This window comes from Triplophysa rosa, linkage group LG9 (genome assembly GCF_024868665.1).
Source record: "Triplophysa rosa linkage group LG9, Trosa_1v2, whole genome shotgun sequence".
Taxonomy (NCBI): Eukaryota; Metazoa; Chordata; class Actinopteri; order Cypriniformes; family Nemacheilidae; genus Triplophysa; species Triplophysa rosa.
This window is the reverse complement of record NC_079898.1, coordinates 8,941,356-9,064,615: the sequence shown is the minus strand read 5'-3', so window position 1 is coordinate 9,064,615 and position 123,260 is coordinate 8,941,356. Positions and strand designations below refer to the sequence as shown.

Sequence of the window (123,260 nt, the reverse complement as noted above, 5' to 3'; positions counted from 1 at the left end):
GGGCTGACACCGGTTCCACGCATAGGTATTAGAACCTCGCGAAGGTGTTGGGCGATACCAACCCGCAGCTCTGCAGATGTCTGCCAGAGAGGCGCCCTGAGCCAGTGCCCATGGGAGCCCCCGATGGTGTGCCTCCCTCCTAACGGGCAGGGGCGATCTTGAGATCGGTATGCCGTAGCGACGGCATCCACGATCCAGTGCGCCAGCCTCTGTTTGGAGACAGCCCTCCCCTTCTGCTGACCTCCAAAACAGACAAAGAGCTGCTCAGAGCTTCTGAAGCTCTGCGTGCGGTCCAAGTAGAGGCGCGATGCGCTACTGGACACAACATGGATGGTTGGGTCTTCCTCCCCAGTGGGGAGCGCCTGCAGAGTTCACCACCTGGTCTCTAGGGGGAGTGGATGGGAACTTTGGGCACGTAGCGGGCCGGGGTCTCAGGATAACGTGAGAATCACGGGCCCTGAGTTCTAGGCAATCTGTGGACACGGAGGGTGCTTGTAGGTCCCCTACCCTTTGGAGGTGAGCGCCATCAGGAGAGCCGTCTTTATCGTGATGGTAGAAAGAGGGCAGTCTCCCGAGGGGCTCGAAGGGGGGGCCTCTTGAGGCCCACCACCTAGGTCGCAAGAGGGTAAGAGCGCGGATGAGGCGGTCGCCTTCTCGCGCCCCTTAGGAACCTAATCACCAGGTCGTACTGTCCAGAGGCTTCCAGCAACTGGGTCGTGATGAGCGGCCGTAGCGGCTACATACACTTCCAGTGTGGAGGGGGAGAGGTTACTCTCCAGTCTCTCTTGAGGAAAGGACAGCACGTTCCCGATCGAGCAACTCCGCGGGTCTTCTCTTGAGAAGAGCACCAGGACGAGAAGAGGCGCCACTTATGGGCGTATAGCCGCCTAGTGGCTCGAGGCCCTAGCCTGAGTGATGTCCCAACCACCGCAGGGGGTGGGCCACTCAGGATCTCCTCGTCCCGTCCAGACATGGAAGTTCCAGGTCTGGGATGCAGTTAACGTGTCCCTTCCCCTGGGAAAGCAGGTCCTTCGCCAGGGGGATCGGCCAGGGGGGAGTTGTTGTCAAGAGCCTTAGCTCCGAGAACCAAGTCCGGTTGGGCCAATAGGGGCACTAGTACCACTTGATGCTCCTCTTCCCTGGCCTTGCACAAGACCTGTGCAATGAGGCTCACTGGGGGGAAGGCATACTTCCGCTTCCCCGCGGCCAGCTGTGCACTAAGTATCCGTGCCGAGGGGTCCCTCGGTCAGGGAGTACCAAAGCGGGCAATGGGAGGAGTCCGGGGAGGCAACAGGTCCCCTGTGCCTGGCCGAACTGCTCCCATATGAGCCGGATGCGCGAGGGATGGAGTCGCCACTCTCCGCGAGGCGTCGACTGACAAGAGAGTGCGTCGGCTGTCTGGTTCAGGTCGCCTGGGATATGTGTAGGCTTCGCAGGGAGCTGATCACCTGCTGACTCCAGAGGAGGAGGCGTCGGGCGAGTCGTGTTAGCTGCCGTGAGCAAATGCCACCCTGACGATTAATAACACCACGGCAGCTGTGCTGTCCTGACCAGACCAGCACGTGCTTGCCCTGCACGAGAGGTTGCCACCTCTTCAGTGCAAGTAGCACTGCCAACAACTCTAGGCAGTTGATATGCCAACGCAGGCGGGGGCCCGTCCACCGCCCCAACACTGCGTGCCCGTTGCACACGGCACCCCAACCCTGCAGGGTGGCATCCGTCGTCACCACGACGTGCCTTGACACCTGCCCTAGAGGGACCCTGTCCGCAAGAAGGTCATTGAAGACCAGGGCGTCAGGGTGCGTCGGCAGAAAGGGGTGATGACCATACGCCTGCTGCCGGTGTGCCACGCTCTCCAGGGAACCCGACTAGCCAGTGTTGGAGCGGTCGCATGTGCATCGACCCGAGGGGGACCACCCCCACCGAGGATGCCATGTGCCCAGGAGCCTCTGAAAGTTTCAGGGGGACCGCTGACTGCCTGAAGTGTTTCAGGCAGTTCAACACTGACTGAGCGCGCTCTGAGTCAGCCACGCTCCTGTGGTCCCAACCGATCAGGTGCCGGAGCACTAGGTCCCTGTGTGTACACAACAGATCTCGCAAGTGTGCCCAGATGAGGCAGTCGTCGAGATAGTTTAGTACGTGCACACCTCTCTCCCCGAGGGGAGTGAGGGCGGCTTCCACGATCCTCGTGAAGACTCGTGGGGACAGGGACAGACCGAAAGGAGTGGAGAGTCGAGTTCCATACCGAGAAAGAGGATGCTCTGCACAGGGGAGAGCTTGCTCTTTTCTCGGTTGACCTGTGGTCCCAACCGATCTAGGTGCCGGAGCACTAGGTCCCTGTGTGTACACAACAGATCTCGCGAGTGTGCCCAGATGAGCCAGTCATCGAGATAGTTAGTACCCGCACACCTCTCTCCCCGAGGGGAGTGAGGGCGGCTTCCACGATCTTCGTGAAGACTCGTGGGGACAGGGACAGAAAAGTTAGTTCGCGTAGCCGAGAAGGATCGTATCCCGTAGCCACCGTGACGGTTTGGGGGCTCTAGTCACGCTCCCAGGGACCAGGACCGTGACCGGGGCTAGGGGTACGATCTGCTTCATCGACCTCCCAGGGGGTGGTTCGATGGCTGGCAGTGCGGATTCCTTGCTGTGGGGAAGCCCCTGGGGAGGAGATCGGCTCTGCTGACTTACCTGCCTGGCGATAATGCAGCACAACGCACTGTCAACTGAGAGTGCTGAGGGCTACTGATTATCCTTGACATTGGGTCTCGCTGTGACGCAATGTCGAGTTGCCAAACACCGTCGTGCAGAGGGTGAGAGCGGCTGTGATAAACACCCAGAGAGAGAGAGGAAACTCTTAAGAGAGTGGGCTGTTGGGACGGGGCAGGAACCGCCCCGGATCGACCACCCAGCGATGGAATGGCTGGGGTCGGGCCCGATGGTATTCTCGATCTCCCTGGGGTCTTCCCATGACGGCCGCTTCTGCTTTCGCCGCGGCTGCTCACGGGGCGATGGTCTCCTCTTCGATGTCTCTTCCGGGGAGGCCGCCTGAGTGGGGGGCGCCAGAGCCAGAGGGCGTCGAAGAGGACCTGGGCTGCTGGGAAGCAGACGGTGCACGAGACTCGATGGCCGAGGGCGGCCGAGTCACGGCGGGGGGGATATGCTTGATATCCTCTGTCTGCTTCTTTACTGTCGAGAACTGCGGCTCGACATATCACCAAACAGCCCCCCCCCCTTGCGAGATGGGTGCGTCGAGAAAGCGGACCTTCTCGGCGTTACTCATCTGTGCAAGGTTCGGCCAGAGGTTCTCTCATGGACCACAAGTGTGGACATCGCCCGACCCAGGGCCCGCGTGGTCACCTTGGTCGCCCGTAGAGCGAGGTCGGTGGCGGCGCGGAGTTCCTGCATAAGCGCTGGGTCGGTCTTACCCTCGTGGAGCTCTCTCAACGCCCTGGCCTGGCAGGAGCCATAGCGTGGAGAGAGGAGGCAGCTTGGTCCGCCGCAATGTAAGCTCTCGACACCAGAGATGCCGAGACCCCACATGCTTTGGACGGGAGTCTAGGTCGAGCCCCCAGGTGGCCTCCGCCTGCGGGCACGAGTGCACCGCGCGGCACTCCACCTGGGGGACATCGACGTATCCTCTAGCTGCCTCACCCTCGAGGGAAGAGAGGGTGACAGAACTTTGTTTGACGTGAAACGTGCCGGAAAGGGGGCGTTCCAGGTCTTACTAAGTTCCTCATGCACTTCCGGTAAACACGGCACTGGGGGCGGGCGCGGCTTGGAGCCGCGCTCAAACCCGAGGCACCATGTAGCCAGCCGCGAGCGCTGGGAGAGGCAGTGCGGGCACTGCAACCCAACACTCACGGCGGCCCGGGAAAGCATGGCTGACATTTCGACGTCCGCTTCTTCCTGGGCTCGACCCCCCGAGGGAGGGAGCCCGAGGAATCGTCGGAGTCGGATGGCAGTACGTCACCCCCCGATGCTGCAAGAGACATCTCATCATCACGCATCGTGTCCGAATACGTGATTGAGGAATAAGACGGTGGGACCGTCTCCTGGGGAACGGTCAGACGAGCGAGACGAGGTGTCGAACGGTCCGTGAGCCAGTGGCTGGCGGATTATCGCTCACAGTAATCCTCATATCACCCTCGCTGCTTGCCGTAGCGGACGGCAGGGCCGTAGTCCTGCCGCCACGGAACGGGGAGCAAACGAGGTGGTGGCTGAGTCCCGTGGGAACACAGCCACCCATGACGCAACGTCTGAATCGTCACCGCCCGCAGTGCGGGCAGGACGTATCCACAACATCTGCCCCAGCGTACTGGAAGCAGACATCGTGTCCGTCCCCCTCCTCGATGAGTGTGTTGCACCCAGAGAACAGGGACATGACGCTGGAGAAATTGCTCTTTTAGAGAAAAAAAACACTTCTGGAACTGAGACGCCCAGGGGAAGTCGCTGCAGGAAGGGACAGCGCTCACTCGTTAAGAATTCGGCGTAGAGTTTGAAGTCTCGAAGTCGATCAGTGTGAAGGCTCCGAAGAACAAAAGGTGAATGAATGCAGCACGCCGTCTCCCTTTTATACCCGGATATCCGGGGGCGGAGTCCGGCATGCAAATTTCATTCGCCAATTTCATTGGCCTTTTCTAAACTAGTCAGAAGTTGATAGGTTCTCAAGAGCGAACCCCATCTGTCGGCTCGACACAACATAGAGAGACCGACAAAAAGGGACATGACGACTTACGTAACAACCAAGAATACTGCTTAACTATTGACGGATGTTTCATAAAACCCTCGTCGTCAGCAAAGAATCTTTGCGTTCTATTCGACGTCGCCAACACCTTTAAAATTGTGTTTTTCCATTTTAAGAATATATCTAAACTACGTCATATGCTGTCAATGTCAGATGCAGAGAAGTTAATTCATGCATTCATGACATCAAGACTAGATTACTGTAATGCACTGTTAGGTGGTTGCCCTGCAGGCTTATTACAAAAACTCCAACTGGTCCAAAACGCGGCAGCTCGAGTTCTTACACGTACAAAAAGTATGAACATATTAGCCCGGTTCTGTCAACCTTGCACTGGTTACCTATAAAGCATCGCTTAACTTTAAAATCTTGCTTATTACCTATAAAGCCTTACATGGTTTAGCTCCTCAGTACTTGAATGAACTCCTTTTGTATTACAGTCCTTCACGTGCATTACGCTCTCAGGCGTCCTGTCAGTTGGTAATACCTAGAATTTCAAAATCAAGTGCAGGTGGTAGATCCTTTTCCTATCTAGCGCCTAAACTTTGGAATAGTCTTCCCTGCACTGTCCGGGAGGCAGACACACTCTGTCAGTTTAAATCTAGACTAAAGACGCATCTTTTTAATCTTGCATACACTACACTTCCATAATATAAATCCTCTGACGGCTGTTTCACATTAGCATTTTTGGTGCGCACCCGGGTTCGATTAACGTCATAGTTCGGTTCGTTTGGGTGATGTGAACGCTGTCTTCTGAACCCGGGTGCGCACCCGCGAACTGTACCCGAGTCCGCTTAAAAGGGAGGTCTGGGGTGCGGTTCATGTGAACTCCAGTACGTTTCGCTGCTGATATGAACGCAATCGTACCAAATCGCGGAAGTGAACCGCTATTGATGACGTAAAACGCATGCTTTTCGTGCGTGTGCTTGTGTGTGTGTGTATATATGCTCACTTACCTTGATGAAAAATCTCTGGCGGAAAGCCCGCTCTCTTCGGAACAATCGTAATACATTTGCGGCAGACAAATGCAAATGTGTTTCTGTATCTTTTCTTTGCAAGCAAATCCAAAGGTTCAAAAAAAGAACAACAAAAGTGATGCGAGCAGCTACATCCATTTTGGCGCCTTGTCGCCTTCATAGCGGTAACCCAGCAACATGAGTACGTGGCCGCCGCTTGATGACGCAAGCGCACCGCAGTTCGTATGCAAAAATTACAATGTGAACACAGACCAGCGGGGGAGGGAGGAGGGGGGAGAAATCGAACTAGTGTTCGGTACAGGCAATCGAACTAGATGTGAAAGCCTGCAGGGTTAGCTGCATTATTAGATCAACGGAACCAAAAACACAACTGATGTACTTGTTGCATCAAAGGATGCAGAACAGCCTATGCCAAGGCGGCGCAACTGCACATTTTCTGAGGGGCATGCGAGATCAGTATTGGCGCCCCCCATCGGCCACCCCAATATAGAAAACACACAACAAATAAAAAATCCGCAGACAAGTTGTATATTACCTTTGGAGTCATTCTATTTTACATCATGTGAAGGTGACAATCAGATTTGCATCTATAACAGATGCATAAAGGTTTCCTTTTACAGAAACACTTTTCCAACTGCTTCACAGTGTAACAGATACACAATTCTGAAAAGATAAATAAAATTCTGAAAATAATGAAACAAAGGAGCAAAAAGTAGTAAAAGTACATAAATTTTATGTTCAGACATACACAATAAATTAGGGCAGAAACCCTATTATTTTAATAAACGTATAATTGGACGATTGTTTTTTTGATTAATCGGATAACAGGCTAAACAGTTTTTAAATTGATCTTTTGCTTATAATAACTAAAGAAGACTTCAAATAAGGCTATTCATTGTATTCTTTGAAATGTGAGTTTCACTTATGTAGCTTAGAATTTTGACATTTAAAACCTTTAACAAAAAAACTTGTCAAGTTTTAAGCAATAAAACTTCTTTAAAAATCCCAAATATAAGTAACAATCGAGTTGTAGCCCATTAGAGATGTGCTGATGAGGAAATAAACTTATTTTGATCTTTAAAATTATACATTTAGATTATTCCTGTCAGCGGCGGGGCTCGAACTCGGGTCTCCGATGTATGAGACTTCTTATCTCCCACAGAGCCACAGGGGAAATGATGAACCCACATAGGGGTAGGACTAGGGGTGAATAAGTCTTTTCTTTTTAATAAAAAAAGGTTCCAAAAACAATCCAGAAAACAAAGGTAATCCAATCGGGATGAGAAGGTATATCCAAAAAAGAAAAGAAAACAAACGTAATCCAATCGGGATGAGTCCTCAATAAATCTTCAATAAGTACAACAAAAAAAATCCACAATGTCCAAGGTCTGAAAAATAAACATCAAAAGAAACTTGACACTGAATACATACCAGATAAAGCTAGTGACTGCTCGAAAGGTAGGCTACTGGACGTTAAACACCAAGCACAGAACAGAGAACAAAGGGCAACTTAAATACACTGGGGAGAAATGAGGCACAGGTGAAGACAATGATGCTAATGTGAACAACAGGTGAAACAGTGACCTCTAGTGGCAAAAAACAAGAAACAATAGTCCCAGATCCTGACAGGACCCCCTCCTCTAGGAACGGCTCCTGAAGTTCCCTCTAGGACGATCGGGTCTAAGAGCGTGGAAAGCTCGGATGAGATCCGGGTCCAAAATGTCCTTAGCAGGAACCCAGGAGCGCTCCTCCGGGCCATAGCCTTCCCAGTCCACAAGATACTGAAGTGATCTTTGTACTCGACGGGAGTCCAGTATGCGGTGGACTGTGTACGCTGGCCGGCCTCCAATCATGCGAGGCGGAGGAGGAGGTCTGCCTGTTGGAGCAAAAGGAGAGAAGACAACAGGTTTTAACGGGGAAACATGAAAGGTGGGATTGATCTTTAAAGATCTGGGTAGGTATAAACAATAGGTTACAGGGTTAACTCTCCTTTCCACTTTGAATGGGCCTATGTAGCGTTGGTCCAGTTTTCGGGACTCGACTCTGAGGGGGAGGTTCCTAGTGGACAGCCAGACGCGTTGTCCAGGACGGAGAGTGGGAGCTGGTCTGCGTTTGCGGTTGGCTTGCCTCTGGTACAGCTGAGAAACTCTGAGGAGCTTGCGGCGGACTTGTAACCACTTCCGACTACAGCTACGGGCGAATAACTGCTCCGAGGGAACTCCAACCTCGATCTCTTGTTCCGGGAACAGTGGGGGAGAGTATCCGAACTGGCACTCGAAGGGGGACTTGCCTGTGGCAGAGCTGCGCAAGGTGTTGTGGGCATATTCCGCCCACATGATGAACGTGGACCAAGAAGAGGGGTTACTGGCCGCCATGCATCTCAGGGTGGTCTCTAGGTCCTGGTTCACCCTCTCTGTCTGACCATTAGACTCAGGATGGAAGCCTGAGGAGAGGCTCACTGACACCCCAAGGAGTTGGCAGAAGGCTCGCCAAAAGCGGGAGGAGAACTGGGGACCCCGATCCGAGACTATGTCCTGTGGGATGCCAAACACTCGGAACACATGGTTATTCACTAATTCGGCAGTCTGCTTGGCTGTAGGTAATTTGGGTAGGGGGATAAATTTGGCGGCCTTAGAAAACCTGTCGACTATGACCATAATAGTGGTATTACCTCGAGATGGTGGGAGTCCAGTGATAAAATCCATTGATAAGTGGGACCAGGGTCGTCTCGGAATGGATAACGGGTGGAGGAATCCAAGGGGTGCACGATGGGGAACTTTCCTCTGATTGCATGTGGTGCAATCCTTCACGAAAGTCTTAGTATCCTCCTTCATACTTGGCCACCAAAATCTCCTTTGGAGTAACTCAAGGGTGCGGTCAGTGCCTGGGTGACAGGTCAAACGAGAGGAGTGACCCCATTGGAGAATCTTGGAACGTACAGACTTCGGAACGAATAGGCGGTTGTTGGGACCTCTTCCCGGATCTGGTTCTTGAGTCTGTGCGCGTCTTACTGCTGATTCCACCTCCCACCTCATAGGAGCCACAACTTTAGACTCGGGGATAATAGGCGTGATAGGACCTTCTTGGTTATTGTTGGCGTAAACTCTAGACAGGGCATCAGGCTTGAGGTTCTTTGAACCAGGACGGTAAGACAGGATGAATTGGAAACGGTTGAAAAAGAGAGACCAGCGTGCCTGGCTGGGGTTGAGTCTTTTGGCTTGTTGGATGTATTCCAAGTTCTTGTGGTCAGTAAGTACTTGGAAAGGATGTCTGGCCCCCTCAAGCCAGTGTCTCCATTCCTCCAGAGCTAATTTAACTGCCAGTAGCTCCTTGTCTCCCACTTGGTAATTCCTCTCCGAGGGTGTAAGGCGGCGAGAGAAATAGGCGCATTGGTGAAGCCTGTTGTCATCACCTCTTTGAGAGAGCACTGCTCCCACTCCTACGTCCTAAGCATCCACCTCCACCACGAAAGGCTTGTTAGATACGGGAAGGGTGAGAATGGGTGCTGAGGTGAAAAGACGCTTGAGTTCGTTAAATGCCAGCTCAGCTTTGGAGCTCCACTGGAAGTGCGTGTTCTTCCCCTTGGTGAGGGCTGACAGAGGGGCTGCAACAGAGCTGAAATTGAGGATGAACTTGCGGTAGAAGTTGGCAAAGCCTAAAAACCGCTGTACTGCCTTAACGGAGGTAGGGATAGGCCAGTCTTTAACTGCCAGAACCGTCTGGGAGTCCATCTGAATGTGGCCTGCTTTTATGATGTACCCCAGGAACTGTACTCGGGCAGCATGAAAGTCGCATTTCTCTGGTTTAACATAGAGATGATTCTCCAGAAGGCGGGTGAGGACTCTGCTAACATGCTCTATGTGCTGTGGGAGGGAACTCGAGAAAATCAGGATGTCAATACAAACTGATTGAGCATGTCTCTCAAAACATCGTTAATCAGGGCCTGGAAGACAGCGGGGGCGTTGGTGAGGCCAAAGGGCATGACCCGGTACTCGTAGTGCCCAGTCGGGTGTTAAAGGCAGTCTTCCACTCATCCCCTTGTTTAATGCGCACAAGGTGGTAAGCGTTACGCAAGTCAAGCTTGGTGAAAATGGAAGATCCTTGGAGTAGCTCGAAGGCTGTGGCCATGAGAGGTAGGGGGTAGCGGTTACGGATGGTGATCTTGTTGAGAGCTCTGTAATCAATACAGGGGCGTAATCCTCCGTCCTTTTTCCCCACAAAGAAAAAACCAGCTCCAGCCGGGGAGGTAGATGGTTGGATGATCCCTGCAGCTAGAGCCTCCTCAATGTAGGTTTTCATTGCCTCACGTTCGGGAGAGGATAAGGAGAATATGCGCCCTCGGGGGGGACATGTGCCTGGCAGTAAATCCACAGCGCAGTCATAAGAACGGTGAGGCGATAGGGAGGTGGCCCTGCGCTTACTAAATACCTGTTTGAGATAGTGGTAGTGGCTCGGGACTCGGGACAGGTCTAGGAACTCAGGGGACTCGAGAGCAGGGTCAGGATTTTCTAGGGTGAGACAGGTAAGACGGCATGCGGGACTCCAACTGGAGACAGTGCCCGAGGACCAGTCTAGCTGAGGGTTATGCTTGAGAAGCCAGGGGTGTCCGAGGATAACTGGGAACTTTGGGGAGTGTATCAGGTGGAACTGTAGCTCTTCCTGGTGTCGCTGGATGGATAGCCTTAGCGGGGCGGAAAGATGGGTTATTTTTCCAGAACCCAAGGGCCTGCCATCCACGACAGTAATAGACAGGGGATTGGAAAGATGGTCAGAGGGGATCTTGTGTCCTTCGGCTAGAGAAAGATCAATAAAGTTTCCAGCAGCCCCTGAGTCTACTAAGGCTTTCAGTTGGAGTTTGCAACTACCCCAGGTGAGAGTGACAGGAAGGTACAGTCCTGAATTGGAGGGAGGAGGCATCTGGGTTATTCCCGTTACAGTCCCTCCTTGCCTGTACGGGACCGGGCGTTTCCCGAGAGTTCAGGGCAACCCAAACGAAAATGTCCCGGAAGGCCACAGTATAGGAAACACCGCTCCCTCATACGGCAGTCTCGTTCAGACGAGGAAAGACGGGAACCACCCAAGTTCATGGGTTCAGGAATATCTGGGGACTGTGATAATGTCTCTGGTTTACTTGGGGGGGCAATAGGAACAAACAACCGGCGGCTCAGTTTCCTCTCTCTCAAATGGTTATCCAACCGGACTGCAAGGTCAATGATGGACTCGAGAGTGGTAGACGGCTCACGTGTAACCAGCTCGTCCTGGAGCGCTTCTGAAAGACCATTTTGAAAGCACACCATGAGCGATTCGTCATTCCAGCCACTTCCTGCCGCAACGGTACGGAACTGGATGGCGTACTCTGCAGCACTTTGTCCACCCTGTTGAAGAGACAACAGTCGTTTAGATGCCTCTCGGCCACTAATGGGGTGATTGAATACCCTCCTGAATTCCTTCTCGAAGGCAGTGTAGCTTGCACAAAACGGGCTTTGGGCCTCCCAAACTTCTGTAGCCCAGGCGAGGGCCTTACCAGAGAGAAGAGTGATGAGGTAAGCGATCTTCGCTCTGTCTGAAGGGAAGGATGAGGGTTGTAACTCGAAGCTGAGGGAGCACTGCGTCAGGAATCCATGACAGGCGCTGAGTTCTCCAGTGTAGCGTTGAGGTGGAGGTAAGCGTGGTTCAGCAAAGGGGGTGGGTGCTTTAAGGTTAGGAACAGAGACAGTGGCGGACGCTGGAGAGGTGGCTTGAGGTAGAGATAACCGGTCAAAGATCTGGCGGATAGAAGTGGTGATGTCGGCCAACAGTTGTGAGTGTTTGGCATTCAAAACTTCCTGTTGGGCTAGCAGTGAGTTCTCATGTTGAGCGATCGCGGGTGGTGGGCGTCTCTGGGTCCATGAAGTATGTTTTGGTGTTTCTGTCAGCGGCGGGGCTCGAACTCGGGTCTCCGATGTATGAGACTTCTTATCTCCCACAGAGCCACAGGGGAAATGATGAACCCATCAGAGAGAGACGCACACAAGAGGACTAGGGGTGAATGATAACATTTTTAAAAAAGGTTCCAAAAAACAATCCAGAAAACAAAGGTAATCCAATCGGGATGAGAAGGTATATCCAAAAAAAAAGAAAAAACAAACGCAATCCAATCGGGATGAGTCAAACAAAAAGATCTTCAATAAGTACAACAAAAAAAATCCACAATGTCCAAGGTCTGAAAAAGAAACATATCAAAAGAAACTTGAGACTGAAGACATACCAGATAAAGCTAGTGACTGCTCGAAAGGTAGGCTACTGGACGTTAAACACCAAGCACAAGACAGAGAACAAAGGGCAACTTAAATACACTGGGGAGAAATGAGGCACAGGTGAAGACAATGACGCTAATGTGAACAACAGGTGAAACAGTGACCTCTAGTGGCAAAAAACAAGAAACAATAGTCCCAGATCCTGACAATTCCCTTTCCTTCAACAAAAAGTATTATTAACATTATTTATTATTATCAGAATAAGACGAATAAGACGTATCACATGATATACTCGCGTTGTATAACGCAAATATACAAATGGTCTTTGTTTTTTTCCCACTTAGGCCTACTTTAAAACGAATGCTTAGTTTGTGGTTCATTAATATTTAATAAAAACACAACAATAAAATATCCTATGTTAAACATACCTTTACTGTGCATTTATAATTAAAATATTATTGAAAAAACGAAATAAGATGGATAACAGATATTATAACGCAAATAAATAAAAAATCTTTGGATTTTCCCCTTGCTTTAAGCATTTTTAGTTTGTGGTTCACATTTTATGAAAACATCATTAAAGTAAAACAAAGACAAACTCACTTACATTGACGCTCAAATGATTCTTTATTAACAAACCTTGTTTTGCGCTCTTGTCTCTGTCATCCTGTCAATCATTGCGCTGTTTCAGTGTCCACACGCAATATCTTCGGTGCTCTGTTCTGCGCGCTGTTTGCAGAAGACGCAATTGCTCGCGTTATGTGAAGGACACGGACCTGACGTTCAAACTGCACAGCTCTCGTCGTCATATGGGGAAAACGCGTCCGACGATTAATGAAGAACCCGATAATGCGTGATAGTGGGAGACTTAACAGCTTTAACAACCGTCTCAGACTCTCCCGAATGTAATTATAAAGCTCCTTCACAAACATAGATTTATTTTATAAGCGCCAAAGATGTAGGCCTAGAGGTGACCTGATATTGTATTATAATATGAACTACCTCTCAGGCAACGTTAAATAACTTGTTTTTTACTTGTCAATTTACTTTTCATTTTCATGTTCTGTTCTGCACTTTGGGGAGTTTCTTTGCTCGATCCATTTGGTCATTTGACTGTCAAAGAGTGATTGATTAAATAAATTATATATTTATTGAACTCGTTTAAAATGCTAGACAAAAGTGAAACTAAAACGTTTTAGATAATGACTTTTTCGTTATATTTTATAGTTTTATGTAAAAAAACATAAATAATATTTTGGCACAATGGCGCCAATGGCGCCCCCTATGCACCGCATATACTGCATACCCCATTTTTGCGCCCCTGCAGTACTCTACTCTCAGCCAGTCTTGTCTCATTGTTCCAAGGTTACCACAGTGAGCAGGATGCAGTTCATGGCCAGACCTGATGGTAGAGCAGAGAATGGAAAGCGGCGACCTGACAAGAGCTGAGATGATAGAGCTGGATAAAGAAGGACGCGGTCACTCGACACGTCTTCACCACAAAATTTCAAATGCTGTTAGATTATTAATGATAATCTTAAATATATATAATATAATTTACCTTATTAGTAAGTTTATTTATTTTTATTTAGCCTTGTTGTGCAAGCTCTGTCGAGCTTGTGCAGAGGCAGCAGCTTTTGCCAGAAGGGAACTGGAATCCCCTGGTTGGGCCTGGGTTCTCCTGAGATTTTTTTTCTCGATTAGAGTTTTGGGTTCCTCGCCACCGTTTGCATACTGTTTTTTGCACCATTTGCCTGGCCGGGGGGCTGCTTTAGAATTTTAAAGTTTTACTTAATTAATATTGCATATAGGAATTTATAGTCTGTTATATTTGACATGTGCTTCTCTCTCCTTTATCTTAAATGTGTGATCTCACTCTGCGTGTGTGCATGTGTGTCTGTACGTTCTTGTCTGTGTACGTGTGTGTGTGTCTGCGCGTCTGTAAGTCTGCGCTTCCGTGTGTGTGTGTCTATGTCTATGTGTGTTAGTACGTGTGCATATTGTGTGTGTGGTGTGTTTTGTATGTGGGTATGTCTGTTTTCTGTGTTTTCACCTTTTTCTTGTTTTTTCAGGTACAACTTTAATTGTTTTGCTTATATTCAATATGTCTCATGTACAGCTGCTTTGTAACAATGAAAATTGTAAAAAGCGCTATATAAATAAAGTTGAGAATAAGGAATTAATAAAAAAGTAAATAAAGCTAATACCAATAAGCCATATGCAGATTTGAACAGAAGTGAAGAGTAAACACAAGACTAGGGCTGGGCGATATGATGGAATATTCCGTTACTGCGGAATAAAATGTCAACCATAAAGGCTTGTCCACACCTGGACGATAATCACGTGCGTTTATCGTCGACGTTTAAAACCATGGTCAGACTTGACTTTGAGCAAGCGAAGATCATTCGGACGGTGGTACTAAAATGGGCGAGAGCGATTCTTACATTTTTTACATTTCTGTACTGAGAGGTCACGCTGTGACGTTTTGACCTTCTATTGGTCTCACGGACTCACGTGTCGCGAATTCGCACGTCAGAGTTCACCAAACTTGAACTTTGCTACGCAGCGAAATGCTAAATATTGTTGGACGGGCTTACGTTTCTGGTCTGTCGCTTTCGCATGCGTATGAATTACATTTACATTTAGTCATTTAGCAGACAGTTTTATCCAAAGCGACTTACAGATAAGGGAAACAATGGAAGCAATTGGAACAACATAAGGACAACAAAAAGCATAAGTGCAAGAAAAAAGTCTCATATAGCCTTCCACAGTATACAGAGCTTTCTTTTTTGTTTTAGTAGAAAAGAGATAGAAGTCAGAACTGATCAGTCAAGGTGTTGACGGAAGAGATGTGTTTTCAGACGATACTTAAATATGGCTACAGAATCTGCTGATCTTGTAGCAGTGGGCAGATCCAGCGAAGGTACGTGAGAGAGATTTTTTACCTTTTTGGGATGGCACCACAAGACGTCATTCGTTTGCAGAGCTTAGGGATCTGGCGGGTACATAAGTCTGCATAAGCGAGTGAAGATAAGGGGGTGCAAAATCAGTGGTGGTCTTGTAGGCCAGGAGCAGAGTCTTGAATTTGATTCGAGCGACTATAGGGAGCCAATGTAACTTAATGAAGAGAGAAGTGACGTACGCTCTCTTCGGTTCATTGAAGACCACTCTTGCCGCTGCATTCTGGATCATTTGTAGAGGTTTGGTTGTGCAAGCTGGAAGTCCAGCCAGTAGCGCATTGCAGTAGTCCAGTCTGGACAGAACAAGAGCCTGAACTAGCACTTGCGTAGCATGCTCGGATAGGAAAGGTCTAACTTTCCTAATATTGTAGAGGATGAATCCACAGGACCGGGTGGTGCTGGCAACCTGATCTGTGAATTTAAGCTGATCGTCGATCACCACTCCCAGGTTTCTGGCAGTTCTGGAAGATTTGATGGTTGATGAGCCCAGTTGAATGGAGAAGTTGTGATGAATCTTTTTGTCGGCCAGGATTACAAGCAGTTCTTTTTTTTGCAAGGTTCAGCTGCAGGTGATGGTCGTTCATCCAGAGCAAAATGTCGGCTAGGCATGCTGAAATGCGTGCAGAAACGGCTGAAATGGCAGGTTGAGTTGTGTATCATCCGCATAGCAGTGATAGGAAAAGCCATGTTTCCGAATGACAGAGCCTAGGGATGTCATGTCTACAGAAAATAGCAACGGACCAAGCACTGAGCCCTGAGGCACCCCTGTGTCGAGATGTTGGGACTCATCTTTTTTGAGAGGATTTGAGAGGACCTCACCTCTCCAGGATACTCTAAATGACCTACCTGTGAGTTAAGACCTGAACCATTGTAGCACCACTCCAGAGACACCCATAGCCTTGAGGGTCGACAGGAGTATGTGGTCGTTAACGGTGTCATAGGTGGCAGATCGATCCAGTAGGATAAGTACAGATGAGCCCTGAGACTGGCAGGCTTCAATGACAGAGAGCAGCGCAGTCTCAGTGGAATGACCACTCTTGAAACCAGACTGGTTGCTGTCCAGGAGGTTGTTCTGGGTGAGAAAGGATGAGAGCTGGTTACACACAACACGTTTAAGAGTTTTAGCAATGAAGGGGAGGAGAGATACAGGTCTGTAGTTCTCTAACAGTGCAGGATTAAGAGTGGGTTTCTTCAGTAGTGGGGTAATACGGGCCTCTTTGAAGACTGTGGGAAATGTACCAGTGGTGAGAGACGAGTTGATAATGTGGGTCAGAGCAGGAACAACCGATGGAGAGATGGCCTGGAGGAGATGAGTGGGGATGGGATCTAGCGGGGAGGTAGTTGGGTGGTTAGAAGACATGACCTTGGAGACATCATCTTCAGATAGGAGAGAGAAAGAGGGGAACGCGCATGTGTCGGGGGTTTGGGCGTGATCAAGAGGTGGCGGCGCAGAGAACTGACTGCTGATGGTGGTCATTTTCTTTACGAAAAGAGATGCAAAATCATCAGCTGATAAGTCCGATGGAGGCTGCGGGCAAAGAAGAACAGAGAAGGTTTTAAAGAGAGTACAAGAGTAGTACTGGGTTTTTGCAGAGGAGACTTCAGCAGAGAAAGTAGAGAAGAGAGACTGATAGAGACAGAGGTCAGTAGGTTCTTTAGATTTGTGCCACTTTCTCTCAGCAGACCTAAGCATGGCGCGATGCTCACGGAGAACATCATATAACCAGGGGGCAGAAGGGGATGCACGAGATGGCCTAGATGTTAGAGGGCATAAGCTGTCTAAGCAGGAGGTTAGTGTGGAGCAAAGAGTGTCGGTGGCACTGCTAGAATCCAAGAGAGAGAGCTGTTCAGAGGGAGGGAACGTGGCAGAGACTGCAGAGGATAAGCGGGAGGGAGAGAGTGTTAGTAGGTTGCGCTGGAATGTGACCAGTGGGGAAGCATGTGTAGTGTCTGGAGAAGTTAGGTCAACATCAAGAGTGATAAGCAAATGATCCGATGTGTGCAGCGGGGTGACCTGGGAGTGATGAGTGGAGCAGTGTTAATAAGATATAGTTGATTACCAGACTTATGGGTTGCTGAAGTGGGAACTCGCTTGAGGTCAAACGACGCAGTCAGGTTGCTGAAGTTGGCAGCCTGTGGTTTTTCAAGGTGGTTGTAGAAGTCTCCAAGTACCACCAGAGGAGTACCATGCTTGGGGAAGGATGACAGAAGCGTATCCAACTCCTCCAAGAAATTCCCAAGCTGACCTGGGGGATGATAGATAACCACAACATGAGTTTTAACAGGGTGGATGATAGTAACAGCATGTGACTCGAGGGAGATGTTGTCACACGAGAGTGCAAGCTGTTTGAATTTCCAGTCATTGGGGATAAGTAGACCGGTTCCTCCACCCCTCCCTGATATGCGTGGGCTATGGGAGAAAGTGTAGTTATTTGAGAGGGCAGCCGGTGTGGCAGTGTCCTCTGATCCAGGTTTCAGTAAGTGCTTAAAGAGAAAGACCAGAATGTTTAGCATTAGCTGTGATGACATCTGCTTTGTTTAAAGCAGATTGGCAGTTTCATAAACCAATGGGAAATGTAATTGAGGTAGTTGTGGATGCTGAAAGAGTGCGCAGATTATTAGCATTGCGTGGCCTTCTACGTGATAACAGTGATTTACGAATTGTACTGACAGTAGGGATTTGAAAACACATAGTCAAAAATGGGGAAAAAGGAATAACAAATAACAAGAAGAGAATAAACAGAAGAGCAAAAAGTTAATACTGAGGTGCAATACTCAAGTGCCTTGTCAGTGTCCTTGCTCGGTGGAGTCGCGCAGGTAGAGTCGAGCGTTTAAACTCAATAAGACAAGATTAATCAATTACACTTATGCGCTTCAGTTGACTTCAGCTGCAACCTGTATGAATGGAAGTCAATGGAGGGTAAAGTCAAGTGTGACCGTGGCTTAATGCCTCATGACTAAACAAAGGGCGCCAATGTGAGTGTGCACAGCGACGCGCAAAACGGCAGGCGTAAAAGCGTCATTTAAAAAAAAACTGTGTTAAAAACTAGCCGACCAGTGAGATTGGAGCTTTTGTTCACGTGCCTGGAGCTGCTGAAGTTACAGTAAAACACAACTTGCACACATTGATGAAGAGGAAGCAAGATGAATTCTTCTTCTGTGTGCCAAGCGTGTGTCAGAAGCATTAAGTTGTGCAGCGCCACTTTACTGTACCGGGGTATTTCTGTTTTTCATTAAGCGCCATCTATGTCAGGGAGTGATTTTGCACGTTCACTGGGCTCATCTGCAATTAAAATTGTTTGAGTATGAACGCCGAAAAACTCCTCGAAAAACGCTGGCGATAAGCGCGTGCGATTATCGTCCCGGTGTGTACAAGCTTTAGGGGCTGTGTCCACCAAGGGGTTTCTGCCGGCGACGGTGTGTTTTTTTCAATTGACAAATGACGTAGAGGTCATAGTCTGAGCTTCCGATTAATATGTATCTCATGTGGATAGACAGAGGTTCAGATATTTTACTGAATTTTTAACTATGCAGGCTTTTATGTCACGTTGCTGACGCATCACGTTGATTGGAGACATTGGATGCGGATATTTAACTTTTAAAACCACGAAAAGAGGTAGGAATGGACTTATTTTGTAGAAAGCATAACCTATCGAAAAAGAATATGTAGCATTTAAAAAAAAATAACACCCCATTGTCTTCCACCCTCATTTTTGCTTCACAAAAGTGTTGTAGTGTTGTAATCCAAATAAACATTTTTTTGCTTGTATTAAAGACGCACTCTTGTGTTTTGTTATCTGAAAGAGCCATTGAATAAAACTATCAGGCAAACTGCCACATCAATAGCTGGATGTCATCCACATTCAATAGGCAAAAACTCCAAAACAAGTACTGGAAATTATGGGAAAATTCAGCAATTATTCATTTAAAATGTATGTTAAGATCATATGACAGATTTTTGGTTTCCAACTTGTAGACATTTTGTTTTGTGGACATTTTACTATTTTTTTGTTTTGTTACAAATGACTACTGATTAATCGCTTAATATCAGCACAGTTGAATTGCCCAATAGGACATTTCCCACGCCTTATGCATGACAGGGGGGATAGTCAAGAATATGAATAGAGGAAAAGAGGTTTCACTGGTTCGTCGGTTAGGCATCCTCTGTGTTTGGGGGATAGATGATTATAGAAATACATAGCATACTTACCTTTCCTTCCTATTATCAGTGAGACATCTCATGAGTTCATTATCCACATCCATTATCCTGGGTGAAAGATGCCTTTTGGTGAGGTGCTGCTGATAATGCCCTTTGTATGGTTCCCATCATGGTTTGTATGTGTTTGAAAATATGTGAAATATTAAATCAAATTAACATCTGAACATTTAATTTGTTTGATTCAGAACCTATTAAACATGTTTTTCACTAAACAGCTGATGTGGAACACAACATCATGGGGTTTCCACTCCACACTTTATACACACCCCAGCAGGTTTATTTTACCTCATGTGTCCAGAAGAGGGCGGTCTGCCTCTTTCTCTCATCCAGCCAATAACAACACTCAGAAACATACCATAGTTAAGGGCTCATGCTAAACAACAAATGCAGAGAGGAATGTGGCATAACCTTATGTTCAGTGAGCACGTGGAACAATATCATTAAAATGAGCAACCCCGACAGAAGACTCCCAACATAACAGAGGGGCTCAGGTCTGATTGAAATAGTTTGTCCCACGTTGTTATTTATGAATCATCAGGCCATGGACCGTTTGATTGACGCCTCCCACAAATTTACAGTAAATAGGCAGTCAGACAGGAAGAGTGTTAAAGCACAGACCCATTCCACATTTCTGTGTCATGTTGAAATATGTTGTGCCATGAGTGCCATGATTCACTGTGCAATCACAGAAATACAACCAGACCCCTTCTTATACAGTATCTATGGACACACTGTGACATTGGCATTGTGAATGTCGATGGGTCTTGTATGATAAATTGCCTTTGATGTTTGTTTTTTCTAAGTCGGCAAAATGACTTCGAGATCAGCATGCTCATCTCCACTAAGGAAGTGAAACAGTTCTGAAATGAGAACATGGCAACAATTTTATTTTAGGTCCTGTAAACTAATTTAGGTGTGAACTATACTTGAAATTTCTCAGTCTTTAGTGGTATTTGTACTATGTGGTATATTTGTCTGAACACAGCTAATGTCCCATCGTTTTGCATGCAGTGCTTTGTGCCTGTAAACCAAAATGAAACTTACGACACAAAACAAAACTGTAAAAGGAACAGCTGGTTTTTCTGTTCTCGTGAACTTTGGCCACAGTGAGCAAGTTTACGTGCACATACACACGGCACAAGACACATCATACCAACCTAGTAAAGTACACATACAGTTATTTCATTGTGCTTTTTACAAGAGCAGACGTTTACATTCAAGGATCTTAATGTCAGTCAGCGGAAACTTTGTCTGCAGTTGCTTTTTTCTAAACTCACTCAAACCTTTCAGGATGAGATCATAAAGAGTCACATGGCTTAAGGACAAACTAGTTGTGCCACAAAGCTTTATATTTGCTCACCTTTATAACTCTTATCTTGTTTGCTTAAGTGTACTGTATGTGCACTGAATCGCAACGAACACACAGAGAGTTAAAGTACATTAAGATATGACACAGTGTCTTTGGTAGCTGTACCTTTTGACCAAATAAGCCTTAAAAGAAGGACATAGACATTGTACAGTCATTCCAGCAGCCCCTCTTTTGCTTCCGATATATTATATTATTATTCACAGCCTTATGAGCATGACTTCTCTCCTCAGACTAAAAATGAAGAACTAAACTGAGAACTAAAACTCAAAAGTACCTCAGTCTCATGTATAAGCAAACCTTATCGTTCTTTTAGACAGGAAGAGACAGATTGTAAAGGTTATCATTACACCTAACATAAAACATACAATTTTAGTTGCATAGGCACAATCTATGGTAGCATTGGCAATGAACTAGAATTTATAATTAGAATCAGATTGAAAGAGCATCATTACACCTTCAAAAGGAAGTTAATCACAATTGCAAAGTCTTTCTTGTTTGAATGGTTATTAACACTAACATAATGAAGACTTTTATCCTCCCTTTATGAGCAGTGAAATGCATGAAATTGCATTATGTTGGATTTTTCAACTATAGCATATCAGAATAGGGAGGAATAAAAATGAACTGTGATCTGTTATCAGATTTCCCACGTTCGAGCCAGCTGTTATGTAAGGGATAATCCACAGCTAGCCATGCGTTAAAGGGTTTTAATGCACGACGTGGAGGCCATGAACCTCTGCGAAGTGCATTAAAATCCTTTAACGCATGGCTAGCTGTGGATTATCCCGCTTATACCATATATCTTTTATTGATGTTTACAGTGAAATTTTAGACCAAAAAGGTGAAAATTACTGTGATGTTTTCAGTTAAATTTCTAATGTAAACAAATTTACTGGAGCTACCTGTGCGTTAAAGGGTTTTAATGCACACCTTCCAGCCAATCAGAATCCAGTATTCAAAAAGACCATGGTATAATATGTGAACATCAAGGGTCCAAATGTAGGTTCTAACCGTTCTCATCGATCTGCGTATAAATAACACGCTGTTGCAATATCGTGTAATATGTACGCCAAAGTTCAATTGTGCATATGATACGCCAATGTTTGCGTGCACCTCGGTGGAGAGCAGCCATTTTGAAACATACATGAAGCGGAAACACTGAAATAATTAAAATAATTCCACTTGGGTAATAATAAGCACACACGCTAACATTAGTTTTAGGGTTTGGGTACTGGTTAGCAGGACAAATTGCTGTTTAATATGCAAGCACGCTACAATTGGCGTATCATATGCACGCAAAAATAGACGTATTGTATATGCACAATTGAACTTTGGTCTGCGTATTACATGATATTGCAACAGCGCGTGTTATTTATACGCTATTGATGAGAATGGGTTCGTTTGTTAGACACAAGAGACACTTGAAAAGGAACTTCAGTTGGTGCATTAGCTCTGATGAGAGTCTTTGTGCTGGATAGCAGGGCAGCGCTCCATATCTACAGTCAATGTGACATCTCAGGACAGCCAACAAAAGGCCTGTACCTCTTCTGTCCTGCTCCACAGACTCAGATAAGACAAACTTGATGCCATGTTCGAGAGATGATAAAGTATTCCTGAAACAGGTCAAAAGACAGAATGGTTCATGCCTGTGTTTGGGCACTCTCAAAACATGCATAACAAATGAACACACATTTGACAATGGTCTCTTTGCAACACAGTAAGTGAATTTTTTTTGTGTGTCAGTTGGCAACTAACTACACTGATAATGCCAAATAAATTGTTAAATGTGAATGCAAAATAAAATAATCATAAAAGAATTGTCATAAAACAACATAGACCTGTATATAGACTGTTACAGCGGTAACAACAAACACACATTATGAGGCCCAAGCATAACTTCAGGTAGACCTCTTCAAAAATAAATAACTTTTGAGTAGTTTTAATTGAATTGGATACAATTAATATACATTAAAATATTAATTGTAATATTACGTAAAATGTAAATTATTGTAAATTAAAATATTAAATGTAAATTAATTATAATATAATATAAATTAAACATAAAATATTTTTTTATATTATAACCTAACACAGACCGGAAGTCTGTCATTTTAAACCAATGGTTTGCCATGATAAGGTTTGGCCATATTTTTTTTCCTGTGTTGGTGGCCCCCCAGATTAGTTTTGGGCAAAGAGTGAAGTGGTTTTAGTCGACTTTTTATTATATTAAAAATATAAAGAATATGACAGAACAAGTGTGAGGGTATGAAAGGGAACCTTAGGAATACAGTTAGAAATGGTGTTGTGAGCAGGACGCAGTCGCAGAGGACCAGTGATGATTCAATGCAAAGGGGGAAACTAATGGAAGTCATTCTGTCTGCTAAGATCTCAGCTCCAGTGTTGCCATGGAAACATGTGAATCAGACCCAACATATCTGTTTCTATTTTAGCATTAGGGATCTTAAGTTGCTCAAGGCGTTTTTAGACCAGATAAAACCGTAGCACATTGAACAGTGAGGCTATCACACATTTGGAATCACAATTTCAGACTTAGTCTCATTTTAAAGGGATACTTCACCCAAAAATTCCTAAAATGTACTTGTTCTGATGAACACAGAGAAAGATATTTGGAAGGATGCTTATAACCACACAGATCTTCCCCCCATTGACTCCCATAGTAGGAAAATTTACTTTATCATTTTTTCTGTTCTGTTGAACACAAAATATATTTTTGAATGTAGGACAACAAACAGTTCTGGGGCACTTTTGACTACCATTGTATTTTTTCCTATTGTGGTAGTCAGTGGTGGGCAAAATCTGTCTGGTTATAAGCATTCTTCCAAATATCTTTCTCTGTGTTCATCAGAAGATTGATTTTTTTTTTGAAAATTTATACAGATTTGGAACAACTTGAAGGTGAGTAAATGATGACCGAATTTTCATTTTTGGGTGAAGTATCCCTTTAATGATTGCACCAAAACATAACACTTAGAAACTTTGCACTACATGCAATAAGATCCTTATTTCCATTTCCCATAACTCAAGCTTTTGTCTACCTCCTATTAATAGCCTCAGTCCCTCCTGCTTCCTTTTCACAGAGCAGCACACTTCCATTGAGCTCAACAACAATACCTGCGAAATTAAATTGTTTTAACAAACATTACTTCCTAAAACATTACTTGTGCGCAAAGGCACTGATGTATTTTAGGATGTCAGTGCAAGTTGTTTTCAGTTTGGACAACTCTTTAGTCTAGGACTAGTCTAATCTCTGTCTGGAAACCACCCATATATCCTATAAATTTATATCACATGTGGCCGTCTCTAGCCTTTTGTCTGCCCTACATCCATATACTGTAACACAACAGCCCATCCCCACACACTGTTCCCAAACAACCCACACATGAAATACAAGCTCAAGGGTTTTTCTGTAATATTCTTCAAATTGTCAGTCTAAGAATAGTGTAAGCTGTTGACTTAGTGTCCGTGTTGTGAGGCGGGTCTAACTGCTCAGCCGAGTTTGTGTAAGCCAAAGGATCAGCAGCACAAGTCTTCTTTGTGCCCGAGTTGCTTTGCTTGGCTTAAGCTCATCACTGTTGATTTTTTCTCCCCATGCTAATGGATTAAAGTGAGGTAAATGTGGAGTCTGACAGCGAGGAGTACACACAGAGAGAGACTGTGCTTGCATGAGATACAGAAAGGGTGTTTGGGTATTTATAGCTTGTACATGGTGCTTTGAGGATAGATGCAAGTAACTGTTCAAAAGCATTAGGTATTAACAGTAGACAGTAATGGAACAGTATCCATTTGTTTTATAGTCCGAATACACATTTCTCCAGCACTCCTCCTCCTAAACGCACACCATTGATTCACCCGCAAGCACTTTTGCATCCTTCAAATAGAAAGCAGAGGTATACTTAACATCTAGAGTGCACACAAATGTGCATGGACTTAATACAGATCGGTTACAGCATACATAAACTATAACATTCCCACATATATTAGATTTGCTGTCAAAATGTACAAAATAGCTCAAATTTAATATATTAATGGGCAATTTCAGCGTTATGGATGTGACATTTTGCGTTATGGGTGTGACATAAAAACACTCACGAGAATGTATTTGTTACCAATATACTGTACCATTTGTTAATATTTTACTAAACCCTTGTTGATAGAGTTTAAACATCAGAAAAATATTAGTCTATGCACAGGTTTTCTATTTTAAAGAAGGGAAATAAACACGGTTTTTGGGAGAAAACAAACTAGAATTTCTTTTAATTAAAATGCACAAACCTGAAGCAATTATAAATAAGGGATGCCTCTTCACAGAACATAAAATATTTGTTTTATTTTAATTTCCATGTGTCCATTTATGAGGAATATGTACCGTTATGGATGTGACCATCCTGAAAATGGTACTTATCTGACTATGAACAATCATGCATAAAATAAAACAAATGCTTTAAAAACTTGACATGGGTATTTGAACCACCAAATGTTGATATCTGTGCTGTTAGTACAGTAAAAACCATGTGTAAACTTTGACTTTTTTCATAGTAAGGTTGATTTTTCACGGAATTGCCCTAATTTTGAACCAACAATAGTAAAGGATGAGTTACTTTTATTCAATTAGCAAAAAGATTAATGCCAAGTACATAAACTACAATTCGGAAAAATTATACTAGATTTGATTTTTATTTTGTGTGTGCTTTAGGATTGATCAAAAATTATATTATAATGTCTGTACATTCCTTAAAATTTTCTGCACTTTGCTCTACCATTGCACCCATATGTCAAGCTGACAACCCACCACATCAGTACCTGCATTGTGTTTGAGAACATGAACCCAAAGTCGTGCCAACAAACAGATTAAAGTCGTGTGTGAGGATTTGTAGGGGCTAAAAGCTGCTATTCCAAAGGATTGTGCTCTTGTTTAGACACAGCCCTGAAGAGGTGTGTTCTCATTCTTACTGTATATGGTACGTTAACAGGAAACAGATGTCTTGAAAATAACACATGCCACCCAGACCCAGCGTTACATTTATGCATTTGGAATACGCTTTTATACAAAGCAACTTACAGTGCATAAAAGGAACATATTTTATCAGTATGTGTGTTCCTTTGAAACCGAACCCATGACCTTGTGTGCTGCTAACACAATGCTAATACAAACTGAGCTACAGTTACAGCATCAACTCTCCACCCCACATATGGATGCAATAAATCATCACACGAGTGACTTCTTTACACAAGTTGAAACATTGCATAACCACAATTCCTTTCAGTAACAGCACATTTAGGGGAATAACAAAATACAGAGCTCTTACAGAGTGTAGACTGTGGCTGAGTTCAGAATTGCATGCAGTGCACAGTATGTCATTTTTATCAGCAATTATCAACCAAAAATGTTCATATCAACTTTCAATTGAACATTAGGTCATGACATTATGGCAAAAAATAAGAAATTATATATGGAAGTGACTTGATAAAATAAACATGCAATGTAATAATCATGCAAAAAACACATGAAAACACTTCCACATTCGATTTTGTTATATACTTTATAGTCTGAATTATATGTTATGAGTATGTAATGCACAATACTTTATAAGTAGTATGATTGCATTCTTTAGCCTATATTGTCTTGTATGATGGATTAAAGACTAAAGAGCAAATAATATTTGTAAAAGCATGAGAGCACTTTATGGAAAGCAGCCTTTTATGGAATCACGAATCATAACTGTGGATCGGGGGGTGGGGGATACGAAAACAGCTCCAAGCATCGACTCGCAGATACACCCTTTATGATATATTGGCACATCTAGTTCTATTCTTCTGTATCTCACATTCCACAAGTAAAAACATAACACACACAAACACAGAACAGCCAGTAACAACCTTGAATTCAAACCATTAGATGTCTGAAATCAAGGTAATGTTGATAGCTTGTGTAGCACATGAATGACCTCAGAATCAAACCAACAAAACTTTCATAATTTCATACACGCTACACAAGCACAAATGTTATCAAGACAAGTCGACAGACGTCATACTGAGCACACAGTACATTTCCACAATCTTGTGTCCTTTTAGAGGTCAGATATTTGCGTAGTGGATGCATAGAGATGAAAACCCAAGTGGTATTGTTTTCCAATGGTTTTCATTTATTGTGATAAAACAAAATTTGCACGTTCAGAACAAATAATGTACAGTCCCCTGTTCTTTGAAGAATTAAACATACTAATGATGAAAAAGAAGATGCTGTATTGCACTAGAGTTTTTAAACAATATGGTAAAATATGTGTTGAGAAATTAATTTATTCAAAACAGTCACATAGACTGTAGTTCTCATACTCTTAAACCCCAGCAGTTTACAAGTGTCTCCAATAAGAACTCAAAATTAAATCCTGAAGTGACCTGTTTGGATCTAACCCTTTAGTCCCGTGGTTTGGTAGCAAAAGTGAGGTATCCAGTGTGCCCTGCCATTTCTCTTGGAGGTGTGGCAGTTTTGCAGACCACAGAGGCATTTCCAGTGTTTGGGACCTCCTCCTTCTGGGTGCTGTCTGTCGAGCCCTCTTCTGGGCCAAAGTCTGGCAGGGATAGAGTGACAGTACGAACATCATGCACCCGTAGCAGAACCTCCAACGTGCAGATCTCCTCAAAACCATGGTCCAATAATGCCTCGCAAGTCCTCTGGACCTGCTCTATACACGGCGAGAAGGAACACAGACGTCCTCCTGAAAACACAGAAAAACAACACTTTTACAATCGCTTTTACTTTTAAACAAAGCAGTAACCCCTAACATTTGTGCTACACACATGAAGAACTCAACTCATGTGGCTTGGCGTTATGAATGGAGTTTGGATCAAGTGCAAATCATTGATGTCCTTCTGAACCTTGTCTCTCCATATTTCTTCTTTTCTTTTGCCATAAATCATTATTATTAGTCACCCTTTATGTTTGTCACTGGGTTTTGCAAATATGTGACCAATAAAGTATTAAAAAGTACTTGTCAACTTTGACAACACTGTATTTAATCATTTAAAAAGTGCAGTGTTTTTACCATTTCCTGAAAACAGTCAATTTGGACATTTGGAAGGACATCAATGGAATTTAATAAGCAATATTGGAATATCACACAAAACATTTGTGGCTAAAGCAATTTATAGTAACCAAAACAACAATCCAGTTGCTGGTCAACATGTCCTTTTTATGCACATCAGGGACTTTAGTCAGTAAATGTTTCCATAATTGTTTATGTACATGTCTATCTGATCAGATTTGCTTAATAAGACTAGGTGTTATAATCTCACTATTTCAGCACAGTTGAATTGCCCAATAGGACATTTCCCACGCCTTATGCAGGGGGAAGCAGTCAAAAATATGAATAGAGGAAAGGAGGTCCGAGGTTTCACTGGTTCGTCGGGTAGGCATCCTCTGTGTTTGGGGGATAATTGATTATAGAAATACATAGCATACTTACCTTTCCTTGCTATTATCATCGACATCTCATGAGTTGTGTGTCCCAATTTCATCACATTATCCTGAGTGAAAGATGCCTTTTGGTGAGGTGCTGCTGATAATGCCCTTTGTATGGTTCCCATCAATTCGACACATCGTCAGTTGTGCACCTTAGCCTCATTGGGTGTTTCGGCCCTTTAATCACAAGACACCCTCAGCCAAGGGAGGCCCACCGCAGGTTGATCAGACCTGGGTGTGTGTCGCATTGTTACATGGTCATCTGGCAGCCCATGCTGTGTCCATCCGCCTAAACCATAGCCATTGGCTTCTTCTTTCTGCAACATTTGTCAGTTCTTGATTATCCTCCACTGGACCTGACCTCTGAGAGTGACCTATTTGTCAGCTATGGTGACCTCTGCATTTAACCCGTCCAGTGAGTAGTGAACTCACGCACTGCAAGTCGTGAACACATACCAGAAGCAGTGAGCAGCTATTATTGCAGCTCAAAGGCACCACAGTCGTTACCCGCCGGCCCGGAGAATCGAACAGGCAATGTTCTGGTCACAAGTCCGACTCTCTAACCATTAGGCCACGACTACCCAAACTGTTAATGCGCGCTCAGTGCCCCTGGTCCCGTATGGCATACCATTACAACACATTACCAAAATCAATGCAACCATACGCGGCAACCTGTTGGCTAAGGCTGTTATAGCCCCACTGGCTCCGTTAATGCAAGCTCAGTGCCCCCGGTTCCGTATGGCATAACAATACAACACACACACCATTTTATTACGTGGTCACTTGGCGGCCCATATTGCGTCCTTCCGTTTCACCCATAGCCAGTGGCTGCTTCTCTCAGCGACAGTGGCAAGTTCTTTGACTACCGTCTGTTGGTCCTGTTCTCTGATCCCCACATTCTTAAGCAGCCTTGTATTGGAATTGGAAACAAAGCCCCTGCAGCCCACTTCCACTGGGAACACTTTCGCTGTCCATCCCCGATCTTTAGCCTCCGCTGCCAAATTGGCATACCGGAGATTCTTTCTTTCAAATGCTTCGTTAATGGCCTCTTCCCAAGGTACAGTCAACTCAACTATGAGGACTGTCCTACTGGAGCTGGACCACAGAACCATGTCCGGCCGCAGGTTGATCGCTGCGATTTCCAAGGGGAAAGTAAGTCTGTGGTTTAAATCAACTCGCATTTCCCAATCCTTGGCTATACTCAGCAGACCTGAATCTGGGATTAATGGCTTGGCCCGCGGTTTCTGCCCCTCCTGAATAAAGGGTTGCCTTTTTAGCGAGTTAGCCTTGGCGTTTTGAGGGATGGCATTTGCTGCCACTCTCTTGGTCTCTACTGCTGCAGCCAAGCACTTTAGTACTTGATTGTGGCGCCATGTGTATCTCCCCTGTGTCAAGCTCTTCTTACAACCCACAAGAATATGTTTGAGGTTTGCTGGAGCTGCACATAGGTGGCAGGCTGGATCCTGTCCATACCAAACCTGCAGATTTGTTGGTGAGGGCAGCACATCATATGTAGCTCTTATGATAAAACTTAGTCTGTATGTTTCCATACTCCACAGCTCACTCCAAGTGATTTTGCACCGTTCAATGCCTTCCCACCTCATCCAATGGCCTTGCTGGGCTTGAGAGACCGCTCTGACACATCTACTTGCTTCCTCTTGACGCTGAACCTCCTTGTCCCACGATGTCCTTGTGTCTGAGGGCTGCCTTTGCATCTCCAAACGCTGTTGTTGGGTTCCATTTCCTCCCTGTCGCTACTGTTGGAGCAGCATCTCTTACACAGGGATCACACGATTCTTTGAGCATCATCTCTAACCTTGTTTTGGTGCATTCATATTCCTCCACAAGGCTTGAAATGGGAAGAGAGAGAGCTCCATTCCCGTACAGTCCTATGTTGCTAAGGCATCTTGGTAGCCCAAGCCATTTCCTCACTTGTGTACTCGCCAATATCTCCAGGTTGTTGGTGTGAGACACCGTGAGCTCATACATTGAAATTGGCCACATCAGGCTTGGCAACAAGCCTAATTGGAAGCACCAGAGTTTTAGCTTCCCATGAAGAGCTGTATTATTGATTTTCTTGAGTCCACTGGCTGTCTCTTGCCTGAGTTGTTCCACCTGTTTGGCATATTTAAGGTCTGTTGTGTACCACCGTCCAAGGCTTTTGATGGGCTTTTCCGTGACCGTTAAAACAAAATATGAATCAACTGAGCAAACAGGAGACTGTATCCTATTGGAACAAAATGAAAAATGCAGTGTTCGTCACCGGAACTTATGTAATTTGCCGGAAAAACAAGCCTCTGGTTCAGCAAAGGGACAACGGAAGATAGACATCGTTAACAGCATTTTCAATATGGATATTTCTTTTAAACAAATGCATCGATTTGCTTCAGAAGACCTTTGTTGTTCTTTGATCGATGGATGCACTTTTTGGAGCTTCAAAAATTGCCCCCCATTCACTCCCATTCTACCGACTGGAAGTAAAATGATACGTGGTATTATAACTCCGACTGCATTATATTTCCAAGATGGCGCCGCAGATGGCTGCCTTGGTGTGGAGCTCTCCAGTTGTTTTAGTGTTTTTGTTAGTTTGTCCTGTTTTATGTTTTTCCCATACAATCAGTTTCACAAGAGATGAACATTCAGCAGTGCACACCATCTGATCTTTTACCGGTTTTTGATTATTCTGACGTTTTACTTAATATCGTAGTAGGAGGCGCAGCGGCGCTAACATAGCGCTCCAGGACGCGCAAGCGTGGGAAGCGAGCCGGCGTGCTAATCAGGCTCAGAAAGCGCGGCTTTAAAACTGCGCTGCCTAGCATACATCTGGCGAATCTGCGCTCTCTGCCAAACAAAACGGACGAAGTTCTTCTACTCTACCGGACAAATAAGGATTTTTCAAACTCTGCTGTTTTGTGTTTCGTGGAAATGTGGCTAAATGACTTCATCCCGGACAGCGCGCTACATCTGCCCGGCTACCAGCTGTTCAGAGCAGACCGCGACACAGAATCAACATCAGAATCTACATCAATGAAAAGTGGTGTACAGATACAACAGTGATGAAGAAGATGTGCTGTCTCGACCTAGAAGCACTCTTCATTAACTGTAAGCCCTTTTACTCGCCGCGAGAGTTTTCCTCGTTCATTCTCGTGTGTGTTTACATTCCACCGCAAGCGCACGTGAGCGTGGCGTTACAACAGCTCGCCAATCACATCACGGACACTGAGCAACAACATCCGGACTGTGTTATTATTATTCTTGGCGACTTTAATCAGGCAAAACTTACACTCGAGCTGCCAAAATACAAAAATATTTTGGATCATTGCTACACCACAATAAAGAATGCATATCGCTCTGTCCCTAGAGCAGCTTTAGGACTGTCTGATCACTGCCTGGTTCACCTTATCCCAGCCTACAGGCAGAAACTAAAAGCTGCCAAACCTATGGTAAGGACTGTTAAAAGATGGACTAACGAAACAGAGCGGGCCTTACAAGCCTGTTTCGAGTGCACCGATTGCAGTGTTTTTGAAGCTGCTACCAGCGATCTGGACGAGCTCACAGAGACTGTAACATCATACATCAGTTTCTGTGAGGATTTGTGCATTCCTACCAGGACTTCCTTAAAATACAACAATGATAAACCATGATTTAGCAGTGCAGTGTTGGCTTGCTCACCGGGAGACTGCATTTATTTATTTATTCATTTATTTATTAGATATTATTTATTATAATGATCTTGCTTTGTCTACAAACACCATGCACTGCGCTGTGTTTTACCTTTCTGTGTTTTTCTTATTTGCTCCTGTAAAGCTGCTTTGGAACAATGCACATTGTGAAAAGCGCTATATAAATAAAATTGAATTGAAGTTCTCAGCAAAACTCAGACAGATTCGCCAAGCCAAGGAGGATGCCTACAGAAAAGGGGACAAAGTCTTGTACAATCAGGCTAGGAACACATTGACAAAGGTGATCAGAGTGGCTAAGAGAAACTACTCTAAAATGTTGGAAAACCGGTTTTCAGCCAACGATCCTGCGTCTGTGTGGAAACGCCTTAAAGACATCACCAACTACAAGCCACCATCCCCCAATTTTGCAGGCAATCAACACCTGGTCAATGATCTGAATGACTTTTACTGCAGATTTGAAAATGCTAACTTTACACCTTACACCAACTCTGACATTCTCTCTACACAACACCTATCACCTTCAGTCACCCCACCTCCTGCACTTCAGATCAGTGAAGAGGATGTGTGCAGAGTCTTTAGGAAACAAAAGACAAGAAAAGCACCAGGCCCAGATGGTATCTCCCCAGCCTGTCTTAAAAGCTGTGCTATTCAACTGGCCTTCATCTTCTCACAGATCTTCAACAGATCACTGGAGCTGTGCACAGTTCCTTCCTGTTTCAAGCACTCCACCATAATCCCCATCCCAAAGAAACCCAAAACCACAGGACTGAATGACATCTGTGGTCATGAAGTCATTCGAGAGACTCGTACTGGCTTATCTGAAGGACATCACAGAACCCTTACTGGACCCCCTGCAGTTTGCCTACAGAGCAAACAGGTCTGTTGAGGATGCAGTTAACATGGGGCTGCATTTTGTCCTGAAACATCTGGATAGACCAGGGACCTATGTGAGGATCCTGTTTATGGACTTCAGCTCCGCTTTCAACACCATCATCCCATCACTGCTCCAGACAAAGTTAACCCAGCTATCTGTTCCTGGCTCTATCTGTCAGTGGATCACCAGCTTTCTGACAGACAGGCAGCAGTTAGTGAGAATGGGGAAACTCACATCCAGCACCTGCACAATCAGCACTGGCGCCCCCCAGGGGTGCGTTCTCTCCCCACTGCTCTTCTCCCTGTACACTAATGACTGCACTGCCCAGGACCCTTCTGTCAGACTTCTGAAGTTCGCAGACGACACCACACTCATTGGCCTCATACAGGATGGTGATGAGTCTGCGCACAGACAGGAGGTCTGGTGCAGTCATAACAACTTGTAGCTGAACACGCTCAAAACAGTGGAGATGATTGTGGACTTCAGGAGAAACCCCCCTGCACTCCCCCCTCTCACCATCATGAACAGCACTGTGGCAGCAGTGGAGTCATTCAGGTTCCTGGGCACCACCATCTCTCAGAACCTGAAGTGGGACAATCACATTGGCTCCATTGCTAAAAAAGCCCAGCAAAGGTTGTACTTCTTACATCACCTGAAGAAGTTCAACCTACCACAAACTCTATTAAAACAGTTTTATCACTCATCCATTTCTGTCTGGTTTGGCTCAGCCACAAAGTCAGACATCAGAAGACTACAGAGGACGGTTCGGACTGCTGAGAAGATCATTGGTGCTCCCCCTGCCCACCCTCCAAGAACTGTATACATCCAGAGTGAGGAAAAGGGCTCAGAAAATCACCCTGGACCTCTCACATCCAAGCCATCATCTCTTCACACTGCTGCCGTCTGGTCGGCGCTACAGAGCACTGAGCACCAAAACAACCAGACACAAAAACAGCTTCTTCCCTCAGGCCATCTACCTCTTAAACAGTTAAATGTTTTTACACACCTTGCAATTAATAACTCTGTGCAATAATAATTAAGTGCAATATTAATTATATCCTCCAGATAATACACTATTTTTATACAACTTTTTCTGTAAATTATATTTCATTCATTCTGCAGTATATAGCACATACCTTGTACTACAATAGTCTATTCTTATTTTTTACTTGTACATATTTACATACATACATAGCTTTACTCTCTATATCTTTATTTTATGTTTATTGTATTGTATTTCTTAATTTTTTATACCCATAGGCCCTTATTTAAATCATTGTGTACTGTATTCTATTGTGTTATGGTCTCTGTGTACTGTTGTTGCTGTTTCTGTGTTCTGGGTGCTCCTGTCACCAAAACAAATTCCTTGTATGTGCAAACATACTTGGCAATAAAGCTCTTTCTGATTCTGATTATTCTCAAGAAGAAGGTCAAATTCAGTTAGCGTGCCTTGAGGGTGAGTAAAACTTCGGGAAATTTTGTTTCTTGCCTGAAATATCCCTTTAATCCATTTAATTTATCCATGACAACAAGCACACGATTACCACTTTACAATAAAATAACTAAACAATAAAATATTAAACACCTACTGCAAGTTAAATAAGAGTGTAATCATACAAGCCAAAGTTCAGCAAGAATCTGCTGAGCTTAGTGTGTTTAGAGACGCCAGACGCGTCTGCGGAGATGACATTCAGGAAGTGAATTACATACACTTTAAACATATGCTTGCTCGATCGCTGTAAAGCACTAACTCAGCATGCTGTAAAGGATCAGAGTGCAGGCAATGCGCTCATGTTCGCATATTCCTGACTTAATGTTAAATGGATAAATAAAGGCGGCTGAGAGTTTGAAACCGTGTTTTGAACTCTCCTTCTTTCACCACTAACACAAATTGAGAGAAATAGTTGACTTGAATTAGTTGAAATTGAAGACTAAAGGTGGTATTACAAACACTGACAAGAATAGCCACAACAGACCATAGAAAGAAGATAGACAGGGTGCATCGAGGAGACAAGTATATTTAGGAATCTTGATTGGATTGAATCTAAAAACAGAACCAAAATATGAAGCAATGAGGTGCACTGAATTCAGCACGACCTTATTCTTCAAAGTACTGCGTTTCTGATGCTTCAGGTGCCCAAAGACACTGTCTCAAAACTGGTTTGCCATCATACAAAGAATAGAAATATCCCACAGGCTCGGTTTTAAAATCTGTCAGAATGCATTGTGGGATTGCTCGTTATGTGAAGCCACACACATGGTGAGAGGGAGAGAAAAGTTTTTATTCCATTGACGAATAAGGTCTTTCCATAAAAACAGAGTCATAAACAGAGACCTCATGTCTCCTGGCAACCAGGCTCAACATGTCTCCCGACAACACAGGCCTGGGAAAGAGAAGAGCCGTGCCAAGCTCTGGGATTCTCTGAGCGGTAAAACAAGATGGACCAAAAATGAGAGGAATTCCAGAAAAGAGAGTAGATGAAATCAAGATGAGAAGTTGCTGCAGCACAGTCATGTTATCTACAACATCAATGTTGTGAGAATGGTCACAGTCAAGGACAATATGCTTGGAGTTATCCAAAGCTTTCATGGACAGAGCTTTGTGCACTGAAAACTCGCTGACAAGTAACTCACAAGAGAGTCGATTTATCAAGATAGACAGAACGAGAGAAGTATACGGAGCCTCACAGTCTGACCCTTTATGGTCACAAACTGACCATAACACAAATCAGACTGTAAGTGACTGGAAAGGTGGGGGGGGTGGACAGCACTGAAGAAATTCCACTGGCACAAGAGGAAGAGACTGCCTCCCTGTGATCCTCTTTGATCTTATAAGCCCAGGGTGTGCTTTGTTTTCCTGCTATTATGGCTCATGCACGCTTGAATATAAGTCACATGGATGTGTTTGAGGCATGCGCACTATGACTGCTTCTATGTTAATCAATAGCGCAGGCAACTGCAGTTATACTGTATGAGCAGATGATGCGCATGGTTTTCTGTCCATGAGAGGATGTGGCAAAAGAAAAACAAAATGAATATACAAACATGACATAAACATTGAATATATCGTCGCTGTCGGGCGGAAACCTCCTATGTCCAAATTTGGTCAATTTCATATTTTTTCACAAATCGATACTATTGGTCAGTCCCCATGTGGGTCTGTTATTTTTACAAATTATTAACTGATCTAAAGTGTTGAAAATAGCTTGAGAGCAAATCTCTTAACTCCATTGGACACTTCAACTGTCTGAGAAGTCTCGTAACTCCACCTCTTCTTCACTCCGCGGGAGCCTCTCGGCATTACGTCTCCTGATTGAAAGTTTTTTAGACAATAACAAGTGAAAATAGTTAGGTTAGATACATTTGAGTAAGTCTGTTTTGTTAAAAATCGATAGCTGTAATGCTTCTGTGCAGAAGGAAGCTCGTGAGCCACGAAGGTAAGTTTGCGAGCAGATTCGGCTAATTTCCGCCTATTAGACAGCCTAGACAGCTCATCGTTTTTTGTATTACATCACTTATAGTTCTTAAACCTTTAAAATAGAGTTTAGGAAGATGTATGTAACCACAGTCGTTAGCTTTGGTTAACTATTGAAGCCTTTTCTCTTGTCAAGAGGCTCAACGCGACCGCCGACTTTATTTGCGTGCAGATTAATTTCTGCCTATATTAGACAGCCTGTTTAACGTTTTATTTTGGTATTGCATCACTCATAGCTCTAACGTTTAAAATAGAGTTTAGGAAGATGTACTGTATGTAACCACAATCATTAGCTTTCATTACCTCTTAAAGACTCGTCTCTTGTCAAAAGGCTCAACGCGACCGCAGACTTTGATGAACACTGCTGGCAGCAGCGACGTCTGTGTCCGTACCATTCTTATCAATGACAGCGTAATCTCGTATCTCCCTGCTCTCAAGTCATAAACCTTGTATCTCCGATTAAACATGGTTTTGGGGAAATGTTGTGTTAATGTTGGTACACAACAGTATATGATAGCAATATAAGGTATAATACCAACTTTAACGATACAATGTTCAATAACTCAAAAAATATGCAGTTTTTTAATTTCCTGAAAAATAATGAATTTGGAGATGCGAGGATACCGCTCGACAGCGACGATATTGGGTACACATACAGTGCCTTGCAGAAGTATTCATCCCCCTTCATTTTGTGCTGCTGCCTTATCTTAATCTACTTTAAAAACATTTTTTTCATTAATCTACACTCCATGCACAATAACGACAAAACAAAAAACAGATTTGTGACAGCTTTGCAAATTTATTAAATTTATTACATTGCATAAGTATTCATACCCTTAACTCAGGTTAAAGCACCTTTACAGACTCAAATCTTTTTGGGTATGATGTGACAAGCTTTACACATCTGCGTTTGGCAATTTTCTGCCATTCTTCTCCTCAGATCCTCTCAAACTCTGTCAGGTTGGATGGAGATCATCAGTAGACAGACATTTTCAGGTTTTTACAGAGATGTTCAGTTGGGTTCAAGCCCAAGCACTAGCTGGGCCACTCAAGGACATAGAGTTGTCCATAAGCCACACTTGCATTGTTTTAGCTGTGTGCTTAGGATCATTGTTATGCTGGAGAATGAACCTTCTGCCCTGTCCGAGGTTCTGAAAGTTCTGGGCTAGGTTTTCATCATCATTATCTCTGTATTTTGTGCCGTTGAGCTTTTCTTCTACTCTGACAAATGCCCCAGCCCCTGCGGCTGAAAAACACCCCCACATCATGATGCTGTTTCCACTACACTTTACTGTTGAGATGGTATTGTACAGGTGTTGAGCAGTGCTTGGTCTTCTCCACACATGAAGCATGAAACTGAGATTCATCAGACCAGAGAATCTTGTTTCTGACAGTTTGAAAGATTCGTTGAAGTATGTTTTTGCATATTTCAAGTTTCCATGTGTCTTCACGGAGCAAAGGCTTGAGTCTGGCCACTAAGCCCAGATTGGTGGAGTGTTGCAGTGATGTTTGTCCTTCTGTAAGTTTCTCCATATAAGATCATGGAGCTCAACCAGAGTAATCATCAGCTTCTTGGTCACCGCTCTAACCAAGACCCTTCTCCATCGATGGCTCAGTTTGGACAGGAGGTCAGCTCAAGTATGAGATCTGGTGGTTCCAAACCTCTTTCATTGAGGATAAATGGAGGCTACATGCTTCTGTAAGCCTTCAATACAGCAGATTGTTTTTCAGAAGTCTTCCCCAGATCTGTGTCTTGATACAATCCTGTCTCAAAGCTCTACTGGCAGTTCTTTTGACCTCATGTCTTGGTTTTTACTTTGATATGCATTTTCAGCTGTTGCACCTTTTATAGAGAGGTATGTGCAGCTCCAAATCATACTTATTGAATTGAATTTGGCACAGGTCAACTCCACTCGAAGTGTAGAAACATCAACAAGCAAAACTAATGCTTCTGAGCTACATTTCAAGTGTCCCAGAAAAGGGTATGAATACTTATGCAAATTTGTCACAAACCGTTTTGTTTTGTTTTGTCAGTATTGTGTCTGGAGTGTAAATTTATGTAAAAAATGTTTAATTCAAAGTAGTTTAAGATAAGGCTGCAACATAACAAAATGTGAATAAAATAAAGAGGGATGAATACTTTTGCAAGGCACTGTATAAGCAGTGTGTGAATATGAAAGTCAAGTGCTACACATTCTTATGAAAGTTTCTCTGCCAGGACACAATAGATATATGAGAATAACTCTTGGACTTGAAGACCTCTGACCCCTTTCTGGGCTGCCGACTAGTCTGGACCTGTCCAGCGGGGCAAACTGGGCAGCAGTTTCCATGGAAACAGCTTACTGCCAAGCAGTCATGTTTCTTTTGAAATGAAACATTCTAACTTGGTCGCTCAATAAAAACAAACTAAACAGACAAAACAAATACACTCACGACTTTAGAATGCTAATCAAAATACTGTAGGCGATCATAGTGCTCATGAATTATTGTTGCTGATGTCATTTGTGCACACAAACAAACACAGATGGCATTATAGAGATGAATGGGTCTGTGTAAATGGTAGTATTTGCAAAACCTGTTTGAGTAAAGTCATTAATTTTGCAATAGCACTTGCCACTGAAATTTCAGACCATCACTTTAAAGAGTTGGTTCACCCAGAAATGAAAGTTCTGTCATAATTTACGCACACTTTTGTCATTTAAAACCTGTATGACTTTCTTTTGCATAACACAAAATAAAATATTTTGAAGAATGCTGGTAACCAAATAACGCCAGCACCCATTCACTTGCATTGGTTTTGTGTCCATATAATACAAGTCAATGGTTGCTGAAGCTGTTCGGTTATCAATTTTCTTCAAAATATTTTCTTTTGTGTTCTGCGGGTTTGAAATGACAATAGGGTGAATAAATGATCACAAAATTGTAATTTTTAATTGGGTGAATTATCCCTTAAATGTAAAATGAATGCTTCTCATCATTGAAACCTTTTATGAATAGTTGTAAAATGTTTTTTTCCTGTACCACAGTGAAATCATTGTATTCTCAGAAAGGGGGCCTTTGAATATTATTGAATACAGTAGTGGGCCTTGGAGTCAAAAAGGCTGAGAAGCCCTGTTCTATACCATAATTATATTAAAAAGTATTAAAAAGTGATGTAGTACCATGAAGTTAACATTTTAGTATTTTTTCTAAGGATGTGCATGCCGTGCGATCTAAAAACAGTAACAAAAACTGTAAAGGTTCACATTTATATTATAGATCATCGCAAAATGTCACATAACATCTCAATAATTCTGGTAGAATTTACATCCTATTGTAGTCGTAGTGACTGATAACACACTACATTAAGCATCAACAAGACAATGTTGTTCTAGTTATTTCACAGCTATGCGCGCTCACCCTTGCGTTTCATGGCCCTCTTGGCATGTGGGATTGCCTCCCATGGAGACGGGATGTCTAAAAAGACGGCATCGGCTACACCCGTGACGCCAAAGCCCTCCTTGCACACATCCTGGTTTCTAACGGTAACCAGGTGAGACACCTTGTGCTCCCTGAACTCCTCGATGGCCTTCTCGGCCCGCTGAGCGTGGAACTCGACCGTGTGCAGGTGGCCGGTGGGAGCGATGGTCCGCAGAATAGCATGAGACAGAGAGCCGCTGCCTGTACCTGCAACACAAACACACATGTGCACATTTGACTTTTTTCAAGCTTTTGTGTTACAACAAGACTGCTTATATGTAAATAAATGAATGATGTGTACGTGATCACAGACTTGCACATGAACATTTACATTATGCGATGCATGTGCGTGTATGCTGTTAATGTCCTATCTTCCTCTTCAGGGACTCATCTGCTGCAATAAAGATCAGTGTTTGGTCTAAAGCTTTGCATTCAGATACAGTAGATACTAGATTAGTGAGATTGACGTAAGCACCAGAGGCTCAGAAAGGGGGAAAACAGGAGTATAAATATATCATCAAATGCTCCAACTGATAGTATCCTTCCTATATAAAAAAACAACATCTAATACCACATGGGCCAAAGCTGCAAATTGCAATATAAATCACAAATTTCTGTAAACTGCACTGATACCTTGGAGTTAAATGCACATACATGCAGCTCAAAGAATTTAGAGGAATGTGTAGATGGAGATCTGAATGTTGTGCACACTCAATTAATTCTGTTTAAAGGATTCGTTCAGGACAAATGAGAGGCCCAATGATTTGACACACCCAAACTCAAAACAATGTCCCTCTATCAAGATGTCTTTGTCTACTCTAAACACTGCAACCCCAATCACCTCTAAATGCTAAAAAAGTCTGATAGGTATGTTTATACACCTCGATGACTTTCAGGAAAGCAATAACATCAGAACTTATGTGGCCGGTATTTGGATTACAGGATATATTTAAAAAATATATTAAAATACCATTTATTTCTCTCTCTCTCTCACATACACACACACACTCTCTCTCACACACACACACTCACACACACACTCACGCTCTCACACACACGCACGCACACACGCACACAACAATTTATTTGATTGGGACTTCAAATAAATATGACTAGACAATGTAAATCTTGTTTGTTATAATGAGGCTGGAAAAAAACTTGGTATTTAATCTATTAAAATTTGGTCTAAGATTTGATTATAATAAAAAAGTCATTTGTTGTCATAACCATAAAACTCGAAATATCTTGAGAGGGCCCTTACTGTCAATGTCATTAAGATTTTAGGTTTTCACTTCAGATCTTCAGATTTCCAACTAACAAAAGGAGATCCAAGAAAAAATCATGATAGTCATGATAGATTTGATTTGTAAATTATATTTGTAAAAAATGTATACTAAAAACAAGGCAGTATATCACAGTAAGCAGCAGAGGGAAATAGAAAATTTTCTAAGTAGATTCAAGCACATATAAATTCTCAAATTTGAAAAAAAAGTCCCCGTGAACAGAAAGCGACGATGACTCTACTTCATTATTCTGATTAAAGAATATGAGGGAAAATTAATAAAAAAATGAAAGGCTAAGAAAAATATTTTTTACAGTACTAAACACTGCAATATTTCATAAAAACATAAGAATTTTCATTTGTTCTTTAGGGATCCTGACAGGCTGACCAGTCTTTAAGGGATGAACAGATAGGTTTAGGGTTAGTGGTTTGTCGACCGGTCAGGCCAGGGGTGTCCAAAGTTGGTCCTGGAGGGCCGGTGTCCTGCAGAGTTTAGCTTCAACCCTAATCAAACACACCCGAAACAGCTAATCAAGGTCTCGCTAGGCAGACTAGAAACTTCCAGGACCGACTTTGTACACCCCCCTAGGTCAGGCACTATGCAGGGCCTTTTTAAACAGGCAGATGTTACCAAACCTACACCAGCATATTTTGAGTACTAAGAATGTCCTTAATTGAGAAGACCTCTGAGATTAGCTGCCTGACATTTGAGATGCACTAAAAAGCAAGGCAAGTCTCCTTCACAAATGTCTTACCTGACTCACAGACGACAGAGCCCGGTTTGAGCTCCAGCATCAGTGTGATATTGGCTATGTCTGTGGTGTAGAGGATCTGTGTTCGGTGGGGAAGGTTTACAGTCCACAGCTCTGGTGTAGGGTGTAGCACGTAAACCCATCCACCCTTACTGCATGTCACCTTGGAACCAAATCGTTGCCCAATCAGATCACTGGAATGGCGGATGACCCCATAGCGGGTCTGCGTCTGAGCCCCAGACTGAACTTTGACAGGCATCATGGAGTCATGACCCAGAAAGATGATGACAACGTCCCCTTCTTGGATGAACTCGGAGTATTCCATAAAACTCATGAGGTACAAGTGGCTGTCAGATTCAAGAGTTCAGACTTGGATGTCTTAATGCTGCTGGATGGACATGTAAACAAATTACTCTCATAAAATAATAAATCAATGGACATTTACAGCCATTATAGTATTATTACAGCAGACAAAAAATAAAGTTTTTATAATCATATTAATTGTACAACTATATGTAGCCTACATGTACGTACAGCATTATGAACGCGTGCACGTTCCTGTACGTAGGCGGATGTTCTGCAAGCATCAAGTATTCGTTTAAATTAAATTGAAATAACGTTTCTAACGGTTTCCATCACAAGCCGTCAAGACTCGCATCAGCTGCGTCTGGACTTCCTCTCAGTACTCCTTAAACTGTTCAGAAACCAGTCCAATGGGCCAGCAGTAAGTTAATAACATATTTATGAAAGTTTATAACAACATGTGAATGTATACGTGTGAATATTTTTAGGTTATTTCATGTATCAGACTCAGCAAGGTCACGGTCACTGATGCAGGCTTGTGACATGGAAGAATGGATTGGCTGAATGCGCTGTTCAATGAACGTAAATTTCTTTTTCCCATAAAGCCTTACTTTGAAAAGTACTGTTTTTACACAAATATTGACTTTTTTAAAACAAATATTCTTCATACAATTACTGTTTGGGCCGGTCCACTCCGAATCATTATTGATATTCACTAAAACTCGTCTCTACAGTTAGGTTACGTAGATGCTTTTATCAGAAATTACGTACAAAACAAACGAGATATATTAGAAAATACACATTTTAATATACAACATTTTTATAACAGTTTCTCGTATATGTAATGTATGACAGCACTGAATCACATGGATTCAAAGCAAACCTATTTTGATGAGAAAACGTCGTTTACGTCAGCGGTTTGTTTTCGGTGGACCACACCGAATATGAAATAACACGAGACCAACCAATGCATCATTCAGTGTTACTTTCAGTGGGTAACGTTATAGCAATCATGCATTCAAAGAAACATGCGAGACACATACAACAGATCTAAACCTACATCGTTATACCCCACGTTAAAACAAAACGTGACTTTAAGTTACTTACCTTGAGTCTGTAGACAATAGTTTTATATTTTGGAGCTGTAAGACAGTACAACACGTGTGTAGCTACTCGCTTGGAAAGCCGCATGAACATTGAGATGCTCTCAGTAGCAGATCTTCACTGCATGAGGATCGACTCAAGCAATATGCCACGACATGTGTGGTTGTTGCTCTGTACTTACAAGTCTACGGTTGTCGCAAAACATCGACTTTACGCTTCATGTTTCCGTCCCAGGAAAATGATGTAATAATGTTTTTAAAAGGGCAGTAACTTGCGTAAAAAACTTGTCGTTATGCACAAAATATGTATTTAAGTTCGAGTATAGATTTACTAGGATACGTTTAATAGATGGTTAAGTAAATTAACATTAAAATGTAAATCAACAAGTGTTTTAGCTTTTCAAACTTTTAATAACTTGCATATGAAAATGTTGTCTATAAAACACTAAGGACATTGTCCTTGCTAAGGACAAATGTCTTGAAATTATTCCTTGAGAACAGCCAATGTCCTAATGACAAGGACTACAATGCCACGTTCTTCCAATTGAACGAATGGACTACAAATAGCAGCCAATGGGAGAGGCGTTCACGTACTATAAAATAAACGCTCTATCATAATCTAGTCCTGGAGAGAGCAGTGTCGCTGGAGAGTTCATTCACCTACCTGGAAAATAGGGATCTTTGTTTCAGCTCAATCTTCCCTTAGAAGTAGTCAACCACCCACGGTAAGGGCTCATCAAGTTCACCACCGTATAAAAAGCTATTTAAGTGATATGTAATTTAAAATAGTATCTGAAAAATAAGCTAAATTAACTACTTTAAAAACTGCGCCAAATGATTGTGAATACGCATTTATGTCGGTAAAGACTTGGTTTTTATTGCAAGGCTGTATAAAGTGCATTTGACGCATGGAAAGCAGAGCGGTCCTGTCTTTGTAGACGCCCCTGTCAGAAAATCGAAACCGTATTTTTGAACATATCAAGTAAGTTAAAAATATAATTTGTAGACATAATATCACACGCAAGGAGAGCAACATAAAACATCCGACGAGTTTGCATCACTTCACCCCCAAGCGCGTGGCTTACGTGTGTGGAAACACTGCGCATCTCCGCCCTCAACTCTTGCGGTTCAAGAGTTTTTTTTATCCGGAAACTTGAGCAAGAAGAATTTTTACGGGTTTTAACAATTGCTGATGAAATTGTACACCCAACTTTTCCCGTTTATCCACATTTCAACGGAAAACCAAGTCTTTGCCAGTTTTATTAACGCGTCAGGATAGGAGATAGTGTTGAAGCGCTTCTTGGATTGACTGTGCGCAGTTACTTTCCCGCCGCGCTCAGGAAACAGCAGCAATGCCTTTCGGAAACAGCCACAACCAGCTAAAGATGAAATACTCGACAGAGCAGGAATACCCAGACCTCAGCAAACACAACAACCATATGGCCAAAGTGCTTACTCCGGCCATATATGAGAAGTTGCGCTCCAAACAGACGCCCAGTGGATTTACGGTGGATGATGTCATCCAGACCGGGATAGATAACCCAGGTAAAGATCACCTGCGGTGGACTTTATAATCTCTAATGCAAAACCATAATGTTTTTTATATCATTGTGCCTTTGACAGTGACCCTGCTGACTCTGAAAATAAATACTGTACAGATAAGAGCATACTTGCTGTACTGTATGTGTAATGCACGTGAGCAAAGCATTCTTTCCTTATGATGCGAGGCAAAATTATAGAGTGGTATTATTATATGCATGTGTTGTTGTATTATTCATTTAGCAAATCTAAACGAAAAACTCTGTCAGCTGAAGAAGAGTATCCAGACTTCAGCATGCACTGCAACCACATGGCCAAAGTCCTGACTCTGGACATGTACAAGCGTCTTCGTAAGCGCTCTACACCTAGTGGCTTTACCATAGATAAAGTCATTCAGACCGGTGTAGATAATCCTGGTAAAAGAACACGCATTCTGTCAGGGTCAGGGGTTAAACTGTCCTGGTATAGTTGATAAAGCACTCAATGGATTTAATAGATACACTGTTGGTTTGTGCACCATGCACGGACCCTTATTTGTCCACGCACGCTTGTTTTCAATCTCAGGTCACCCCTTCATTATGACCGTGGGCTGCGTGGCTGGGGATGAGGAGACCTATGCGGTGTTCAAAGAGCTGCTGGACCCCGTCATTCAGGAAAGGCACGGAGGATACAAGCCATCAGATAAACACAAGACCGACCTCAACCCAAATAACCTCAAGGTGTGAAGTCAAAGGCCTGTTTGGAGTTTTATTATATGTTAGTTGGGTGTTGTTGTGATTGTTTTTTGTTTACAAGACACCTTTTTGTCCTTGCAGGGTGGTGATGACCTAGACTCCAATTACGTGCTGAGCTCTCGGGTCCGAACGGGCAGGAGCATCCGCGGTTTCTGCCTGCCGCCCCACTGCAGTCGCGGAGAGAGGAGAGCTATTGAGAATCTCTCTGTGGAAGGTATGACACTGACATGAGCAAACATGAGAACTTCTGCCTGTAATATACACCTGTTCATGTGGCTCCCTCTAGTGGAGATGAGTGTCATCATCCGCTGTACCAAGAGACACATTCAAAAACATTGCCAAGGTGGAGAATTGAAAGAATAATTTATTTAAAAAGGATTTACACACGTTATCTACACCATAGCTTTGGGAGCTCTGACTGGGGATCTCAAAGGGAAATACTACGCCCTGAAGAACATGACAGAGGCTGAGCAGCAACAGCTCATCGATGACCATTTCCTGTTTGACAAGCCTGTGTCTCCCCTGCTGTTGGCCTCAGGGATGGGCCGTGATTGGCCGGACGCCAGGGGCATCTGGTCAGTGTTCTCAATCATCCTTAATGCTCTGCTTGTGCTTCTTGGCTTAATTTTTTCAGAGAGAAGGTATCTAGTTTGTGTTTGGTTTATTCCTGATTTAATTAAAACAAATGATTTGTTTTATATTATTCTCCAAACATAATTTGATGAAACTTAAAATTCCCCCAATACCAATTTATCTAGAGTTTAGATGAGGACCTTTAGTCAGAACTGGAAACGAGAATTTTCCTAGTGATCGGAAGAGCAAATGTTATTTACTGTAACATATCTATATACTGGGACATTTACATTTCCTCACTTTCTCTTTGTCTTCAGGCACAATGATAACAAGACTTTTCTTGTGTGGGTGAATGAGGAAGACCACCTCCGTGTCATCTCCATGCAGAAGGGTGGTAACATGAGAGAGGTCTTCAACCGCTTCTGCACAGGTCTTACCAAGGTATTACACCACTGTGATGCTAGATTTGTCTTTTAAATCTCAACACAGCAGATTTGATGTTTTAAAATTCAGATCCCCTTATTAAAGTACCTTTAAATTTAGTATCAGTGTATGATAAAGCATTGAATTATTAACAATGGCATTTCGGTATTCATTAACATTCTGAGCATCTTAGAAGTAAAGAGACAAGAAATACGAACCGATTGCTTGTTGCAGATTGAGGAGCTGTTTAAAAACAAGAAACACCAGTTCATGTGGAATGAGCACTTGGGTTACATCCTCACCTGCCCATCCAACCTCGGTACAGGCCTACGTGCTGGAGTACATGTCAAACTGCCCAATCTCAGCAAGAACAACAAGTTTGAAGATGTTCTGAAGAGACTGAGACTGCAGAAACGTGGAACAGGTAAAGCACCTTTACGGTGTATATGTAATATTTGACATTTGGATATTGTGGATGCAATTCAACGGTCTTCCTGTTCACAAGGTGGTGTGGACACTGCTGCTGTGGGTGGTGTTTTTGACATCTCGAACGCTGACCGGCTGGGCTTCTCTGAGGTGGAGCTAATGCAGATGGTAGTGGATGGAGTCAGATTGCTGATTGAAATGGAGAAACAGCTGGAGAAAGGCCAGTCCATTGATGACCTCATGCCTGCCCAGAAGTAACTTCAAATGCACTTCCACCCCCACTTCACCCAAGTTCTTCGATCACCCTTATCCTATCCCAACCCACCTTTATTAACTGACCAAACGAATGTTTGTTGATTTGTTCTTGGAATACATGTTGTATTTAAGGTTCTTTTGGTTCTGGTAAGTTCTTGTTAAACAAATAGATGTCACAGGGCAACAGATGAATGAGCATATTGGAAAATAAAAATCGGCCAATGTTGACCTGCTTTGTCGTTCTTCTTCTTACTGTCCTTTATGCAGGATTACCACACCTTTTGGCCAACAAATGTATTTAGTGATAAGAATGATAGTGATCACACTTACAGTTTATAGCCATTATTAGTATAACTGAGCAGAATTTAAGTGTGTACATAGAAAACTCTGGTCATTAAATTATTCCCTAATATTTCCAAAACTGTCATTAAAAGTAATGTATCAAGAACTACACGTTGTATAACAAGTTGCAGCAAGTGCAATACAACCATTAAAAATAAGAAACTCGATACAATGTTGGGATGATTTTATAACTGTATTAGATTTCTGCAATGAACACTGTGACAAATTACAGATATTTTAATGCGATCTGTTGTGAGTCTTATAAGTAAAAGATTACAAGATGCCCTTTTGGTATAAGACTCCAAAAGCAAAAGTATGAAAATGTGTAGTTACCACAAAGTACATTATTATTTACACAAAAAAATACACTAGAGTGGGCAATAATGTGAAATAAATTATCAAACATCTAAACCTTGCTCTTATCAACATTCAAACAGTGAAACTGAACTCGGATCAGATTTACTGCAGCTGTTTTCACAGATGAGCACCTTTAATATATAGAGATGCAGAGCAAATTTGACAAGTCATAAGCAACTTTTTTAAGGTCCGGGCAAACCCTTACACAAGGGCCGCTCAAAACACACAATTAAAACCACCACAGAATAGTGCCTATTAAAAGCTAAAATAAAACCATCAAATCTCAATCCAGCATCCATTTCCTAAATGATCAGTCATATCAATCTGAAATGATGTCGATGGCAATGAGTCACTTCCTCTCTGAACATTCTCAGAGCTTCTAGTGAGGTGCATACAATCGTAACACTGAACGGTTTAATCTTTTCTTTTACAGCATTGAACGACTCGCACAAGAATACAATAAATGTGTGAACGATGTTAAGAAATTATTGCTTCAAGCAATGTTAAAGTATATAAATTTTTCAAATACATGTACGTAAGTGGTTTTATTTTTAAAAAGAAAAACATTCGGTAACTGCTACTTTTACGATTGTACAGCTTAATTTGTCTATACTGAACCATTTCATAAATTCCTCTATGTAGTTACATTAAAGATATATATTCATAGCTTGAGTTCGCCTGAAACTTTGGAAGCAATGTTCTTAAAAGCGATGGAGTTGCCGGATATCCTCTTAAAACGGACACCATTAAGTGAGAGCCGGGGCAGTTTGCAAACCTCCATCTCCCAGTGGACAAGGCTGTCGGTGCGGCTTTCCCCGTGGGCACAGAGAAGCAGAAAGCATTCGCGCTGCTGGTAAGTGCAGCTGTTGGCGTCCAGAACTTTTCGGATCTCATTTACGATGTCGGCCGGCTCCATGGTGCTGGTGGTGTTCATACTCCAGGTGAAACGGAGAGAGCGGGGTTTGCCGTCTTTTCCATCTTTCCCTTCATCTTTTTGCTGATCCCCAGATACATGGCGACTGGAAGGAGGCGATAAGCAGTCGAGCGAGAATGAAACGAGAAAATTCGAGTTAATAATGGAACGGTTTAGGAGCAGCAGAAATAGATGCATTAAGAGCTACAACATTGTACATATTGATGTTACTCTGTTAACAGTTATAGTAGCAGATGCATGCATGGGTTATCACACATGGGAATTACTGTAAATCAAATGCACAGCACTTATGCTGGGGCATGCACAGAAGCAGCATACGTTTGTATTCTATATAACATGAAATACTGGGAGATAAAAAAATATTTTAGTATAATGAGCCATAACACAATACACAATGAATATGCACCGAAATGTTGTGAAAGTATTATATTTTTTCTCTTAAATCTCATGATTAATGTAGTTAAGTCATTAGGAAAAACTAAAAATGTAACTATAATATTGTCAATCCACAGTTTACATTCTATCTGTTATATAATAGTATAATATCTCAGTTTTCATTGTATCTCTATATGAACCAATGAAATAGCACATAACTCCAAAAATTAATCTACATGCGTCACTGAAATAAAAATTAATCCAAATTAAAAATTTTGAGATACATGTCTTACCACTTAATGACTTAACTTTAATGAACGTAACTTTACAATATGGCTGAAATTGACAGCAAAATCATATAAATTATATAGGCCACTTCCGAAGATGTAAACAACGCTAGTCCTGTTTCAGTTTTTAACACTACGCAAACGTTTGAACAAAATACAACCAACAGAACATTTCTCACAGAGTCAAAAACGAATATATTTCATATTTTATTATATAGGTTTAAAAAATTAGATAAAAAAATGAACCCTGAAGTGCTTCTGGACCAGTGTTTACATCTTGCAAAGTGGTCTATTGTAAATATTTAATGTATCGCCAAGTCCTAATATGAATGTAGTGATAACACACATCATTCAACATGAACAGACCAGACTAATAGTCCTCATACTGTACACTGTTCTATCTCCATGTTACAGATGGACATGAGTCTAAAACACATGAATGTAATGAGCGGTTTCCTGACGCCTCACCTTGAGCCCTCAAATCTCCCGCTTCTCTCAAACTCGGTTGAGACTCTTTTTTATTATTTGTTGATTGATTAGTGATCACAATGAAGCAAAAAGGAATGAAGATAGAAAAACAGGAATAAATTGTTTTTTAGTCATTTTAAAACACACAGCACGAGATACAAACACAGACTGAATGCGAGAGAGAGAAAGAAGGCAGTTTAACAAAAAAGAATAAACATGTAGCAAAAGAGGTAACCCTGTCTAAAATCAGTATGTTGGCTGAGACAACACAAAACCAAGATTTTAAAAGTCGACTTTGACACGTGTGTATAAATGTGAAGTACATTTCATAAAATAGTGCATTATGGGTAAGTCTAAATGAGAGACATTATTTGTGACCTGATATAAAACAGATATAGAGATATAAAGGACATGTGTGCCCTTTACATGCAAGAGGATTCATGTCGTAGTGCGGGCATAGTTTCGCACTGATAGTTGACACACAAAACAATCATTCGACTTCTCACATACAATCTGGAACAGGAAGAAAAGAGCAGTTCAAAGCCGACAAAGAAAACTTCAACTAGTGGACGCAGGTAATACAAAGCCATAACAGAGCCACAGGGTTCCCACACTTTTCTATTGACAAGAATTGATTTTGTTTACAAATCAGACATCACAAACGGTCCGATTTTTCCTGCACACAAGAGAAAAATATTCCAGAGCAGAGCATAACCAGGACATTTCTATAGCGAATTTCGATTTTGATGACTTTGCCAGGTTTCCTTAACCACGGGAACCCTGTCGTAGGTTGAAAGGGAAGAGGCAGGAGGAGAGGGGGATGAAAAACAATGAGGAATAACAATAAACGAGTGGAGCGCAGACTTACTAAGAGTCTTTGCCGCAGGGTTGGAGGGGACTGTGAGGGTGGGGGGCACAGAAGGGGCAGCCGGCCCTGATTTGATGGCAGACTGCCGTTTGCTCGGGTCAAGTGTGACCCTGAGGGAGGAAGCCAGACAGAGAGAGAGAGAGAGAGAGAGAGAGAGAGAGAGAGAGAGAGAGAGAGAGAGAGAGAGAGAGAGAGAGAGAGAGAGAAAGAGAGAGAAAGAGAGAGAGAGAAAAAGAGAGAGAGAGAGAAAAAGAGAGAGAGAAAAAGAGAGAGAGAAAAAGAGAGAGATAGGAAGGGGAAGGAAGGGAGGAAGAAAGGAAACACAGGGAAGAAAGGGATAGATTGAGACACAGTTTAAACAGGTAATAGAGCATTTCTGCATTATGACAGAGTGTTTATAAAACTCGATTATATAAAGGTGAGTTTCGGAAGGTCCGCTGAAGTTTAAAGTGCTGTTATAACCTTAAATCCTTCCTAATTCTGGCTCCTCCCACCAGAAACGTGCTCACATACTCTGGTAGACACAGGCCTATAGAGCAACAAAAATATGCTTGCTCCATACAAAAACTAATAGCACATGTGTCGTTTCATAAATAAATGTAAACTTCATATGATCGCTGTTGGCTGGAAACCTTGACTGCGTCAGAAATCACATACTATGACAGTACGTACTGATTTAAATGAAGTACCTAACTATCGACCGTTCCAACCTAACAGTACCTACCTAAACAGTACGTTTATTTAGTATGTGTGGGGATAGTATAAATAGATTTCGGCCGAACTGCATCTCTGTCATGTTTAATTGTCATGTGACCCGTATGCTCTTTGACCTATGTCGCATTAACATCAACCTGTACCTAGGCGTCGGTACAAACATAATTTATTCACGAGAAATTGATCAATCTGTACTTGCATTTAAAAAAAAGGACACCCGCTTTGAAGTTTTCAGCTATTTTTATGGTATTCAATTTTGAAATTTGACCGTTGCATCATGGGATAGAGAAGTGTCCAGCTGATGCACACTCACAAATCTCGGCGGAAGCAGTAGACCATCTGGGTATTTCTCGCCTACGTTTTTTGAGGTTTCGGACATACTACTCATGAGTCATACTCATTTTCGCCTACTATATAGTATGGAATTAAGCGATCGCGGACGCACGGCTTGTTTCTCCAAATTTCATGCTTTATCATAAAGCATTTCTGTTAGCCACTGTCTGTGGATTTTGCTAATATTTTACCAATGAAAAAGCCTCAAACTGTCTCTATTATGAATGAAGAGCTGCAGTAAAGGTTTTGGCTTGTTTGAATAGCAAAAGTGCAAAAGAACTGGTTGTTTGAATGTGTACAGCATTTTCTTTACCTCAGACACAAGCACTTCATCTTTTGTAACACAAGATTTTAGCCCAATGACAGAAAAACGGAACCCCACAAACCGCTACAATAAACTTGAATGCAAAAGCAGCAGCCATTTTATCATTTTTACATGTGTCCAATATTACAGAACCTTACACAAAGCAATTTTACATTAAAATATTTAAAATAATATATGTACTTGTCAATTGTCTATTTTTCCAATTTAGTAGTTTTAGACATTCAAAGTTTCCATAGAACAGCGACTATTTATAAAAAGTAGATGTGCAAATCCCCAGTGAAGAACAACACTAATCATTATCCTGAGTAAACAACCAATCAGAGAAGTCGCCGTTACTGCGGTAACAGGATTTGAGTTCAGCCAATGACCACCCACTCTCGTGAAGCATTGCAAATGGCATAACACAGTCTCACCACTGTCTTCTTGCGTACAAACTGTCTTAAAACTGTTTAATGTGAAGTGTTTGGAATAAATTAAAATGTTTTTAATGAGTGAATAGTTTAATGTTGTTCCATTGTTTTTTTTTTCCGATTACAGCAGATCTTTCACATCGTGTTACGGGATCGGTAGATTACTGCCTTATAAAACAAAGTCCAGTCTTTTCTTTTTGCTTTAAATCAAATGCTTTTTGTCTATGAGAAAAATGACTGTGAGAAATACTTCCAGAATTGGGTGGTCATTTATCACTTTATAGCCATCACTGGCTCCTCCCACCACAGACTGTCACCGTCATGCCCATATTAGGGCAGTGTGCTGTTGTAGACTGCTGCGTTTACATAAACACAGGCCGACTGTAAAACAAGCCTAACATTACTGTTAAATTCAAACTTCCACCCTAGCTGACACAAATCATGTATGATGAAACAAAAGAGAAAGATGGGAAAAGAAAAACACCAGAGAAATGGAACAAAGACTTTAAAAGACGGGTCATAATTTAATGTAAACACCCAGAAACAGCTCCATCACTCAAACACACCTGACTAGAGGTGAACATAAAACAAACTAATCTGTGTGAATTTAATTTTAAAGATGACCTCAGATCTGATTTTACTACTATTTATCTCCATTGACAACATTACTTTTTAGATCCTGCACCCCTAATATATCATTTTAATAATGCATTTTGCAACAACAACTATAGTAAAACCAAATATGCAACAATAATACACCTTGAGTTGTCATTCATTTAATTTTAACCCAACATTTAAAGGCAGTTTTGTTAATCCTTTTATTTTGAAAGGATATCTGCTCAGAGAGTGATTTACACCGGACTCATTCCAAAGTTTCACCGTACTTTTCACCACTAGATGGCAGTGTAGAACTAACTAAATAAACCTTCAAAACAGTAAAGACATCCAATGTCTCATAACATGATTCAGGTTTAAATATACCACATCAGTGTAGTCTCAACCACCTCAAGGAAGATTGTTCTGTGCTCTCTTATGCAATATGTGATATATAATATATTTAGCCAACTCAAATATTAAACCCATTCCTAAGACAACCTAAGCATTCCATTGTCTCTAAAAATGTACAAAAGTCCTGGTGGAATTTGTCGAATGAGTCACGAATGAGGCGTTTGAAGTGTTAAATCGAGTGGTACATGTTGTTTTGCACAATCAGCTTGTGTCATGCAGACATTAGTACAGGAGCAATCTGTTAAAGAGCAGTAGATTGATTCGATCTGGCCACACTAATATGCAGGCAGTGTTTTATAAAGCATGCTGAAATCAACCACTGTGAGAGCATTAAAACTCCAAATCACTGCAATCCAATCACTATGGGTTAGTGCGTCAGCCCCGGACACTTCTCATTACGTTAAGAGAGAGATTTTAACACTCCATAAACTCAAACTCCTACCTTTTGGAAAACCTGAATGACATATTTCTACAACACAAGAGATGAAAAAAAACAAAGGACAGACATTACAAAGATGGACAAAATAAAACTCTGTTCTAAAGAACATAAACCAAAGGAAGAGGAGTTTAGGAAAGAATAAGAAAAAGTTTAAATTGAGGGAAATTCCTAACGTACCACAGAAATAAACTGAGCAGCTATATGTTGCATTGTAATGCATGAACAGGTTTGCAGCATGTGTGCATGTTGTAGAAGTGCGTTTACCTGCGCGTCAGTTTGGAGGTGAGCTTGGTGAGTAGGTTGTTGGCATTACCGCGGCTGCGTGGTTGAGTGGGCGAGGCAGGGGGGCCGTTGTAGGTGGCCGTGCGCCGATCCCTAAGCTGCCCGTGAAAGGTGCTGCGGCTCGCTGTGCCTCGTGGAAAACGTGTTTTATCGGGTGTGGCGGCGGTGCTGATGCTATGAGTGGATGCCCCGGGGTCCCGAGAGCCAGGAGACAATGACACACTACAGAGAAACACAATCAGGCTTGGTTTCACTACATTTACATAGTGTGTGTGTGTGTTTCAGTACTGCTAAGGTATAAACTAATAGACTAATAAAAAGCATTGCCTGAAGGAGCTAAATGCAAAATTGTTTGTTTTGCAGTGGAAACAGTAAACGGGCAAGATAACCTATGCTTCTCGCTGTACCTGTTTTCTTTCCCATTTGGAATAACCGAAAGGCGGTCTGTGTTGTTTCTATCAGTGCACATATACGTGTTTCTTCTAGATATGCCTCCGGATCCAGAGTTATTCTGTGGAGAATGAAGAAACTGCAGATATGATTAACTGCTACATGTGAATCTCTACTGTCGAGTCCTGACATCAGTCTTTACACTGAAGGAGGACAAAAACAGACAGTAAACTCACATTAGGAGTAATGGTGCTGCCTCTCTTGCGCTCGGGTATTTCTGTTTTGTTGGGGTTGTTGGAATTACCCAGCAGCGGGCTGGGAGGGCTGTGAGAGGGGGGCTTACGTGCTGTGACCCCGCCCTCCTGTTTGACATCACCATCAGCTGTGCCAGGGACCGTCCTCTTTGAGTTACTCAACCCGGAGTTAGTGATACCAACTGAGAGAGAGAGAGAGAGAGAGAAAAACAAGCACAAAGGGATTCAGTACTGCCTTTTTCTTTTTAAGACGGTAAATTGGAAACGGTAAGTTTTATGTCATTATGTTGCACCGTTATATTAGTTACAATAGTACCAATAAGACAAAGACATTTCTACACACTACTTGAACAAGCTAACGTTTGCCTGTATGTAAACGAAAAATGTAAATGTGGTCTGAAAGTCACCCTGATCACTATGGCGTCTGGATTTTCTGGATTCACTGGTGGAGACGCTTCTCTGGACCTTCAGGTGAGATGGAGATTGGCCGTTCATCTCGCTGGTGGGTCTGGTCTTTGCCACCGACAGATTACTATTGGAGCTGGAGTCAATGACCTCCTGTAAAGCCACAAAAACAGTTAAAAACAGTCAAGACTGCCGATAATAACCAATCCCACAATTCATTAGCGGTTTACCTCATTGGTCTTTCTGGCCAGCAGTAAGTATACGGCGGTGATCTCATCATAGTTCATTTTAGACAAAGACTCTTGGATCTTATCTTTGGAAAAGCCCATGCCCACGATGACATCTGCAAAATGACACATACGACACAATGTTTTAATTCTGTTTCCTGTGCCAGTGTAACTAGTTTGTAAATAGTTTTTTTCGCATTTGTGCTTGTTACATCAAATCTTGTGGTTTTGTTGAAACGAATCAAACTTAGTTCTTGACTTCTGAATTCTGTCTGGAGGACGATAAACTGTGCAGAAAAATCCAAGAATTGCAATAAAGGGACTCATCAAACAACACACTAAAAACCACAAGAAACTCCATGGTAACCCAAGTGGTGTTGCCTGAGCAAGCAGAAGTCCATTTCTTCAGAAAACTAGCTTCTGTTCAAGAACATCGTGCATTGTGGCTGTCGGACTGAAAGCTTGTATCTCCAAAACTTCCCATTTACAGGGGAAAAACTCTACAGTTTTTCCATAATTAAACACTGTTTTGTCGCAGGTAACAAGCTCTTTTTAATACTTTTTATTGGTTAAATATTTATAAAACCCACAGACAAACAAGTAATGATTTATGAAAAAATAGAAAGCATCAAAAACAGAGATACAAGGTTTCGGTCCGACAGCAACGGCATGTTTCTCTTTTACTAAACAATATAGGGCCCCAAATGTACACCAAAATGTTTTTAAATCATTCAGAGACAAAGAATCAAATTATTCCCACTAGCATACTCATCTCACACCACACTCCCTCACCGTGTTGTTATGCGGCACACTATAAACCTGCAGGTCGATACCTCTTTAAATCTACTTTATTAGTAAGAATGTTGAGTCAGCAGTTCTGCTTTAAAGCACATATCCTTCCTATACACCCTGTTAGTTGTGTTAAAAAAGAGAACCTTTATTTTAAACCGTACGGAGCCGATTTGTGGTTTTTAACAAGGGAATAAAAATGTTAAAATGATGAAAAAGCATTCCTGTTACTCAACTGGTAGAGCCATATGTTAGGTCATAGGTTTGATCACTTGGGAACACACACACTGAGGAAAATATATAGCTTGAACGCACTATACTGTATGTTGCTTTGGATAAAAAAAACATTTAGATAAAAGTATCTATCAAATTCATAAATGAAATGTAAACTCTTAAACCGTACTGCAAGCAAATACATGTTTTATAACAAAACCTTTCATTTAGTTTATTTAGTCTATTGAATGGCTAAACTGAATATGGATTGAAATTGGGTTAATCTGGTTCCAAACTTAAATAATTACATCTTTAAATTAATTCCGAAGTAGCTACGTAGTTACATTATTTTTACTGGACATTCATCACCAAAATGTCTTACATATTACATAGGCCATGTAGTGAGGTTTTTGATAATGTAATTAATAAAAAACATCACAAAGATTACTTGAACCAAACCAAGAGGTAAAAAATATTTATAAACAATTACATAATTCTGACATGAGTCCAAAAACAGCTGTTTTAAATTACAGAACGCTTGAAAACAAAGACCTGAAAAGAGTAATATATAAATAAGACTAGATGGGACACATGACATATCCTCTGTATTCAACTTTAATGTGGCAAGTTGAGTAATAAATGAATGGACTCTTCGATGTTTTGTGATGCCGAGAGCTTTTTCTATTACAGGGAAAGTTCACCCAAAAATGAAAATTCTGTCATTATTTACTCTTAATTGTTCTTATGAACACAGATAAAGATATTTGGATAATGCTTGTAACAAAACAGTTCTTGGACCCCACTGACTACCATAGTAGGAAAAAATACAATGGTAGTCAAAAATGCCCCAGAACTGTTTGCTTTCCTACATTCTTCAAAATATCTTCTTTTGTGTTCAACAGAAAGGTAATTTTTCCTACTTTGGTAGTCAATGGTGACCAAGAGCAGTTTGGTTACAACCATTCTTCCAAATATCTTTCTCTGTGTTCATCAAAACAAAGACATTTATACAGATTTAAAACAACTTAAGAGTGAGTAAATGAGACGATCTTCATTTTTGGATGAACTTTCTCTTCAAAGCAAGCTTGAACCAAAGGACATAATACTGAATGAATAGAGGTTCACCCCTTCTCTCTCTCTCTCTCTCTCTCTCAGAAATCTGACTTTATAATGAGCTCATGGGAGTCCTTATATCAGCTGACTTAAGTGCTTTCCTCCGTGGAGGCATTTGAAGTGAATCTTTGCGTCCCACCACTTCTCTACACACAAGCACTGCTGTGGGCTGCCGAGCTCCTGCATGCTCCTCTCAACGAGAGGGTTCTCTCAAAGTGGGGGTGGGGAGGCTAGACGCGGCATGTTCTCTGCCTTCCGCTCCACTCCACATTCAAGTACCCTGATGTTCTTGTTCTTACACCTCCCTCAATAAGTAACCACATGACTGCATGTGTGTGTGCCCGGTTACTCTGCATGTTTGGAGCTGCAGACCGATCGTAGATAAGAGAGCAAAGGTGCATCTCTACAGCTTAAGTTCCTGTAAGCAAAACCCGCTCGCACTTGTGCCCATGTGATCATATCACATTTCCACACGAGGAGATCCTCGCTGAGAGATAGGAGGAGGGAGGAGTGGAGATCAGAGACGAGAGGGAGCCATCTGCTGTGTGTTATGCAACACTCAACACTGTACAAGTACATCCCTCGTGCCATCCTTTCATCGTTATTAACCACAGCAAGCAAGATTGGTGTTTAAATACATAGAACATAGAGTAACAATTTTAGGATCTCTCATCTACTCCCAACACCACCACCACTGATGTAGCAATCCCTCTAACGGCATCTGTACACATTCAAGTTAAAGGGATAGTTCACCCCAAATGATAAATTCCTTCATCATTTACTCACCCACTTCTCATTCCAAACCTGTATGACTTTCTCTCTTCTGTAGCACATAAAACAAGATATTTTGAAGAATGTTGGTCACCAAACAACATTGGTCCCCATTGATTTCCATTACATAAACACAAAACCACTAGACATTTCTCAAAATATCTTCTTCTGTGTTTTCTTGTATAAAAGAGTTCCGAATTTTTATTTTTGGGTGAACTGTCCCTTTAAGACGGTTTACTGCCATCTTAAACATCTGTGTTAAGATGCAATGTCTTGTAAAAGCCAGATTAAATTATGCCTGCTCTGACCCACCTGAAAAACAGCTTGTAATCTTTGTTAATGATATTCAGCATCTAACCAGCCTTTAACTTTTCTCAATGGTGTGCAAATGCGTTTATACCCGTGCGTCATTAAACCATCCGTGTTCACCTCAAATTCATTTTAAAAAAGCATGCATCTTCTGCACTACCTTTGCGACGTAAACACGGCCGTAACAGAGTTTGGTTTCAAAGTTGACCATGTAAAACACAAAGTGATGTTTCTTACCTATTCTCTTCTGGTCGGAGATGTCAGTATCTGGTTCAGCGTAGGGTTTGAGCTCATCTTCATCGAAGCCAGCATTGATCCAGCGCTCTTTCATGATTTGCTAAAGAGGAAAGGTCATAATCACAGTTGAATCACTTATAAACCGATTCGATGAAACATACAGTTTGGTTCTGGTAAGTTACTGTTATTATAAAAAAACTATAACATTATCTTCGCTATTGAATTTAAAAGTACATCATATTTTGTGGATGTAATATTTGCCTCAACTAACTGGAATTTAGTGCACCTATATCCTGGTTAAGCGCCTGTGTGCTTAAAACAACACGCACCATGTGAAAGTCTTTTAATTACTCATTTTTTTAAATATTTTTGGAGCTTTGGTGTGCCAACTTCATATACAATTCTTTAATTTAGTGAATCTAACCAATGGGAAATGGAGTGTTCTTGAGACCTGTTTAATAAACATCATTTTTCACAATTCTGTTTATCTTTAGGAAGCATAAAAAGCCTGACGATGAGTGCATTGAATTCATTTGACTGTTTCTTAACATTATGTAACCAGCAAAACAATATTATTCAAAATACTGTCCAGCCCTACCTGCACCACACAACAGGCTTTTAAAATGTTTTAACTCCAAAGAAATGCATGAGACAATGAGAGAGGCTGACCTCTAATGTTCCTCTCTTGGCAGGGTTTAGGACTAGAAACCTCTTGAGAAGATTCTCACAGTCGGTGGACATGTAGAAAGGAATGCGATATTTACCGCGTAACACACGTTCACGTAGTTCCTGTGGAACAGACACAGCTGTAATAACTGACTCACACACACATACGTGTTGATAAAGGAAAGTGAATACCTTGAGATTCTGTCCATCGAAGGGCAGGGACCCGCTGACCAGCGTGTAGAGTATGACCCCCAAACTCCATACGTCCACCTCTGGCCCGTCGTACTTCTTACCCTGAAATAGCTCGGGGGCAGCGTACGGTGGGCTGCCACAGAATGTATCCAGCTTATTTCCCACCATAAACTCATTACTGAAGCCAAAATCAGCAATCTTAATGTTCATATCAGCATCTAGAAGCAGGTTTTCAGCCTGTGAAAAGACACAGAATGTAAAAATAGATGAAATGTGAGTGTGGGGTGGATAAAGAAAAACATACAAACACTATACAAATGCCACAAAGGTCACGTTTTAATTTTTTTAATAAGGAGAATAGAATTTCAGTTCTAGGAATGATCTAGTTTTTTGAAGACACCAATTATTAATGAATTAACTTTATTACTCAAAGCAACATTCTTTTACTGCGCCTTAAGTTTCTGAATATTTCAGGGGTCATTATATAATACTACAAATTCACATTTTACACAAAATCGAGGACTGCTCACCTTTAAATCTCTGTGCACAATGTGTTTTTGGTGACAATACTGCACAGCTGATACAATCTGTACAAAACAAAAACAATCAGACTGTCATAAAATGACATCACTACATTTGCACCCTGTAAAACTAACTAACTATAAACAACCAGAGATTACCAAATAAACTTCAGGAAAAGGGCATTAGTCCAGTGATTGGGTCATGAGCTGTCTGCTCGCATTAATGGATTTTCCAAAATTCAATGGGCTGCATTGATTGGCTCTTCATTTTCACAGAAGTGACCATGTTCAACCCCGGTCCTGATGACTAACCACTATCCCCAGAACAAGTATGACATAACACACCAACAACCCAAAAATCTAAATTGCATCAATAATACAATCTGATAGCACAGCATACAACAGCATGTTTACCAAACATATTTTAATACCAGTGATTGTGGTCTGATCTCTTTCGTTTTGCTGTGGCGTTTGTTTGCATGCATCAGATTTCAATGTGGTGACATTTAGCACAAAAGTGAGCTTGACGTAACGTCCAATACAATGATGCATGTGATACGGTTGTCATGGAGTACACTGAAAAGACAGCAAGACCACAATGTCTCAACAAACAACTTGGTTGACACAGAGAGCTCTTGCAACAAACATCTTTTCAATTTTGAACACACAATAATAAAATGTTAGCAATATTTTACTGAACAATGACAAGGTTACTTGAGGTCATAAAGCATGAGAGGTAATGATTATTTGTAGCCGCAGTCGGTATTGGTTAAAGCAGTACAGGACATTACAGGGTGAGTTGAGGCACATGAACTCATTTAAAGGGGCAATGAATTAAGACCTCAATTTTAACTCGAGCTTTTGTTGTATAAGAGGGAATTGTATTCAAGCGAACATCCTGTAAGTGTCAGAACTGAAAACGCCCTTGTTACTGAAATTACAACTGTTATTGACACCAGGCTCAGCGAATGCCACAGAAAAATATCAACGACTACTTCTCTAGCCCCATCCACTGGTTCGCGAATGACTTTAGCCACACATAGTACACACTCCCGTGTGATTTGTGATGATTGACAAACTGATAACCATAGCTACATATTTTTCAGCTAATGATTCGTTTTGTCCGTCAGTTTAAACTAAACTGCTGATATGTGCTGTGTTGTGTTTATGCTCGGAAGGCTCCATCACACAGCTCTCTTTTGTTGTGTTGCCATGTTTGTTATTAATAAGCGCTTTTATGCTTGTCGTTTGGTCTTAGATCAAAAAGCCTCGGCACTTAGGTCTTAATAAATGGTCTGTTGCAGATTTTAAGAATTTTTGGTCTTATAAAATATACAAACAATTTGCATTTTAAGGTTTGTTTTTGTCTTGTCTTTTTTTGCTTATATTTTCTGTGAAGATCTGGCAACCCTGTCACTTTAGCGAAGGGCTCTCAAGAGCTGCTAGCCCCGTGTCATATGTGTAAAAGTGAGGACTTCTTTCACTGTTTTTTTTATTTAGAGCGACCAAGCAACAAACATGCAACATTGTGCAGCGCCTGGTTGTGGAAGAACACAGTCGCTTCCTTCGGATTCTGATATTAGGAATGAGTGGTTGAAGTATATTTTTAAGTACCTAATGTGATAATGTGTAACCTAACGTTACGTGTCTAACCAAATTCACAGAAGGCTCCAACTAAGTTTACTACGCAAACTGCTATCGAATCATAGCAGTGGGCGTTTACTTCCAAGCCTTCAATGCGGCACGCCCATTAAAACAGAGCGTTTCTCCATCCAGCCTCAAAACCAGGGTAGAAAATAGCCTATTAATTATTGATTTTGATGTTTTCGATTGTAAAAATCACGCAAACGTCATAAGTAGACATCAGACAACAGTATAAAATAATAAAAACGGCCAGTTCAGCACACCTTCAAACTCCCATCGAACAGAAAACAAGCATCACAGTGTGCTTTGTGTATGAAACATCCTGAAACAAAACTGTATGAGAACTGCACCTGTCTAAATTTAGCTCTGGCCTCTTTCTCTTTCATCCTCCCATGAGCCACCAGGTAGTCAAACACCTCACCTGCACAAGACACAGAGGTCAAAGATAAGAACCATGAGAAGATAAATACACAAGATAAACGTGTCAAATACATACCTCCACTGGCATATTCCATCACCAGAAACAGAGTCTTCTCTGTCTCGATCACCTCAAACAGTTTGACTGGAGATACACAGCAGGGAATTACAGAAAAGGATAACAGAGATGACAAGAGGAAGGTGGAAAAAAGAAACAGGATAAAAATAAGATTTGTTTCAAGTCAACAAGGTTGAACTCTAAGTATAGAAACAGGACTATCAAGATTTAAATATTAATTTCATTCATATCTGAACACAGTGTTTTCCCCCCTTGGTGGTATTGTAAATAAATGTATTTATAAATACTGTACGGTTCCCCTTTTTCCACATTGTGTATAACCATTAAGCTCTCTCAAGGTCTCGGCCTGAACCTTCGACAGAGAATCTAAATTTAGGTGGGTGATACATAAAGCCCCTCCGTATTAAGACATGACGGCGTGTCTGGCTCATTACGCTGTTTGCAAACAGGAACTGACAACAAATGCGGGAGAAGCAATTAAACTCAATGAGAGAAACATTTAAAGGCAGTACTTATGAGCTGTTAGACCGAGGTGGGAAACATTTGCGTCCACATCAACCCTTTCACTTACCGATATTTGGGTGGTTTAAATTCTTCATGATTGTTACTTCTCTGGAAAGCTGTTGGAAAGAAGAGGATAATTCAACGTTATCAACATGTCCTCGTACACAAAAGCTGTAGACTCTTTCAGTACTAACAGAACCGGAAGCTAAAGCCCGACTGACTCATTGTGTTAGCAAACTGAGTGCTTCCTTCTCTGTGGAAACCAGCACTTATGCATCATTTATTCACCTTTAAAAAAAAAAAGAATGTGAATCCTCCCCTTTCGATGATATGAAAGAGTCATGAAAGTTTAATAGCACTATTGCAGGCAGACTGTGTTCTTGTGCTGTTAGCACGTGCTGTTTCCTTCTCTCAAGTGTAACTTTGGAGAGAGAGAGAGAGAGAGAGAGAGGTTTTAGACCACAGGGAAATGCTTTTAGTACAGCATAACCCCTATGCAATTCTCACCCCACTGTGATACATTTCTTTTGGTTATAAAATGGTAACACATAGACTGATTTCACTCCGCTGCCATGTTGAAACTGAAAACGAGGCAGAGGTGGGAAGATAACTGGAAGGACGGATAGACTGCAATGGTTGGACAACCATCGGGTGTCTGTGTGACATGAAAAAATGAATGATGCGTTAAAAAACAACGCTAGATTGGCTGTGTGTGTCGGCCCGTTTATGGCAGTTTAAACAGTCACTCATATGTGATGGTGCGGCTTAAAGGGATAGTCCACCCAAAAATGAAAATTCTGTCATCATTTACTCACCTTCGAGTTGTTCAAAATCTGTATAAATTTCTTTGTTCTCATGAACACAGAGAAAGATATTTGGACCAAACAGATCTTAACACCCATCGACTACTACAGCAGGAAAAAAACAACGGTAGTCAAATGTGCCCCAGAACTGTTTGCTGTCCTACATTCTTCAAAATATCTTATTTTGTGTTCAACAGAACCAAAAAAATGATAAAGTAATTTTTCCTACTATGCGATTGATTGGGTGTTGAGATCTGTTTGGTTATAAGCATTCTTTCAAATATCTTTCTCTGTGTTCATCAGAACAAAGAAATGTATACACATTTGTAACAACTCGAAGGTGAGTAAATGATGACAGATTTTTCCCTTTAAGTGGTCAAGTAAAACAGCTTGTGTGACATGAATCCAATGCTTATATTGTCACGTTTAAGATCATCAATCGTTTTAATAACTCCAGGTTGGTTGTCCAAACCATTGCAGTCTATCTGTCCTTCCGGTTTTCTTCCCACCTCTGCCTCACTTTCGATTTCAACATGGCAGCGGCGTGAAATCAGTCTATTGCTTTAAACAGTTGGCAAATGTGCACATTTAGATACATACTAAGGTACAGGTTTGGGCATGATTTCTTTTCCTGTAAAAACGTTTTGCTACAAGAATAAAAATGTACTTGTGGGGTCCTGTGTGGAAATCATGTTCAGGTTCTTGACAGTAACTTGTAATGAAAGGCAAACGTTGCGTTTACAGTCAGAAACCAAGATGTAAATCTTTGTGCAAGGCAAAATGAAGGGTTCAAAACCAGAAATATAAGATATATTTGTTAAAGTTTTCTTCAGATATTGCTCTGACTGGGATTTCCTTTATTCTAAGAGCCTCTCTATAGTAACCGTACAAGACAGTGAAGCCTAGACGATTAAAAGCCATGCAGAAGATCCAAAGATTTATGTCACAGCATAAATGAAAAGCATGACTCTTACAAAGTCCCCTCACTAAACAGCTAGTTATCTCACTGGGTTAAAGGAATAGTTCACTAAAAATGAAAATTCTGTCATCATTTACTCATACTCGTGTCATTCCAAACCTGTATGACTTTCTTTCTTTTGCAAAACACAAAAGAAGATATTTCGAAGAATGTTGGTAACCAAACAACACGGAACCCCATTGACTTCCATTGTATAGACACAAAACCACTGAGACATTTCTCAAAATATCTACTAAGAAAGAGTCATATTGATTTTTACTAAACTGAGGATGAACAAAAGCTAAGAACATTTTAATTTCTGGCTAAACCGTCCCTTTACACAAAATGGCACTTTGAAAGAAAAAACAATGCAATTCAAGAAAGCATAAGGGGGCGATCACATAGAACGCGCCTTTCATGTTTGAAAACGCGAGGCGCGCCGCGCTGCTCTTTTCTTACAGTCAATGCAGCGTTTTTTTATGTTGCTAGGTAACCACCGAAACAGCTGTCCTGTCAGTCAAGGATTATAGCGCGAGCGCTCCATAAAGTGTTAACACTCATATTATTAGAAACTTTAAAAAGGTACAGGGCGCTTCCTCTGACCTTGCTCGGTTAACCCGCGTCAGCCAACACAAGTTTCTACCTCATCATTGCAGTCTCTGGACGTTTCAAGCAACTGTAAAGTTCCGTCACCACATCAGAAGGCCCGCCTCTCCTTTCATTCGATTGGACAATGGGAAAAAGGCACATGACATCAAGCGCTTTTCTGCTTAGAGTTGAGTTTTTTTCAACTTCAGTAGCTCAGAGCACTTGCCAACAACGCTGTAGAAAGATTCGTGGACGCTCTGGTGCTCTGACGTAGACAAAAGTTGTCTGGAATCCTCTCAAGCGGTGGACTTCTACGTTCCGATTGGTTGCCTCCGAAGTCATAGCTCATTACCATAAAGTTGACCTGATTTCAACTCTCCGTGACACCCTCAACGGCCAAGTCACGCCACGCCGCTGCTCACTGCTGGCTCACATTGAAAATGAATGACTTCCGGCCACTTTGACGCTCTCGGCGGCGGTGGTGTGAATGCACAGTAAGCATTGCGCAAAACACTCCTTCCAACTGAAAACAATTCGAAAGAGGCGTGTCTAACAGCAAAAAACGCGTTCTGTGTGATCGACACCATACACTTGGGTCCATTGCAATTTACAATTACAACTGAAGTGCAAAACTGAAGCCTTGTGTCAGCATGATTTAAAATGTGTTAGGGTAGGATCACACAGAACGCGCTTTTCATGTTCGAAAACGCGAGGCGTGCCGCACTGCTCTTTTGGTGAATCTTTGAAAAGAGCAGCGCGCGGCGTTTTTTGTATGTTGCTAGGTAACCCGAAACAGCCACAACACGTTTCTACTCCATGTCTCCAGGCGTTCCGAGCATTGCGACAAGGGAAGCCCCGCCTCTCCACTCATCCGATTGGACAATGGAAAAAAGCGCACATGACATCAAGCGCTTTTCTGCTCAGAGTTGAGTTTTTTTCAACTTCGGGCGCTCAGAGTGCTCCTCCTAAAACGCGAGGCGCAGCAGGCGGCAGAAATGCAAGGCGCCCGGCGCATAAGCAGCGCGCAAAACGCTCCCTGCCAACTGAAAACAATTCAAAAGTGGCGCGTCTCACAGCAAAAGACCCGTTCTGTCTGATCAGGCCCTTAAAGAGCATCATCGGTGCATTCCAAACAAACAAAGGAAGATATTTGGAAGAATGTCAGTAACTGAGCAGATCTTTCTACCCCATTTACTACCATAGTAGGGAAAATAAATACTATGGGAGTCAACGGGGGCTTAGATCGCTTTCATTACTGACATTCTTTCAAATATCTTCTTTTGAGTTTAGCTGAACAAAGAAATTTATACAGATTTGGAACGATCTGAGGGTGAGTAAATGATCAAGAACAGAGGAGAAACTTAAATATTGCTTCTTCATTTCTTCGTAACTTTGCGTTTTAGGATTTATAGATTTGATTTTGAAAATAGTTTATATTTGAACAGTTCTAGATTTCAGCGTGTTCTCAGGCTTTTGAACAGCACAGCATAAGCACAGTCAAATATATTTTTCGTGAGATTCTCATTTCTCGCTCAACTCTCACATCCCCTCCCTCTGGTGCACCATCCTCCTAACGCCTCTGTGATGACTAAAAAAACCCGGCAGAACATCTCACTTCAGTTGAGGGTCCAGACCTTGTGCGGAGCTCGCACGCCCACAGGCAATTACACAACCTGCGACTCTCAAAGACGCTCGCACACAACACAGACGCACAGATAGACAGAAATAAGGAACGCAACCTAAAACGATGCTGCTGCTGAACTTAACACAGCTAAGAGACAGTGAAATGAGATCAGAATCAGAATCGTGTGTTGGCTGAGGACCAGCGAGCTGCCAACAAGCCACAGAGAGACAGAAAATACACAGAATCCCAATCGATGGCTCTGTGGAAAAACTAATGGTTGCTGCGGCTCGCAGCTAAAATTAGAGCCGCGGCCTCAGATTGTGTATCACAGAGCGACTGCTGATTAGCATTATCTTTTCAATCCTTCCTTTCATCTCAAGCCTGCCATCTTTCATTTCATATTTATCTGTCTGTCTCTCACTTATTATATCGCATGTCCCGTTTGCTCCTCTCATTCTTCCTGTCATCAGGCATTCTGTATCAGTGCCTGTTTCTAGTCTTTATCTTCTACCCCAAACTGTTCTGAGGTCCCTCCATTCGGTCACTTCACCGTTGGCCCACCCAAATGTCCATCTGTCCTGTCCCCCCTCTCATACCCTCCTCCTCTTGCTTTCTTCACTGGCTGTTGTGAAGATTGATGGAGAGCTCCAAACTGTTCAACATAATGTCCTAACCAATGTTCACTTCAATTCTGTATTTGATGGGAGCTAAAGCCATTTTTATGTAATTGATTTAGGTAGAATTATAATAGTTCAATTATTATAGGATAATTATGAGATCATACTTTTACATTATGATTATACATTACAAATAAACAGATTTAAATCATAATCAATACAGACAGAGAACATACTTCACATTCTTGTCATCGGTCTTGTTTTCTATAAAACAAATAAAATACACTTGTAATTTTCTATCGTTTTTTGCAACCCTGCGCATTATCAAATTGTCTCACCTCCAGTTTGGACTAACAAATTTCTTGTCGCTGGAAACATCCTGCTTCAACTTAAAGGGACAGTTCACCCAAAAATAAAAATTCTGTCATCATACACTCACCCTCAAGTTGTTCCAAACCTGCATTTAATTCTTAGTTCTGCTGAACACAAAGGAAGATATTTGGAAGAATGTCAATAACCAAACAGATCTCATCACCCTTTTACTGCCATAGTGGGGAAAATAAATACAATGGGAGTCAAAGGGGGATGAGATCTGCTTGGTTATAAGCATTCTTTCAAATATCTTCCTTTGTGTTCAGCAGAGCAAACAAATTTACACATGTCTGGAACAATCTGAGGGTGAGTAAATGAGGATAGAATGTTCATTTTTGGGTGAACTGTCCCTTTAACATCATGATCAAATTAGACACTTTGTAAACCATCCCAGAAACCAGTTCTCAATGTCCGACCCAACACATATTACAGTAGTTTTTCGCTCCAGATCCCACACATCTCTGAAAGCTGTTAGAAATAAACCTTTTCTAAAACAAGGCAGCAAATGCGCAGGCGTGGCAGCCTGTTCTCGGTGAAAGTGGACTGAGCGGCGATGTGGTCTGCAGTAGGTGGGCAGAATATTACAGCACAGCTGGTACAACAGTATTTGTGCACGGTGTGTGAAGGTAACTGCTAACTCTGTTGAACAAACTCCTCACGATGAAGGATGCTGCATGTCCGTTTAACAAACCTGTGTAAAAATCCACCGGATATCGCAGAAGATCAGTAACGTTCAGTTCTTCTTGACACATTTAAAGGAACAGTTTGCCCAAAAATCCATTTTAACACATCCTTGTTTTCTTTCTTCTGTGAATCCCAAATAGAGATTCTAGTAAAGACATCTTGATGCATTCAATTACTATTGGCTCTTATGTGTCCAATGCATATTACAGCCATCACAAGATAATTTGTTGCATTTTAAACAAAGTTTACGTTTAAAAGAACCAAAAAGAACTTTGCATAGAAAAGCTACCTAATATCCTGGATGGAAACAACATCATGGCGATGACCAAATGTTTATTTCTTGATGAAATATTCATTTTTTCATGAATTTTCACGCAACTGCAGCTCTACCAGCAACACAACTACCAGCAACATGTAACCCATACACAATATGTCACAGGTCAAAGCAATTCCTCAGAATCATTAAGTAAACTATTTACTTGAATGTAGATATTATTAAGAACAAAATTTAAACAACCTGATCCAGCCATTTTCAAGCACGCTACTTGGCATTGAGAAGAAAAGCTGACAATCATAAAAAGTGAGCATCATACATCCATAAAGTAATTGAGAAACATCAGTTTATGCGTCAGATGTGCACAGCACAAGCACACACGGCTATCTTTATGATAATAATAAGCATGACACTCACCTTTTGAAGGCTTGTTGGATTCAGTTGGGTTTTGTCAATCATTTTTATTGCTACCTGAAAGAGGAAATGGAAAGACGAACGTAAACTATAATACAACAAAAAATTCTGTATTTGATATTTCAATTTAACATCAGTGGGGCTTTGTCATTCATAATAGTTTATTATTTTATATCCATTTGAGCATCTTTAAAACAATTTCTCAAAATAAACACTAGGGCAGAACAGCTACATGTGTCTCTGGAAAAACCCCAGTGGCCTTTTGCGCGCCAGGAAACACACTTATGACTCTTGACATCCCACCTCGCTTCCTGTGAGGATATGGCGAGCCAGTTTGACCTTGGCGAAGTTGCCCTTTCCTATGGTTTTCAGAAGTCGGTAATTCCCAATAACAGGGTGCACATCATCCAACCCCGATCCAGAATTCCTGTTTCGACCACTCGACCTCACCGACCGAGAGGTCACCTCTGCCCGGCCATGCCCATTTGTCGTGTGCTGTGGATTTGAAAGACAAAACAAATCAGAACAGAATAAAATAAAATAACCATATTTTAGGTTTGATTTTATGGACAATAATAACACACAAACACTAATGTGTATGTGTGTGTTTTTGTTGGAAAATGTATAAAGCAGCTATGCATGGAAACTCTCAAAGATAACTTGTGCTTATTTTCTCCAACATTTTACCCTCTAGGATGGATTCCATTTCCAAGCTGTCATAATTGTCATATGAAAACTGATAAACGGCAAAAAGGACAAAGGGTCTTGTCAGTGTAGAAATCAGTAATATTGACTCCAACTGTCCTGTGTTAGAGAGGTCCATTAGTACAGTCATATCCCTAAACTCCCAAACATCTCTATTCTTATGTCACCACACGACAGCTGACTTCTAATTTGCCGTTCAGATTTCCCCAAACAATCAAGTCAAACATGGCCCAAAAATTCATACACATACAAAATACTGTCTGTCAGAAAAATTAGCTGATTTCTCAAGATCCAGTGTAACCTTGTGAGGACCTCTGGACAACAAACACTCACTGAATCGTTCCATTCATGGGGTCATAAGTGCAACATGATAACACTGAGCAAGTTGGTAAGCCTCATTTCCTATCAACACCCCTGTATATGAGACTACGCTGACACTGCGCTATACAACGTTCCCAATAAATCCTGCATATTGTCCCTGATGTCGGACACCCTGAATGCTATCCACAAAGCTCTGCATAACAGATGTGAAAAACCTAACAACATCCTCAGGTTTAAGAGGCAAACAAAGGCACAGAAATTAATTGACAGCCCGTATCAAAACATGACAAAATGATGATGATTAAAAGGTCACTTACGACACTTGCACGATGCCTCATGTTAGATTGAGATCCTCTCATTTTTGTGTTGGCAAGATGAATGGCATTGAACCAAACAGTCCTGTCTTTTCTGTGAGAACTCATCAATACTCTCCCATTCACCAACCCCGATACTGACCAACTGCATCACTGCCGAAATCTTTTTGACACCCGTGTGTGTGCGACTGTGCGCTCGTGTGAATTTTGGGGCGGGTGGGACATGAACAGCCAAAGATTGATACCTCAATTGACATGATTCTCAAAACTAAGCAATACATTTGTATAAATAGGACCAATTATGTAAGGAATATTGCATACAGAGAGCCAGTTACTTGACACATTAGGATCTAGAGCCTGTAACAATGTATGAAATTCGGTTGTGTGCACACTGTTCTTTAGAAAAGACAGATGTGGTGTGTCATACCAAAGACTGAAAAAAGCCATAACATTCACAGGCATCTTCAGGGGGAACCTGCATTAGCCTCACTGCTGACGTATGAGCACTAACCTATAGGACGCAGACTGACGCCAATGCGCAATATCTGCATCCCATCCGCGCATTAAAAATGCAAACCCACGCACGGCCAGTCAGTGATGAGCGTGCAGGAGTTCGTCTAATCGAGCATATGTTGAGCATAAAGCAGAAATAGAGCCAAATCGCCAATGCCCTGGACCCCATGCGTCACTTCAGCCTGGTGCCCCATCTGTCTAAAGACTGGCACAATACTGCTAATCCACTTAAAGCACACGGTCAGCACAAAAACATGCGACACTGCCTCGCATTTTGTCCAAAAATGGACTGAATGATTTAGTCAGTTTGCATCATTTCTCCACCTAACGTACAGTTCGGTAGCGCAGTAAAGATTCCCCGAAACTGCCGGCTGGGTTCTGAGACGCAGACACACAATGAGACGGATCAAAAGATCACACTGATGGCCGATTAAGCAACATTAGTCCGAGTGGGTTCGTATCGAGTATTAACCCACATAATAAAGAAATAAACATGCTACTCACGTTTTCGGCTTTCCTCTCGTTGACGGTAGGAAGCGGTGCTCTTGTTGTTGACATCTTGTTGATGGCGAGCCGCTTTTCCGGATTTACAAAATAAGCAATGATTTAAGCGATGCAACGAATGGGAAAATACTAATTTCACAATTTTCACGTTTGACTAATATCATTGATTTTTTTTCTAACACTTATAGCAAACTTGTTGAAAGTTTGGTTGAAATGTACCGGATGCTCACGGTCTCGAGTTATTGTGTTTTAAAATCGACGTACAGCCATCTAACAGATTACTAAATACCAAACGCGATCAGCTATATGTACCATAACTCGTGCACTAATAAGAACATACTACTTTCTGGCCTGGCGCCGCTGTCTGTTTCATATTTCCGATGTCCGGTTCAAGTAAGAATAGTGACAATTGCACTTCGCAGGGCCTCCGCAGTTCAGCTGCGATTTGCCCCAAAGACAATCTTCTCATCCGACGATCCTTCAGTCAGACTGTCCGATACATTCACCGGTTACGGCAGCAGCAGGGCGCTCACTGGCGTCTAGGCCGCGGCTAGAATTCGTTCGTTATCGGTTCCATTCCATCAGAGCAGTCGTGTCTGTCGCTTCTCGTTTAGACTGAGATCCAAGATGGCCGTCGAGCAACACAGGAGTTTCGAGGCGAGCCCTGAGAGAGACAGAGGAAGTGAGGAAACAGATGGATCCAATGCTCATTGGAGAGCGCATCATCCCACAGGGCGCTGTGGTTTGTCGATTCAAAGTTAGGTGTTCATATGGAAAAAAGGGGAAAACTCCGTCATTGTCATAACAACCGTGACACACCCTGTTCAATTTAAATGTGCCTTACCATATATGGTTTGGCCATTATGTCACGCATACAAAGCGTGAGACAGGTAATTTAAGAAAATACAATGTCATGGGCTTCTAGTCCTAAAATAATTAAAGGGGTGTTACATTTTTTTTCCAAAGCCTGTAACACATTTTATCCGATTCACAAGACAAACGTAAATGTTAAAACGTGCCATTCAGCTTCAGGTCAGACTGAAATCACCAGGGATCTTGTTATAAATCAATTTAAGAGCTTAAATTTAACAGCTGCAAGTTTGTAAGTGTTGGGATTCTTGACAACGATATGCAGAAATCACGTGCTACAATACACAGCCAGAGACAGGACACGATTTTTCAGTTTTTCACATTTGACTGACATCAACATCATTAGGTGTTTAGTAGTAATAATATTATAAAAGAATAAAAATGGTTGGATGCAATTCATACATGTCCTATTTATTTTCAACGAGTGACTAAATTCTTACAGAGAAATAAGCTTTGAAATTACTACATTTTTTAAACTGAAGCAGTTTAAAGGCGAGTTATCGCAGTTTGAGCTGTACAGCTGTATTACGCCATCTAGTGGCCATCTCAGGTTTGATAGTTTCGCCTACTTTTTTCAAAAAAACACCACCGACATAAGTATAAACTATATATTTACATTATGCTTTAAATAGATTTTTTTATGTTTCTCATTTTAAACATTCCATTTATGCATTAAAAAAACCTTTGTGCAAAAGATGCACAAGTGTTAATGACATAAGAAAATTAAAATACTTTTTGACCATTGTTATTATAGAAATTACAACCTTTTTATTTTAATCCAGCTATTGTTGAGCTCCGAGCACTGTAATGGCAATGAAACAGTAATGGAGCCATCTGACAGTTTTTCATTTTACAGCTTCAACTGACTGAGGTTTCTGAAGGACATATAGTTGAAGGGACATGGTGGTCTAATTCAGTTCCTGAACCTAAACTAGCAAAACAAGCTAACCACAGCACCTTATGTTAGAATAATCCATCTATATTAAAGTTCATCAGACTATTACTTCCAATTGTATCTGGTTAGTATTTAGTCAAGAAAATACCGGGCTATTTGAAGTTCTCCATTTGATGTATAGCAAAAACTTTATTAATGATTTCAAGAAACAAAATCAGTTGTGCAGTATAAGCAAACCCATGAAAGTTAAGCATCAAGTCCAAACTCACAATACAACAAAATGCTCAATACAGACAGTAAAGCTCAAAAGTTGTTAATACATCAGCAGCAAGTCAATTAAAGAGCTATATTAAAATCATTCTTGTAAAGCAAGTACAACTAAAAAGAAATGGGAGGGAAAAAAACAAGACTGGAGTTTAACAGGAGGCCACTGTGTCAACAGTGAAAGTTATGTTCAACAGAACAGGAAGTAGCAAGGTTCCAAGATGGCTGCTGCAGTGTCATTTCTTTAAATGGCATCTATGTCAAGGTCGTCATCCTCTTCTGCTTTCTGGGGCTTAACGGTCTCCACCTTCAGCTCTCGTGCTGAGGAAGAGTACACAACCTGAAGAAGAAAGAGTTGAAATGAGATCAAACGGACAAATGCGACTGAACCAAGAGAATCAGTATATCCATCTTACACAACAATCTTTGACTTCTGTGTGCTGGAATTAGATTAATGTAATTACACTAATAACAGTCCCAGTGTGCACGCTGACGGTTCAAATATAAAGCCTTTAATTAAATACGGAGTTAACCTACATCTCAGTAAACTAATGTGTAGGGCTGGGACGATATATCTTGTGATTTTTTGCTCAGTTTCTCAATGAATTACGGTTATATGCCACCACATCCGAAAGCCAGAGGGTACTCTTGCGCAGAAACTCAGAATATGGGAAACAGAAGAAAGAACGATTTACACAGGTAGTTCCAGGAAATGCCAATGGTCATATTCTATTGCCGTTCTTCAAACCTTTTCATGATAATAAAGTATATTTATAATGATGATGATTGACAAGTGTTGCGTTTTCAAATGCATGTTATAAACAATTCAATCTGGTAGTGACTTTAGATCGAGCAGTACTTCTACTGATCAAAGAGCCATAGTTCACGGAAGAGCTGTGCATAAAACCGAATCGATTTCAGAATCGACCTAGACGGGTATAATTAGTGCGAATCGATATATATCGTCACAGCCCTTCTCATGTGTAAGGTTCATGCAAGTTAAGATCGGGGAAAAAATACCTCAACATTTTCATCATCTTCCTCCTCCTCTTCTTCCTCACTCCCTTCACTCTCCTCCTCTGCCTCCTTCAGCCACTTGACAAAGGGAGCTGCCTTGGCATGGATCTCCTTAGCCAACTCCTTTGAAACATACTTTTTGGATACCTTAATAACAAAAACAGCAACGTTATTCTCCATTTAGCATTTTGTACACAATGTACGAATAATCATGATATATTGAGTATATTTACCTTCTCTGCCCATGTGAGGATGACATCTTCATCCAGTAGGTCGGAATCATAGAGGACCTTGAGAATGATGGGAACTCGTGGCAGCAGCTGACTTTGATGAAGCTTCACCAGACACTCAAAGCCTCCCAGCAGATACTTCTGAGCCTTCTTATCATTGTGGCAGAACTGTAAGGATAGATGGAAATTTCAGTGCTGTAATCTGAAATAAATTATATAGCCTAATGCATATGCAAAATGCAAGTGTAATTTAAATATTAAAATGTGTCATTTATATTATTGCATAGCAAGAAATACACCTTGTTCAGTTTCTTGCTGCAAATGCTATCACATACAAATCTATCACCTATGAAATTAGAACTGGTCATTTTTTACAACATACCCGTAGGAAGTGTCGCTTGTATTTTTTTATCTGATCTCTGATGTTCTCATTGAAGAGCAGTTCGCTTAAGATAAGCGGCCCCATGGCTCTCACATCCAACCGTTCAGCTTCAGCCAGAATCTCCTTATCGGCAGAGTCTATTGTGCCACTTTCCTTCTTTTGCTGATCATGAAGAGAACAGGATATTTGAATACTAATATCCGAGTCAAGCATGCAGAAGCTATTTCAGATGCGAAAATCAATAGACAGGAATATTTACTTTGACAAAGCTGTAGAACAGGTTGACCCTTTCCTCTAGGGTTTTCTCCAGATCCTCGCTGAGGGTCAGGTTCTTAGCGTGTTCGCTGATCTCTTCCATGCGGCGACGCTGGGCCTCCTCTGTGGTTTCCTCTGCCCAGTCATCGTCATCTTCCTCACCGTCCTTCACATTATTACACTCTTCAATGTACTGGTCACAAACGGCATTTGAAATAGCTTAACTCCTGCGAGAACCTGCTCACTCACCACAGCATCTGGCGCATCTATGTCATTATGGTTCCCAGCCTCACCACTTCCAGAGCCATTCTCCTTGTCCTTCTTTCGGTTTTTCTTGTCTTTCTCCTTTTTCTCTTTCACACAGCTGCTATCACTCTCTGCATTTCAAACAGATCAGAAAATTAAACAGGGACTTGGGAAACTATGCAGTGTTAACATCAGCGATTTAAGCACTAAACCAACTTCTGCTTAATGCAGTTGCAAATAAACCTTTGAGTTTTGATGCTAAATATAGTAGTAATGTTCAGATTTATTCATTCACGACCCGCAACTCAGCAGCACTTACCAGGTGGGTTTTTAAGAATGAATGTGCAGAGTTTGTGCCGAGTGTCCAGCATTCCCCGATATCCACACGCCTTGCAGGCACTTCCGATGGTCTGCTTCTTTGGGTTAACATGCTGAAAGACAAACAAACCATTGAAGTAACAGGAACTATGTATCAAGAAGGCTTTGTTGTTGATCAGAACAGACCAAGTAAATGAGAAGCACTAAGGGCTCAAAATGTGGAACTATGAACTAGGGCCCGTATTCACAAAACATCTTAAGGCTAAAAGATGCTCCTACCTTGCCGATTTAAGAGAAACTCTTAAAAATAATGGGCATGTCTGTCCTTATTTTAGGACTCCTAAATTTTTGTGCTAAGAGTATTTCACAAAGCTTTTTAGCGCTAAAACTAACTCCTAAACCTGTGAGACGTTAGGAATAGTGAAGAGGACTCCTAAGTCACTAAGACCAACTCACAACAATCCTAAAATGGCTGTAACACTGGCAGTCTGCCTTGAAACGTAAACATTTTAGAAAGATTTCATGACAATGAACTTAATCATAAAGACAACTAATATCTGCTAACTGTTCATGAGATGCAGACAGGCAAAATGCTGACAATTAGCTGAACATATACTTTGTATATACTTTAGATGAAAATATAGTTCATTTGCAAAAACAGACAACTCCTTTTTTTTAATATTTCAAAAATTGTGTTATGTGCTTATTGTGTTTTATCGAATTTGTTAGCTGTATTTTTTTAAGTTACTATTAAAAAAAACAACTGCAGTTTGATTGATATGAATTGGAATGCATAATAAAAAATCATGATAAACTGATTAAATAAAAACTCACTTGTTTAATTAGTAATTTGGTGTATATTTTATAATCTTAATTTGAATATGGCAATAATTATATATTAAATTATTTTATTTGAACATGACTACATTTTTTATTTTAAGATCTTAATTTAAATATGTCAGAATGAGACCTCATTCTATAATATATTATTAAATGACAGACAGAGACCCATCCTATAACTTGCTGACATCATCCATAGCAAAGAGGTCAATCTCACCCTTTCTCTTAGTTTAAGATTTCTTTCTGTTCCTTAGTAAAAGCTGCTCTCAGCAGTGTTGTGAATACGTTTTAAGTGGAAACTTAACTTAACTTAACTAAAAACGTTTACTGCGGTTTAGGAGAGCTCTTAGTGTTGAGATAAAAAGTTGTGAATACGGGCCCAGATCTTTAATGGCCATAAACTTTCAAGAGAGCCACAAAAGCTAACAAGGAGTATCTATATTTTGAAATATTTTGTAAACAGCAGCACTTGTGTAGGCGTTTTCGGGCAAAGTCATATGTACTGAATCTCAGCATAAATCAACAGACCTTGTACTTGACCCAGAAACCTCAAATACTCTCCAAAGCGTACATGGATACCCTTTTTAACATTTGTGTGGAAATTCACCAAACAACTCTGTCTTTTAACTCACCAGTTCAGTCTCTGGATTGTCACACTCGGAGCACAGCACAAACTTGTGGATGAATACATCCAGCATGTCCTGAAGTTTGTTGGCTTCATGGGATCCGTTTACGATGAAGCGGTCATTCTTTGCTTCAAACTGAGTCTGCGCCCCCAACTCGCAGCCGAAATACTTAGTTGGGTCTGAGGGATAGACAAAGTCAATTAAACCGACATCACAACAATAATTCTTTCCAGAGGTATAACTTAATTGTGACCAACTTACAGGTTGGTGGCCTGTTCAGTGCCTTTGCAACATCAACCATGTTGACAATGACCGTCTTGATTCCATTCCCTTTGCCTTCCACCTATTAGATAAAATAAATGACATTTCTCATCATCAGATTCCCATTTACATGCGAAGAAAACAGATCTGGTACATTTAACTAAAATAAACAATATAATCTTTTTAGATCAATGACTACCTTGGCAATCAAACGGGGCATCTTGTAGCGGTAGAACTGGTCCGACACATTGCGGTTGACGTTGACAGACATTTTGAGTGATCAGAAGCGCTATCAGCAAGATAAAAAGATCTTGAATGGGATTTTCTGGGAATCTTCTGTCTGGAGAAGAGGGGATGACATAAACAACTGCAAGTGTGCTCGGTCTCTGACATGAAAAAGATCTTGCCACAGTGGCTGCAAACTCCTTGCTTGTGGACTAGGTTTCCCCCGCTCGCGTTCCAACAGCTGCGCAACAGCTCTGAAAAGTAAAGTTAAATTCACTGCTTTACATTACAATTTACTGTAACGGATATACACATACTGTACTGAGTCACGTGGTCAAAATGTAGGGCCAGTATTGTATGAGTCCTTAAAATGAGAAAAATACAATTTAACTGTATTTAGAAAACAGACACGTATTTTAAATGAACTCTTTTCTGTGATGTCTGCTAAACGCAAACAAACGTCAAAAAAAGGCAGATCGATTGAATAAAACTCCGCTACACACGTCACCACCTGCGTCAGCAGTCTCGGGTATGACTCAAGCTGAATAAGCACGTGGTGAGGAATAAATGTAACCGTACCAAGTTACTTGATTACAAAAACTTTTAAATCAAATATTTAGATTTTCCTAACCTAGTATCGTGTGCACCCTATCAGTTATATTAAGCAAACATAACCCGAGCATTAAAGGAAATACTCGAATAGGAAAAAAAGCTCGAGACTAGCTAACAAGCTACGACAGCGAACTGTCTCGTGTATTTCAATAAGCGTTCGCGTAGCGCGTCACCCGTAACAGTTACTGAACCCAAGGTCGATATGCACATGCTAACCTAATAAAGCTCACTACTCTATTTTTGAAATAAATACACTGAAAATCTATGACGGACCACCGCTTACCTTAAATGACCAAAACAATGCCCAACTGCACGTTTTATACTTGATAAATCCCAATAAACCCGTAAAGTTCTGCAATCGTGGCGGTGGTGCAGAGTGCGTCACGGTAAGCGCACAGCGGAGTGCGCAAAGCATCATGACGCCATTTTGTTCCTCTCCGTCAAGCTAGATCACACCCATTAGCTAACAGGGCATACTAGTTATAGAGTCATACAAAACCCCCGTTTTAACACACACGTGCTCAAAAACCATACACACGTGTATAATAGACGCTTGTTGTTGTTTTTTATGCCGTGTTTCGCTCGACTACTTACCGTTTTCGTAAAATAAAGACATAAACACAACGCTAGTCGTCCACCGACGCAGTGAAGGGTTGACAGCGGAGAGCCTGGAGATGTTGGGTCGTGATCCAAAGAATGTAACACGACACAACGGTAAAGACAGATTAGATCTGGGAAGTGCTGAGCGATGCAGCCGACCAGACGGAGGATAGCAGATCTCCGGGGAGAAGCTGGATTAGAAAGAGAGTTTCTGTTGTCAAATGTAACTTGCAAAGATACTGTCATACTTCGAAAGCTGACGCTAGCTAGTCCTAGCTAACCATTAACAGAAGGGAAACTCTTTTTTCCAAACTACTGATTTGCCATTTAATACGTTCAATAAAAGTAATGTTTCTGGTATGGCGTAACTGACTAGAAACTAGCGTTTTAATATGAGCTCTGATCACGTCTTACCTTTCTCTGGAACCTTCTTGGTCCACGCAATGGTAGAATGAGTGTGCTCAGCTCAGTTAGTAACGATGATGGACGTGCCGCCCGCGAGGCGGGGAATCCACATTATCCCGCCCACCGCGGTCACTCATTGGCCGAAATGCGTACCTGTATTTTATGTAACAGTGCTGACTTGCTTCCTTTGACGTCAATCATTACGTTTCCATCTAGTAATACTATTTTCTACGTTGCTCACGTGCAACTCACAATGGGCAAAGAAGGATAATGTATCATGTAAACTAACCGGTTTGAGTCCTTTTTTGCATAAGAGAAAAGAGAATCTACTATATCAGTCACATCATAAATAACTATAATGTGACATATGGACAAAATTGACTGTCCTCCTGGGGTTTTAGGGTAAAATTCTCAAATTAGGCAGATACCTCCTTGTGCTTTTTGAGTGATGGCATTATTCCAAAATTAATTTAGAATGGATGTGAGTGTGAGTTAGTTAGGATGTACTTTTTTAATGACTTGAAGAACTATCAAGACCTTAAATAGTTAAGCTAAGCCTGGTCTGTGAATTTTGCAAATAGACATTAGGGGGCGATATTGCACACAAATTCACATTCAACACATGCTCCTTTTATCTGTAAACGTTTCTAGCGTGCATTAAAACAGTCAGATTTAAAACGATTAAGATTGAAAGTTTGTGTGTGTTGGTTTTAAGAACGGTGCAGTCAAATTGCAGTCAATCAAAGTGGCCCATCTCTCTAGCTCAAACCAATGGATGGATTTCATTTACATTTACGCATTTGACAGACGCTTTTATCCAAAGCAACTTACATTGCATTATACTATACATACGTTTCTAAATATGTGCAAACCCTGGGATTGAACCCATGTTCTTGGCGTTGCTAGCAGCACCATGCTCTAACCACTGAGCCACAGGAAAGATTTCACTTTCATTTTTGCTTAAATGATGTAATGTCACGCACTTACTGTAACCTGAGCTTAGCTTCAAAAGTCTGATCACAGGGAAACCAACCAGCATCAAAGAGGAAAGTACCAAACAAGCTAACAGAAGCTGGGATCCCATTGGATGCTGCAAATATGAAAGGGAAATCCCAATTACTGTACCTGCATGGTTAGGGTGGGGCAATCTCACTATTTATTGTGGTGCAAGTTTGCAGCAGTGGCATTCTGTATCTTCCACAATCATGGCATTTGGGAAAAGGCTCGGGTTAAACAGGCACAGACTAAAAAAACAGGGCAAGGATAAAGATGGTCAGAAACCTCTGTTGAACAACATGATGGCACAGCACAGAGGGGCCACAAATGGTAAGATGCTTGTTATTTTTCTGTAGTTTTAGAAAAGGTCGGATTTTTTCCTAAAGGTTTCTGAGGGATCTCCTACATGTCACATACTGTAAGGTAACATTTTTAAAAAATGTGACCCCTCCTGAGATTTAAAATCTAATGGAAACAGTTTGACATTTGTAAAACAAATAATTTTTTTAGTAAAATAAACAAACATAACATGTATGATTCTTTACTATTTTTAGGAATGTGTTTATTAATTAATCTTACCAGCTTTGCACAAAAGACAAGATGTAATGTTTTTAAATCATGCTCGGATGACAAAATCTTCAGGCAACTTGTGAAGTCTATGCAACTTGTCATTAAAGCTAAAAAACAAACCATAAGAAATTCGGTAACACTTTACATTAAGGTACCCTTCATAAAGCATTTATAAATGTGTTCATTAATGATTAATAAGTCATTTACAAATGCATTATGAAGCAGTTATAACTGCATGAATAAAAAGAGGAATTCTAACGAAATACCTGCCAAATAGTGAGCCATTTATAAAGAGCTCACATGTTATAAATGCTTAATAAATGTATTTATTCATTATTTATTTGACTCGAATGCAGATTCATGTTGATCTTGATGTTGTTTGCAATATAGGCTGTCAGACTGGACACTGTAGGGTGTTGTGTTGTTTTTCTTATACCTGCTCACTATTTGGCAGGTATTTCGTTAGAATCCCCCTTTTTATTCATGCAGTTATAACTGCTTTATAATGCATTCGTAAATGACTTATTAATCATTAATGAACACATTTATAAATGCTTCATAAAGGGTACCTTAATGTAAAGTGTTACCAGAAAGGCTAACGGATTTCTAAGAATGTAAATGTTTTCCCAGCCTCACTGTACAGTATGAATCTGTATGTATATAAGGACATTACATCATGGAATGATGTCAGATCTGAGTTGTTTTTATTTACATACACGTACATTTATCTGCTTTCAGCAGGAGAACATATACTTAACACGGAAAGAACACATCGGTCTGGGGTGCATCCTGATCTAATCTCTACAGAGTCTGAAGTGAGAGCAGAAGTGCTCAGTCTTCTCAGAAAGACTTTGAACACAAACTCAAATGCCCAAGACGTTGAAAAGGCAGCTGTGATGGTGAATAGATGGGGTCAACTGAATGGCGTTACCATTGACCAAGGCAGATATCCTCAAGACTGGCTGTGTGAGTTCCTGCAGATAATAGACGAGTCTGTACACTTTCCCATCCTGCCTGAAGACGAAACACAAACATCTGAATTTCTGAAGAGCATTGAGAATATGATGTTTAGTGAGGTGTGTCGATTAACACCAGTACTGCAAGATGCTGGACTGCTGGGCTATCTGATTCAAAGTTACAGTGATCAGCTGTTTATTACGTTAAACCTGCTCTTAAAGAGAAATCTTACAGTGAATGTGGTCCTCTGGCTTTTATGCTGGGCAAAACGTGTTTTCTTCAGGTAGGTGGCTGATTATTGCTAACCTCTCAAACCCAACATGAACCCAGTATGAACTGTTGAAGGATTCGCTTATTTATTTTTCAGTCTACACTCACAAGATGTCTTCAGAGTGCTCGACCCTCTTCTGTTCTCAGGATGGTTTGAGAAAGCAAAGAAGAAACTACTGACTGTACTGAAGGTATTAAAAGGATAGCTCCAAACAGCTAAAAACAGTTCTGGGGCACCATTGACTACTATTTAATTGTTTTTACTAGGTAGTCAACGATGTCCCAGAAATGTCAGTTGCTAACATTTTTCCAAATATCTTTCTTTGTGTTCAACAGAACAAATACATTTATACAGGATTGGGGGGGAGCAATTTATGACATCATTTTCATTTTTGGGTGAACTATCCCTTCAAGTAGGAATGTTTTCTTTGATGTCATAATATGTGCCATCCTTATATTGTTTAACCCATATGTATCATTGTGGAAAAGAAAAACCAAAAAGTGCATCACGTGTATCTCCCATCTCCCAACATGTGTATGTCCCACAGAAAGAGATTGCTGGAGCTTTGCAAAACATTCTGTGCAATGAGGAGAAACATGAAGATAATGAGTTGTTAATGGATGAAGAATGGTTCATCAGAGTGCACCTTGATGTCACTCAGGTAGTGCTTATACTAAGAAAACTGATAAGGTTGTAAAAACTGTTTTTACACTAATATTTATGTCCTTACAGTGTCTGCATGGTACTATTGAAAATGCCAAAACCTTTAGTCTGACTTTGACGCATAAGGTACACATTCTCTGTCTTGAAGAGCTTCATAGTTTTGTCCAGAAGTAAGTTTCTATAATATGCTTCCCTTTATTTCTCTTAAAACATGTTTAAAGTGACACTGAAAAGTAAAAATTAAATGAAATAATGTGTGTGTTATAGCTACGTGCATGCAGAAAGAAGGCGTCTGGATAATCTGCAGCCCCTGAAGACTAATTTAGTGTACCTGTGTAGGATAGTCAGTAACTGTATAAAACTCAGGTATTACTCATTCTTAAAAGTGATTATCTTTTAAAAGTTTGATTACACGTTAAAAGTAATACATAATTCATAAGCGTTCCTCTGCATAATTGAATAGCTTTCCCTTTAATTTACTGACTGTATTCCGCAGAAAACCTTGTTTTATCAAGAAACAATTTTAATTTACACTTATTTTTTTCTGTAGATGTTTGGCTGTCCAAATCCACAATCTGGAGAAAAACAAAAGTGATGATGACTTAAACACCATCTGCCTGTTAAAGAAACTGGAAGATCTTGTTTTATCAATCGTCCAAAAGATGATGAAACATAAAGCACAGGTATGTCAGTCTTTCATCATCAGTTGTGTTTATAATCTTGTGAACAGAGGGACAGTTGGGGTAATTCCCAAATAGACCGAAAGCAAATAAGGGGCGGTCCCCAAGATTCCATTGTGTTAGATAACATATCAACAGGGACAAAAAGCCACCCGACATATACAGTATCCTAAAGTAGACTGACATATACTGTTGTGTTTATATGATGCATTATAAAAAAGGAATTTGTCATATCTTTTGATCACTTATGTAATTCAGTTTCACTTATAATAAGAACTTATAATAACAGTTTCTCTGTAAATGTACACTTCCAGGTGAGTTTCAAAAGTTATTTCAAAAAAGGTGATGAGCACATTTATTATCTGATGGAGGAAATCCAAATGCAGTGTAAATCTCTACCTCAGACTGAAGCAGCAGAGGAGATCAAAACAGTGAGTTCTGCAATCTTAAATGCAATAACAAAGATGATCACAAATTAAATACAGCAAACTTCTCATTCCCGGCATCCTCTTCTTTTCTGACAGATCATTGTGAATCTGGCATACGACTGTGTTTACCGTGTGTATTTGGATTGTCTAATGAAGAGCAAATCCAAAAATCTGGAGAGGAGATGGGGAAATGTTGAAGAAATAATAAAGCAGGATGTTCTCTATTTTCACAACACGTTCACTCAACTGGTGAAAATAATTTTTTTAATTTTCTTTAAAAAATGTCAGGCTTTTACTGGTAAAATTGACACTGTTACACAATTGATAGCGAAAATCATTCCACAATTCAGCATGCAGTATTAATGGAGAATGACGTATTCATCTTTTATTGTCTGTTTCCTGCAGAATTGCAGCGTTGAACAGAACCAGTTCCTTCATAGAATGAGTGAAGTTTTGTTTTGCAGCGACAAGGCAACACTGGAGCTTACATGTGCTACTTTGTTCAAAGACTTTCCAGAAGAGAGGTAAACCAACTATCTGTATATTTAGCAAATAACAAATTCAAACGTATTGTATACAATACAATAAACACATGGCAGCAACTATTCTTTTATTTTGGTCGTTTGTGAGTGTATTCTGAAATATGTTTATAAGAATTAAACCCTTGTCCATGTTTTCTAGAGAGCATTATTTGCCCGGGCTGCTGCGCTGGAAGAGGACGTTATCAAAGCAACAAGTAAAAGAGATTTTGGATATGGGTCGACTGGAATGTCCAAATTCAGCACATGCAAAGCGAAGTCATCCCCTGATAAGCATTTGCTGTTGTCTTCGTTGTTAAATAAAACACACTATCAGGCAATTTTCTACAAATTGTGTAAAAAAAATGTATAAAGAAGTATAAATTGTAATTTGACGGTTCATGAAGTATTAACAAAACTGTTTACATGTCCATTATTGCTGATGTGTTTACGTGTTGTGATCTGTAACACTTTATTCTGTAATAAATAATATTGTATTGCTATTATTGCATCTGTAGCTATTTAGTTTTTTTTAACACAGAGATGACACACTGTTTATAATCATTTTCATCTAAGCAATCTTGAGAGAGGATTGTTACTTGTTTGTGTACCATGGTATCTTTTGGTGAGGTGCTAGAGCTCCACAAAAGAGTCTTAAGCTCGCAAAGAGTCTTTCAAAGTCTTTCAGCAACATGTGAAAATAGGTTAGTTTCCTGCTAAAACATCATATCCTGTTCACAGACCTCCTTCACAGACTTTTACATAATCCATTCAACATTTCGCACAGGAATACGATTACCAAAAATACAGTGAGATTTTATTACATAATTCACATTGTAAGGGAACACTGGAATGCGGGACTTTGTTTTTAAGATGAATGCATAATCATAATAATTACTTTCATCTAAAGCAACTTACAGTAATGCTTGCAATAGATAGAAGTGCAGTAGCTCTACGGAAACAACCTTTTGATGTTATTATACACATATTATACACAAGTAAAATATACCACTAAGTAAAACAAATCATGTCAATGAAAACGTAAACGATAACATGTCAGTTAAAGAAAGTCACAAGCTCATTTTGTGAATTGAAATTTAATCATTCACCCAATGCAACACATCAATGCAGTCCCCTTCACACAATGCATGCTTAGCAATTCCACTAAGCTTTTATGACAAGAGGACAAAAAACACATTATCTTTGTCTAAATAGCAGCTGATGCAAAATTTATTCAAATTAAAAATGAGCATCTTCTACAGACATTCACTACTTACTGTAAACTTTGTCTGTTTTGTTGGTCTTTGTCCAGCCTCAAAACCTTTAATTTTCATACAACAACATGATACAACAACTACTGTAAAATAAATTAATGCTAGTAATGATGAACTCTATGGAGAATTTTGCATGATACAGTTTGTCATGTGAAATGACATCAAATGAACTACAACTCTTATCATACATGTGTTACTTACTGATAAACATGTTTTGCTTTCTATAAACCTGTAATGTCAAACTTGAGCAGTTGCTTTTATTTTAGTCGGAAATGTATAACTTTTAACCACAGGACCATCACATCCTGTATAGACAACGAAGAACAACACCTTCAGCTTGCATCAACAAGCAACATTCTTATTTTCAGATTCTAGTACTGAGTAGATCTTCATATATTAAACTCATCTTGTTAAACAAGGTCTTAAAGAAGATCATTACACAAAAACAGAAGGACAAGAGGAAACAACAGACTAAAGATAAATCTCAGGTAAAGAGTATCACGCAGAGACCACAGATTGTAATATACCGCTTGGTTATTTTTTTATTCTGGAGTAAAGCCATGAATTTTTACTTCATCTCGTCAGCGTCTTGGTAGTAGATTTCCCATATTTACAGTAATATGTTGTGCTATTTTAAAAATGTTCTTAGTTTAATCGATTTGGAAGAACTACCGACATATCTCAACCTTTTACATGTAATCTTAAACAGTTGCAAATGTCAAATATAAAAGATGACCTACTTTGCATATGCATTTTAACTGATGTGGCATCACATCTGCTCACTCTAAAAACGGATGTAAAAAAAACGGTTGTTATTTCTGGGACAAATCATTTTGTGTTTCTTTTAACTCGTGCTGTCCCTTTTATTTCACACAAAATGACACACATTGCATTTAATAGCATAACACAAGCAATGCTAGGTTGAATAACACCCAACACATCCTTTTTGAGAGTGCGGGTAATTTGTGTTTGAGCAGCGGGTAATTTTAATGTTTGAGCAGCAATCTCAAATGATCACAAATTAGTGCAACTTGAACGTTTTCTTTGTTTTTGTCCAGGTTAAAAAATTTAATTGAAGATGTCAAAGTTTAATCTTTTCAAGAGAAAAAAAAAACAGGGCAAGTATAAAGTTTCTGATGACCCTCTGTTATAGAAAATCACAGTAAAACATACAGAGACAACAGATGGTAAGACAATCTCTTGTTATAGGGTTTTTGATAGTTTGGAGTTCTGTCCTTAACTGTGCACACCTGTGTCTTGTTTCTGCACAAAAATAGTCTGTCTATTTACAGTCCCACGCTGTTAAACTATGCTGTAGTTTTTCAGCAGGTTTGCCAGTAACTTACACTCTTAAGAAAAATGGTTCTAAATAGTACCAAAAATGGGTTCTTCGGCTTGTAACAATAGCAGAACCCTTTTTATAAGGTTCCATAAAGAACCCTGCCTTGAAAAGTGCTATATAGAACTCAGTGGTGCTATAAAGAACCCTTTCTTCATCAGAAAACAGGAGGGGCTTCAATTTAGGTATTTTTATTCATTTATTTATGGATTTTATCATTTTCTATTTCCGTTTTACCATATAAAAACAATAAGCAAGACAATGTAAATCAAGTCATACTTTTATTTCCTTTTAGTCACATCATGAAGTGTCATGCAACATTCAATATATTTGTTCATATTAATACCTTTCACAATTTTGCATTGTTGCAAAGCAGCTTTACAGAAAAAAAAAACATATTAGCCCTAAACAGAGACATAGGAAAAAGTAAAGAAATACGTTTTAGTCCATTTTAGCACAAAAGCAGTAGAAATGTGACAACAAAATTGTATAGAAATAATAGTACATATATATAACCAGGAAATTATAAAAATACATGATTACTATTTAAAGTTAACTAATCAGCAAGATTATACAACAGGCAGTGCAGCCAAGAAGTCAGACAATGTTTGAAAATGTTTTCATCGATCTTATATTGTTTGCAGATAACTACATCCATTATTTTTACGTGTGGTAATGATTTTGAGTTCTGGCAAAACAAAAGAAGGGTCTGGCATGGGGCTCAAATTGCAGGCCATGATCATCGCAGATTCCCACCACTTTCCTTCTGTGGCTGTGGTTATCAACCTTGAGCATCAGGCCGAACCAGAGCTGTGTCTGTCAGTCTAAGGTGTTTTCAGGAGCCTGAAGATGAGACATGGAGACAAAACAAGCTGATGTTAGTGTAGAGGTCACTCTCATATGTAAAAATTATGTCATGGCAGAAGTTTGGTTGAGCTGACTCCTGCAGTATAAACATGTTTTTGGTAATAAAGATAATGTTTGGGTAAAGATTCATTCGTAAATTTTGATTACTTACCACTGAATGTGCCTCAACCGTCAAAGTCAGACCTGCAGTGGTTAAGAGCTTGGCTTATGATTCACCTGAAACAGAGACATGTACATATAAGTACTATAAGAAAACACAAAACTTCATTCCAATTTATTTTAACTGTAAATTGCTATCGGTTTAATGTGGAAAGGATATCAACTTTAAAAGAAACATGAATATATCACCTTAAAACATTAAGTATGACACAGTAGACTTCTGAGCTGAACTGATACTTGGTTTGCACCGCAAGAAATATCCGTCTTTTCCAAGTTCACTCCTAGGACAAGGTCACATATTAAACTCTGAAATATCAATAAATAAACCTAAATACATGTTGTATAACATACTGTACTGTTGAAGAAACATCAAGATAATGTGCATGAAAACATTTTAGAAAAATGGTTTATGGAAGTTCAGCCAGAAGTAAATAATGATTGATGCTAGGATAATATTGTTAATATAATATATTTTTTAAAATATTAAATATACATTTTAACTATCCTAAATAATTGGTAAAGCAGATTCCCATAAATTATATAACCATAGAATATCTTAAATTATAAAAAAACATAAAATATATGATTAAAAACAGTCTGAAGCTTACCTGTGTGGTGTGTCAGTCTGCAGGCACCTCAGCAGGACTGTTAAATCAGGACTTTGATTCAGGACATACAACCAATCAGGAGGCAGCTTCTTAATAACTGATCTACTTTAAACCAAAATAGGCAGAAATAAAGAACCCTTTCCCAATACAAAGAACCATTTCTTGTTTTCTAGGAAAACTATTTAAAACTTCTTAAATTATGATACGTTTACCAAACAAGAAAAGTGACCTAAGGTATTTGGCATTGTTTTATGAAAGAAAATATAAGAACTAGGTAAGTTTATGTTTAAAACAAAATTGTAAATTAAATCTACAGTAAGTTACTGGCATACCTGTTGCAAAACTGTAAAGTTTTACAGTGCAGGCCACATCCTGCCATCTGTTGATAAAGCACCTCTTGAGATCGTGATGGGGTGAGGGTTACTACACAGCTTTGGCTAGCTGACCACTGTTACACCCTGGATATTTGTTCTCCTGTATTGTCGTTTTCATGTGTATCTGCTAATATTTATCTGCTTTTTAACAGAGAAACAGGTATTTAACACTGAAACACCCGGTCAGTCTGATGTGAATTCTGATCAAGTCTCCAGAGAGTTTCAAGTGAATGGAGAAGAAGTGCTCAGTGTTCTCCAAAACATTTTGAGCCCAAAATCAAATTCCCAGGACCTTAAAAATGAAGCTATAATGATTGAAAAATGGGGCCAACTGAATGGCGTTACAATAGACAAGAAAGAAGGCAGCTACTCTGAAGACTGGCTGTGTGAGTTAAAGCAGTTAATAGATGAATCTGTTAAGAGACACTTTCCCATCCTGCCTGAAGATGAAACACAGACATCTGAACAGTTAGAGGAATTTGAGAATATAATATGTAGTGAAATGCGTCGATTAACACCAGTATTGAAAGATGCTGGACTGCTGACATACCTGACTGACAGTTACAGTCGTCAACTGTTTATCAAGCTAGACCTAATCGTAAACAGAGATCTTTCTGAGAATGAAACCTTCTGCCTTCTGCTGTGGGGAAAACGTGTTTTCTTCAGGTACTGGATGTAGCTGATTATCGGTCATGTCTCTGTATACTTATATTATAATCAACAAACACAATATGAAGTGTTAACACACTTTATGTTTTAGTTCGGATGCTTTCATAATGAATGACATTCAGAGGCATGACCCTCTGCTCTTCACAGGATGGTTTGAGAGAGCAAAGCAGAAGCTGCTCACTGTACTGAAGGTAAGATTTACAGTAGGAACTTGTGTCAACCTTTTCTGAATTCACTATATGCTGATTTATGTCTGTGTGTTTAGGAAGGGCATAACTTTGTTACACTTAAACTTCCACAGGATGACATTTCTAAGTATTTACAAAACATTCTGTGCAATGAGGAGAAACATGAAGATAATGAGTTGTTAATGGATGAAGAATGGTTCATCAGAGTGCACCTTGATGTCACTCAGGTAGTGCTTATACTTATAATACTGATTGAAAATAGATATAAGGAGTTTTATTCACATATTTGTTTAGTATTTTTTTGTCATTTTTATTGTTTATTAGTTGGCTATCAAGACAGTGCAGGTGAAGGGGGTCAATTTTGAACATTATAATATTATCATGTCACTTTACCACTAAATTTACTTAATAATAAACTTAATAAGAACTCAGTGTTAGAGCAAATATATCACAATCACAAAGCAATATATGCTGACTTTTGACCAATTTAGAAGAAATTGGCAGATGTAAGGAGATATAAGTTATTAAGGGATGTTTACTTTAGTCATATGTAAAGTATTTATTTTTTGCTTATGTTTACTTGGATAAACTGCACGTGCGTTCACTTGCCTCAGCTATACAGTGGATTATATGTGACAGATATGGTGCACACTAATATTTATATGTTCTGTCCTTACAGTGTCTGGATGCTGCTATTAAAAAAACTGAAATATGTAGTCTGACTTTGAAGAATTCTGTTCAAATTCTGTGTCTTGAGGAGCTTCGTAGTTTTTCTCAGAAGTAAGTTTCTTAAATGCGCTATTGTACTATTTTATATAGAAACATGTTTGTATGCCATCTAAGAAAAACACATTAAACATGAGTATGAATATACAGTAAAACAGTGTGTGTTTCTCTAGGTATGTAGATGGAGAGAAACTACGCCTTGAAGACATGCAGTCCCTTGAGACAAACTTTGTTTATCTGTGTAGGATAATCAGCACCTGTATGAAACTCAAGTGAGTTTTATTTTTTATAAATATTCTTCTTTGTAAATTGAATCATCAATTCAATGTTGCCCTGCAAAATTAATTTTCCCAAACATTAATTTATTCATTCAAACTGTAAACATGTGTATTAGACAACCATAACATTTGTCAAATTTTTACTGCTTTTTTGATCATGAAACCACTTTGTATTTACTTTGCTGTAGTTGTTTTGCTGTCCAAATCTGTAATGTGGACAACAACGAAGCTCCTGCCATCTTAAAGATGCTGGAAGATCAAGTTTTGTCTGTTGTGCAAAAGATGATCAATGACTTAGCTCAGGTATGTCAGTTTTATAATTATGTAAAGAGAAAGAAAGAAAGAAAGAAAGAAAGAAAGAAAGAAAGAAAGAAAGAAAGAAAGAAAGAAAGAAAGAAAGAAAGAAAGAAAGAAAGAAAGAAAGAAAGTTGGGGTGAATCCCAAACAGACAGAATTCCAATAGCGTTAGACTACCAGCATATCAGGATCTTCAACAAAAAACACATTATGATACAGACCTAATGTATGTTGCTGACAAATTGTTGTCATTGTTGTTGGAGAAAGATTTTGTGTTTGAAGCTATAATGTGTTTTTGTCATTTATTTTTGATAACATTTTTACAATAGATTAAATACGAACAAAACATTGCAATAATTGCAGTTTCTCTAAATCAACACTTTCAGGTGAGTATTAAAAGTTCTTTCAAAAATGGAAATGAGCAAATTTATAAACCGATGGAGGAAATCCGAAAGCTATGTGCATCTCTGCCTCAGATTGCAGCAGCAGAAGAAATAAAAACGGTGGGTTCTGCATTTATAAATATTGTATTAAAAAAACATATAAAGCCTGGAAGAAAGATCGTATCCTCATTCTTTGCTTACTATCTGTTCATTTCTGACAGATCATTGTGAATTTGGCATATGACTCTGTTTCCCGTGTGTATTTGGATTGTCTCATGGAGAGCAATTTTAAAAGGCTGGAGAGGAGATGGGGAAAAGTGGAAGAAAAAATAAGACAGCACATGATACATTTTCAAGACAAGTTCGCTCAAATGGTGAAAAAATTAAGTTTTCATTAAAGTTTTTAAGGCCTTGTAAGAAATATGGATCAAATACAACTGCATACAATAATGAGTATGAAGTATTCAGAATGCAATATTCAGTATTCATGGACAATGATGGATTTCTCTTTTATTGCATGTTTCCTGCAGAATTGCAGTGTTGAACAGAACCAGCTTCTTGAGAGAATGAGTGAAGTTTTGTTTTGCAGTGATGTTGACGCGCTAAAGCTTACCTGTGCTACTTTGTTTAAAGATTTTCCAGACGAGAGGTAAACCCAGCCTAAATGTAAACCCAGCCTAAATCTTAATACAGCACGTGAATTCAAACATATTGGAAATACATGTCAAGGATTCTGAACTGTGTCTATGAAAAATCTTAATGTTTCTTAGTGAGCACTATCTGCCCAGGCTGCTGGGCTGGATGAAGACGTTATCAAAGCGACAAGTGAGGGAGGTTTTGGACGTGGCTCGGCTGGGATGTCAAAATCCTGACAACCATCCCCATTTCCTGATGTGTCTTTGTTGTCACAGTTGGTAAAAATTGTCAGGCATATCCAAAAAAAATAAGCACAGTGTTTTATATTGTGTTCACTTACAGTATATCCCAAATGTTTCCAACATGTTTGAATCAGGAGAAATTAACACACATTGTTCTCCCAACAAACGTAATAAAGTAAACTTTTAAAAAAAGTTTTTTTAGTAGAAGAAGAAGAATGTATTATTTTGAGTATGCTGAACAAAATTAGTCTAAATGTGGGACCATCAAAGATTCTTTTGTTGACTGTACTTAGATATCTAAGTGATTGTCCAAAGCGCGTCAAGAAGTTTGACCAACTTGCCAAACTGGGTATTCTCAAAAAACAATTCTAGTGTTTGAAAGTTCCCAGCATGCATTGCAGAATTTTCAATTCGCCGGTTAAAATTATTAAAATGATTGCTATTTTAGTGTTTGCTGGCTATATTTTTTGTTTTTGTTGTCATTGTAAGTTACCTTTAGTATTTAGAGTGCCTTTTTATGATGTTTGATGAGTGGTACCATGATTGAGGCTCATGTGCTCAGTGTTGAGGTCTGAAGAAGTACTTTGTAAATGACGCAGTGAGGCCACTGCTAAAATGTTTAAATCACAAACAGCTTAAGCAGTTACTTAAGTAGAGTGTGTATATAATAATAGAACATTTATATAGTAACGTTATATAAACATAATCTTTTGAGTTGGGTCAACTAAGTCCATAGTTGAGTGATCTCAGAAATTTGATTATTGCATATTTATTTTAAGTTGGTTCAACATAGTTTTTTCAATTGACAGTCATGTGACATTACTCAGTTAATTGAGTTAGGTGAAATACTTGGCCAAAAGTAGAGTAAACTCAAAAAAGCTGTGCAGCGAGTTGCCTTGAAATTTTAAGTTAAGTCAACTTTTCATTTTTTACAGTGCATATTTAACCAGTTTAACGTCCCTCTTTGTTGCGTGAAAAAGGGCTTGGTGTAATGTTCCCGTAATCATTGGTTTCTACTTTTACTGTTTTTCCACTAAATTGGTCTTTTTATTGCTATTGTATAACAAGACTGCCTTTTTGTAGTGTATCTTACAGCATAGTCCACTGTTGTGTTTATGCAATGTTTAAAAGTTGTGTGCTGGTTTTCAGTGGCCATCTGTCCTGGCTGTTTCCCCAGGTGTTTATATTAGATGGATGGAACGGGTTTCACTTTCATTTTTGCTTAAATGATAATGTCATGCACATACTGTTCACCTTCAAAATGAAAATTCTGTCATCATTTTCTCACCCTATTGTCATTTCAAACCTGTATGACTTTCTTTCTTCTGCAGAACACAAAAGAAGATATTTTGAAGAATGTTGTTAACAGCCCCCTCATTGACTCTTTGGTTTTGTGTCCATACAATAGAAGTGAATGGGGGGCTGTGCTGTTCTGTTACCAACATTTTTCAAAATATCTTCTTTTGTGTTCTGCAGTAGAAATAAAGCTTACCAGTTTTAAATGACAAGAGGGTGAGTAAATGATGACAGAATTTTCATTTTGAAGGTGAACTACTCCTTTAAAACTGTTGGGTCTTTGATATTATCTCAGTTGTGGAAATCCACTGTCTGGCAACAAATTTAGTTAAAAAAAGTATGTAAAAGTACAGTTTATTGGTATGATTGTTTTGTGAAGTTTAAACAAAACTGTTTTCATGTCCAGTATTGTTGATGTTTATATGTGCTATAAATTGTAATATTGTTTTCTGAAAATAAATAATATTGTAGTAATAGTATTGCCGTTACATCTGTTGCTATGTAGCTTTTGACATAAACATATTTTTTATTTAAAGAAACTTGAGAAAGCATTGACACTTATTTGTGCATCACAGTATCTGCTGGTGAAGTGCTAGAAAAACATTACGTGTGAAGCAAAATTAGTTGACAGTTTATTTTCAAGGATAGGAAGCTGGATATAAATAATGGACACTGAGTGCATCCTGTTTCCCTGCAGAGGACACAGCTTGTCGGGAAAAGTCCTTTAACCTTGCAAAGAGTCTTTTAACGACTTCCAGGAACTATATAATTGTATCCACAGTTGTGTTTCCTACGGTGCTAAGAATCACATTCTGTTTATAGACTTCCTTTATAGACAGTGTTTCAGTTACATTTGTGTAATTTAAGTATTTGGTATTGATGAATCAGTCAAAAGTATTACCAAAAAATACAGCAAGATTTTATTTCATAATTCACATTATAAAGCAACATGGGAGTGCAGGGTATTTTGAAATGCATTGAGTGCATAATCATTACAATCACTTTCATCTAAACCAACTTTAATTCAAGTTTCTATGTCTGATTAGCACGGTATGTAATTCTTTGAAAACTGAACCAATGTTGTTAGTGCCATGCCCAAGCAGGAATGCTTTCAGTAGATTAGTAGCTCTACAGAAAAAAGTGTTTCATGTTATGTCATTTATTTAATCCTCACAAAGGAAAAGAAGCTCTTGCTACACCGGAGTAACTCCTGCTCTTCTTTGAGTTGATTCTGGCTGAAAGTGACGCTATTTAAGATTTGTTTCAGGTCTGAGGCAGAAAGATTTGTCTTGAGGCTCAGCCATACAGAGACATGACGTTTACTGTAAAGAAAACGTACATTCTCAGACACGTGGAAACACGGAGAATCATTCAATTCCTTTACAGGGAATAAAGTACAGCAAAAAAAATCATACCTGAAGTCAGGGTAATCTCTCAATAGATCACACAGCTCTAACTTTATACTGTCTGGATGCTGAAGCTTCAGGAGCCCAGCTAATTTCGGAAGAATGTCTTTTAACCAATCCATGTTTGAACCCTGCATACAATAAACAAATAAATGAGACGAATAGGAATACGAGTATACTGTATTTGTGTCACTGTAATGTGCACTTACGGCTGCGGTTAGGCGTGTGTGTATGCTGTCGCTGTTTTTGCAAACCGCCTCTGCAGCCTTCTCTTGCTTTTCTTTATCTGCAAATCTGATTTTGTTCTTCATCATTTTCCGAACGTATTCAGCCAAAAACTCTTTATGCAGGTCACTCAGCAGCTCCTGTAGCCATGACATGAACAAATGAATGAATTGGGAAATGGGCTAATTATTTGCTCTAATGTCCAAATAACAATAGCCTAAATAAATGAATACCTGGCAACACCTTTCCTGCAAGTGCTTGAATTTCTGTAAATGCACCTCCACTTTTGCAAGCAGCTCTTCGCATATGCCCTCACTGTCTCTGAGCCATTTAGATGAACCCAGCTTTTTATACAACTCCTGCACAACATTTAAAAATGTAGCGTTGTTTAGGAAATATTTACATATATTTTTTTATATTTATACATAATTGAAATTATAAATAAACATGTATTCATTTTTATTTTTTCTATTTTTTCTTTAAATAGATGTACATGTATGTGTTTATAAATACAAAATCAATTTGCACAGTACACAGACATATATTATGTAAACACTTTCTTATGTTTACATAATATATGTATGATAAAAACACTTTTATTCTGGATGTGATTAATCGTCAAAAGTAATTAATAAACAGCCCTAATTAAAGAATAATATATATATATATATCATAAGGTGGGTGTATGGTTTACATTGCAAAATGTCACTTACCTTAAGGTCCTTGTGAAAATTAGATGTGAAATAAGCATGACTGCTGTCTCTCATGGCATTCAGCAAAGACAGACAGTTTGTTTTGACGTCTTCAGGAAACTGATGTGCTTTCTTTATAATGTAGTCCCTGTGGAAACAACACACTCAACACAAGTTCTCAAATGTTTGATACTATTGTTTGAGTTTAAGTGAGGCCCACCTGAACTGCGTGATGCACCAGAGGTTGGCCATCAGAACAGCCTCAAAGTTTGTTTGTTTCTCCTTGATGACCTTATCATGAAACGTTTTGTAACTGTGGAAAAGAATGCAAAGCGAGTTTATTACTTCATTTTAATTGATGTTGATTTTCACGGTGCAAAATTTGTTAAATAAGGAAGGAAATTAGTTAAATAGCGTATATTTACTCACTCGGTCAAAAAGTTGCTCATCTGGCAGCTGACCCTCTGAGCTTTTGTCTCATCACCAAGCACCTCTTGAGCAGATCTTACACTGCCATCAAAACACTGGGAAAAATGTGACAATAACGCTGTTATTTCGAATTTTCACCACATGTTTATTTTGCTAAAAGAATTCATAATAACAATATTATCACAACATCTATTCATTTTTTTGGAGAAAACATAAATAATGCTTGGAATCAAATTCATGCTTTGTTTTAAAAACCCTCTTGTCATTTCAAACCTGTATGGCTTTCTTTCTTCTGCAGAACACAAAAGAAGAAATTTTGAAGAATGATGGTAACCGAACAACGACAGTACCCATTGACTTGCATTGGTTTTGTGTCCATACAATAGAAGTCAATGGGTACTCTTGTTTTTGGGTAACCTCCCCCTTTAAAGCAAAATGTGCAAGAGCACCACCTGCACTCTGAAAAATGTTGGGTTATTATTTTCAACCCATCGTTGAGTCAAAGTGGACAAACCCAACAGTTGGGTTAAAATAACTCAGAGAATGTTGATATTTGACCCAACAATGGGTTTAAACAACCCATCATTTGGGTTAAAACAGCACAGCGTAGGGTAATTTATAACCCAACGTTTGACTTTGTCCTTGTTTGACCCAACGCTGGGTTGAAATAACCCAACATTTTTTAGGGTGTATTTTCTTGAAGTGTCATCCAGAAATTGGGGCTGGCTTACGTACAATATTATCATATGTGTCATAACACAATGCACAATTATTAACTCAATAATTGTGGTTTATCTCTAGGTGAAAGTACTCGTACTAGTTATTTAGTTTCTTGAAGTACAGCTAGTTATATAGTTTCTTCATGTTCAGCACCTGGATAACATCAATGTGTAGAGGACAGGAGTATTTCTGGTCTGTCAGTTCTGGAATTTTTCCCTCCTTCCAGGCGGTTTCTTCTCTGTTCAGAGCACTGTGAAGCCATGTGCTCAACTCGTTCTAGGAAACAAACAGATTCAATTTGTCAATTTAAAATGACACCGAATATGGGGGAATGCTTATGATTTTGTAAAGCCATTAAAAAGCATCACACCTCTATGCTGGTCAAAAACTGCTGTTCCAGTGGTCCAATGATGTCTTTAGGAAGCAGTGGATTGAGCTGTGTGCAATCTATCACTTCGTTTATCCTGCTGTCATTTAAAATACTGCAAACACACAACAACACATAATATAATTCTGCTAAAAAAATATCAGCTGTTTTAGTCATCTGTTTTTTTCACAAAGCTTTTTATTGTGGCAAATTTGCATTACTTACTAGTGGTAATGATTGTTCACCCAGCTCAATAAAACGATGCAGTCACTATCACACAATCCATAGTTAGCCACCTTTCTAAGCTCATCACTGAAGCTCTTATGGTACAGCGTAGCGTAAAGCTGGCACACATTGTCTTGTTCTGGGTAGCAGCTGCTCACACACGTCACAACTTTCAGCAAGTCTTCCCTCAGTTGTTTTCCTTTACTAAGAATGCTATTCTTTACAGACGAATGTGTCTCAACACTTGAGTCTAATGGTGCATCTTGCATACGACTCTGAACAAGTGTCTCCAGCAGGGTCTCATGCTTCTGTTTACAATGTCTTGGCCTCCATGGTGGGCGTTCCGTTTCTTTAAACCTCTCCCACTGTACGTCCTGTTCCTCCTCCTGAAGAATGGCTTGCACTGCTTCTTTCAGTATATCCTGTTCCTCTGCACTGTTGAGTTCGAGGGAATTCTCCAGCGTCCCCATCACTAGCTTCCACCAATCTTCGTAGTCCTTTACCAGTTTAGCCTCTGAATCTTCTTCTTCCTCCAACAGCTTCTTCTTGGCTCCAATCCCTTCTTGCTTCAGAACAAAGAGACGGTCTTCTCGGTTGATCAACTGCTTCCCTGCGTCCACAAAGTGATGTGCTTGCAGATTTTGCTGGAAGGAGAGGTCCACTGCCGGGAAAGAAAATGGATGCTTACAGGGCATAATCTGTTTTATAGCCAGACAGATTTTGACTACCATAGTAGGAAAAATTTGTTTATCATTGTTTTGTTCTGTTGAACACAAAAGAAGACATTTTGAAGATTGTTGGACAGCAAACAGTTCTGGGGCACTTTTGGCTACCATTGTTTTTTTCCTACTTCAATGGGGGGCAAAATCTGTTTGGTTATAAGCATTCTTCCAAATATCTTTCTCTGTGTTCTTCAGAACAAAGAAATTTATACAGATTTGGAACAACTTGAAGGTGATAAATTATGACAGGATTTTCATTTTTGAGTCAAGTGTCCCTGTCAACTAGACTTTCCTTATACTGTACACGAACAACGCTGGATTTGATCATTTTAAAATGCATGAATTGCTTTGGATTAGATGTACTACACATTTATTGCTTTAGCATGGGCAGTTCAATTTGTAATTCATGTAAATTATTTTAAATAAAATGTTTGTTTGAACTGATAAAAATATTTACTTCAATGATCAAATCATTATAATGAAATGAAATTATAATTATGATAAAAATTGTAGCCTAAGTAAAATCTGAAAAAAAACCCTGAATGCATATTTTTATTTTTAACAAATCACAATTAAGTCGAATCATTTATACAATATATTTATATTGAAAATTGAATTGAAAATGTATAAAATGGTAAAATCGTTCATAATAACAAATTAAAGCATTTATTTTTTCGTACCTGTAATTTTTAATTTCTTCTTGTGAAAAATGAACTTCCCCAGTTTTTTCCTCATTTTAGGATAGCTCAGGCAAGATAAATGGTTTCCAGGCAAGGCGCATGAGGATTTATTTGTCATCTCGTCTGAGGAAGAAAATAAATAGCGGTATCTGGTAGGCTACGTATGCAAAAGAAAAATAATAAAGTCGGATTTGTGTCTTTCCCTTAGGACTAAACGGGTGAAGGTCTGGAGCCCCCACTTTTATAGACACACGACTGGAGAGTTTAGGAGGCGGGGAGTTAGGTGGAGCATATTTGGCAATTTCTTCATCAAGGGTCCGTTATCCTGGGTAAAATGTTGCGGTATTGAAGTGCGCATGGCCAGTGGAGATAGCGGTATCTCTTCTAGCCATAACCGTTATCCTGCGCATCATATGTCAAGTGTTTGCCGGAGATCACGTGTTTAATTGTATGACCATATGAGAAGCTGGATTACGCTCTATTGGCACGCAAGTATATTTATACAGTAGGGGAGTGATTAGCCTATTAGCCTAAAAACTACTGCACACTGTAGCATTATATTTGTTTGAAAAAATCGTATAAACTAAAATGCTTCATGCAATATTCTAATATTTTATAGGTTATAATAAATTATTAATTAATCCACGATGGCATAGGCTAGGCTACAAAAGGAAAAGTCACCTATGGGCTATACTATAAAAGTACATTTTAACTGCATTTTAGGGGCAAGGTTATCACATGTATTTTGAATGTTGTAATTTTATATTTAATAATTACAATACCTGTTTGAAAAAAGCAATTGTATTATTTTGTATGAAGAAAAATAAAACAGTTTTATATATTATTATGATCATCCTGTGCTGTTATGATGTAAATGCTTAATAGCATTTGTAGCCAAAAGTTTAAGGTAAACTTTCAGATCAACATACACACACACATGCAAAAACATATGGGCAACACAGAGTATTTTTACTTAAAGTATTTAAAAGTGTGACAACTAACCCTTATTTTTTTGGTATCACACATAAAAAAAAAACACCCATAAAAAATCACAAAAATGAAGTTGTTATGGCAGTAGTGAATGCTGTGTAAAATGAACAGGCGCAATAAATTTCATCTATTTTCCTGAGACGCCAGTTGTTTTTATGGCCTCATTTCCCTTTGCCGATATGTGTGAAATACGCAGGATATCCTGAACCCATCGTCCTCTGATGGCTTTCAGGAATATTTGCAGTGGTACAGGAATATTGCACTTTATTGGAAATACTGATGGGAAATTCCCACTTGAGACTCCTTCCATTCCCTTAATCAAAACAATGAGTAATTTTGGACTGGAAGTTTTAATTAAATTCTTGACCTTTATCTCTTCTGATGACCTAGCTAATACAGCAAAAGACAATACAAGAATTGGGCAACAACAGTGGGAGAGTGATTTCTGTGCCAAGACTTCTCATTATTTGGTTAATTTTTTACGTAAGATCATTCTGACCCTTTATTTTTTTATATTTGAACATATTGAAAAACAATACATTTATTGCTGACTCCTTAGACAAAACTGTTAAGTGCCCTCTCATTTGGTAGTGGCTTTGGATAGAAACATCTAAATGAATAAAGGTCTGAAACATCAGTTTTGATGTTGAGAAAAACACCTGCAGTATATATTATATGTATTTAAGTGTTTATTGTGTGTTCCTGTGAATTTTAATTCATTTTAGTTAGTGAGAAGTACAAACTAATTTTGAAATAGATTGAAATAGTTTATAAGGTGTAATAATGCATTTGTTTTTTAACTTTGCATGTCTGCAGAAGGAAGTGAAATCGCAAACAAAACACACCCTCCACACTTTCCCCAAAATAGCACATCATTTATTTCAATGATCTGCACATGTGAGGCTGTCTTGTGAAATCTGTTTCATCATGTCATTTGACAGATCTCGCATTTTCATTGCACATTGCTCATAGATTGTTATATGTACAAAAATCAGAAAACAACCCATCAACAATGATTTGCTACTTACAGACAGCAATATAACCAAGAGGACAATTCATTTGATCTCATCATCAAACTAAAACTTTATGGAGTTAAGAAACACTGGTGATTAACACCACAAAGAGATATTTGTACTGTTGATCAGCCACACTCTCAAAATTAAAGGTGCTTAAAAGGTTCTTCACATTGAAGCCATAGAAGAACCATTCGGTCAAAGGTTCTTTATAGAACTTTCTTAACTTTTTATAATCTGAAGAACCGTTTTTCACCACAAAGAACCTTTTGTGAAACAGAAAGGTTCTTCAGATGTTAAAGATTCTTTATGGAACCATTTAAAAAAGTTCTTCAATGGCATCGTGAAGCACCTTTATTTTTAAGAGCTTTGTGAAATTCTAATAAAATAAAAAGAAAAGAGCTTCAGTATAGCACCACTTTATATTCACTCTTTTGTCAAGTGAGTGAATCATGGTTAAACAACTTTGAGGCATTAGAAGTAGACAGAGTTACTGTGGGTTATCCACAATATCAATAAAAATGTGTTCTCAGATTAAGTTTTGATACAAAACAGTCATGTTATTCGTAAGTGTCACGAGATGTAGCGTATTGAGGCGCACAAGTATATTCCACAAGAAGTATTTAATGAATCCACAAAAATATACTAAAGAAACCACGGGAACACAACCACACGTAACACAAGTTAAACCGGACAATGAACACAGGCAAACACAGGGCTTAAATACAATGAAGAACATAATTAGGGAGAACAGAAACAGGTGTGGGGCAATTAACGACCAGGGAAAATAATGAGGGAAATCAGGCAAAACAGGAATACAGAAAACAAAACCAAACAGACTAATATAGCTGCAAGCAGTGATACGAGGCCAAGCCCTGAGTGCGCCGCAAGCACAACGTCGGATCCACGCTGGCGCAGAGCAACAAGAGCAAAAAAAGGCAGAAACAGAAAATCCATGATGAAAAAGGGACAGGTCGAGAAGAATAGGTGAAAACAAACTCAAAGCGCATAATTTACAAACAAGCACGGAACACGCCCACAGCAAGATTCAAACCGCTGACCCCAAACACTCCACGTTAGCGACTTAGCGAGTCTCACCACTGAGCCGACATCCCACAACAGTGCTTCTGAGCAAAGTGAACAGGAGGAACTGCGGCCTGTATCACGAAGCCGGTTTCAGTAAGTTCGCGTTTAGTTTGAGCATACTCCGAGTTTTCGGGCTCAGGAGGGTGGATTGGTTTTGAGCGGGTTTCATCGCCATGGTAACTTAGGCTACACGGCTAACCTGCTCCAGAGCAGGTTTTATTCTGGGTTAGAGATCGCAAACCAAAACTGGACCAATCAGCTCTGAGAAAAGTGACGTATATCTGACGCAGTGAAGCCACTCCTCATGTATATCTCGCTCCAAATTAAAAAAAGTTGAAAGTGATAAGATGTTAGAGGGAAAATCTTTTAAGAAATATTCTAGGACTAGTAAAAATATTATAAATAATGCATACAGGAATAAAGTGAACTTTATTAAACATTATGCATCATCTCCATTGTAAAAGGAAGTGTCAGAGAAGTTAATAATGCTTAAAGTGATAGTTCAGCTAAATTTTTTTTTTGATTTTCTCATCCTCATGTCATTTCAAACCTGTATGATTTTCTCTCTTCTGCAGAGCACAAAAGAAGATATTTAGAAAAATGTTGGTAACACGATAACACAAATAAAACAAAACCATATAATTTCTCAAAATATAATTTGGTATTAATAATTATTTATATATTTTAATTTTTTTGAACAAGGAAATTCTTGAACCTGATAAATAAAATGTTACAAAATATGTGCAATGTAGAAGTATAAATATAGATGTAGCGGGTTCGCTATATTGAGGAAGGAAGAGAACGAGGTTGGTGGGACTGACACTAGCTTTTATTGCTTCACCACACCAGAAAACAAAAGTCCATTCATACAACACATAAATCCACAGCTTTTCCTTCAGCCTGGCTTGAGACCAGAGGTGGGTAGTAACGCGCTACATTTACTTCGTTACATTTACTTGAGTAACATTTTGGAAAATATGTACTTTTTAAGTAAAATTAAAAGTGTGAACTTTTACTCTTACTTGAGTAAATTTCTAATAGAAAATCTGTACTTTTACTTCGTTACATAACTTACATTGCGTGACGTTCCTTCGTTCCTTCATTTTAAAATATGCTTTTTAAAACGCGTTGTTTATTTCAAGGTCGTCGTCTCTTTTACGGGCATTCCCGAGTGATCGATTCTTTTGAGTCGATTCTTTTGAAAGCATTAATTGAACAATGGGCAAAACCATTTGAATAGGCTAATGAATCAGTTCAAATGATTTGTTCAGTTCGCAGCACGATCTGAATCATCTGAAGCAGGATTACTCACTCCTCGTAGCGCGAAATTAAGAACACGCAGAACACAAAGAGCGTTGGATGAAGTGGATATTAATCTATATCTATACAATCAAAACTGCAAATGTGTCATATTGTTTGCCAGCAATGATAAATGCCCGCCATATGCGCGCACCCGCGCGACCTGTTCGTCAGACACCGCAACATGCGCGTTACCTGTCAGACACAGAGACGTGGGCTTGCAGAAATATACATTTGAAGAACAGAAGGAAGAAAACTTGTTGATGGGCGTGTGGTTCACTGTTTACTGTTTGTTTACAAGTAAGAGCGTTTCACAACACACACGTGACACAACACGAGAAAACATGAGCTTTGTTCAAAAATGTGTATTTCATTTAAGAGAGCACTGCAGATGTTCTAGATCATCTTAGGAAATGCTCTGAGTTTAGTTCATGCTTTAGTTTGACATGGTCTATTATTCTAAATAAGTTGTGTAAACTACATTGACATCAGGACTAGATGAAATTTACAGAAATGCTTGTCTCTTCTGTGTTTGTCTATTCTTTAGTCTCTTCTAGTATATTGCAAAGATATCTGCTTATGATAATTAAAAATATTGATTAAAATGTAATATTAAAATATTGGCGTTAATATTAATTTTATGTAGTAGGCCTATATAATCAGATACAAAGTAACTAAGTAACTAGCTACTTGAGTAGTTTTTTCATTGCATACTTTTTTACTTTTACTCAAGTAATTTTTAAAATAGTGACTTTTACTTTTACTTGAGTAACAATTTCTCTAGTTACTTGTACTTTTACTTGAGTAAAGATTTTGGCTACTCTACCCACCTCTGCTTGAGAAGAAATAATCCAGCAAAGTCCTTCGTTCTTTCCTGCGAGGTTTGGTGATCGTGGCAGCCCGTGTGCAGTCCTTCTCTCTCTTCCCGTTGAGCGTCTCCTGTGTCTTTATATATTGTCTCCCCGCGCCCTTACTGGAACGAGACACAGGTGTTGGTTGTTTGTATTTACTCCACTCACTTACCGCTCGTCTCCCGGCTCTCTCTCCTGCCGCAGACCTCGCTAAACCACGCCCCCCCTTGCCACATACCCCCACCGCCCGCCTCAGGCCGGGGAGCCGTCCGGCCTGCAGCCCCCCCCATTCCTGGAGAGGAAGTCGGCTACAACCATTTGTGCACCCAGCCTGTGGACCACCTGGAACTTAAAAGGCTGTAGAGCCAGATACCAACGGGTGATCCTGGCGTTGGTATCTTTCATGCGGTGGAGCCACTGCAGGTGAGCGTGGTCCGAACAGAGGGTGAATTCCCGGCCCAGGAGGTAGTATCTAAGGGTGAGAACGGCCCATCTGATGGCCAAACATTCTTTTTCGATGGTGCTGTACTTAGTCTCTCTCTTTGAGAGCTTGCGGCTAATGTACAGCACCGGCCGTTCCTCACCCCCCACCTCCTGTGCCAGGACGGCACCCAGCCCCCTGTCCGACGCGTCAGTCTGCAACAAGAAAGGGAGAGAAAAGTCAGGAGAGTGTAAGAGCGGCCCGCCACACAGGGCAGCCTTCATTTGGGAAAACGCCTGCTGGCACTGCTCCGTCCATTGGACCGGATCTGGTGCCTCCTTTTTAGTAAGATCAGTCAGCGGGCTGGTGAGGTCCGAATAGTTGGGCACAAAACGTCTGTAATATCCCGCCAGCCCCAGGAACTGTCTTACCTCCTTTTTGGTCTTGGGACTCGGGCAGGTCGCAATGGCTGCGGTCTTATTAATTTGGGGCCGCACTTGTCCGTGTCCCAAGTGGAAGCCCAGATACCTAACCTCCACCCGCCCAACCGCGCACTTCTTCTGGTTGGCCGTGAGACCGGCCGCCCTCAGCGCTCCCAGGACCGCCCTCAAGTGTTGGATATGCCGCTGCCAGTCATTACTATAAATGATGATATCATCTAGATAAGCAGCGGCATATGCCGTATGAGGTCGGAGGATACGGTCCATGAGGCGCTGAAAGGTGGCCGGCGCTCCGAACAAGCCGAATGGAAGTGTCACGAATTGGTGTAATCCGAACGGCGTGGTGAAGGCTGTTTTTTCCTTAGATAATGGCGATAGGGGGATCTGCCAATACCCTTTCGTTAAGTCCAATGTCGAATAAAAACGAGCCGTGCCTAGCCGGTCCAGTAATTCGTCGACCCGTGGCATTGGATAGGCATCGAACTTCGATACCGCGTTCACTTTGCGATAATCCACACAGAACCTGACCGAGCCATCCGTCTTGGGAACCAAAACTATCGGGCTCGCCCAGTCACTGTTGGATTCTTCTATTACCCCCATCTCGAGCATTGCCGCTAATTCCGTCTGAACCACATTTTTCTTGTGCTCAGGTAAACGATAGGGCCGGCTACGAACCACTACGCCCGGCACCGTCTCGATATGGTGCTGAATGAGTTTCGTGCGTCCCGGTAGGGGCGAGAACACGTCTGGCTATGTCCGTGAGCTGGGAGGGTGAGAGGTGATCTCCTCCCGGAGCCAGAGCGAGTGATTGTGGTTTTATATTCGCTTCAGGTCCCAGATCATCCTCTCCACTAATTACCGTCACCAGCATCACGGGTTCCACCTCTTGCCATTTTTTAAGGAGATTGAGGTGGTAAATTTGACGTGCCCCGCTCCTATCTGACCGCACTACTTCATAATCAAGATCTCCCACTTGCCGTGTGACCTTAAACGGCCCTTGCCACTTCCCTAGTAATTTGGAACTCGAGGTGGGGAGTAATACAAGCACTTTTTCTCCCGGTGAAATGGTTCCCCTGTCATACAGCCGGCTCTGTTTATCCTGGGCCTGTAACAAATTCTCCATAGATAGCCGCCCCAGTGTATGGAGTTTTGTTCTCAGGTCCAGGACATGTTGAATTTCGTTCTTGCTGTTGGAGTGTCCGTCCTCCCAAGTCTCTCTGGACGTCCAAAACCCCTCGGGGCTGGCGTCCAAAGAGAAGCTCGAAGGGGGAAAACCCTGTGGAGGCTTGCGGGACCTCTCGCACAGCGAATAAGAGGGGTTCTAACCATTTATCCCAATTTTTGGCGTCCTCGTGTACGAACTTATGAATCATGGTTTTCAACGTGCGATTAAACCGTTCTACCAGCCCTTCTGTTTGAGGGTGAAAGACGCTGGTACGGACCTTTAATGGTTTAATTCATAAATTTAATGCCCAATAATTCATAAAGTTCGCGTATCGTGCGTGACATGAACGCCGTGCCTTGATCCGTGAGGATCTCCTGGGGGATCCCCACACGGGAGATGACGTGAAACAGTGCCTCCGCCACACTCTTAGCGGAAATGCTGTGGAGCGGCACTGCCTCGGGATATCGGGTTGCATAATCCACCAAGACTAATGCAAATCGATGTCCTCTCGCTGACCGCTCTAATGGCCCGATGAGGTCCATACCATTTCTATCGAAGGGGACCTGCATGAGCGGTAATGGGCGCAAAGGCGCTTTTGGGGAGGCCGGCGGGTTTACCAGCTGACATTCACGGCACGAGGTGCACCACCTGCGTACGTTCTCGTGAATGCCCGGCCAAAAGAATCGGGCCATGAGGCGATTTAGTGTCGTGTTTTGTCCTAAATGTTCCGCCATGGGATTACAATGTGGGGGATGTAATAGTCGAAGCAAAGTGTCTATGAGAAATTTAGTAATGGAGCTCGTTAAATATAGGTTAAGTAAGGTGCAAGTCTAAAATCAGTCAGAAACATTGTAAATCACTAAATGTATCATCCCACCGTGGCACTAGTAACTGGGTTGTATCTTCCTTTGTTTGAGCGTCTTGGGTCACTTGATACAACCGGTCTTTTATGATTGCAAAATACGGGTAGGAGCGCGGTCGGGCAGGTTGGAGAGGTTGACCGTCAACATAGCGGACCTGTTCAAAGGCGAACTTGAGAGATTCGTCCCGGGATTGTTCCAGGGGAAAGTCATCGCGTTCCGAGAGGATTCGCCCCTCGGATCCGCTCGCTTCCCCTGAAACAGCCTCTCCTGCCTGCACGAGCGCGCCGCCTCCCGGTGCCTCTAGACCCCAAGCGACACCCGCACATAAGCACCCCAATAATTCCGCGAATGCAGGCCAATTAGCAGGACGGGGAGTGAGAGATAGAGAAGAGGGGGAGAGAGAAACAGGAGAAACAGCCTCCGGAGAGGAGAGAGAGACAGCCGGGAGGGGTTCACCAACCCCGGGGCACACCACCATCCCCCCCGACAGCAACGGCAGGAGTCGCCTTGCCCAATCCTCCGGGGTCCAGCCGCTAGTCTCCGCCGTCTTCTCGAAGAGGTCGAGGAACGCCTCTGGGTCATCCTCTGGCCCCATCTTTGACAGCGGTAAGAACGCGGCGGTCGTCGTGGGAGCGGACTCCTCTGCCCGAACCCCCTGGTCCACCCAGCTCCGGAAGCTCTTGCGGTCCTCTCGCTGGGCCTGGAGGATAGTCTGGAAGCGGAGGTCGTGGTCACTCCGAAGGTCCAGCAGTGCCTGGTGTTGTTCGCGGTGGAGGACCGCGAGAGATGCGATGATGTCCGCAAACGGCATGCCCGATATTGCCTGCATGACGGCGGTGTCCCTCCTACTTCCTTCCCGGGTTTCGGCACCAGTGTAGCGGGTTCGCTATATTGAGGAAGGAAGAGGACGAGGTTGGTGGGACTGACACGAGCTTTTATTGCTTCACCACACGAGAAAACAAAAGTCCATTCATACAACACATAAATCCACAGCTTTTCCTTCAGCCTGGCTTTAGACGATAATAATCCAGCAAAGTCCTTTGTTCTTTCCTGTGAGATTCCGTGACCGTGGCAGCCCGTGTGCAGTCCTTCTCTCTCTTCCCGTTGAGCGTCTCCTGTGTCTTTATATATTGTCTCCCCGCGCCCTTACTGGAACGAGACACAGGTGTTGGTTGTTTGTATTTACTCCACTCACTTACCGCTCGTCTCCCGGCTCTCTCTCCTGCCGCAGACCTCGCTAAACCACGCCCCCCTCGCCACAATAGAATAATTCAGACCAACTTTGAGGTAGATCAACATCTGCGAAATGAATAGTTGAAAACTTAATAAAACAAGATAAAAAAGTAATTCCTGTAAAGAAACCAACTACAGCTTTTAAGTAGACCAGTGAAACTTTAATGTTCAATAAATACGGTAACTACACTAAACACACAAAAAAAGCAATACTATTCTCCTTTAAAGGTCCAATGTGTAATTTTTTGGAGGATCTATTGACAGAGCAATATAATATACATAACTATGTGTTTAGAGGTGTATAAAGACCTTACATAATGAAGCGTTATGTTTTTATTATCTTAGAATGAGCTATTTCTATGTACATACACTGCGGGTCCCCTTACATGGAATTCGCCATGTTGTTTCTACAGTAGCCCTACAAGGACAAACTGCTCTAGAGCGTTTCGTAAATATGTTATCTCCTTCAAGAAAGAAGTGAAAACGTGACGACATCTTAGTTCTGGGTCAGCCACCGTAATGCTTTGAACGGGAGGGGTGGAGAGAGCTGTTGGTTGCAATTCACAACCTCACCACTACATGCCGCTAAATTCCATACACTAGACCTTTAAAACACAAAAATCTCTCTAATAGTAATATCGCTCTCAGTGTTAAATGTATTAAAATAGTTGTGTTTGACTTCATGCAGGTGTTGTACAGAAAACAGTACCACAAGAAGGATAAGCACCAGTCTCCAATTTCTCATGCAGTGCTTTAATATCAGTCAAACACACATTTTCTTTTAATATAGAAAGTGTATCATTGATAAATATCAACAACATTTTATGTCCTCCCTCTAGGATAAACAATTGAAATAATTTTTGTTTTTGGATGAAATATCCCTTTAAGGAGTTTTTTTTAAATGTTTATCAATTTTAGTGCACTTCTTTTTTTTTTACGAACAATTGATTTATTCTAAAAATGTCAGAACAGTAGTAAAGCAGATGTTTCTGACAGAGCTGTGATGCCTTTGTAGTACTGCTAAAAATACAGCTAAAATAAAAAAATCCCTTTTGCTAAGATCTTTTATAAATGCATCATCATCAGTGTGCATCAATCATAACATCAATCAAACGTTTCAAACACAATCATGTGACGTCTCTCACTGTTGAGTTGACACAACAGGATTTCATAAGAATCATGAACTACTGCACACATTCAATCATTTCTCAAAACGTTTTTCCACTTTTAGTGATACTCCCACAGTCAAATATGTAAAAACCTGCCACAGGAAAATAAACAGACATGGGATATTATCCAGTGATGCCATGCTTCTCTAAATCAGACTTTTGTAGCAGTAGAACAGTAAAGTGAAAAAATACATATATATAAATATTCAGTATTTGTGCATTTGTTTTTTTTACCATAAGAGAGAAATATGTATTCACAATAAAACATTTTCCACAATAAAAACTCCATAGTTTTTAAATAGTATTCTTGACCAGTAATTTTGTGACAATACTGTATAAACAGAGTTCACAGCGACATTTAGTTTCTATATAGATCTACAGATTCTTCTCATGTGAGCTAGTTTTAGGGGCTTCCCCTGCCAGCCTCCCTGATTCCTTTAAATCAGGTAATGAACCTGAACCCAGACATGAAACATTCTCACCATCTTAGTATACTCCATGCTGAGCTTATAGTAAATTTTATAACATGTACCTACCCCAGTTTTTTATGATACTGTTTATTGACATAATACTCAAGGTATTGCTCGGACATGAAAATATGTTTAAAACATTCATGTTTATGTGTGTTCTTTCTCAATTGTGTGCCACTTGGTTTCTTTCAGAGGCTCTTTGAAGGTCTTTTAATAACATCATGAATTATGGATGCTGGCAGGAGCAATGGAAATGTTTTTCACTGCATCGGGTTTGCTGATGCTGTCAGTACGGAGTCTGGAAAATCCCTTTTAGAAACTGAAAGTTACCATAAGCTTAACAACTGTGAGCTAACTACAGAAATGCTTAAGGCTCAATCTGAGGTTTATCTGGCTCTGGCTGCTGTAACTGAAAAGATTTCTAAACACACTTTAGTTTATTTTAATCTCATGACAGCCTGAGGCCATCAGAGACAGAAGCCTCAGATAAAGGAAAGTTCACCACTGTGAAAAAAATATACACGAAGACCACACAATGGTTCAAAAGATAAGAGGAGTTTTTCTATTGACTTATTGAGCAAATAGGGCTTTTTATCCAGATGTCCATGTGGATCTGTCGAGTCACTTATCAATATCTGGGATTTTTCTTTATTTCCACATTCCCTCATTCTTCAACTCCATATTTTAGAAATTTCCCCAAGGAATGTTCTTATGTCAGCCTGCTGGCGCAATGCAATTGTCATGTATTTCACCATTTTGCCCAGAACCACAGTGCTCATTTGGTTCAGCCCAATAGTCACTGGATTGCCCTGGCTCAGTCAATAATACACCGCATACAGTGAGTCAACCTTCCTGGAAACAATACCAAGACAGGCAGGGAAAATACATGATCCATTTGGATGAGATGTGATGTTTTGCCACTTGGTAATCTCAGGAAATCCTCTTCCTTGTTGGATGCTCTCATCTTTCATCCCTGGTGGCAGGGGAATGTTTCATCTTATCCTACAGTAAATAACAACATACTTTTAAACGACTCTCAATGTTTACATTTGATTTAGTAAACAAAATGCAACGTTTGCACCACATAAGGGAAGATTGATATAATCGTAATGTAAACATTATTGTCAATGTTTAGGCCTGTTGTATATCCGTTATCAACCTTTTGAAACAGCAACCCTCAAGGAACCTTGTGAAATGAGGAACTCAAGCAGAACACATGTGAAAACCATGTGAGTTATTTTTTAAAGAAAAGAAACAGATTCTGAGAATATTTTTTTTCATATAGAGTAATTATGAAAGAAGAAGTATGCAATAAAATGATATTTTTATTATAAAATTGAAAGAAAACCTCAATGACATTCAGGACATCCACAAAACATTATGTTAGAAAAGCAGAAGGGGAACTCCGTGAAAATGTCAACCTTACCATGAAAAAGTGAAGTTTTTACCAAAGGTTTTTACTATGCTAACAGCACATATGTCAACATTTGCTTCAAAATTAGAGGTCTTCACGGGACCCGAGCGGGTTCGGATCGAAAAGATTCATGGGTTCCTCGGACACGGGTCAGGTATAATAGTGTCTTCGGATCTCGGGTAATTTAAAATAAATACGTTTTTGCTAAATAGACCTGAGAAGACCCGGGGTCCGTTTCAGAAAGGAGGTTTAGTGAAAACTCTGAGTATATTAACCCTGAAATGAGGGAAACTCTGGGTTTTCCGTTTCAGAATGTGAGGTATGTCAAACCTGAGAAAGCGGGCTAACTCAAGCCTGTTTCTAAAGGAGAGGTAACTTATACTCTGAGTCAGTAACCGTAGTAACTTACTCTGTGAACCTAACCTGGTCGGGAGCAGGTTTTCTTTGGTCAACCCAGAGTTTCTTACGATCTCCTCCCCCTTTTTAAAGAGCAAGTGGTGTACTTCATTCATTCATTCATTAATACAGTCATTCATGGCACACATTTTGATCACACAGAGACCATCTCAGTGACTAAAATGTCATATGTGCTTTTATAGAGGATCCTGCATGTGAAGAGGCTGCATTAATTCATATGGATGTTATTTAATTTCAGGAGAGGAATTTAGGACTCGAGTGTAATTTTGTCATTTCCCTGTGCATTTTTATTAAAACTGTACCATTTTTCTTTACGGTGAATTAGACATATCAAAATATATCTCATCCATCCTTACATCAATAACATCAGCCATCGTGGCCGTGTATTACATCAGAGCACAAATGTTAGTTTTCTGTGGAGGATAAGAAATGACTTAATAAAGTGTGTAAATAAAGTGCTCGAATAAAGAAATTAATAAATACAGGCAAATGCAGAAATGAAGTGATAAAGGTGATAAACAATTAATTTAGATGTGCAGCCATTCACCCAAAACTGCTCTGAGCAGGGTTCAAACCGATGATCAGTCTGACTTTGACAGGAGAGTCTGACACACTAACAAGTGTCCTATATACCATTACATCTCACATGACTCATACTCATGAGGAGTGAGAACTTAAGATTTTTTTATTATTTCTGATTTGTTTCTGTTGTTTCTTCATATCTTCATTAATTTACTGATTAATTTGTTTGTTTATTTGTACATTTATCTTTTTTATCAATTTAAACTTAAGTCATTTACACATTAAAGCACATTAGTAAATCCACTGTATACAAAGCGGAAAGTGTTCTTCGCTCTCAAGCGCTTTAAAAGTCTTGGTGTTAAACAACTCAGAGTTCACATTTTAACTTGGTGTTGGTTGAACCTCCTTATTGAAACGGGCCCCAGGGGGTATTCCAGAAAGCAGGGTTAACTTACCGTCAGCTAAACCCTCAACTCTGAGTTGGTTAACCCAAACCTTGCTTACTGTATGCTCCAGAACCCATTTGAAGAGTAAGTTTAATCAACCTCCCGAAAGATAACCAGTTAACGTGCTCTCACAGAAACAACATGAAGACAATGTCAATGGATCACAGATTTCACGAGTCACCATGGAAACAGCCGGGAAGCTTAACAGAGTTTTTTTTCAACGAAGACTTAAATCTGCATCAGTGTATAAAGGATTAAAAATCATAAAATCAAATTATTTAAGTTATGTGTTTATAAAACTATAAATGCTATAAATTAATTATTTAATTAAATAAATATTCTAAATATATGCACTATTTTTATACTATAATATTTAAAATATATACTCATCATGGCTATCTTTGTTACATAAAGTGTAGATTTGTTGAGATGTTTGTAACTGTTATTTTAATGTGTCTATCATGGTATTTTACCAAAATTGTGTTGTGTATATGTATTTGATCACATTGCTAATTTTGAAGGCAGTATTAAACCTCTTTTTTGTTCCTTCTATGTTCCTTAAAAAATCAACCTTTATTTGGTTTTCTGAAAACTGATTTTGCATTGTATCAGCTTTACTTGCAACAGTTGCTGATGTAGTCATATTAATGGAGACTCTTTTAATTCTAGAAACTACATTGGTCATAATTTTGGAAAAAATTGTGTGATGCTTTTCAGTACACTACACTATGTATGATAAGTAATTTGCAGTTAATACACATACATTTTGTTTTTAGTTTGTTTCTTTTGACTTTGTTTGCTAAAAGGCCATGGCTTTCCAAACGTAAAAGAGGTGGAAATGGCTATCCTGAAAGTCTAATTGTAATTTGGAGAAAGGCCTTTCAATGCTAAACTGTAGGAGGAGGCTGGATCAGAAAGACATTTTTAAGGAATACAGTCAGTATGATAAACCTTAAGTCTAAGTTTTCTATGTATTTTTTGATGTAAATGGCTATAAAATGATAATAAGAATTTAAATATGTGAACAGTATGCCATGGTGATCCCATTGGGGGGTCACCTAATAAAGCCTTGGAAACCTGCCAGCCTGGGAATCGAACTTGCAATCTTTGACTTTTAAATCTGGCTCTATAACCATTAGGCCACAAATATATTTGATCCAATGCATCAAATATTGCCTAATAAGTGGACAAGAGTAATGATGTGCAATTGCTGGAGTAAAAATACCCCACTATTAACATCCAGTGATATTTGGAGATGTTTTAATAAACCTAATTCAAATATACAGTATTTAATATAAATACATAAAGTTTAACAATAACAGCTTACATTATTTTATTTAAAGATTATTTCATTTTAAAAGGTTAAATAATAAAGTTAATAATAAAATTAGTTGTGAATGCTGAATTGCGATGGGTGAGATTGGAAATGTTGTAATATTAATGTAAAATTATAATATATTATACGTAATATGTGCTTTCACGCCCACTTGACGCTCATCAAAAACGCAGACATGCGCAGACAACCTCTGAAGTTTAGTAACGTTTCCTTAAAATGAACTAACCCTGGAACATAACCTGCCCCAGAGCATGTTATCTTCAAAGAGTGAGTTGCTATGGTTACTTATACCCTGAAAGTTACCTCTGTTCTGTTTTTGGGACCGAAAGTTGGGGTTATCAGCTAACTAACCCTTAAATTTACCAGGGTATGTCACATAACCTGCTTTCTGGATTACCCCCCAGGGCTAGTTGGCATATTTGCGGTGAATAGTTTAAAGGTCCAGTGTATGAATTTTAGCGGTGTTGAAATTGAAATGAAGACAATAGATTTAAAGGTGCAGTTTGTAAAAACCGATCAAAACAACAACAATGCAGTAGCTTGATGACGCTGTGAAGGAGCGTGGAATGATGGGATCTGTTCAATTCAATTCAATTCAATTTTATTTATATAGCGCTTTTCACAATGTGCATTGTTCAAAGCAGCTTTACAGGAGCAAATAAGAAAAAACACAAAAAGGTAAAACACAGCACAGTGCATGGTGTTTATAGACCAAGCAAGATCATTCTAATAAATAATATCTAATAAATAAATGAATAAATAAATAAACAAATGGATCTGTTGTCTTCTACTCCACCGCTGAAGGCCATCAATCAGACGGGAACGAGAAATCATGTTAGCGGAAGGGGTAAAGTTTTATAAATGTTGCGAATAATTGTGGCCCATAAATAAGTAACTGCTCGAAACAAGCTAGTGGCTTGCTAGACGCTAGACACTACTTCCGCATTTGTCCACAACACTGTTGTCATGCGGTTTCTACTTCAGTAAAGGTGGTAACAAAGGGTAACTCCGATATGAAGCCATTGACAGGCGATTTTCTCACGATTTACAAGTAGTTGGAAACATTTGAGATATTGCAAGTACTCATCTGAACAAAATATATAACACTAGCTTAGTGGTTTTTGGATATGTTACTGCAAAATTGTTACAAACTGCACCTTTAAGGAAATGTAGGTGGTAATAAAATAGGGAAATGAAAATGGTGACACATGCTACATAAAACCACACAATATACTTTTTTCAAAGTATACATGTCCCTAAAAAGTTTGAGAAAATCCAAACAAGTATTAATTAAAAGAAAGTGAAACAATGCATGGCTTTTGCAGATGTAAATATCGGATGATTTTTCAGTGGATGCATGATGATAAAATTTTCCCTCTAAAGTATTTACACTTATGATGTGGTGTGTATGATTAAAGGTTTGGGCTTCTAAATAAAAGCATATAACCACACAAGTGAACCACTCATTCTTATTGTGTCCCAGTGATGCTTAATCTGCATGAACCATTGGAAAAAAAACATGTAAATGATGAAAATTCTGTTTCTGTGCATTTCAATGGAAATTAGTGTCACCAATTTTTTCGACACTTTTTTTAAGTGACAGGATACAGTCAGAAATAGTGCACATGCGCTGAAGAAAGACTCATCTACTGGATCTAAAATAGAATCAGAAATCTGTCTGAAATCTTCATTTATTGCAGCACACTTCAATGTCTTTTACTAATATTTCAATATAATACAGTAGCTGCTTGAACTCTTGGGCACAGAGAACCCTCAGAACAGACTTCGGTTCACTGTTTTCTGTAAGCTTATGATGGTTATGGCTCGTGGTTTATTGAAATTAATCAGAGGTGGACGAAGTACACAACTTCCTTACTTGAGTGAAAGTACAGATACTACTGGTCAAATATTACTCCACTACAAGTAAAAGTTGTAAAGACAGATTCTTACTTAAGTAAAAGTACAGAAGTACGTGCTTTTAAAAGTACTCAAGTATTAAAAGTAAATTTACTTTATGTCAGCTGTGCATTGTTTTATGTAAGGAATAATTGACGACGGGCCGTTCAATTATCGAAAGTTAATGCACACCCCGAGGTGGTAATGCGGCCACGACGCGAAGCGGAGTTGAACGGACCGGAGTCAATTATTCCGCTTATACCACGGTCACAACACCACAAGACGTTGTTCCGATACCACAAGACGTTGTTACGATGTTTTATGTCAAGACATTTGTATGGTATTTATCCCGGAATGCTCTTGCTGGTAGGACTAATTTCTTACGCATCTCATCTGAAGGCGTTGCTTGAGCTGCATATGCAGTTTTCCGAGAGCGAGAGGAAGACAGACAGTGCACATGCACACGCGTTTGCTTCACTGAGAGTGAAAAGACAAGTATCTATATTTGATTTGTTTTCGTCGTATTTAACACCCCTGTCGTATAAGAAAAGTATTAAGAGAAAAAAGTGACGGAGGTTTCTGCGCCAGCTGCGGTTCTCGCAGTGGCATAGAAAGCTTCCTGCTGTGTGTTTTAAGTCCCGTTTACCCATTCCACAGACGAATTTAACATGTTGTTGTTGTTGTTATTTTTGTGCTTCGTGTTTTATCTTTAACCCGCTGATTGTGTCATGTAGTTTGCCGTTACCTTTGATATATGCTTTAGTTTTTCATCTGAACAGTTCTGTACAGTGCTCTCGCCATTGTTGTTCAAATGTTCATGCTGTCCATAAATATTAATAGTTATTTCTTCTCAGACAATGGAATTTGCCTGTCACTGTGTCTGTTGTTAGATACATATTCACTGGTGGACAGTAGGCTAAACTTGGCGAAGTGATATGGAACTGTAATGCGGTCAGCAGACCTGGAACACCTTCATAGGTGTGCGTTTAACCGAAAAATAATGCACACCCGTCGAACGTTCGTCAGCCAATCAGAATGAAGCATTCAACAGCCCCGTGGTATAATGTCATATACCTTATGCCTCTGAAGCAACCTACTGAATACACTGAGCAGCTCACAGTATCAGTTGTATTAAAGGAGTAGTTCACTTCAAAATTTGCCCCCATTGACTTTCCATAGTCATTTTTATTCCTACTATGGAAAGTCAATGTGGGAAAATTTTGCAGTGAGTAACTCCTTTAAGAGCTTTATATGTTTAGCACATATATGTTTAGTTTAGATATAATCCTGTATGATCATTTAGCCTAATTATCCTCATTAGCCCCCTAGGCCTATATGTATTTATGAGCAGTGTTCTTTTATTTTGTATATTCCCTTTACCAGTTTTAGCAGCAATTTACCAGTAAGTAGCAAGGTTCTTGTAAATAGTCAAGTGTAGAAGCCATGTGTTTGTTGGATTTATTATCATTTGTATTACCATAATTTAACTACAAACATAAACTATAGCTAGTATAATGAAACTATGGTATTTTTAGTTGCTGTGGTTTTACTAAAGATTATTAATTGGAGTATGGTTCATATAGAAAATGGTAAATTTGTGGATACTGTGGTTTTACTGCAAATACCATCCCTGCAGAAAAAAACAATTAATTTTTGAAGTAGAATGAGATTTTTAAATTAAATTCCTCTTTGTAGTGTGTTTGGGTACCATCCCACCAATAGAATCCATCACATAGCCTACAAGTAGACAACAAGTATCCATATTACAATTCCCATTATTCCCATTAAATCCATTACATTTTATGTTGCATTTTGGGCAGGGTTCTATTGTTTTTATTTCAACAGGAATACTTCAACTATAGTAACTTCAGTAAAAACATCATTCATTTTCCAAATCGCTTTAAATGATATAGCAGCAGATCAGAAGTTAACACGCACGCGTAGCTCAAGGTGTATGTGATGCTTATTTACCGTTTAGCCGTTATGCCGATCATTTTCATGACAATGTTTCTATGATCTTTGTCTGATCGTAACCCACAGATGATTACACCACACTTTAACATGTGCCCTTTTCGTCTTTTATTGTTCTATTTGCCTTTTCAGAGCGCTATCAATGGTGTAGCAGCTCCTACGTTTACATTAGTTTAGCGGGGAAGATCCCAGAGTTGCCAGATTTGCGTAATTATTTTGCTAAATGGCCATTCAAAGCTTGCCGGAAAACCGCGAGCTTAGAAAAACTGAAATACTTGGCAACAGTAAAAGGTCCTGGTAGATCGCAAGCAAGATAAATGACGCACACCGGAAAACCCGCTGCATAGAAACCATTTTCTACTTTTTGACCTTTTTATAAATGTAGTGGAGTAAAAAGTATGATATTTGTCTTTCAAATGTAGTGAAGTTAAAGTACAAGTAAAAAAATAATACTCAAGTAAAGTACAGATACTCAAAAAGTGTACTTAAGTACAGTACTCAGGTAAATTTACTTCGTTACTGTCCACCACTGAAATTAATGTTGTTGAAATTAAACAGCAACTGTCTGTTTGATTTGTCAGTCCTGAGCCTACACAACACTGTGTAGACTTTACTGGAAAATATCCTTAACTGTGAAAGTGACGATATTTGGAGTTTGAATAACACTAGAGGAAATGATCCTAACCTCGGAAATTACCTTCAACTTTATATAGTAAGCTCTATTCTACTGTTATCTGCATAATCACCCCACTATAGTGGATAATCAGGTTAAAGCATCAATCTCTGCTGACCTCTGACCTTTCAAAATCTTATCTGTGGTTAGTTTGTACATTTTTCAAACAATAGCCTTGGCATAGCCAAAACCTTGAGCTGCAGGAAATAAAAAGCATCAAATCTAAACAATTCAATGCATTCAATCTATTTCTGAATTCATTTTTTCATTTATTATTCTGCACCCTCTCTACGTTGTTGATTGGGAATTCTAATAAATGAAAGAAACTTCAAGGATAATAATGAAGATTAATGTATATCCACACAACTGTCACATAGCAAAATATATTTTTTTACCTTTGGAGTAATGACAAAATGCTCACAAATATTTAAAAACAGCATTTATACAGGTTATAATGAATATTTGTCTGAAACAGGTCTGTCATGCATGTTGGTATTAAACTGAACATCACTGTTAACTATACATTATCTGATGATATAATAAACGAGCGGCTTCTACATTCATCACTCATTAAAATCACACTGGCTACCACAATAACATCTTATTTACAAATTATGAGCATGGCTGTTTTTGGTATTTTGCATTATAAACTTGCAGATAAAAAAATCCCTACACATATACCCAGCAACATGTTTTGAGAACGTGTATCACAGCTTGCATTTTAGTAAAATATATTAATTTGTATTCATATATTAATATTAATATCACTAATATTATTAACACTATAACTAGTTCACATTGTAACTTAAAAGAAACAGTTCAAGACGTATGTTCTGATCTCACTGTATTCAAATATCATCCACAACAGGTAAAATACACATAATATACCACAAACGTTGCATATTTTAGATAAGTTTGACAGAGATTTTTAAACAATATATCTTACTGCTTATATCATTAGATATATGGCTACTGCCATGCTTTTCTCTGGATTAACTGTCTGGGACCATGAAAGGAAGACATGTGAATGGTGAACCAGCAAAGCAGTCTGTGTTCACAGCTGCTTGAATCTCACTAAAGAGAAACTGCTCTTTATTCCCCTCATTCGTAATGCTCCTTTTCAGCTCCATCAGTCGCTCCAGTACAATATGCTTACCACGACCTCTGATGACCCCTCGAAAGTACAGCACCGCTGACATATGACTCTTTCTGTATGTGAAAGAAACAATAAGATTGTGTCAAACAACAACTTCCCCCCTACTGATTATTTCCCATTCTGATGTGTTGCAATTCTAAAGGTCACTTGGTCATTTTTATGCTGGCAACACGACAGCAGTGTAGGGACATACGAGAGAGTGACACCTAGCGGCAAAAAAGCAGCATCACACCACAGAAAAATGATTCCGTTGCAAATCATTAGACTTTAGGATTAGACAGATGAAAATACAGGCAAATCTCCCTTTACAATATACTGATTCTTTAATAAACACATACATGACTGGGAGTCTCACCTGATGTCAGGATAGTTCTCAACCAATGGCTGTAGGTTATTTTTTATTTCACTCTTTTTACATCCAACAATCTTGCTCAGCTGGTTCCCGACTGGATGGAGCCAATCTAACGTGGAATTCTGTGGAGAATGACACAGTAACATATTTGCATCATGTTTATTTGTTCCCAGTCAGAATTTAGACACATTGAACTAAATTTGTTTCTTTCACAGTAAAAAAAAAAAACAGAAATTTTCCGGCAGCTGGGCCGCCAGAAATAAAGTTTCCCTGTTTTTCTTCTAAATTTGAGGTCTTTTCTGTAATTGAACATTTTTTTATTGTATTTAAAAAAATGTTTTTTTACATTATATGTGGAAAATCTGTAAAAAGAAATAACGGAAATTTCTGTACAATTAAGTTCAGCGTTTGATGTTTAAAACCTTTGAAAGTCTTGACAGCTACTGTAAATGCTAGACACAACTAAATTGTGTCTGTTTTTATTTACTGTAGTAAGACAAACCAGAATGTGAGGGAAAAAACAGCAAGTATCTGACGGACATGGGAATTTATTTAAAATGTATAAAAGTTGGTTGGAAGTTTATTGAGCGAATACTCAGAATGCACACAGATATATTCTAGGCAACAGGTGGCTATTTTTAAGATAAAATCTATATATTTATATATGTATTTATTTTAAAATATGGATAAAAGTACAAGATAAAATACAAGATACATCTTATATTAAAATATAAGATTTCTGTTTTGTTTAACATTTTCAGACACCATACAATATCCATACTTCAATTTATTTTGCTTTATATTTTCAACTTTTTATTATTCATCTAAAATCTGGATAATAAAGACGTGTCCTCATATTGGTTCTAAACATTTGGAGGCCCTAGGCAAAATTTATTTTGGAGGCCCCTCACAGCACCCCCATCATCTCCACCTTTTAGAATAAATAAAGTATTTTTTACACTGTAAAAATGTAACAATTTTAAAAAGTTAATGATATTATTAAAATGATCAAATAAAAAAAATGATGGCAGCTGGGATTAATTTATTTTTTGCAACAATTTCACAGAAACAAAGCCATCACTTTTCTACTCTTTTGGGAAAAAAGCACCATCATAAATAAATGACTGCAGTCAGCTGCAGGAAAGTGTTTATTCTCTTTATAGCCTACATTCAGAGACTGCACCAATTGGCTATAACTTTAGTTTTTGCTGACTGTCTTGGCTGGTGGATAAGTGTATAGGGATCCTGTAGGTCGCCGGCCCTGAGTAGCTATGTATTGCAATGCAGCTCACTCAACTCAATCATATAGTCTCTTATTGTGTATGCTATAACAAATATACGGCATATCAAGTTGTATTTTGTGGATTTACCATATCTTGAAAAATCTCTTTGAGTTCGGCCCACTGACTGGTGATCTTAGAAGCGGCTGTCTCATTCTTCTGGTTTTTGCATGAGTAGTTATTCTTCATGAGTTGAGATATGTATTCTTTCACCACAAAAAAGTGAGCTTCATTTACAAAAGCCTAAAGATTCAATAAGACAGAACAGAAACATACACAAAGAGAGATTAATTTAACAAGCTGAAGGGTAAAGTCAACAGTTTATTAATAGATGTCCCACAAATTGTATCGTAAGTGTGAAGGGTCAGAGTGTCACCTGTTTATGTTTTGGGCTCATGTATTTGGTCTGTTCAGAAAGACTTTTGGTTCTACTGATGAGCTGAGAAAAATCTTCATCAAATGAAAACCATTTTCTTGTCATTTGTCTCCTGAGGAAGGGCTACAAACAGAAGCACTTTGTTACTTTGGATTTATTCACTACGTTAACACATTTCAATCATCTTTCAATTTCTAATCTGATATTCACAAAGATTATGCCATGTTGCAATAACTCTGGGATTTTTATAGCCTTATACCCCAAAGTACACTCTTAAAAATAAAGGTGCTTAAAAGGTTCAGCGATGCCATAGAAGAACCATTTGCGGTTTCACAAAGAACCATTCAGTCAAAGGTTCCTTAAAGAACCATCTCTTTCTTACTTTTTATCTGAAGAACCTTTTGTGAAACAGAAAGCTTTGGACGTTAAAGGTTCTTTATAGAACGATTTAAACAAAAAAGGTTCTTCTATGGCATCGTGAAGCATCTTTATTTTTAAGAGTCTACAGCCAGATATATTTCTTGCTGTCAATTTCCTTTGCATTGAAAGTCCTAAAAAGCACATCATATAAGTTACAGTGATAACTGTGTGTGTTTCACACGTTCAGACACATTTTGTCCCACCTTGACATCTGTTTTGAAGTTCTCCATCAGAGTTTGACTGAGTCTGCTGGTCAGTCCATCGATCTCTTTATTAGCCTGCTCCAATGGAATCAGGCAACTATCTTTATAGCCTTCCATGTGCTCTCTGAAGAAATCATTTTAGATGAAATCATATTAAAATGTGTGTTTTACAGCACAAGAATCTACAACGGTCTATATACTTTTTTTTACTTGAAAATGTCTGTATTTTTGTTTTAAAAATATTTTTACTTTTAATCTTAATACATCTCATTTATTTGTATTTTTGCAAATATTTATTATGATTTATATTGTAGCTTTGTAGCTTGGGTTAACTTATTGTTAGTTTAATTCTGAATTGTATTAAACATGTAAAAAGGTTTACATTCTTGCTTTATACAAAATTTGGTTTTGGTATAATGTCCTTAAATAAGTAATGTTAC

At 40.1% G+C, this 123,260-nt stretch overlaps 8 protein-coding genes and 1 pseudogene across 23 annotated transcripts in view; 3 read left to right on the top strand and 6 right to left on the bottom strand.

Annotated features, from left to right (window-relative positions):
* Nucleotides 1-10,801: 10,801 nt before the first annotated feature.
* Nucleotides 10,802-17,606, bottom strand: LOC130559265 (uncharacterized; annotated as a pseudogene).
* Nucleotides 17,607-25,119: 7,513 nt separating this feature from the next.
* On the bottom strand, nt 25,120-43,386 carry trmt61a (tRNA methyltransferase 61A). Of its 2 annotated transcripts, none has more exons than XM_057342930.1 (4): nt 42,918-43,386; nt 41,511-41,895; nt 39,414-39,680; nt 25,120-27,239 (listed from the first exon to the last, which is right to left on the bottom strand). In XM_057342930.1, exons 2-4 carry the CDS (start codon nt 41,839-41,841, stop codon nt 26,938-26,940), a joined length of 900 nt encoding a protein of 299 aa, XP_057198913.1. In that variant the 5' UTR covers nt 41,842-41,895; nt 42,918-43,386; the 3' UTR covers nt 25,120-26,937. The 2 variants fall into 2 exon arrangements, with proteins under 2 accessions (XP_057198913.1, XP_057198914.1); XM_057342931.1 differs by having other exon boundaries at nt 25,121-27,239; nt 41,511-41,892.
* A 135-nt stretch (nt 43,387-43,521) lies between these two features.
* Nucleotides 43,522-47,091, top strand: ckba (creatine kinase, brain a). Its single transcript, XM_057342929.1, has 8 exons — nt 43,522-43,638; nt 44,254-44,458; nt 45,017-45,171; nt 45,268-45,400; nt 45,590-45,761; nt 46,077-46,200; nt 46,417-46,606; nt 46,688-47,091. Exons 2-8 carry the CDS (start codon nt 44,266-44,268, stop codon nt 46,864-46,866), a joined length of 1,146 nt encoding a protein of 381 aa, XP_057198912.1. The 5' UTR covers nt 43,522-43,638; nt 44,254-44,265; the 3' UTR covers nt 46,867-47,091.
* Nucleotides 47,092-47,374: 283 nt separating this feature from the next.
* mark3a (MAP/microtubule affinity-regulating kinase 3a) lies at nt 47,375-72,114 on the bottom strand. Of its 12 annotated transcripts, none has more exons than XM_057342922.1 (19): nt 70,414-70,583; nt 69,374-69,565; nt 69,074-69,127; nt 62,804-62,852; nt 62,233-62,298; nt 62,087-62,157; nt 60,102-60,158; nt 59,572-59,808; nt 59,383-59,502; nt 58,714-58,813; nt 55,285-55,397; nt 55,057-55,207; nt 54,632-54,831; nt 54,413-54,516; nt 53,988-54,227; nt 53,727-53,753; nt 50,495-50,604; nt 49,627-49,671; nt 48,377-48,581 (listed from the first exon to the last, which is right to left on the bottom strand). In XM_057342922.1, exons 1-19 carry the CDS (start codon nt 70,516-70,518, stop codon nt 48,493-48,495), a joined length of 2,130 nt encoding a protein of 709 aa, XP_057198905.1. In that variant the 5' UTR covers nt 70,519-70,583; the 3' UTR covers nt 48,377-48,492. The 12 variants fall into 12 exon arrangements, with proteins under 12 accessions (XP_057198903.1, XP_057198911.1, XP_057198900.1 ...); XM_057342926.1 differs by having other exon boundaries at nt 48,468-48,581; nt 53,727-53,821; nt 70,414-70,586; XM_057342925.1 differs by lacking the exon at nt 49,627-49,671 and having other exon boundaries at nt 70,414-70,584.
* A 1,233-nt stretch (nt 72,115-73,347) lies between these two features.
* Nucleotides 73,348-79,595, bottom strand: LOC130559682 (eukaryotic translation initiation factor 5-like). 2 transcript variants are annotated; one of them, XM_057342896.1, is made up of 12 exons: nt 79,483-79,595; nt 79,063-79,259; nt 77,831-78,110; nt 77,632-77,713; nt 77,377-77,549; nt 75,906-76,017; nt 75,590-75,717; nt 75,345-75,506; nt 75,086-75,247; nt 74,707-74,871; nt 74,477-74,620; nt 73,348-73,796 (listed from the first exon to the last, which is right to left on the bottom strand). In XM_057342896.1, exons 3-12 carry the CDS (start codon nt 77,900-77,902, stop codon nt 73,701-73,703), a joined length of 1,296 nt encoding a protein of 431 aa, XP_057198879.1. In that variant the 5' UTR covers nt 77,903-78,110; nt 79,063-79,259; nt 79,483-79,595; the 3' UTR covers nt 73,348-73,700. The 2 variants fall into 2 exon arrangements, with proteins under 2 accessions (XP_057198879.1, XP_057198880.1); XM_057342897.1 differs by lacking the exons at nt 79,063-79,259; nt 79,483-79,595 and adding an exon at nt 78,752-78,898.
* Nucleotides 79,596-80,617: 1,022 nt separating this feature from the next.
* Nucleotides 80,618-85,032, top strand: LOC130559494 (exocyst complex component 3-like). 2 transcript variants are annotated; one of them, XM_057342604.1, is made up of 11 exons: nt 80,618-80,799; nt 81,781-82,279; nt 82,364-82,457; nt 82,815-82,928; nt 83,000-83,100; nt 83,198-83,296; nt 83,481-83,613; nt 83,925-84,041; nt 84,135-84,287; nt 84,444-84,562; nt 84,720-85,032. In XM_057342604.1, the coding sequence occupies exons 1-11, from the start codon at nt 80,679-80,681 to the stop codon at nt 84,874-84,876; spliced, it is 1,707 nt and encodes a 568-aa protein (XP_057198587.1). In that variant the 5' UTR covers nt 80,618-80,678; the 3' UTR covers nt 84,877-85,032. The 2 variants fall into 2 exon arrangements, with proteins under 2 accessions (XP_057198587.1, XP_057198586.1); XM_057342603.1 differs by having other exon boundaries at nt 81,778-82,279.
* Nucleotides 85,033-86,112: 1,080 nt separating this feature from the next.
* LOC130559582 (exocyst complex component 3-like) lies at nt 86,113-94,371 on the top strand. Its single transcript, XM_057342747.1, has 11 exons — nt 86,113-86,318; nt 86,889-89,843; nt 89,938-90,037; nt 90,148-90,261; nt 90,714-90,814; nt 90,934-91,032; nt 91,227-91,341; nt 91,722-91,838; nt 91,940-92,092; nt 92,249-92,367; nt 92,489-94,371. Exons 2-11 carry the CDS (start codon nt 89,488-89,490, stop codon nt 92,634-92,636), a joined length of 1,422 nt encoding a protein of 473 aa, XP_057198730.1. The 5' UTR covers nt 86,113-86,318; nt 86,889-89,487; the 3' UTR covers nt 92,637-94,371.
* An 88-nt stretch (nt 94,372-94,459) lies between these two features.
* tnfaip2b (tumor necrosis factor, alpha-induced protein 2b) lies at nt 94,460-99,585 on the bottom strand. The gene is made up of 11 exons (XM_057342745.1): nt 99,359-99,585; nt 97,957-98,617; nt 97,735-97,846; nt 97,518-97,640; nt 96,645-96,739; nt 96,436-96,528; nt 96,237-96,363; nt 95,757-95,882; nt 95,508-95,663; nt 95,308-95,429; nt 94,460-95,214 (listed from the first exon to the last, which is right to left on the bottom strand). Exons 1-11 carry the CDS (start codon nt 99,474-99,476, stop codon nt 95,052-95,054), a joined length of 1,896 nt encoding a protein of 631 aa, XP_057198728.1. The 5' UTR covers nt 99,477-99,585; the 3' UTR covers nt 94,460-95,051.
* Nucleotides 99,586-119,402: 19,817 nt separating this feature from the next.
* Nucleotides 119,403-123,260, bottom strand: part of exoc3l4 (exocyst complex component 3-like 4) — a 12,620-nt gene continuing 8,762 nt past the window's right edge. For both annotated transcript variants that reach the window (XM_057342902.1, XM_057342901.1), the window contains exons 10-14: nt 122,821-122,944; nt 122,198-122,320; nt 121,912-122,064; nt 120,545-120,663; nt 119,403-120,242 (exon numbers count right to left, since the gene is read on the bottom strand). In XM_057342902.1, coding sequence (XP_057198885.1) covers nt 120,026-120,242; nt 120,545-120,663; nt 121,912-122,064; nt 122,198-122,320; nt 122,821-122,944 — 736 coding nt within the window. In that variant the 3' untranslated portion in view covers nt 119,403-120,025. The remainder of the gene's footprint in view (nt 120,243-120,544; nt 120,664-121,911; nt 122,065-122,197; nt 122,321-122,820; nt 122,945-123,260) is intronic.

Bases quoted from the DNA above. Each gene is read 5' to 3' on its own strand.
- trmt61a (XM_057342930.1), bottom strand. From the start codon at position 41,841: ATGAGTTTTATGGAATACTCCGAGTTCATCCAAGAAGGGGACGTTGTC. The intron at 39,681-41,510 runs GTAAGACATTTG...TTTGTGTTGCAG, and splicing joins CTCTGTCGTCTGTGAGTCAG to GTACAGGCAGCGGCTCTCTG. The intron at 27,240-39,413 runs GTGAGCGCGCAT...CTGTGTTTTCAG, and splicing joins GAGGGCCATGAAACGCAAGG to GAGGACGTCTGTGTTCCTTC.
- LOC130559494 (XM_057342603.1), top strand. From the start codon at position 80,679: ATGGCATTTGGGAAAAGGCTCGGGTTAAACAGGCACAGACTAAAAAAA. The intron at 83,614-83,924 runs GTATGTCAGTCT...GTACACTTCCAG, and splicing joins TGATGAAACATAAAGCACAG to GTGAGTTTCAAAAGTTATTT. The intron at 84,288-84,443 runs GTGAAAATAATT...TGTTTCCTGCAG, and splicing joins ACAACACGTTCACTCAACTG to AATTGCAGCGTTGAACAGAA.
- tnfaip2b (XM_057342745.1), bottom strand. From the start codon at position 99,476: ATGACAAATAAATCCTCATGCGCCTTGCCTGGAAACCATTTATCTTGC. The intron at 95,883-96,236 runs GTAAGTGACATT...AATGTTGTGCAG, and splicing joins ATTTTCACAAGGACCTTAAG to GAGTTGTATAAAAAGCTGGG. The intron at 95,664-95,756 runs GTATTCATTTAT...TCATGGCTACAG, and splicing joins TGCAGGAAAGGTGTTGCCAG to GAGCTGCTGAGTGACCTGCA.
- LOC130559682 (XM_057342896.1), bottom strand. From the start codon at position 77,902: ATGTCTGTCAACGTCAACCGCAATGTGTCGGACCAGTTCTACCGCTAC. The intron at 75,507-75,589 runs GTGAGTGAGCAG...AATAATGTGAAG, and splicing joins TAGATGCGCCAGATGCTGTG to GACGGTGAGGAAGATGACGA. The intron at 74,872-75,085 runs GTATGTTGTAAA...CTATCCTTACAG, and splicing joins ACAAGCGACACTTCCTACGG to TTCTGCCACAATGATAAGAA.
- ckba (XM_057342929.1), top strand. From the start codon at position 44,266: ATGCCTTTCGGAAACAGCCACAACCAGCTAAAGATGAAATACTCGACA. The intron at 44,459-45,016 runs GTAAAGATCACC...TTTCAATCTCAG, and splicing joins GACCGGGATAGATAACCCAG to GTCACCCCTTCATTATGACC. The intron at 45,762-46,076 runs GTCAGTGTTCTC...CTTTGTCTTCAG, and splicing joins CCGGACGCCAGGGGCATCTG to GCACAATGATAACAAGACTT.
- mark3a (XM_057342916.1), bottom strand. From the start codon at position 70,518: ATGAGTTCTCACAGAAAAGACAGGACTGTTTGGTTCAATGCCATTCAT. The intron at 62,853-69,073 runs GTGAGTGTCATG...TCTTTCCAACAG, and splicing joins ATCCAACAAGCCTTCAAAAG to CTTTCCAGAGAAGTAACAAT. The intron at 59,503-59,571 runs GTATTCACTTTC...TCTGTTCCACAG, and splicing joins TCGATGGACAGAATCTCAAG to GAACTACGTGAACGTGTGTT.
- LOC130559582 (XM_057342747.1), top strand. From the start codon at position 89,488: ATGATTGAAAAATGGGGCCAACTGAATGGCGTTACAATAGACAAGAAA. The intron at 91,342-91,721 runs GTATGTCAGTTT...CAACACTTTCAG, and splicing joins TGATCAATGACTTAGCTCAG to GTGAGTATTAAAAGTTCTTT. The intron at 92,093-92,248 runs GTGAAAAAATTA...TGTTTCCTGCAG, and splicing joins AAGACAAGTTCGCTCAAATG to AATTGCAGTGTTGAACAGAA.